This window comes from Saccostrea echinata, unplaced genomic scaffold, assembly GCF_033153115.1.
Source record: "Saccostrea echinata isolate AGI-Se365-2 ecotype Australia unplaced genomic scaffold, CSIRO_AGI_Sech_v1 ptg000012l, whole genome shotgun sequence".
NCBI lineage: Eukaryota > Metazoa > Mollusca > Bivalvia > Ostreida > Ostreidae > Saccostrea > Saccostrea echinata.
The window spans coordinates 13638953-13743210 of NW_026889761.1; the positions used below are offsets into that span (position 1 = coordinate 13638953).

Here is a 104258-nt window from a genome sequence, read left to right on the forward strand (position 1 = left end):
ACTTAAAATGTTATTTTAAAGAGACAAACGAATGATATTGCATTTTAATTGGAATTTCTTGCTTCCGGGTTATACCAAACGCTTCTATCCTTTTTTTTTAAAATTCGCCTGAAAGAATTTTTTTTTACAGAAATAAAGATAATTCTGTTTTATTCCTGAAACGACGGCTTCCGTATCGTGTAATCTGGTGTGTGTTTCGTCAAATGAGTTATCATCACCTCTGCGTGAACATCTCTTTTCGCCCTGAAAAAATCTTTCCATTGTCACCCATTTGAGGCTCCACATAATTTATATATATATCTCTTGGTTTACAAACTCCCAAGAGACCATGGTGGGCTTAAAACGTTCATTTCCAGGAAGAAGCGATATTGATTTGAAGTATTTCTTCAACATATCTTTTGTTTTATATTTTAAAAGAAGATTAATTCATATCATTTACAATGCTAGTGACGGAGGGCTAAAGTGGGTAGGCAACCGATATTATATTACTAAGTAGTTTTTCCTTAAAGATAAAAAATCATTAGAATTAACTCATGGTTTAGCTATATAGTGATAAAATCCAAGGAACACTTGTTCCATCAAGCCATATTGAATCGATTAAATAAAGAAATAAAAACATTATTACCGCGTAATATTTCAAAAGTCGACGGCTACCACAACTATGATTTTTGCCATAGTTTTTCGCCCAATTTATCCCCGACAAGTTTCAGGACTTGGTTAATTATGCAAAAACTTGCAACTTTCTTGGAAAACTGACTCTGAGTTAAGATCGGGGCCAAAAATTTAAGTGATGTATTTGGGTGGGAGAGTAGCAGCGCAGATGTCCAACTTCCAAATGTGATTTAGATATTCAAAGACGCATACTGACCATCATAAAAACGCACCACAAAATTATGCTATTTTCTTAGATACTTTTTTCTCCAAATTGTTATATCTTATAGGCCTAGTATTGATATCTTTAATATTCACTACATCGGAAAAAAATTAAACAAAATTTACCTCTGAGTGACACAAATTATCCGGAGGTTTTATTATGTTTCATTGCTATTACTTTCTGAATCTTGTGCAATCATTTCCTTTTTTGAGGCTATTTGGGAGAATCAGGTACGCGTTTCAAAAAAGAAAATCAAAAGAACATATCCTTGATGTATACGACGCATTGTATATGCCACGGAAGTAGACGAATGGAACACATGTTATGGTTTGGACTGCTGTTTCATTTTACTATAAATTCTATTGACAGTCAGCGGGGCAGTGTCATATTCTGACTTCCCATGTTGTTTCGATGTTCCAGAGGCATCCAGACCGAAAGATATTCAAGCAGGATAACGCGCGTCCGTATACTGCAAGGATATAAATGACCTTTCACGATCAAAATCTTAGCCTCCTCTGTCACCGGAATTGTCACAATGGAGTGTGTATTGAGCGCTTTAGGGCGACGCGTTTTCAAATGAGCCGCCAGACCAACTTCTGAAGCAGCATTGTATCAAGAGTTACTGGAGGACAGGAACAATGAACCACAATTAGTGATTTGTCATCATTTTGTAAATGTTATGCCGATACGTGGCGTGGCACGTATCATTACCAGAGGTGGTCATACGCGACACTGACTTTGAAATTCAATATGTCGAAATGTGGCATCACCGAAGTTGCTTCTTCAAAAGAAACTCTGATTCTTTAAAAAAAACTCAACTGTTATTGTCTATTTATTTATTTATTTATTTGATATCTCTGTTGCAACTTCTATTGATAAAATATTTCGAGAGAAAAAAATCCATGGTGCGTTTTTCTTACGGGTCAGAACATTTTCTGTGAATGTTGAGATATTTTAAAATGTATGCAGTGGAGTGCATTTTCCAAATCTTGACTTTCTACAATATTTGCACACTGTAAGTTCCTTTTTAAAGTACACATACACATGTGTCAAAGACATACATATTGTAATTGTATGGTTATATAAGCGGTAATACCGTAAATGCATGTCCTTCGTTAATAGTAGAACCAGAATATTGAAAAATGTTATAGCAGATATTACATTTCCGGAATTCAATAAACTCAAATAGACACTAACAAAGGCAGGTGCCAGAATCTGACATATTCAATATGTAGTCTCATTTAATATTTCATAAGATAATCGGTCTCCATTCATTAAACTTAAAATAAAGAGGCCTTGCACGATTAGATATTTAACACTAGGGAAAAGGCTGACTGTTTGCATAATCTACACAATTCGCTATATATATTGATTTGTTGAAATAAATGCTTTAATTGTTAAAACTTTGATTAGTAGGTACTGTAGTTTTGTTGACATGAGTCCTTGGTGATCAATTTTTCCTGCGGTATTTGTTGACAAAAGGGCTGCTATTTGTCCAGGCGAGGCAGGTGCGTGGGAGGGGTACGACAGTTATTTGTGTCATTTTTTTTTTTAATACCTCTCTAAATTTTACTTGAAAAATCTGATGTACATCTTTTGGATCATTTGAACTTACACCCTTTTTTAAGCCTACTCCCAATGCAGTTTCATGTAAATTTCGAATTTACAAAGTCGAGCAAAAATCCAAAATTTACCAACAGTATAACTACCGAGTTGTCATGGCAAATGTTCATCAGTTAATGACTATGTGCATCGTATTCTGTTGATTTTGTGGAAGTGTTAATTCAACAGAACTCCCTTGTTGTTCACCATGTATCGCTTACAATGAAATTCGTGGAAATATATTAATCCCTAGCCTGCGTCCGTACAATTAAGAGCTAAAATTTTTAATGTACGAAATAATGATATCCTAAGCGCAATCTTAGACTCTGCCCGTGTTTATGACGACATTGGCAATGAATATTGAAATGAATGTTTTAAAAAGAATGAAATTCCGTATAAATTGTCAAAATTGACGACATATCTTCCATGTAATCTCCGCCGAAACTATGATGGCTGAAATATTGCCGACTCGGCGTTAAACAATAAACAATCAATCAATCAATCCATGTAATCATTCTTTACAAAAAGTAGGCTTTAATGCTGCAAATATTTTACGACGCCAGCGTTTGCATATTTCCAACAAAAAAAAAAAAAATTAAAAAAAAATTTTAGGAGTCCATCCGCGAGATCCATAACTCTTATATCAAACGCCAGTTGTCCTTTCTAACGTATTCTATTTAGCCAAGATTATCAAGTCTGCAAAAATGATTTCAAGAGGAACATGAAATGTGTTTAGCATGACGACATGATTTCGACTGCATGATGTCATTATTTGTGAGAATTTCCAGGCATTTTGAATGCCACAATTATTTGTGAAGTTTAAGAAAAAATCGTCTTCTGTTAAATTTTGTACTACAAGAATCCAAAGCTAAAAACATTATTTGAAACAAAGAACAATGTTTTGTGTGTGTTTTTGTTTTGTTTTTATCAGGAGCAACGATTAGCTGTAATCGTTTCGGACACTTGACAAAGTCTTTGCAATTATTAGCTTGTTATCGACTTAAATCATTCCAGTGCGATGGAGTAAGTATAAGCAAGACAACATACCATAAAGAGATCAAATGTTTTAAAAAAAAATCACATCTGCTGATCCGTATCCGATATTCATAATCACTCGTCACGGTTAACATAGCCTTGAAACAATTTAGTCCCTCGCAATGATTGATGAAATTCTTCGGGGACATTGTACCTAGAGTACAGAAGCGAGTTAGTGCGCATGAGTTTTACCTGAAGCTGGCACTGACGGGTCAATAGCGGTGGATGGGAGATCTCCTAGACAGTTGTGGCTGCAGACGACAGGGAAATATAACGACATGTTTCTTGCTACATCTCCTGTTCATGCGTTGGTCTTGTTGATAACAATTTTCTGTAACAGGATTACATTTTAAAGAAATAAGAAAAGGACACGAAATTGATGGATATACCTTAATTTCAAGGTAGGTAAAAACGCTGAAAATGATTCAATTTATCGTCGTGTAATTTAAATAGAACGATGAATCCTTGTATATTGTGTGAATCTTGTTACTAAAGCATGACTATATCCTACATGTAATATAATCTAGGAGAATAGCTCATATTATTCAGGAAAGCTAATATAATTGTGCTTCATATTTAGTTAAACCTGGATGTTGAATCGCAATTATTAAATCTTGTTCAATAATGAATCAAACAGTGCTCGCGATCATGCCGATCGCTATCTCCGTTAGCCTAAAGGAGAGCAGGATTCCAATCTCAATTCAAACCTCACTCGAGCAATATACAGAGAATTGGTGACATTATTGAATATTGATAAATAGTAAAAAAGTCCCTGATTTATACACGGGAATGGAGTATTCCTACACCAATGGTAAATTGAAATAAAAACAGATATAAAATTTGTATTACGGTTTAGCTTATCTTAGACGAGATCGCCAATTTCTTGTGAACATTTGCTTAAATCTTTATTTTATCCAAAAGAGTTTCAAATTCTCATAATTGCTTATGAATTTACTCTTTTGCTAAACACAGTTATACAGTGGTAATGACGATACTGCCAAATCAAAGAAATGATACGTAATAATTTGATTTTAAATAAAAAGTGTATCTTATGGATATTAGGATTAAACGACTGCTCTTCCCTCTCAGATCAAGGAACATTACTTACAATTTTATTGAAGATACATACTTTTCAATTTCTTTATATAATAAACAATAATATATATAATGAAAACAAACATATTTGTGTTTTACAAAATATTTTTTTTTATTTGTACTGTTAGGCTATTGTTATATAAACACATGCATCGTTCTTGATCTTTAAGGAGTTTGTATTCAAAATATACCGAGTTTCATAAAAGCATAATAATCAATTTTCCTCTGGTTTTTTGTTTTCTTCGCATGTAATGTATAGAAGTTGTTTAAAGCTGGAAAAAAAAAGAAACATTTTCCTTGTTTGCTAATTCAATATAATGATATTACGTATTTGTAACTTGTCAGATTGTCATAAATTTCGATTCCTATAATCAGTGAGCAAAAATGGGATCTTTATATGTTTCAGAAAGAGTGAAAACTTAAACAATGGATCTTTGTTTCAGGAGTTTGTTGTTCTGTAAGCATATATTTGACTCTATTTGCTGAAAAAAATTAATATATTTCTTGGATAGATTCGATGATCCGTTAACGCAGTGCATGTAATAAAATAAAGTTAATAAATTTTCCTGTAGTAAAATACAGTACTGAAGCGACAGAACTGTGTGCTGTTTTCTTACAGAATTGGACTTGCATACATTATTTGAATTTTAAACTTTTAATCCACATCTAGTTAAATATATTCATGATTTTTTGTTTTGTTTTATTTTCTATTTTCTTTTTAACAGTAACTATATTCGTAAGAGGTGAAGAGGAATTGATAATAAAGCTAAACGTAAACTTAGCCGACTAAAAACCAACCATTTATTTAAACTCAAAATAGATTAAATGATACATTTATTTTCAAATTAAGTTTTCTGAGAGGTGATTCTATTTTAGTGATCAAAAGACGTATATTTCCCAAAAATGTCAGCATCAGAACTTCTAGTTTATCAGTGTGTCCAGGATCGTGAAACAAAACCAGCTATGACGTCACGGAATAAGGTGCCAAATTAATTTCTCGCCTGCAATCAAACTGAATCTCACATTCTTGGCCATTCTTCTCACACCATACCATGGCAGAGTCGTGATTTTTCTGCTGTTTCTATGGCTACGTCTTATATAAGCTTGTCATTGGAATCTTCTTTGGGCATGTGTTAAACTTTTGACACACCAGTTTATTAAGATAAGCTAAGAGGAAGCACGGCCCTCTGCAGACAAGAGTTTAAGGTTTTGTTTGTTTCCTGAAACAAACGCAAGCCAATATAGAGTAAACAAGCACGCAAGTCCAGATAAGAATAAAGTCACGAGCTTTATTTCGTTTATTTTTTCCAATATTTCTTTCCAGACTTGGTAAACCTATACATGTTTACATGTATCAATTAGAGTCCTACTTAGCTCACCTGAGCCTGAGTCTTGAGTGAGCTTTCTGATAAAAGAGTACCAGGCGTTTCCAGTTAGTTGTATGTCTTGTGTGCACTTTTCATCTTCTCAATAACCACAGGACCAATTTCAATTAACCAAACTTGCCAATAAGAATGTTGGGAAAGGTTGAAAGGAATTCATATTTGTTAAAATAATGTGCCACACCCTCTATCAGGGTGAAATAATTTAGAAATGTCAACATTTGGTGGGATCGTTTAGAAATCTCAAGAAGCGCTATAATACAACATATCGCAGTCGCCAAACCGGAAGTGCTGAGCAATTTAGAGCTGTCCTTCTTAGTTCGAGTGATAAAACATGAAATTTAAAGGTCAGTGTCAGAGTTCGCGAGGGGGTGAAGTAAGAAAATAGATATGAAGTCCAAAAAGGGGGTTTCTGCTAACCATTGTATGCGTTTTGTGGCTAGCCGCGGATAAAAAAATAAAAATAAAGGGTTTGAATAGGTGACCTATATTTTTGGTCTCGAAAAAAAATGGATACCATATGTTCGTGTTATTGTAAAGTAGTAAACTAGCATACTTTAAGTAGTACACTAGCATACTTTATGAAATAAGCGCCTGTGCTTCTCGGGCCTTTCCAGCAAGCACGGAAAAACAAACTCGAATATAATACGAAAGTGTCCATGACAACCTACTTTTTCACAAACTTACTTACGTATTCTATGCTTAATTATTGGAGCTAAACTCCATTGAATGCTACGTACCACATAGCCTTAAATATATATACTACACAGGAGACAATCAAATCAATCAAAATGGTATAGTCTAAATCATGGACTTCATATCAGTATTCAAATATCTGAAGCTACACATATAGCAACACCAAACCACAATTTAAACAATATCTTATATATGTAACATTTCTGAATATTTCCAAACCGGTACGTCTCTGTGATTTTGTTTATTTTTTCTCTGTAATTTTGCTTATTTATCTCTTTACTTTTTGCTTTGTTTATTTAATATAAAAAAAATTATGTATTCACCTTGATCTTGATGTAGGGAACAGGCTAAAATAGGTTGAGCCTGCTGTCCAATTCCATTCACTTTTGTAAATAAAATATTTTTAAATTGAATTAAGAGACAATCAAATGTGTCTAGCCAATACTGAATAATATTGAGAGAAGTGACTTCATTTTGTACAAAATTTTAGTATCCAGTGATGTTAAGATTTTCCGAGCTTATCCGAAAGGCCCGAGAAGATGTGAAACATAACATGTACCTTACTCCTCCAAGACACCCCATCCCACTTTTGGAATTTCAGGGGGGTCTGTGTTTATTTCCGGGGGTCCGTGTTTTACACTCTCTTCATAGATTTGTATTGTTTGTATTTTTTAATCGATCACTGATAGTTATTTTTACCTTTTTCATATACAAAGAAATGTTTTCAAATTTTCCGCCACATATAATAATCTCTATATTTTACGGGTTTTTGATAGAATGTTTGAACAAGTATATTTTGGTGTTTACATCTGTAATACTAGTATTTGTGTTAAGGGGCTTGTATTAAAAGTGAGTTTAGAGTACTAAGTTGTGGAATATAACCAAATTACCCATACTACATTAATAATCAGTAATTCAATAAATAGTCATAAAAATAATAAAAAGTACAATATTTGCTAATAATCCGAAACTCATAAAACTGACAAGGACAGAAATGTTGTCACATCGCGTCCATTATATTGTTTTTATGTCTTGTTCCTTCTTTAAAAATGAACAAGTATGGATTCCACTAACATTGATGATATGGTCATTTACTTGTCTAATATTCTATCGACACGAGAAATGAAAAAAATATGATTTATTATTATGAATCTAAGAAAGTGACTTCCGTAAAAAAAAGACTTTGATACAGTACCTGAAAGAGCTTAGAGAGATATCATTTAAGCATAGAATTAACAATTTAACAATCAATGAACAATCGATACAAGATTTGATGGTAAAATTTTGTGTCAATTCTCGAAGTACCAAATATTTTAAGTCCTAATTCCGAAAAAGAATTTACTGATAAAATAAAAGGAAACGGTTTGTGTTCAAAAACGGAAATAATAAGAAACATTGGAATAAAACGCCTTTAAAATAACCCCATCTCAGTTTTCAATTCTTTATTGCCCTTGCGTTGTACAGTTCATCGGGATTTCACAAAATGTTTCACAAATATGTACATATGATAAAGTTTTGGAAGAATGGACAGTAAAAAATATATAATCACATTATATATATATATATATCAGTTGTACAATTATAGAAATATGCTATATACAAGCTGTTATAAAATTACAAAAATTCTTAATTTTTACAGCTTGTATTAAAAATGTTCTTAAGTTATAAAACAGGCTTGTAGACAAAAAATATCTATTAAGAAATAGAATTGAATTACAGAATAATCACGGCAAGAAAGAATAAAATGATTTTTTTTACATAAATATTTTTTTTTTATATATATAAAACACTCTTTTGTGAGTTTGATAGAGAAGATAGTAAACTTTGTTTATATGTATCAAATATCCTTTATTCAATTATCTTACAATTTTTTTTAGTTGATTTGTACTTGATTCTTTAAACATATATTGTAAATCAATGTTTGACAACTCCTCTTTTCTATTTACAGCCCCGTTGTCATTAATTTATTTGCAATCATAGTTTCATAACATTCTTTCAAAATACTATTTATTGTGATTTTAATTTTTTAACAGTATCCCAAAATTCTCAGTTTCCCTCTAATGTTTAGGAGGAATCTACCCCGTTTACACTAAACTAAACTATTGCTAGTTCTTTTATTTACTCTGAATATTTTTTTATAAAGAGTAAAATGCACGTTTTCAATGTCTGGTGCTTTATGCAAACCCCAGATTTCACTTGCATTTAAAAGAATACTACATGTATTTATATCTGTTTCAAATACAGACCTGATTACTTCTCAAGGTATTGGATATCGTAAAAAGGGCTTTTTTGACCTTGCTCTGCGACGTTTCTTCATTTGAAAAAAAAATCCGTAATAATTAAACAACATTGTAAGATACTTAACTTTGCTAAAACATTATGTAAAACACAAATTTTAAGTATTTGAAAAATCTCTGTATATTCACGTCTAAAATATTAAATGATTCAGTCTGTCTTCCATAATTTATACATGTATGTCCTTAATTATTTATTTTCTTTCTGTTTTCATTGTGTGTTTGTTACTACATTTTGTACAAATGCATATGTCTCTCATTTCTGTTATTGTATTATATTATATATATATATAATTAATTTTCCTTCCACAATTGAACTATGACGACTTTCTATATATATTACTGTACTTCATGTACATGTACCACTAATAGTTGGTGTGAGTGTAAGAAATGAACCTGAACTTGTACTTAAATGTATGTACAACTTCAAGATATTGGCCATTGTCTATCCATTTCTCATTACCCGTAATTTTAAAAAAATTCTACTATTTCTAAAATTACAGCCTTAATTTTAAACATATTTATATACCCATCTTTAGTGTAATCATACAATGTGTTCAACATGCTTTGTATTCCGGATGGAGACTCAGCTGATGCAACCAAGTCTTCACTATAAAGAAAAAAACCCAAAGAAACAAACAAAAAAAAAAAACAAAACAAAATAAAACAAAACCACACACACACACACACACACACACACACACACCCTCACACACACACAATAATTAAACACAAAATCAATTTATCAGAATCATGAACATTAACGTAAAGAGTTAAAAGCATTGGTGATAGCACTTCACCTTGCAAAAGACCAATTTCATTGCTAAAATATTCACTTAAAAACTCATCGTATTTTACACATGATTTAACATTGCTATACAAAATCTGGATGACCTGGAGCAGTTTCTTTTGTATATAATAACATTAAATAATTTGAACCACAATTTACCTATAAATAGAGTCGAACGCATTTTGAAAATCTACAAAACAACAACATAAACTTTGTTTTTAAAATTTAAATAATGATAATGATGATGGTAATATTGCACCAAATGTAGAGAGTCCAGGTCGGAATCCAAACTGCACATCAGTCAATATACTATAGAATGCTTTATGTAACTGGAAAGAAAGATTCTTAAAGATTATTTCAACTAACAGTTGCATACCCTTGTCTTGGCAGATAATGACCAAAATGACAATAACAACTTTTACCCCCCCCCCCCAAAAAAAAAACACGGACACAACCCCCCCCCCCCCCAATTGTTTTAGTTTTTTCTTAGATCGATCACTGTTTTTTGCATGTCTACCTTTTTTCATTAAAAATAATGTACATTCAAATTCAACATCAAGTAAATCTTATTAAGACGATAATATTTAGATTCAATATAAAATAAGAGATTTCAAGGGCCCAGTTCTAAAATCAGTATTTCATTTTGATAGCATTTTGCCTCTAAATTTATTGCAGAAATGTAAAACCCAACAACGCTCAAAACGTTTTTAGTTTAAACTCTTTTTAATAGATAAGACTTATTTATTCTTGACTATTTCTATATAAATCCCAGAAGTTTCGTTAATCAACTTTACTTGTGGTAAACGAAATTAAAAAAAGTTATGAATGGGTAATGTTTCCGTCAAAATTTAATTACCACGTTTTCCCTCAACAGTTATTACCAATTCATTTGAAAGAAATTTAGTACTAATTGAAAACATAATTAAAAATTAAGCTTTTTTCAACTTACTCCAAGAAGTGGAGCTATGGTCTTGACAGATACTTTACTTTGAATTTCATTTGATATTTCACAATATTATACTTTCATGTAAACCAGTTGAATCTTATTCGTCGAGAAACATTTGTAAAAAAAACAAAACAAAAAAACAAAAACAAAAACCTATTACACCCTGAATGATGAAACCACGCCCTCCAGCGTAGCAGCAGTCAACATTGCTTGACGACTGGTGATATTTCAAAACAGTATTGACTGCGCAGAATTCATGCAAGCACGGTTCAGTGTTATATGTATTTGTATAAAACATTCAGTATAATATAATATTAAACTTTCATGTAAATTAGTTGAATCAGATTTGTCGAGAAACATTTGTTAAAAACCACTATTACCCGCTGAATAATGAAGCTAAGCCCTCCAGCGTAGCTACAGTTAACATTGCTTGACAACGGGTGATATCCCAAAAAATATTGACTGCGCAGAATTCATGCGCGCAAGTTTCTCTGTAATATGTATTTGTATAAAATATTCAGTTTAATATAATAAATATTGCATGTATAGTTGAGTGTAACTCGAAAACCATTGTCAATTAACTTCGACTGCGCCTCGGTTGACAATGGTTTTCTTGGGGTGAAAATTTTCAATGTTACACTCAACTACATGCAGTATTTATATAGTGTTCAACAGTCCTGTTCAGTTTGACGGGGTTGACTTTATTTTTTTCCAGTTTGTTGATCTAGATTCATTTATGTGTTTAGCATTTTTAACATTATCGATGGTTCATTTCTCAAACCAATGATTACAACCAAGTCTGTTTCTCTTGATGTCACGCAGACGCCAGTTTTAGCTCTTCTCTCTAAAAGATTGTACTCACTCGGGACCAAACACCAGTTGCGCGAAAATCATGATTAATCACGTGCTTTGTCAGAGCTAAGAGAATTTTGTTCTCCTGTCGATCCATCACCTGGGTCGTCTACGTCATTGCGTGTAATGCAATAAAGGGTAGAATTCAAAGCGAGATGGATGTGTCACTAGAATTCTAGGGAGATTTGGCGACAAGGCAGAAAATATCACCCTGAAAATCTATCACTCAACTGTGATTTGCCTATATTTTTTCATTGCGCGGGGTTTCAGTTGTTCATCATATGGAGCTTTTGTGTGACGTTACCATATAATTCTCTAATGTGCATAGGTCATGACTGAAATGTCTATCCTAGAACTAATTTAACAAATAGAAAAATGGTGTATTAGTGTTCAAAAGAGAGAGAGAGAGAGAGAGAGAGAGAGAGAGAGAGAGAGAGAGAGAGAGAGAATTAATCCAAACTGCCAGTGCTTGAGCCTATTGGACAAAACACAACCATCTGAGTTCTTTTGATGCACATCACAGCACCCTTGATCTTCAAAGTGATAAAAACACTGAGTTGCGCGACTTTATTTGAGCAATGTTTTGTCAATTCACCACACACATCGATGATAATTTATCGATCATATTTTTAGAATAAAACGAGAGAAATGGAGATTCTTCACAGTCTTAAATTCGCACCAAAATCGGTCACGCACTTGAGTATAAAGTACTTTGGATCGATGATGAAAAGATCAAATAAATGAGTGGAATTGGATCAGCAACTCATATTTGACACTTAAAGTAAATTGTACTTCGGGCGAATAAATCAATTATAAATTAAATTAAGCTTGTATTAATTTGTCTTCTATTTTTTAAGCATTGCTTGCCGATTCCAGCCCTGGACGGGAAAACAATCAGAGAAGATTTTTTGCTTAACGAATTAGAATTTGATTTCCTGGAAACTCCAGCTCTTACATCAGAGAATGTGGATAAGGGTTTATAATTATTAGATCGCTCTCCAATATCCGCCGCTTTTGTCAATCCGATACTTTGTAGAAGCGCGGATTTAACCACGAAGCAAGCAATATGAAGAATAATTTCATGTCGCGTTATACCACCGCTCGAATTACAATACCAATTTGAGCAGATCGATGTCATTACCACAGTATTTATTAATTACACCCACATAGTTTGGAAACAGTACATTTATTTAAGTACCATAAAGTCGTAAATATGGATTCAAGGAGCAGGGGTCGTAAAATCTATATGAGGACACATTAAGAGTTGATGAACAAAAGAAAACAGTCTGTGTGTCATGCCGGACTGTCTTCCTTTCTCTGCTCAGCATATAATTTATATACCAAGACGTGGTACAATAAGTAATTTTCATTAAAAAAAAATATAAAAATAGGCCTTTTTTATAGGTCTTGAAAAGAGGTCATAGGTCATGGTACTTGTACAATATGGTGAGCAATGATTAGTGATCTTGACTATCCTATCAATCCATTTTCTTGAATACTGTAACGGTTACACGAAAAGTACATGTTGTTGAGAACTATTAGTGCAAGAATATTTTGGCATTTTTATTTTCTTTTACCTTGACCTTTAATTTCATTATTTTGCATTTCCATCATTAAGTTGGAGTATCATGGACGATTCAATAATGCAGTTCCCTCCTCCTACAGATACTCTTGGTAATCAATCCGATTTTTTTGCAATTATTGCTTTGTTTAGTTAATTTATTTGTCTGAAAAATGCATGAAGGTTTCTGTCACTTGTATTCAATTTTCTTCAAGTCTCGTTGTACAGAATGCAAATCACTCCAGAATTTGTGACCTTGACTCTTCTGTTACTTTTTTTCATTCAGGTCGTTGCATATTCTGTAGGATTCTATCATGCAACGTACTTCATTCACAAAACATTTCAATCATGCTCGACTTTGTGACATTATCTTTTCTTGTAGCCTTGACCTTACATATTCCTGAATTGCTAATTTCTTGGATATTGTAAAATAAACTGTGATGTAAATAAACTGTGTTGTAACTTTGAAATAAGTACATATTTTGTTGAAAACATCTCCGACGAACCAAATGCTTGTTATGCACCTATGGCCTTCCAGATTTTGTTTTAGCCAATCTATTTGATTCTGCTAAGGATGTACCCTCACTGATACTGCATGGTAAGTGTCTAAAAGTATCGACCATTTCCTTTATGCTGTCATTAACCTTGTCCTTTCTTCTACCTGCATTTGACCCTGCCTTCCTTCGGACACTAACCTTCCTTTTTTGTTCCCATTAACCTTGTCCTTTCGTCTCCCATTGATCTTGTCTTTCTTCTGACATTGTCCTTTTGTCATACATTGACCTTGTCATTTCATCTGATATTAACCTTGCCCTTCCTTCTAACAATGTCCTTTTGTCTTACATTGACCTCATCATTTCATCTGATATTGACCTTGTCCTTCCTTCTGATATTGTCCTTCCTTCTGACATTGATCTTGTCCTTTCACCTGACATTGATCTTGTCCTTTCGTTTGACCTTGACCGTATCCATCCTTCTGATATTGACCTGGTCCTTTTTTTTTTTGCTGTCATAGACTTTGTCAGTTTGTCTGTCATTGACCTCCTTCCTTCTGACATTGACCTTGCCCTTTTGTCTGCATTTAGCTTTCCTACTTTGTGTTTATCTTATTTCGAGTAGCATAAAAGATAACATCATGTAATGTCCCTACATACAGGTACACCTTTTTAGCAAGAAAGATGCTATGTTCTTTAAGTATGCCTAATGTCCTTGACCTTATATTTCCCGATTTTGTCTCCAAGTCATTTCTCTTGCACCATAACGGATCCATGTATAATTTTACACCCGAATACAGTCTGATTTAGTCGAGCTTAGATCGTGCTATATGATGCCTTATACTCGTTCCCTTGTAATATAATAAGTATTATATTACCGTGATTGGGCACCTTCGTGTCCTTTGTGCATATTTATGCTGAAATTTTAATTTAACCAGCAACACGAAAGAGACAAGACTACATAATTACTAATTTCAGTCTCTGTTTTTCTAACTATGTATTCTATAATGTTAACCCCAGCATTAACACACATCATTTCTGACGTTAAAACCTAATTACAACAATAGGTGATAGCCGTACTCAAATTATAAAAGGAGAAAATAATTATATTGATTAAATTTAGAAAAAAAGAGAACTTAAAATTTCTCAAAATGACCATTATTACAATGCAGCATACCTGTTAAGTACTTCAATTAAAAATCTCTCTCAAAGTCAAGGGATAGACTCTGAACTTAAAGCAGAAATATGTACCTATCTTAGAAGTTGACCTATTAATTATTTGAAATGCACGACAGTTCATTAACTCCCCGTCATTTTTTATTTCACAACTTTTCGTTTTAGGATAAAGAGCTTAATTTCAATTGACGTAAATCTGAAACATTCTGTATGATTTCTGTACATTAAAACGCATCATAAAGTAGAGGAAAGGAGGGACTATTCTCATTAGAGAAGTGGTCAAGCTTTCGCCTTCATCCATAAATGAAGTACGAAATGAAGTCCGTGGACGAAGGCGAAAACCTGACCACTTCTTTAAAAAGAACAGAAAGGAACTGTTGAAACACTCCTGCATGAATTACAATATGAATGAACGTCCGAGTTTTAATTTTTCCGTCTTGAGTGTAACTTCACACGTTGCCTCTTTGCATTTATTTACTGCATTCTAGGTTAAGAGGGATCAACAAAATAATAAAGATTTTCTATCGTTTCATAGTGCAGGCTTTCGTCGAGATGGCGAGAAAGGTGGTCGGTCGTTAACCATGGGGGGACAGTGTAGTATTAACTGTACAGTGATCCCTGAAACGTATAAGCATCGACACCATATCCTGCAATAATCTTAAATTCTTTGTAATTGTATAGCTTCTATACGTTCTAACTGATACATTATTGGCCTCAAGGAAATTTGCGGTTAACACCTATAATTAGCATCTCTGTATTTTACTAACAAATGCGTTGCCTAGGATTTTTGCTTCCAGAAATACGAGAACACGGTGTAGAACTACCATATCATTGATAAAGACGATTGATTGTAATACGAAATGCGACTATGATCAACCTCATAGTGTAATTATAAACACGTATAAAATAAATTCATCAAAGAAAAAATAACAAAACGTATAGTGGTACAATTTAGTTTTTTCTCTTCATTTTGAAAGTTTAGGGAGAATATTTCACCAGTACAAGATCTAAGTTTTTTAAAGGTGGGAAATCACATGGGGCATTTTTATGTATAAATTATTTTCTTGGCACGAATCGCCATAAACCCCGAATTTCGGTCACTTCGTTTTGAACGTGTTGTAGATTGGACATGTGTTTTATGCTAATAGGGGTTAGGCTTATTTATAATAGAGATTTTTACTTTTTCCTCTTTTTTGCAAAAGACGGTTACCAGCATAAGTATGCCGCGTTTACCTGAAGCTGTTCGCAACGGTTGTTGCGAATGCAACTTAAAGCACCATATCTCGACTGTGGGATAGTTTCGTATGCAAGAATCTACACGTGATCGTCCACTCTCGGGCCGACCAAGGGTGACATCAGCAGCCCAAGATCGCTACAGCATCAATACTACGTACGGTTGTACACCATTTGAGAGACAGATTTACATCTTCAACATCTACAGCATCCTTGATCTCAGGTTGGCGCAGAATCTCAGATGAAACTATTTGTAACCGTTTGTGGGTGGCAGGGTTTGAGAGCAAGACTGTAAAAGCAGTGATTATGACGCAACAGCCACGTCATAAAACATTTCAGTGGGCCAAAGTGCATAGAGAATGGTCACAGCGATGGAGAAGAGTAATGGTTTAGTGACGAATCGAGATTTTTGATGCAACATGTTATAATGGGCGGGCAAGGGTGTACAGAGGCCGTACAGGGCGTTTCGCTGCTAACTGGGAACTGAAGATTTGGTGTGGGGGAGTGTAATGATGTGGGCAGCAATACCCTTCACTGACAGGACAAATCTGGTAAGAGTCCAAGGTACATTTACGACCCAGAGACATTTTGATGAAATTTTTCAACCCGGCCTTTGTGCTTTCTCTGATGCAGCAAAATGAATGCAATTTTCCGGCAGGACAGCGTACGACCACACACTGCAAGACTTATCACTACTTTTCTACAAAACCACATGGTCATCCAAATCTCAAGATCTGAATCCTGTAGAAAATCATTGGGATGAACTGGACTGGCTTCTGAGACAAAGACAACCACAGCTATAATGACTCGGGTGTTACAGGAGGAGTAGAACAATTGTATTAGAACTTTAATTTGCATCAATAGAGAGGCGTTGTCAGTCTATTATTGATGCTTGCGGAGGACACACTAAGAATTAAAGATACTGACTTATTGGGACCTTGACCTTTGCAAGTCATTTTAAAAAAAATTCAGTGAAAATTAGCATTTTAACATCATTACTGTTGTACAAATAAAAAACTGATTTAAAAAATTAAAATTTCTTCCAAGGTTTATTTTGAAAATTAGGAGCAAAATCTCCTTATGCGTTTCTTATTTTGATAAGCATACATGAGTCATTCAAAAGACCTTTAGTGTCCAGAGCACAAATATCAATATCTAGAAAACATTTTGTGATAATATTTTGTTTTTGTTGTTGAACTTACAATAGCCAAAAAATAATGTGCGTGTTCGAATCAAAGCTTTACCTTCTGTATGAACATGTATGTCTCTGCCAGTCTGTCTGTAGGTGTTTGATCAGTCAATCTGCATATGTCGGTCTTTCTTTGTCAGTCTGTCTGTATGTGTTTAATCAGTCAATCTGTTAGTGCTTAAATCATATGTCGGTCTTTCTTTGTCTGACTGTCTGTCTGTGTCATTCTATTCACCAAATGATTGGACCAGATGGATGAATGATTCCGATGAAATGTTCTTATTTTTTGGAGCATTCAAAAGTGGTTGTTTTGACTTCAGAATTGAAGAATTTATTTATTTTCGACTCATTTGGACAAGCTTCACGCCATGTAAACCTGTATCTTCTATAATTGTTGATTTAACGAATCTAAATTTTTAGAGCGCTCAAAACTCAACATAACCAATATGTAGTAACAATCTTGATTTCACGCTTTCATTTATAAAATGGACTGGGTTTTCAGTGAGTTCCTAAAAAGATGATGCCTAAAAATGTCAGAATGAATGAATGCCAACAAGCACAATTCTGTGACTTATAAAGACAAGACAAAAAGACTGCATAGCCATTTTAGTTCCAAATTATTATGTGTCAGTTTATACGGGAACGAATCCCTATATGTATGTTGTTTTGTACATAAGTCACGTTTTGTCTACATTTAACGAATATACAAATCTGAAACCTTTTTATTATATATTTTCAATAGTGAAATCAATCCTATAAGGGCTTTTTTTTAACTTTCAAGCAGAAAGAAAAAAAATACGATTGAACGCGAGATAAAATCTGGTACCGTAATAAAAACGCATATAGCCCGTATCTTCCACGTTGTAAAACCGACTGTACATTCACAAGGGAAAACGAGGCATTGACAAAGAGTTAATGTGTTCGCTGCTATCAGATCCCATAGATTACAAAATATTCATGAAGATGCTTGCTAGTGGACAGTTATCATGTCAGAATTGTTAAACATACACAGTTCTTAAGAACTGAACTGAAGACAACCTTAGGGACGCCATAGACAGATGATCAATCCATACAGACTAAATTAAATTTCTTGATAACTCACCATTGAATGCTAAGGTTAGAAAAGAAAATTATCATTTTGTGTCCATCAATAACGTTACTAAAGTTTTGCACTTTTCAGATTTGTCAAGAAACTGATTTTCATGAATCAGCAATAGGTTGCAAAGAGGGAACCAAATTATTAACCTATCTAATTCTGTTTTCTTAAAGCAGATAAGTTAAACATTTTTCCTTCTATTTAAGAACCTTTTTCTGCAATTTTTTTCCTGCTTTCATTCAATTTTCATTTGAACAACAACATAGTTGACGCAAACCTTGGTTTCATTCATCAGAATTGTGACGTACTTATTAATCATAAAAAACTTCTCTAATACTTATACCCGTGTTACAGACTGTCGTCGTCACATTAGATAATTTGGATTGCAGGCATTCTTACGTACAACTGCTATGTACTTAATATTCAAAGGTACTCATTGTACCTCATTCAGTAAGCATTGGGTCGGACAACTGCATTAAAGTAGTGTGTCTTGTTGAAAATGTTAATATGGCCATAGTGAAACTGCGTAACACAGAACTTCGAGAACATGTTTATCAGCCTCAAGAGCTTGATCTAAACTTAACTTTCAATCGAAATTAAATTCAAGCACATTGTTAAAATATGAAATATATGATACTAATACAAATGTTGACCAGTTTCTGTCTAAACGTGTTTCGAAGCTGATCAGAAAGTTTTGCCTTTTCATGATTTACTTTGGTATATTTATTCATGTATGCTGAAAAATAGCTTTAAAAACCAACGAGAGAAAATGTTACTTATTGAATTAAGTAATTTAATCAAGTTCCTATCAAATTGTTGATGTTTATCTTCTGTTTTAGTTTAAACATTTCCCGGTCTTCTCTGTGCTTCTTCAGTTGCTAAACGTGTGACTGAGATTGCTTCCGCATCGATTTGTTTACTAGGCTTATTTATAGAATGCGGCTTGTGTTTCGATTTCTAGATGACATTTAAAAGTAAAGTAGTGTTTGTGCCTCCATTACGGACGGGAGACAGTCAGCTCTGATATAACTTATCGCCGAGATTAAGTGTTGGTCACATTTTGGATCTGTTATCAGTACCGGAAGCGATATAAAAGGTTTATACTAAAAGAATATAACAGAGGGTTAAAGTGAGATCCACATCTTCAACAATAGATGTAGATTATTATATCCACCTGCAATATGTAAAAAGAAGTATTTTTGTTCAAGAGTCTACTTGGAGGTCGTGTGAGGTCGATGATTTTCGTACAGATGGCGTGCGATTTTGAATCGTCAGCCTCTGAAGCCGATTTGTTGCACGTTTAATTACAAAAAGCCGACAGCTAGCCGGTTCTCCACTAAGGCTTTGATGGCTTCTGTGTTTGTTGGTAGAAAATAGACAAAGTGCGAAGTATTTACGTTTTTATGTCAGATCTCTGCGGATTCGGATGAACTGTGTGTGAAATGGTGTTATTGGATTTATGAAGAATCTTTTGAAGGTAGGACAATTTGATGCAACCTGGAACGGTCAGCTAAATTAAAATGTTTAATCTCGTACGTTATACAAAAACTGCATGCTCAGCTTTCTGTATAAGTATACGTACTTCTCTACAGAGCCTGTTTGCAGCGTGAATTTTCCCGAGATTAATTATATGGTCATAGTAATATTATGATTTAAACGTTTCTCAGTTCTGTAACATATTGGCGTAATTATCTACTGATACACGTGGAAGACGGAACCTGTATACAATATGTTTCATCGTTACGTATATGAGAGGCACCAATGTAGATCAAGGTAATAGTTCCGGAGGAATGGTTCTAAGGTTAGGTATCTCTTGTGCACCTTAGGGAAGGATGACGTTGCGCTCAGCAGGTTCCCGTTTTGAATTTCATAAGAGTTTTTAAAATACTCGGTTTCCCTACAAATGAAGGAAAAAAAAATGCTGTTCGAATTTTAAAGACTCGAGCCAGATCGAGTCATGATAGCGGTACTCGATCTCTATCTGATTTACAGACTCTCTATGAATTAAGGAAATCATTGAGGAATTTTTATTTGAAATAAAAACAAAACTACATAATGTGCACATACTGATCTGATGTCAAGCTCGAGGAGGGGGTGTCGCGGAGGATATAAAAATCACTGTTTTATGGCAATTTTAAAATCCATCAGTCAAACACATAAAACAGATGTGTTTTAAATTCTGAGAACTTCTCTTTTCACAAAATCAATAACTCTACTAATTAGATACAAACTGTTTGCACAGGTGTTTTTACAATTAAAATTTTACGGTGAATATAACCGTTATGTAAAATTAATCCTCAATTTTGTCAGGAAATATATCTCCACCCAGATTTATTAGCATTTGTTATGTCACATTACATACATCCGCCCCTCACCTTGTGGTCGCTTTGTGTTACAACTGCAACATTTGGACTTGATACATTACAAAAACCGCCACGATACTTTACTAATTTTGTTATGTTTTTTATTTTATGTAATTCGTTATACAGCTCAACCCCACGCTCTGAAATGATACACAAACACCAAAAAAAAAAATCTGTCGCGAATTTTCATGATCTATCGATATTTTTATCTGTAAATGTGATCACACTTGTAAACTTGATGTACTCTTTACAATGAATTAGCAAAATGTTGTGAAGTAGTAAACACCAAATTTTAAATCAATTGAGATTTGGCATTGAAGTTTTTATTTTATTTTTTAAATGTCTACATGTATAGAACCCCCGCGCCCATTAAATTACAAATTAAAAGTATTCACACGCAATGCCCTTGTTTTGAAATTTCAAATGGATTGAACATAATGAAATCGACTCCATTTTTTAAGGTCTTACAGAATATTGAATTTACTGTATCCTTCCATTTCTCTGAATATTAGCTTTAACATTTTAATTACCCGTGTAGCTAGACTTTTCAAATTTCCAAGGAGGCTTTGTGTCAAAAAGTCGAAGTGAAATGCTCAGGTGAATTTTTCGGCATTAACTCTTGATTTCGGGTCCGAAGAAAGCGAAATGATAAATAGCAAAACAAAATATGCTGATTAAAAAATAGTGATACAAATAATGTTGAAATATTTATTACAAAAAAACCGAAAGAATAATATTGATTACAAGCTTCAGGTGCCTTTCCTGCAGTATATTTTGATTTATTTTTCTTCGGGGTGGGGGTGGGGGGTAGTTAAACTACATGTCATGCAGGTTTGAAAGTGAATTATTTCCGACCAAAACTCTCTATCTTCATAAGGGTGGGGGATGGGGGGGGGGGGGTTAACAGTCATTTTTTAAATTTTTGTCATTGAATTTGTTAAGGAGATTCAAACAGTACTTCTGGCTATTTTGTATACTCTGTTCAAAGGATAACGAGGGACCCATATGATAAATTTTAATTGCAGTATAATGATTTTCAAAAAAAAAAAAAAAAAAGAAAGAAAGAAATGGATCATTTCTTTAGATGATCAAAATGTATATTTGATCTTAATTCTTTGTTATTGATTTGGTGGACATCATTGCTCTGATGTTGATGAGATTAATTCATGTCTTGTTTTCAAAACGTAATTCAGTGTTTGATGCACTAAGCTGCTTATAATCTTACCAGAACGATAAACAATCGCTAAGATGAAGGAGCCTGTCAACAAATTACCCAACAGATCCATGCATTTAAAAAAAAAATGAAAAATGATTTTTCTAACCATGAACGATTATTTTGTGAAGAAAGAAATCCACATGTTGTAGCTATAATAATTTAATGCAATTTCGTATATTTTTATACAGATTTTTCTTTCAATAGGTTAAATAGTCTAAAATGACCACGACAACCCAGCCCGTTCAATTCAGTGTCAAATTTTGAAGTTATGTGACAAATTGAAAAATTATTGAAGAATCTAACTAAGTGTGAGATACATGTAGAAAAAAAATACAAAAGCAGTCTTACTCGAAATGAAATGGATTCTCAAGAGAATATTTTTGATTACAGATTTATATCACGAGTAAATTTGTCCCCAAACTACTTGTTTAGCTGGGTAGCAGTAATATATCGGATTCATTAACTGAAGTCTCTCGTGTAATTGAAGTAAAAGGGTTTATCATTAAGGCAGTAATATTCATGATTAAAGAGACATTTTGTACCTAATCATGTTAAGGTCATCATCGTTAACTTGCACATAAAATGTTTCATAAGGAACTCATAAAAAATACAAATGAAATCTTTCCTGGAATTTCTACGTGTATGTAGAACTTGACAGTTAATTCGATCTCATTAATTCCCTGTGTCCATTTAACGCGTCCAATTTGCGTAATGAATTACATTTTTATATTATAAATCTCTCTTCCAGTAATATCTCTTAGTGTAATATTTCATTTAATTACACTTGTCTGTGAACTCTTAACACTTTCTAAATTTGGAAAATTATAACGATATTTGAATATGGGTAATCTTTTCATCATATCTCCAATTTTCAGATACGATTATCTGGAATTATTACAGAATTGGTTGAACAGCGAAATGCAATATCAGCAATCGTAATCATGAACTAGAAACAGTGTCTCGCACAAAATACCATCTAAAAAAAGTTTATTTTGGGTAACAGTAACAATTTTCTGTGGTCATGTTTTTAGTTTGTACGTGAAATTCTTTTTCGCAAAAAGCAGATTGTGTGCATGTCTTTTTTACGTATGCTTAATTAAGACACAGAAAGATATTAAGAAATAGAAAATTGTACATGTCCATCGAATGCGTGCAGAGTGTGCGCTTAATTAACTCGAATGTCTTTTACAATTTTGACTGTAATTATTTATCATAAGCTTCGTTGTCAAACAGTAATATGATCAATACTGTTCTTTCTTGTCAATTTTCTGGAATGCAGTTGCAGTTAATTTTACTTTGTTTGCAGATGCCCAGGAAGGCGGCAGTAAACGAAAGATCGCAAAAGTGATGTGAGCAATTTTATTTCAACTTCCGTAAAATAGATTTTATTGTCTGAAAAGTACTCACGCCTTTTGGATGATACTTGGATTTTATATTACATTGGAATATTTCGTGATAGCGGATGAAATCACAATGAAACTCGATGATGGATATAAACAATGATGACATGGAAGAAAAAAGGAGCTTCATTCCGCGAGTGGAAATGAAAGGATTATTTCGCGACAAAGGAAACAAAGCTATGGGGAAATTTTTACCCAATTCTACTTATGTTGTCCCGGAGTATGAAGAGTCGGAGTTCAACTCGTCTTCTAACCACACTTCCTGCACTGGGACGGACTCAAAATCATACCAAGTGTCCATGGGCATGAACGAGAAAAACTCCATACATACCACTAGAATTCATAGCAAAAACAATGTACAAGCTCAAATTTACAATTTCTTAGAAAGACCTACCGGATGGAAGTGTTTTATATATCATTTTACTGTGTGAGTATATTTATTTACACATGATATTTAGTTTCCTTTTATGATTGTGGATAATGAAAATCTACTTTTTATTTCTTTTAGATATTGGAGTCCTAGTTATGCATCTTGCATATAAATACAGTAATTAAAAAACAGAACTTGGTGTAAAAACGAACATTTTCTGAAGTCCGATTTCTTTAAATTTAACACGTACTTTGTGTTGTTTTTTTTTATTTAAAACCCAAGAGTCTTTCACTGACAAAAATTATTACATAAAACTGGGATATTTTACTTGTATGATAAGAATTACAATTTCCACCCGATTTTCTTAAAGAACGAAAGTAATCAAAAAAAAAAAAAAAAAAAAAAAAAAAAAATCCTAAATTTTATTGCATATAAACTTAATGGTTTACAGCGAATAAAGGTTAATGATTTTTAAAGATTTGAAACTATTAATTCATTCATTTTTCGTACAGCTGCTTGATCAAAGAAAGAATCAGAATTTTTTCAATGAAAGCATCTCATACTTGCAACGGAACGAAACCGTGAACCCTCAAGGATCAAAGATATGCAGATTAAAATGCTTGATTGGTGTACTCTAAGCGCTATAGAGGATTTTGTATAAAGCAGAAACGCACGCCGTGACCTTAAAATATTGATTCATTTGTCAGAATTTATATGGCATAATCTAAGCACATTGGTAAAACATTAGCGAAAGTGGTTAACATTGAATACGATACAACATAAAACGTATCTTATTACAGAATACCAGAGTTCCAATCGAACCTCATCGATGATATCAAGTTATGGTGATAATACTTAATCAAGATGTATCACGTGATTTGAAATATTAGGATCCAGTAGCGGGTGTAATTGAGGTCTCAGCACAAGGCTAAAATCCAATAAAAATCGTAAGAAGCTGACGGATTGTCAAGCAATGACCCATAAACTACCAGATTTCGTTCAGTTTCATTTCGACATATGTCGAGTTCTATAGACTTTTTATTATCGCCAAGAACGCATGTAATAATATCGTGTAATGGTTGGTTCAGTAAATATTTATTGCTTAATCAGGCCATTCCAAGTTTTTTCTCTGTTTAGCGTCCACCCCTATTTCAAAAACCTACCTACCTATTCGCAAAAAACACACAAAGCAAAAAATAAAACACAGACTATATAATCATAAAAATGACGTCATTCAAAGGAATTGATTTCATTAATCTTTTTTTTTCCCTAGAAATATATATTCTTTAACAAAATCAAGGTATTAAATGCTTAAAATATACCTAATATGACATATTGTAGAGAAATATTTAGAGAAATTGACAGAATTCAAAGACTTCGACCTGAATAATCAATTTCAGGACTCTTGATTTTGTTTGTTTTTTCTGACACCCCATGTGTCAAAAAAAACAAGGCGCACGCGGACGCTAAACATAGAAAAAACTTGGAATGGCCTTGAGGGAACATTTTCTTAACTACATGACAGATTTCAGTTTTGGTAAGAGGAGAAAGGTACATGCATAGTTATCCCCAAGTTCCCTTTATTCACTCAAACCATTCATATTGGTACACAAAGAACATGAAGCATTTAAGCATGTCTTCAAATATTTTATTTATTCTCTTGTTTGTAACAATAATGTTTGACATCCTTGAAATTATTGGCACTTGGAAAGATATTTGATTTAATGCTTATCATGTCCACTATATAACATTAGTAGGACACTACTCATTAAGGGTCATCATCAATCTATTCACTTTAAACTTTCTATTTAGATCAGACTGATGGTGTACACTGAACGTAGCTTTTTGATATTTTTTTTTAAAACAAAATTTCATATCTATGTATTTCTAAAAGGGGGTTTTTCTCTTAATATTATTTCAAAAACGTGATTTAAGTTGCATATAACAGTGTAAGTACATACGTTTATATTGAAGTGAGGGGGGATACATTACTGCGACATCGCAAGTGTAGAATTTTACAACTCTTAACTGCGATGTTTCTACTTGAAATAGGTGTTCATTACCGCGATATTTTTCTAATAGAAAATTCTTCTTACATTTTATTTCATTCTGAAAACGAGGCATTGCAGCCATATTTAAAAAGTTTGTATCGTGACATGCATTGCAAATACGAGGTTTGATGAAGATTAGGCATTTTGTTTTGAATTAGAAGACAAGCTGTCTTGTTCTATTAGTGGGAAAACATTTCTTTGGTATTTACTAGATTCATTTTTTCTCTCTCGATTTTAAGGTTTCAAATTAAAAATAAACACAGAAACTTTTTCGATAACCCTGGTTTGAAACACTCGGCATAAATTCTAATTTCATCTTTCTCTAAAAAATAATATGTTGAATCTGATGCTAGGTATTTAAGAGAAAAAAAATATAATTTTTGTAATCGAAGTATAAATCTACACTATAAATTAAACGTGAGGTTATATTGAAGGTTAAAAGCGATGCTATGACGAGGGAGTGAAATATTCCAGACCTGATTGTAAACAATAATAAATCAATCTATTACAGGTTCATGATGGTGTTGATCTGCCTTATCTTCAGTGTCTTATCTACTATAGAAGACTACGACGATTTTGCAATGGAAACACTTTTTTGGATGGTATGTTTTTATATTCAATCAACATGATAAGAGACTCGTGTGAGTTTATCAGATCAAATTAACGTCTCATCGTCCCTTATTTTTAACTTGTGGGCTGTTCATAATATTTTGACATTTACAAAAAGACTGGTTAATGTAAGTCTGGCTCTAATGTATACAAGGATTGAAGTAATGGAAAGTCAAAGGGAGAGTCTGCACACAATAAAGAGTCAAAAATGGGGGGGGGGATTTATCTGAAACTTTCAGAGAGACCAGTAAACTAACAATGATAAAATTTGAATTGATCTGCCTTGTACATTTACAAATATAATTTCTTATAATCATGACACCAGGATCTAAGAAATGATATCTTGCATAGAAATGCTTGAAAATCTTTGAAGATTTTCATGCAAACAAAAATTCATTTTACCATTTGCATTTGAATTTATATGCATTCGTAGAGAGAGAGAGAGAGAGAGAGAGAGAGAGAGAGAGAGAGCCCTATATGACTAAGACGTCATGGGTAGTGCGTAAGTAAGTTATGAAGTAAATGTGTAGGAAAGGAATTAAATAAATGTGTAAGAATGTTAATAAGGAAATAGTGATTAGCAAGTGTGTAAGTAAGTAAGTAAATTTAGTAAGATACAGATTAGTAAGAAAGTAATTAAGTTAGTAAATCAGTAATTTTATAATATTGTAGATTTATAATACAGTTGTTTTTTTTTTTTCTAGGAGATTGTTTTAGTGGCTTTCTTTGGATTAGAGTATGTGATACGACTATGGTCGGCAGGCTGTAGAAGCAAATACATGGGCATTAAGGGACGATTCCGGTTTGCTAAGAAACCCATCTCTATCATAGGTATATGTATATCGCTATTATCACATAAATTAATGACTGATTCTGTAAAAAATATATATTTTATGCAAAAACCAATTTTGATTTTTATTAAATTCCTTATATGTAATTTTTTGTGAAGCTAAAAGATAAAATAATTATGAGATACTTGTAGATGTATATTGACTGTGACTTTTATTACATTCTTAGTTCGGTACGTAATTTATTGTCAGAAACCAATTTTTTGAAAGAAAACACATTAACTTTCCTTGAATGGATTTGAAGACATACAATTATTACATTCTCTTTTATTCCGGAAAAAGAAACACATCTCGCTAAAACCGTAATTTTATTCAACTTAAACTTTTAGATTTAAGAAAATGTAAGCAGCCCTGCAGGAAAGCAAGGTGTTCTCGTGTGACTGATTTATTTATTTATTTTTGTAATACTCTCTTACGTGTATGTGAACAGATCTTATTGAGGTGTATTTAACAATTTCAGATTTTCATTACCCTAACACAATAAATCTTTGTATACTTTATACTGAAGAAAAGAAAATAATTTATGTAAACTGTGCTCATTTCTCTCCGAATCTACTGCAAAAGAAGTTGGCGGTGGATCTTTAGCTCTACTGGCCAGCGCTTCTGCAATAGTGGGATGACCCTTGTCCGTCCGTCTGTTTAGCTGTCCGTAAACAATTTTCCAAAACGCTCTACTCAACCTACAGTTTTGGCCCAGTTTCAATAAGACTTGGTACCAAGTAAACTGTTCTAGATACATAATTTTTTGCTATCGGTTTTTGATTTCGACAAACGGTATTGCCATGGTTACTAAAAATAGAAATTTCTGTGAAATTCTTTCAAAACACCACTCCTCTTTTAGTTCTGATCCAATTTCAATAAAACTTGGTACAAGTATACACTATACTAAGATACATAATTTTATTTATCACTTTTGATTTCAATGAACAGTGTTACCATGATTACTAAAAATATATATTTCTTTGAAATTATTTCAAAATGCTACTCCTCCTTCAGTATTAGTTTAATTTCGATGAGATTTGGTACAAAGTATATTATACTAAGTTACATGATTCCTTATATCTATTTTTCATTTCGACAAACTGTGTTGCCATGGTTACTAAAAATAGAATTTTCTTTGAAAATCTTTCAAAAGGCTACTATTCCTACAGCTTGGTTCCAATTTCAATAAGACTTTTTACACGAGAACACTACTAACTAAAGATACATAATTCTGTATATCAGTTTTTAATTTCGAAAACACTGTTGCCATGCTTACTAAAAATTGAAATTTCTGTGAAATTCTTTCAAAACCTCTCCTACAATTTTGGTCCAATTTCGATAAGACTTGGTACACAAGTATACTATACTACGTTTAAGATACACCAAGTACACAGTAGAGCTTCAGCCTCGTCAGATACTGGTCTGATTTTTTCTGTGAAGTATTGTAATATTAATTTTATAAGCTAAATGTCAGGGGAAAAAAAAAACCCAACAGATTTTAGAAAATTCTACTATTTCCTTTCTAAAAAAAAAAAATATGAAAACCTATTGCAATCATTTTTAGTAACCTTTAGTTTTTTTTTACGGCGCGGGTGTAGGAAACTTACAACAATCTGGGTAAAAATCATTGTATATTTTTTTTATTACATGTTTTAATCCAATTTTAATGGTGTTCATCCCCTTTTGAATTATCAGTCGGCTGACTTACGCTGCGGATCGTCAACTATATGTCACTGAAAATATGAAAAAAAGACACGTGGTTTTTTTTTTTTTTTTGTTTTGTTTTTTTGAAGTAGGAATGATTTTATTTTTTATTAAATTATTCAGATTTCTTTTTTCTTCTTCTTATTTCACGAAATAATTAATGCATATTCATGAATAATTATGTTTATATGACATTGAGGGGTTAAAATACACAGTATGGGACGTGAAAGCTTTATTTGTAAGTGAAAGCTTTATTAGTAAGTGATGTGCACGGGATAAAGGAGTAAACCTGAAGCTTATCCTTATGTATCACACACACTTAGTTTTATTGCGATGAAATTATATTCTATGATTACCAGCTTTTTATAAAAAAGAATATTGATTTCCTTGAACCTCATAAGTGTGCAATACGTTGCTGACCATGAACTGGTATTGGGTATTCTCTAATCTATACGAAAGAATATTATTTTTGATGTGTAAGTGTAGGGATCACTCTAACTTACAAGGAACGATCATTAGACAAGAACAGATATAACATATTCGTGACCATATTTACTACTAACAGTTTTTCATGCCTCCATTAACTTTTCAGTCATACCGAAACAAAAGCTGAATTATGGGTCAGAAATGTTAACAATTGTCGTATAACGACCTAAGTGATCACGAAAAAGTATGAGGAGTTTATGTGTATGGCCATATGATGCTTTGATGTTAAATGATTTAACGCACGGAATTACATGCAAGTCTCTGTGCTGCCTTGAGCGAGTTATTGCACCTCCAGTTGCAAAAAATAACCATTCGATGTATAACTTAAGAGTTTATCTTTATATTTTTCTACGTATTGGGTCAAAAGGCTTTCGTAAAAAATATTTTAACGTGTCAAGACAATTAAGCCAAATATCTGCTATGTACGATGTCTCTTTTTGTTAATCTAACACCATTGTCTTAAAACGACTCGCACGATAAACATTTCATTTTTTAAAAGCAATCCTTACAATCCTAATTATCTTTTTATTACTACTTATAATAAACTAATTTCACCCTGATTCTGCAAGTATAAAGAAGATTGAAAATCCTTTTGCCATGACAAACACCTTGTTACCATGACAAATACCCTGTTACCATGACAAACACCTTGTTACCATGACAAACACCCTGTTACTATGACAAAAACGTTTTAATTGCAGATTTATTTGTTGTTTTGGCTTCCATGGTTGTTTTTACAATTGGCTCCGAGGGGCAGATATTCGCCGCGTCAGCAATAAGGTATATACACCTAGAATAGTTTATTATGGACACCATTTTCTTTTTACAGATCTAATCGTTGTCGTGGCTTCTATTTGCGTTTTTACTATTGGTTCAGAAGGCCAGGTATTTGCTACTTCCGCGATAAGGTAAAATTTGACTGTGATGACGTCTACTGTATTGTCTACTTCCGCTTCCTGTGTGCTTGTACAGGATCTAGAACTTTGCTGTTCTTTCTTGACATGTCTTCGTCTGTTGTCTATCATTCAAATATTGCGAAATGTAGAAAGTATACTTGCAATTAGTTATCATTTCGGAAACAAAGTCCTGGATCTCTTTCTTTGCAAACCTTTGAAAATCTGAAAAGCTTGTTTCCGATCTGATAAACATATAAAACTTTGCTTGTGGTAGACGTGTATGAATGTGTTGGTCGAATGAAGAATATAAACGAATGGTTGTTACGGACATTTGCTGATAATAATGCAGTTACATTTATCGTAGAAACTCATTTTAGCATCAGGAATGTGTTACTAATCGGTCAAGAAACTTTTGAAGCTTCTTGGTCAGACATTAGAGAGTGGGCACGCGTAAATAAAACCAAGGTTATGACAAACGATGGATTACATCTGTTTCTAAAGACTGAGACGTGTTTTTAGAGAAATGCATGATGTAGATTTGATTATTTCTTTTCTAGCTTTAATGCCTCCACTTCTTTGACAAACACATATGCTGTCTTCATTTCTGTTGTATGGTATCCTTTCATTCTAATCTTAATGGCTTCCTTACCTAAATTATTGACTCGATCTGGTTGGCTTTTGGCCTTATTTACGTGACCCAAGAATAATGCTTTTAGATAATGGCAGGCATATTATTTATTTATTTGAATTATAGATATTCTTTCATCAAAGTAAAAAAGGAAATAATGTAGTATAAAATGTGTATATTTTATTTTAAAATTTTATTTATATCAGTTATTAAAACAATTTGCTAATTATACTGTAAGATACATGTACTTTTATTTTGATTGACGAAATCTCAAAATTTACAATTTTTAAATACACATGTATCATAAATAAAAATATTTATCATACCGTTCATGACCAATATCTCTAAACATTAAAAAAAAGTACAATCTGCTTGCATAGAACGAAATATGGATGTGATTGACGGCGAAATCTCATATTTTTGAGAAATTTTAGGGTAGCACTATTTTTCTCATTAAGAAAAGGGGGGGGGGGGTTATCCACACTTCAGGTGCCTGTGCCTGTGGTTTACTGAGACTTGCGAGAAATCCTTCTTTTCGAATTAAACAACATTATTATTTTTTCTTCTGTCTATTTTTATAAGATAAGTATCGGTTAGTTCGAGTGAGTACAATTTGCAAAGGAACGAAAGTACTTTGACTGAAACCGCGGATTAAGATAATCTTGGCAGTGAATGGAGATCCCTAACAAACCGAGGAGCATTACCGAGTTCACTTAAAATTTAAAGTAGAATAGTCTTACTGATCCGAACTCTGTTAGTAATAGTATACTGAAAAGCTGAGTCTGTACAAAAGAAATTTGTCTTTATCACAGTGCTTCAGCGTAACTTCAATCCGTACATCAACTTTTTCAGTGGAATAAATACTAGTATGCTACCCTTATGGTTTGTCTCAAATAGACCAAAACTGGCGCTGTGGGTTAATATACAGGTAAAGGATAGACAAACAGCCTAAAAAAAGGTAGACTAAAATATCAAAGCATCTTGTAAAAAATCGAAGGATCTTCTAAACTAGAGACACAACAACTATGGTTTAAAAAGAAAAAGTTGATGATCCATCGTGCAGTTTTTGGATATTTGCCTATATGTTGATTCTGCGCAGGCATTTTTTTTTTCAAAATACCGGTGACTGGATTAAAAAAAATCAAAAACTTTTTCTGTCTCTTTCCCAATTATACCTCGTACCATCGCTATATGATCTCAAGTGGACTTTACTTTCGGCTCTACTAGTCTAAGTCAGAAAAATACATGTATATGCGATAGTAATGGATCCGTTGTTCGTCTGTATGTCTTGAAAAAATTCTTTAAAATGTTACTCCATCAGAAGTTTGGTCCGATTTCAATAAAATTTGGTACATGCACACAAGTAGACTGCAGTTATATACATATTTTGATTTTATTTGAACAAATGGTGCAGCCATTGTTACTAAAAATAGAATTTTCTGTGAAATGCTTTCAAAAATCTACTCTTATTGCGGTTTTGTTAAGATTTCAACAAATAGTTTTAAATATTTATTATCCAGTTTATCTGTTTTTGATTTTGACGAACATGTTGCTATGATAACTAAAAATCAAAATTTTAGGGAAATTATTTCAAACAGTACGCCTCTGAATACTGCACTGTGTGAGGTGCAAAGTTCTGTGTATCGATTTTTGATTTTGACGAGCAATGGCGATTGCAATGATTACTAAAAATTATAAAATCTGTGAAATTCTTTTAAAACGCCACATCGTCTACAGCTCTGGTATTTTTTCAATGAAACCTGATACACAAGAATACTAAACTAATGCCCATAACTCTATTTGTCAGTGTTGAATAGCTCCTCAAAAAGAATATAGGTGAAAATCTCTCAAAATGCTACTTCTCCTACTTATAATTTGATCTCAACGAAACTCGGCAGAAGTTAAGAAAATATCAGAATACATGATTCTGCAAATGTAAAATAAGAGTTTCTTCCTTTATTATAAGTACATATAGTTCAGATACATCATCAATTATAGAGATTTTTGTTGAGAATCTACGTGACGTGAGTCAAAATTACAACACACATTCCGGTAATAGTCAACAAAATTATTGAATAGAGAATACGCGTCTCAATATGACAGAGCACTTGGTGCAGTCGAAATTAAATTTTCTATTTTAACCTAAACAATGTCAAAGCTGGAGTTTAAGTAAACTATCAAGACTCGAGATATACTTTGGATGATGGGAAAAAAAGTAATCAGAAGGTCGTGTCCGTTTACTACAATACAGTGACACGACATAATCGACTGATATATAAACCAAGGACATATATTACCCGTAACTCTCACCGCGGCTAAAGTTAATTGCAAAAAGCAATCGTTTTGCGGATGCTGAGGGGAACATCTATTATTGGTTACAAAAATTAAATTGGTTCTCCGATGGACCAGACAAACATAATTAAATTCATTGTCGCTTAGGCGCTTGAAATTTGCATGCAAATGTTGCTGCAAAAATATAATTCGTAATATTCTACATAGAGTTTGTATATATTTTATAAACAAGGATATTCATGCTAATCAATTTTCATTTAGATGTTTAGCTATCTGCAAAAAATTGCAGAAATACATTATCTGTAATTGTTGTGCGTATTCTGCAAGCGCAAAGATGATTTTTCATTTTACTTAACAGAATTTTCAATTTGCCACTAATTAAAAACAATAAATGATTTATGTTTTTCAATTTTTTATCTTTGATAGCAAAACAAAATTTTCGAAAATGACTTAAGATGATCTTTGATAAAAATTTGTAAAAATATTTTGTTGGTTTGTTTGCTTTTCAGAGGGGTCAGGTTTTTACAGATTTTGCGCATGTTACATGTAGATAGACAAGGTGGAACATGGCGTCTGTTAGGTTCCGTTATATATCTACACCGACAGGTAATTCAATAAAATTATGGTTGTTTTTCTCAAGAGTCATTTATCATATTCAAAAGGGATCGTAAATTTGATATAAATCTGATTTTGATATTGACACGAGAAAGAAAAATATTTAAAGAATTTAAAATGTTTTATTTAAGATCTAAATTTTATAACCTGATAAATAAAGTATAGTTTTTGTTTTACGTTTTTTAATTATATTTGTTTATTATCAACAAAAAAATGGTTTTAGAAATTGTATACATGCATAGATCGACGAATCTGTAATAATATGTTAAATATACATATTCGTATTTTCTGGAAATATCTCCGAGTCTCTAAGAATCACCAGACTAAGCCGGAATTATTTTACTTGCAGGAGTTGATCACGACTTTGTACATAGGATTCCTCGGTCTCATCTTTTCTTCGTACTTTGTTTACCTCGCAGAAAGAAGTGACAAAAGAAAAGATTTTAATAGCTACGCAGACGCCCTCTGGTGGGGAGTAGTGAGTACTTTTTTCCCGTTTATAGAAAGCTGCACAAAGTCCTTTACAGTGACTTGTTGGGACTATTGCATCCTTTATATACATGTATATATAAAATGAGAGACCTTCTGGTGGCGCTATGAGTACTAGCTTTTGCTTTTTTATAAGTTATGTTTATGTAGCTTCAGATTATAAACACTTACATAGCAACGCGGATGCTGTCAGATATTAGATGAGTTATTTTTTCTTTTGGTTTAATTAATTTTTGTTCAGCTGCACATGCGCCATTTGGTGGTAACAATGGTGATAACAATTATTCATTGTAAACATCCACCTTTCTTCTGAGTTGTAAATACGCTTCCTCGGTTTACTGTTTATTTATGGGCATGCAATTGTTAATTCTTTAGTTTAATTTTCATGTATAAAAAGTGCACATACACCGTCTGTTTGGTATATATACTGTTTAGTTTATAAATAGCTATATAGATGCTCTCTAATGAGGTTTAATTGAAAGTACTTAAGTCTATAAACAGCCCTGTTTGGGGGAAGTTAGTATTATTATTCAAAATTATTGATTTGATCTGCGAGGAGAAAGAAGCCATCTAACGATAATTAACTCATCCCAAATATAAAGTCCTAATACATAAATATCGTTTAAATAGATAAATAATATTAAACGAATATTGTATTAAGAGATAAATGACGTGTTGTAGATAACCGTGATGACGATCGGGTACGGAGACAAAGTGCCACAAACATGGCTGGGAAAAATCGTCGCCTCCTGTTTTGCAGTGTTTGCAATTTCTTTCTTCGCTCTGCCTGCAGTAAGATTTCACATATGAGAATTTACTATATATACATGTAGAACAACGATCTCTTTGACAGTAAGACACATTTATGCGTAGTTTTCGTTATGAGAGAGAGAGAGAGATAGAGATAGATTCAGTTTCCTGTAAAGATAGCCTTATAACATGTATATTTATTTATCAAAAGTGACTTACATGTTTATTCTAATGTATTAGGCACAAAGATATTTCACACATTGTATATTGAATGTTTTCTCCGTTATACGTTGTTGGGAATTTGTTTTGGTGAATTGATCTATATACCATAATATTCTAATAGTACATGATAGTACAAATGTACATTTCATTTCACTCCATTATGATTTACCTGAATTTTAAGGGCATACTTGGATCGGGCTTCGCACTCAAAGTCCAACAGAAGCAGAGGCAGAAACATTTCAACAGGCAGATTCCAGCAGCCGCTACACTTATCCAGGTATGTCATTATAGTGCAATTGTTCAGGTACATTATTGTAAAACATTGTTTAGGTACATAATTGTACCGTATTGGTCAGTACATTATTGTAGTGTATTGTTCTGGTACATATTCTAGTGCATTGTTCAGATACATTATTGTAGTGTATTGTTCAGGTACATATTGCAGTGTGTTTTTCAGTGTACATTAATGTAGTGCATTGTTCAGGTATATTACTATAGACCATTCATTGGTCAGGTACATTATTATACATGTATTACATTGGTCAGGTACATTATTGTAGTACATTGGTCAGGTACATTATTTAGTGTATTGGTCAGGTACATTACGTAATGCATTTGCAGGTACATTATTTTGGTACATTTGTATGCAAGTATAAATTTTCCAATATTTTTTCTAGCCTTATATCGAAGATAAAAGTATATTTCATGGTCAAAGTATTTTTAATTTGATGTTAGTTCCTTCAGTTTTGATAATTGAACAGGTGATAGCTGTGTATTTGGTCAAAGGGGATTACCCCTAAATAATAAAATCCCTTTTGAACATTAGATTATCGGTTGCTTTTTGTACCTTTCGTAACCCCCCCCCCCCCCCCCCCAAAGAAAATAGTTGAAAGTTGATTTGCATACGAAAGCTAAGCTTCAAAGTGCAACAAAAAGTAATAACTGACATTCTTTTTTGCAGTGTGTGTGGCGCTGTTTTGCTGCAGACCCGGCACACCATTCAGAAGCCACGTGGAAAATCCACATTCACGACGCATCCAATGAGGAGAATATGTTAGCGCGCATGGCTCGACGTGCAAGTTTGACGTTAAGAAAAAGACGCTCTTCAAGGATGGATTCCCTAGGGAACCATTATAGAGAAAGCATGACCTCTGTTTTTACTGAGGATAAACTAGGTATCTAGGAAGATTAAGCAATTTAAAAGCAAGAGTCCAAGATATTTCAGACTCTCTTAAAAGAGCAAAATTGAAAGAAATTGCAGGGTAAAGAGCAATGGCAAGTACTCTCAGTGCATTTGTTAATCAAATTGATTCATCGATATGAAAATCCATTGATTAAATGCAACAAGAATAAAAAAATATCATTGTGTAATTCACAGCTGTAGCATATTCAAAATAATGTTTACTAGTTTTACCAAATTTTCAATTTTTACATTTTGCCACAGTAATATTAGTACATGTATTGGGAAAATTTAGCGATTTGCGTTCAAATCTGAAACACTACCATGTTGGGAAGTACCTATTGCAAATTCTTTGTATAAATTTGTAAATTAATATTTACTAGTATCTGATACGAAAATAAAAATAAGATTGACATTGAAGCAGCTATTAAGACTTAACCCATGAATTAAAAAATCACATCTAATCATCGGATCGTTCACGGTAGCTCAGTCGGTAGAGCGCTCGCTCTGTGATCGGGGAGGTCGTGAGTTCGAATCTCGGCCGAGACTGACCCAAGTCGATAAAAAATGGGTAGCAACTATTCCTTCGCCATGCGCTTGGCACTTTGAAGTGAAAGTTGCGGGTCCCTCGGATGAGACCTTAAAAACCGAGGCCCCGTGACACGGCAGGCGTTGGCACAATAAAGATCCCTCACTGCTCAATGGCCCTGAGTGCCAAGTAAAGGTCAAAATTTGAAGCCCTTCACCGGTATATGGTGATGTCTCTATATGAGTGAAAAATTCTCGAATGGGACTTTAAACAACATACAATCAATCTATTAATCGATAGCACACCGATAACTGCATGTAGATCCGTGACTTGCATGTATTGGGCGTTTCCCAAAGTCACGTGTTGTCTAACCAATAAAAGGTCTGTAGAGCAGGGAAATTACAAATTAAAAAGGCAAAAATGTACATGTAAGTTGCTGTCTCGTTTTAGAGTCTTTTCAGACTAAAAGTCGATTGGATCATGTGATAGTGTTTTTACATTTATGCAAGTGTCTTTGCGTGCCTTTCTCATAGACATACCATCCTTCTTTAATTGCACATGAAACACATTTCTTATCACTTGGTAAAATTAAATAAAAGTTTTCTTTTTTTTTTTTTTTAAAAAAGAGAAATATGAATTCTTTGTTTTATCAGCTGGAACACCCCGAAACCCGAGGAGGGATTTCCAGAGACAGTGCTCAGGTTCTAGTACGTATCATTCCAATAGCATTACTGGGGATAACTACATGGATGACAATGATTATGACAATGAGGAAGCAGAAAAAGTAGTCCAGTAAGATAATAAAAGTCAAATTTTAAAATTTAATCATAAAAAACGTATGTGATATACATTCTGAGCAGCAATGACTTCATTTTGTTATGTATTTCGATATGGAGCAAAACTGAGGTCTTCAGAAATTGCATGATGTGGTTTGTATTATAAGAAAAAAGAATAATGTTGTTTTAGGTGTACAATTACACATGCATATGTATCTTTGAATACAGATAAAATGGTCTGTTTAGATTTACCCATTTTCTCATGTGATACATTGAAACCCATATTTGATTAATTGTTGTTAAGGATTGGATCTTCCGATGATTTTTTTTTTTCAGTTTAGGAATCAAATGAAGTGTGATTACAAATTATCATTAAGCTGTAACGCGAGTTGTTCAGTTGTACATGAATACATATTTTTAGCTCACCTGAGCCAAAGGCTCAAGTGAGCTTTGTCCGTTGTCTGTCGTCGTTGGCGTTGTCGTTGACGTTGTTGTTGTTGTTGTAAACTTTTCACATTTTCATCTTCTTCTCAAGAACAACTGGGCAAAATTCAACCAAACTTGCCACAAAGTATCCTTGGGTGGAGGGGATTCAAGTTTGTTCAAATGAAGGGCCACGCCCTCTTTCAAGGGGAGATAATTAGGAATTAGTGAAAAAATAATGGCATCATTTAAAAATCTTCTTCTCAAGAACCACTGGGCCAGGAAAGATGAAACTTATGTGGAAACATCCTCAGGTAGTGTAGATTCAAGTTTGTTCAAATCATGACCCCCGGGGGTAGGGTGGGGCCACAAGGGGGGATCAAAGTTTTACATAGAAATATATAGGAAAATATCTTTAAAAATCTTCTTCTTAAGAACAGCAAAGCCATGATTGGTCATATTTATATGGAAGCATCCTCAGGTAGTTTAGATTCAAGTTTGTTCAAATCATGACCCACAGGGGTAGGGTGAGGCCACAATGGGGGATCAAAGTTTTACATAGAAATATATAGGAAAATATCTTTAAAAATCTTCTTCTTAAGAACAGCAGAGCCATGATTGGTTATATTTATATGAAAGCATCCTCAGGTAGTGTAGATTCAAGTTTGTTCAAATCATGACCCTCAGGGGTAGGGTGGGGCCACAATGGGGGATCAAAGTTTTACATAGAAATATATAGGAAAATATATTTAAAAATCTTCTTCTTAAGAACAGCAAAGCCATGATTGGTCATATTTATGTAGAAGCATCCTCAGGTAGTGTAGATTCAAGTTTGTTCAAATCATGACCCCCAGGGGTAGGGTGAGGCCACAATGGGGGATCAAAGTTTTACATAGAAATATATAGGAAAAATCTTCTTAAGAACAGCAAAGCCATGATTGGTCATATTTATATGAAAGCATCCTCAGGTAGTGTAGATTCAAGTTTGTTCAAGACATGACCCCTGGTGGGGCCACAATGGGGGGGGGGGGGGTTCAAAGTTTTTCGTAAGAGTATATAGAAAAAAACTTTAAAAATCTTCTTCTCAAGATAAGCAAAGACATGATTGGTCATCTTTATATGGAAGCATCCTCAGGTAGTGTAGATTCAAGTTTGTTCAAATCATGACCCCCGGAGGTAGGGTGGGGCCACAATGGGTGATCAAAGTTTACAGAGGAATATATAGGAAAAAATCTTTCTCTCAAGAACAGAAAAGCCATGATTAGTCAAATTGATATGGAAGCATTGTTGGGTAGTATAAAATGAAATTTGTGCAAATGAGCACCCCCGGGGGTAGGGTGGGGCCACAATGGGGGATCAAATTTTTACAAATGAATATATGGGAAAAAATCTTCTGCTCAAGAACAGCAAAGTTATTTGTTATATTGATATGAAAGCATTGGTAGTTTAAAATCCCCCATCCCCCCCTCTCTCCCCCGTTAACTTTTCAATACTGAACTGATTTTTGCTTTTTTTCCTAGCCAGTGTGCTCAGGTGAGCGATGTGGCCCATGGGCCTCTTGTATATAAACTGCATCAGAAATAATAATTTAATTATAAAGTGCCTAAATTTACTTCATTTCAATTAAATATATCACAATTTTTGAAACGAACTATCCTCGCATGCAAGTTGAAATGATAAAACAGCTTCGCTTATTCTTTCTGCATGATTTCTTCAGGCACAATATCTATTTATTGTACGCTTGTAAAGGGACTGAAAATATTATTCACGTGAACAGGTGAAGGGCCATACAAAAGGAGATATATAGGAACTAGTAAAAAAAATATGTTGAGGTAATTTAGATTTCTCCCTCTCAAGAACCACTGAGGCAGAAACTACAATTTAAACTAAGTGGAAGATTTCCTACGTACATGTATGTAGTGTGAATTTAAATGATATATAATCATGGCCCTGGACTAGGGCAAAGGTTATGCCACATTTTAGGTTCATAGTTTTTATGTATAATAAAAGAACGTTTAAAATTAAAACTCTTTTTTTCTTAGCAGGAGCAGGGTCTTAATCTAATCATGTAAGAAAGCAAGAGATTCATAGAGGAATCAAAAGTGGTTTTCTCTCGCCCTTTTTTCACGAAAAAATGTAACAGTAGAAGACATATGCTTTTAAAATGTTTTCTTTAGATCAGTGATGCTTTAAATAATGGGGATACAAATATAAACATGCCGGGGAATGTGTAGTCTTCCTTAACAACAACGACGACGAAAACAACAACAAGGCTACAATATTTTTAGCTTATAATTACCGTAGATTAAAATTGCTCAAAAGAAGTTTGAAAGAACCGCTTTAATTTTAGAGACACAGTAATGTGGGGTCTGTATCTACATTCATGTGGAATTCAACTCAAGTTATTAAAACCTATATATATGGATTGAAACTAATATATATTTTCTCTTAATATTTAAAATACTCAAATTTGGATTTGACCTAAAATTAAGGGTGTTACCAGTTCACTTTTCTAGTAATCTAAAAAGATTTTCTAGAAGAGAAAAAGATATATAGAGATTAACAGCTAAACATAAAACTGTTCATTTCTTCTGAATCAAATCTCGGTAATTTGAAAAATAAGAGCATTTAGCAAACGCATGTTGATGATGCGACGATGCGTCTTTATTAATGATTCGGCCGTGTTATGTTTGGGCAATGACAGAGTGGAAATAGATGCATTTCCTATACCATCCACGCACTGTCATGCGGTGGAGTAATTTACAACTGTTTGCTTTTGGACTGTGATGTAATTTGCTTGCTCTCAAATTTCCAATGTTCAGTTAGCGTATCTCCAATAATCTGATATTTTTCATTGATTGTGGTGGTTTGAGTCGATGTAAATTTTACGCCATGTACTTTTCATTGCAGATTAACAGACGCACACAAAACAGCTATTAGAGTCATTAGAAAAATCAAATATTTTGTAGCCAGGCGAAAATTTCAGGTTTTGTTTTTTTCTGATTTTTAATTCCATTGCAAATTTTACTGTTATTTCTCATGTACAGTTTTATATGCGTAGAAATTTTTTACTGAAAATATATAGGAACAATATGAAAATTTCAGAATTTCAATGGAAAGATCAAGAAAAAATCTACGTATTCAACAAACAAGCAAACAAAAATAACCAGGTATTATTTTTTTTAACAGCAAGCACGTAAACCGTATGATGTACGTGACGTAATAGAGCAATACTCACAAGGTCATTTAAATATGATGGTCCGAATCAAAGAGTTACAACGAAGGTAAGCGTGCAATAAATGTAGTAAAAAACGGAAATAAAATTTTCCAAGGTTATAAAACACAAAGCTACAATGGAAAAAAATAACCCTTGATATTATATTAAAGATCAATACATTTGGTTCTTAAAGTTGTCCATCACAGAGACAAATCCTACCACATGTATTTCTATAATAGAAAGATATTCGAGTAATGATGTCTGTTGCATTCTTTATATAAAAGATAAACAGGATATACTCGAAATTTACAGATAAATTGTTTTAATTTTATTTTGTTTTTTAAAAAATCTTTACACAACTTTTCGTTCTTTTCACTTGCATCTGAAGATGATCAGCGCCCAAAGTCACATGCCTAAATTGATATAGGCCTACATAACAGAAAGACACATTGTCATGAGTGTACATATAAATATGAGAAATTGAAGGAATTTTTATATGTCTATATATGATTTTGTTTTTGTCTTATGTCCCGCCATAAAATGGCCGGGGCATATAGTGTTACCCTGTTCCGTCCTCATTCACTTTCCGTTCATTATCTCTGCAACGGTTGCACACATTCAAATCAAATTTGACATATTGATACGTCTTAGGAATATGCAGGTCAAGTTCGAATTTGGTCGTGGTCCGATGATTTTTGACAGAGTTATCCCCCTCGAACTTTGGGAAAAAAAAGAAATTTTCTATTCCCGCTCTCTAACTTATGTAGTGATGTATGTATAAGGTTTAAATTACATATGCAGGTATTTTACTAGAAAATACAGGTCAAGTTCGAATTTGGTCATAGTCCGATGATTTTTGACAGAGTTATCCCTCTTGAACGTAGGAAAAAATAAGAATTTTTTTGTTTCCGCTCTCTAGCTTTTGTAGGGATGTATTTATAATATTGAATTGCATATGCAAGTATTTTACCAGAAAATACAGGTCAAGTTCGAATACAAATTTAAAACGTAATATTGCATTTGAAATTTTGGCTGCTTGAGGGGACATTCGTGGCGATAATGACACATCTAGTTCATAAGATTACTGAGTACTTAATATTATAAGAAAAATTCCCTTGAAGTTTAAAGTGTCTTGTACAAGAATATGAGACGTTGACAAAGGATATATATATGTAGTAAGTGAAAGGAACGATAACCCTGGGTGGAAATTGAACTTCGATCATTCCTTATATGCTAGGTTAGACCAAACACTCGGCAAGCCCAGTACATTATATTCCAGTGGATACCATAAGGACCGAGAAAAACTGACCATCAGCGCAAGGGTTGTCCGGTGTGAAAATCAGGTAAAACTGGAAACGATTGAAGATTATTAACAATATTAAGTCATATAAATAAATATCTAATAGTGTTTTGGAGGTGTTCTGACTGTGTCGGTCTTAAAAGGTAATTTTTTCCCCCTTGAAAATGGAAGGTAGGTTGTTGGTAGACCAAGTGTTGTCCAATCAATATCTTGAAAACCCTTTGTTTGACTGACAACAAACTTGATGCACTGGAACTTAAAGTAATACATGCTATAAACTTGCGTTAGTTAAAAAAAAGTTGGAAATTTATTTATTTTGTTAACCAAATAAAGTTACGAAAATACACAATTGAAAATGAACGCGTTATAAAGATCTCAAATTATAATTATTTATTTTCCTGCCAGGAAAGTAATGCCTCTATTTAAGTTAATGCATTACGTGTCACAGAACCTCCAGGGCCAATATGCTCAGGACTAGAAAGACATTGTCCACTCAGTATCTTGAGAGCTCTTTGTTTGACAGACATCAGTCTTGGTACATTGGTTTCCCTTAGGGTATAGAAATTGAGGTCATAAAGTCCAAGGGTCAAGAGTCAAACTGGACATGAGAATATATTGATTGTTCAAATCTTGAGAGCTCTTTGCTTGACAGACATCAAACTTGGTACACTGATTCCTCCTAAAAGTAAGATGGCCCTCATGTTACAAGGTCAAGGGTCAAACTACTCAAGGCAGGATGATGTCTGCTAAATATCTAGAGAACCCTTTGCATGACTTACATCAAACTGAGTGCATTGGTTTTTCGTAGGGAGTCCATAACCCTTGTTGATTATGAGGTCACAAGATTAAAGGTCTAGGACATAGTAAGATATTGACCACTCAGTATCTTCAGACATCAAACTTGGTACATGGTACCCTCTAAGAAGAAAATTATCGATGGCTGGTAGAGATCAAACTTTAAATTATGATTGCCCGGGTCCGACTAGGTAACCCGTTCACTATATTACAAACAGACTCTAAATTTAAAGTTAACCCCTTTTTATATTGTTACATGTGGGCATATACACTAGACAAATATGCTAACGCACCACCTAAATAAATTAACATTTTTCTTTTCAAAACTTGTTTATGTTGTTTTTGATATATAATTATGTTACTTTAGTATAAAATGAGACATTTTAATGCTTTAACTGATAAATAACAACAATGTTTACTGAAGCGTAACCACTTCATAGAAAAAAATAAAATCACATTTATACTTTTTTGTGGAATTAATTTCTATTTTTTTCTTTGTGGTTGTGTTCTTTATGTTTGTACTAATTAAAAACTCAGAAAAAAGTTACACCGTATGCGGCGTTTGACTCTAGAAGAGCGTGCTAAGGCAGCCAGTATGGTGTCTGCAGGGGGTTCCTTTGAAGAGATTTGTAAAAAATTAAAAGAATTTAATGATTATGAATTTCTCTGGTGAAAAATTTTTGAAAATGAATTAACGATCATAAAAATGTTTATAATAGATATCGACGGCATTAAGTGAGCACCACACAATAATATCAAGATTGTTCCACAAAATTGGGGCAACCAGAAGTTGGGTGGATTTGGTAGGGACACCAAGGCACTGGGTGACTACTAAGCGATATGGTAGTCAATCATGGTGTATCATTTGATTTTTAAGTGGGAGACTGCTCCCGTCACAACGTCACGGACCACCATCGGTAATCACCAACTTCATATCTTGGCAAAAACGGTGCGCAGTGCACGTCGGGAAATTGGTTTTCAGACGAGAAGGTCCTTTAAGGGTCTTGACATGACACCAAGACATTGTCAATCCAACTGTTTTGGAAAAGATGGCATATTTTATATACTAGTCCCAATCAGGAAAATGATCAATTCACAAATAAGAATAATAAGTGGTGCATTAGCAATTTTGTCTAGTGCACATGTATGTTTCTAAAACTTTTCTTGTTTATTCAGTTTAATTCATTTAATTTTCTTTTATTTTAATATCTATTTTTTTTTAATTTTGCAGTTAAATAAAATGGACCAGAAACTAGATCAGGTATTGTTTATGATAAATTCTTTACTGAAATCCAAGAAAGTGAACGAGTCGGCGCTGGAGGATGAAGTTTGAGGCCTTCGTCAAGATGATCAAGTGAAAATGATTGACCCATGAACTGAACAATTACTTCTAGATTTGTAAAGTTCAAAAATTTCTATGAACTGCAGTTTTGCTACCGAGGTTGTGATTCTCTTTTTTCATGTTCATACCTGGCACATATGATTTTTTGTTAATGTCGTTATTTTGCACAAGAACTTTCTTATCAATCAAAGTGGTTATAAAACAAAGTAGAATCTCAGGAAATGTATGAGTTCTAGCATATTGAATGCCTTGTGTGTTACTGTTAAACTACTGGTAAACTCGTCCTATTTAATACTTTCTCTGATTCGTGTAAATTTGTGTTATTTTGTGCATTTTTTCCAGCAAGAAATGAAAATAAAAAATCATACATTTTACACCACGTAGATTTCCCCCTTTGTGAATGGTAAAAATAACACCTCTTTAACTTTACCTCTTTTTTCATCAGATAATTATAGAGATGGTATCTTCTGTTTTAAAGCTGGTGAGTTTACCTCCAAAGGATTCTTTTTGTAATCTTAAATTACTCGTAAAATGAAGCAACTTCATGAAGATAACAATTTTTCTCAGTTTCTTGTAACAAATCGGGTTTTCCCTATTTTTTCCCCATATATAGGACAATCTCGGATAGTGAATGGATTTTTCTGTGATTGAGAACTATTGTTCTTGTTTGTGAGTTGTAAGGAAGAGAGTGAGAGAGTGTGACAGCACAAATAGACCGAGGGAAAAAGGTGAGGCAGCAACTATTCAAGGACAACAAAGCAGGATTATCCTCACCCTACCAGTCTCTCTCCCTCCATAAACGCCAGGGAGCAAGAGGTCAAAAGCACCGTAGACTACCACCACACTCTCTCTCCCTCCCTAAAGACAAGGGAGCAAGAGGTCAAAATCAGAGCACCGCAAATTACTGTTTTTTTCCCGCTAAAACATGTGATACTTTTTACATTATTTCCCCGTGTACTTTAGAAATTATATGGAAAACCAAACACTCTCCAGTATTGTTCTTTTGGATCTTTGTGATACTTTTATAATCAAGTCTAGCGAACGGCTGGGAAGGTGTGAATATTTGATAAAGGGCACTCAAATTTGCGCAAAAATTCTTTTTTTTCCTGTGAATGTGAGAGACAGATTTGTTGAGAGAATAACGTTCTGTGCGTGATCAGCTGTAATTTTCAAGAAGTTTTATATTTTATTGGTTACGTTGTATGCTGTTAAAAACCGTAATAAAAAATACACATCCCACAACTGTTTTAGTTTTTTGCGTCATTAAAGGCCTAATCAGGGAATAGCGCTATATACCCGCTTGGCTACAATTTACTAGTTCGAAGTTTCTTGAACCTCTTTCAAAGTAACTATTTATAACTTCGTAATGATCATTTAGGGTTTAATTTCGGGACCAAATTTGATTGTGCAAATACATGTCCAAACCTCGCATTTAATTTTTGCGCTGTTGTGCTCGCGTGATTTATGACATAGGGCAGACCCCTCCCTCGAAAAATGAAGATGGTTAGATGGTTTAATGTTCATCAAGCTGAGTGTTATATCCATTGCTGATTTGTTTCCTTTTAAATTAAAATTAAAAAAAAATAAAGACCAATACAATAATAAAATATTTTATCATACGAACATTTACTTATTTGCTTTTATAGTTACAATGAAAGCTATAGAATAACATCTGGAGACATCATAGAATATTGCATACAATATTCAATTCACACAATTTTTAGCTCACCTGAGCCGAAGGCTCAAGTGAGCTTTTCTGATCACATTTTGTCCGGCGTCCGTCTGTCTGTCTGTCTGTAAACTTTTCACATTTTTGACTTCTTCTCAAGAACCACTGGGCCAAATTCAACCAAACTTGCCACAAAGTATCCTTGGGTGAAGGGGATTTAAGTTTCTTCAAATGAAGGGCCACGCCTTCTTTCAAAGGGAGATAATTAGGAATTCCTGAAAAATTAATGGTATCATTTAAAAATCTTCTTCTCAAGAACCACTGGGCCAGGAAAGATGAAACTTATGTGGAAACATCCTCAGGTAGTGTGGATTCAAGTTTGTTCAAATCATGACCCCCAAGGATAGGGTGGGGCCACAATGGGGGATCAAAGTTTTTCATAGAAATATATAGGAAAATATCTTTAAAAATCTTCTTCTTAAGGTCAGCAAAGCCATGATTGGTCATATTTATATGGAAGCATCCTCAGGTAGTGTAGATTCAATTTTGTTCAAATCATGACCCCCGGGGGTAGGGTGTGGCCACAATGGGGTATCAAAGTTTTACATAGAAATATATAGGAAAATATCTTTAAAAAATTCTTATTAAGAACAGCAAGGCCATGATTGGTCATATTTATATGGAAGCATCCTCAGGTAGTGTAGATTCAATTTTGTTCAAATCATGACACCCGGGGATAGGGTGGGGCCACTATGGGGGATCAAAGTTTTACATAGAAATATATAGGAAAATATCTTTAATTTTTTTTTTAAGAACAGCAAGGCCATGATTGGTCATATTTATATGGAAACATCCTCAGGTAGTGTGGATTCAAGTTTGTTCAAATCATGACCCCCAGGGATAGGGTGGGGCCACAATTGGGGATCAAAGTTTTCATTAGAAATATATAGGAAAATATCTTTAAGAATCTTCTTCTTAAGAATAGCAAAGCCATGATTGGTCATATTTATATGGAAGCATCCTCAGGTAGTGTAGATTCAAGTTAGTTCAAGTCATGACCCCTGGAGGTAGGGTGGAGCCACAATGGGTGATCAAAGTTTACAGAGGAATTTTGAGGAAAAAATCTTTTTCTCAAGAACAGAAAAGCCATGATTAGTCAAATTGATATGGAGGCATCCTTGGGTAGAGTAGAATGAAATTTGTTCAAATGAGGGCCCCCGGGGTTAGAGTGGGGCCACAATGGGGGATCAAATTTTTACAAATGAATATATGGGAAAAAATCTTCTGCTCAAGAACAGCAAAGTCATTTGTTATATTGATATGAAAGTATCATCAGGTAGTTTAAAATTCACCCCCCCCCCCGTAAACTTTTCAATACTGAACTGATTTTTGCTTTTTTTCATAGCCAATGTGCTCAGGTGAGCGATATGACCCATGGGCCTCTTGTTAAAATTTTACTCTCTGTCTCTCTCTCTCTGGATTCATTCTATACCAATTAATAATCGGGTAAAGGTCGACAGCCTTGTACACGGCCACAAATCGCTCTAACTCATATCCAAATGATATGAAAAAGATTTCGTTATTGGGACTTTTCGATATGCGTTGGAGGGCCTTTTTGCATTTGCTTCGGAGAGATATTGCCTAACTGTGGACTGTTGGGGCTGAAATTAGTGTTGAAAAGACGCTAGAACTTTTATTCTGTGAGTTTCGTCACACAAAACTAACCTGTCGCGTCTAAGATCCACTGAAACAAAGTTGCCAAGCGGTTTTGATGTATTTTATTTATGTCATTATAACCCTAAAAGATTATAATACATATGTTCCAATATACGTATTTCTTTCTTCATTAGATCAATAGCTAGGAATGGAAAAAACCCCATGATATGAGTTATCGTAACCAGATATGATTTAACGGTACCTGATATGAGTTAGATTTAATTCATAAACAGCATACATGGTATAATAATTTAATAATAATTTGTCAACCTTTTTACTTTGCAAAACTTTGCTACGGGGCTGATTTTGAGAACCCTTCGGCTGGCATCAAATCTTAGTAAACTGGTGCGGAATCCTCTTTATAGAGATAGATGCCTTCTTTTTTTATTGAGGTCATAAGGTCAGGGTAAATTACTAACTTATAAAATTAATTTAAGAGCATGCATTGAAATAAAAAAATATAAAAAGAAGTATAAGGTATAAACCCTCACCATCCACATCGAGCTCCGTGAAATATTTGAAAAACAGGGATGATAATTCTACAAAATGTTCTTTGTTCCTTGGACTTATTCCTTTGTAAAATCAAAACTGGAGAAGCGTTAATTGTATTGTATTGTAAAGGGGGAAAACTATGCATGAATATGGAGCGCCGTTAAATTACTATTTGTGGGGTATTTTCTCAAAAAGGAAAAAAAATCTTGATGCAATAAATTCCATTTCTTCATATAAAGAAATAATTTTTTATATCAAAATAAAAATTCATTTCCTTGTGTTAAAAAACCGATTTTAATATCTATTATTCACAACTCAACCTGATCATAAGAAACTATGAAACTGAAAGTACTTTTTGTATTATATATTATAAAAATTCTTGTATAATTCTCTTTTTCAATTGACCTTTCAATTACATTATTTACAGTAATTAATTATCATAGGTGAACAACAAAGAGGAATAACTTCTCTCAGTAGACTAAAAACTAATAGAGACCTGTCCAGCACCAGAATACTTGACCAAATTATCCAGAATTTCAAAAATCTGGTAAAAATACCCTTCTTTATTACAACTTTGTACCCTGCCTCCTAGATGCCCAGAAGCAAAGAAAATTGTCAAACAGTGCATTTTCATTATAGATTCAACACAGCCCCACCCTAACACCAGAACGCCTTACCCAGGGGCCATGGAATTCACAATTTTGGAAGAGATACACTTCCTCAATATGAGTATGCATTAATAGTTTGCTTAATACCCAGGAGCAGAGAAAAAGAGTTTCAATGAATTAATGTATTTTCTCTATATAATCAATAGAGCCCCGTCCTAGCTCCAGAGGCCTTTGACCCAGTGGCCAAAAAATTCACAATTTTGGAAGAGCAGATTTCACGGAATTTTCTATTTTTAGTAACCATGGCAACACCGTTTACCGAAATCAAAAACCGATATACAGAATTATGTACCTTAGTGTAGTTACTTGTGTGCCAAGTTGTTTTGAAATCAGACCAAAACTGTAGGAGGAGTAGCGTTTTGAAAGTATTTCACAGAAATTTCTATTTTTAGTAACTATGGCAACATCTTCATCGAAATCATAAACTGATAAAGAGAATTGTGTATCGAACTGTAGTTTACTTTTTGATTGATTGTATGTTGTTTTACGTCCCGTTAGAGAATTTTTCACTCACGTAGCGACGTCACCTTATACCGGTGAAGGGCTTCAAAATTTGACCTTTACTCGGCACTCATGGCCATTGAGCAGTGAGGGATCTTTATCGTGCAAACACCTGCCTTGACACGGAACATTGGTTTTTAAGGTCTCATCCGAGGGACCCGCAACTTTCACTTCAAAGTGCCGAGCGCATGGCGAAGGAACAGTTGCTACCCATTTTTTATCGACTTAGGTCAGTCGCGACAGAGATTCGAACTCACGACTTCCCGATCACGAAGCAGCGCTCTACCGACTGAGCTACCGTGAACGGTCCTAGTTATTTTGAAATCAGACACAAACTGTAGGAGGAGTGGCGTTTTGAAAGTATTTCACAGAAATTACGATTTTTAGTAACCATGGCAACACCGTTCATTGAAATCATAAACTGATAAATAGAATTATGTAACGAACTGTAGTCTACTTGTGTGCCTAGTTATTTTGAAAACAGACAGAAACTGTAGGAGGAGTAGCGTTTTGAAAGTATTTCACAGAAATTTCTGTTTTAAGTAACCATGGCAACACCGTTCATCGAAATAAAAAAACGGAAAGAGAATTATATATCGAACTGTAGTCTACATGTGTACCTAGTTATTTTGAAATCAGACACAAACTGTAGGAGGAGTAGCGTTTTGAATGAATTTCACAGAAATGTCTATTTCCATTTTATAGTAACCATGGCATCACTTTTCATCGACATCAAAAACCGATAAACAGAATTATGTATCTTCGTTTCGTAAAGTCTACTTGTGTGCCAAGTTATATTGAATCAGACCAAAACCGTAGGAGGAGTAGCGTTTGGAAAGTATTTCACAGAAATTTCTATTTTTAGTAACCATGGCAACACCGTTCATTGAAATCATAAACTGATAAGAGAATTATGTATCGAACTGTAGTCTACTTGTGTGCCTAGTAATTTTGAAATCAGACACAAACTGTAGGAGTCGCCCGCGTGGCGCAGTGGTTAGAGCGTTCGCTCTAGAGTCGCGGAGTAAGGAGTTGATCCTTACGTCGCGGGTTCGAATCCTACTGTGGAACATGGAGACCAGTCCTTCGAATGAGACCGTATAAACCGAGGTCCCGTGTCGCAGAAGGTGTTGGTACGAAAAAGATCCCTCAGTGCTCAATGGCCCTAAGTGCCGAGTATAGCTCAAAATTTGTAGCTCTCCACCGGAAAGTGGTGGCGTCTCCATATGAGTGAAAAATTCTCGAGAGGGACGTTAAACAATAAACAAACAAACAAACTGTAGGAGGAGTAGCGTTTTGAATGTATTTCACAGAAATGTCTATTTTTGGTAACCATGGCATCACCGTCCATCGAGATCAAAAACCGATATCAGAATTATGTATCTTTGTGTAGTCTACTTATGTGCCAAGTTATATTGAAATCGGACCAAACTGTAGGAGGAGTAGCATTTTGAAAAATTGCTAACAGACAGATGGACAGCTAGACAGACAGAGGACGGACACATTGCTATCGCATAACCTCTTCTTGTCTCTGACCAGTAGACTTAAAATGTGTGTCTGTTGGGGGGGGGGGGGAACTTCCCAAAATAATCTGACAAGGCGAAAAAAAACAACTAATTAACTGTCCAAATCCTGGAATTTGCCAGTGCTCGATCTTAGATTGATTAATTGTATGTTTGTAACAAGACCTTCCTTTGGATACCAACCACTTTGACCTTTTGACCTTGACCTAGGAGTTTGACCTACTTTTGAAAAACTTTAACCTTGGCCATAACTTTTGAATGGTTGATGCTAGGGCTTTCATACTTCACATATGTAATCCTTGTGACAAGACATTCCTTTGGATACCAACCACTTTGACCCTTTGACCTTGACCTAGGAGTTTGACCTACTTTTGAAAAACTTTAACCTTGGCCATAACTTTTGAATGGTTGGTGCTAGGGCTTTCATACTTCACATATGTAATCCTTGTGACAAGATCTTCCTTTGGATACCAACCACTTTGACCTTGACCTAGACGTTTGACTTTTATTTAAAAAACTTTAACCTTCGCCATAACTTTTGAACAGTTGTATCTAGGTCTTTCAAATTTCACAGGTATATTCCTCGAGACAAGATCTTTCTTTGGATATCAACATTTTTTATCTTTTGGCCTGGATTTTGACTTGGATTTGAGAAACTTTAACCTTCGCCATAAGCTGCCATACGGGGGCATCAGTGTTTCACAAACACATCTTGTTTTATTTATAATTAATGTAAACTAGATACCAGTATACATTTCTATCAGAGAAATTCACTTGCCCGATCGGACAAGTAAGTTGACAGTTTCACTTGTCCGAACTGAGAATTTAGCTGTCCCGGGCAATCGGACAACCGTTAATGTCGATACCTGACATATAGAGACGGTACCGTATGCCGGTGAAGGGTTTCAAATGTAGACCTATACCCGGCACTCAGGACCATTGAGCAGTGAGGGTTCTTTATCGTGCCACCGCCTACCCTGACACGGGACCTCGGTTTTTAAGGTCTCATCCGAAAGACCCGTGACTTCCACTTCTAGTGCCGGGCGCTTGGCGAAGGAACAGTCACTATCTATGTTTACGTCTTAGGTTTGACGCGGCGCGACGAATGGGAATCGAGCCCGGGCCTTCCGATTACAAAGCGAACGTCCTACCACTACCTTAGGCTACTGTGACCAGTCTCGACCTTAGAGCAACAAAAAGTAGGGGGGGGGGGGCATCCAGCATCTAAGGGAAACTTTACTACAGCAAAATACTATACTCAGAAAAAGTGGGGGAAGGCCCCCCAGCCCCCCCTTCTCCCCGTTCTACGGGTCTGATCAATAGAGCCCCTTCCTAACACCTGGACCCCTGACCCATGGGGCATGAAAATCATAATTTTGGAAGAGGCACCCTTACTCATCATAAACATGCATTTACTTTGTTTGCTTATATTAATTCCCAGGAGCAGAGAAGAAAATTTTCAAAGAATTAATGCATTTTCACTTTATAATCAATAAAGCCCTGCCCTAATATAAAACCCTTGAGGCCACAAATTTCACAAATTTGGAAGAGGCCCCTTGTTCATGATAACCACGCACCTAGTTTATCTGCTTACTATACAGGAGGGGAGAAGAAAATTTTAGAATTTAATGCATTTTCACTATATTATAATTAGAATTATAATTAGAGAACCACCCTAACCCCAAAAAAACCCTGACCCTGGGCCATGAATTTCACAATTTGATAGAGGGCTTAATGCTATTCGGTTTGACCTCTTGATGTCCAGGAATAAAGATTAATACCCAGGAGCAGAGAAGAAGATTTTCGTAGAATTAATGCATTTTCACTATATTATCAATAGAGCCCAACCTTAACACCACATCCCCTCACCCAAGGGCCTCGAATTTTACAATTTGGGACGAAACATCCTTGCTTATAACAACCAAACACTTAGCTTGTTTACTAAATAACCAGGGGCAAAGAAGAAGGTTTTTAAAGAATTAATGCATTTTACTAGATGATCAACAGAGCCCCGTCCTAACACCAGACCCAGGGGCCATGAATTTCAGTTTTTGAAGATTGGTTGATTGTATATTGTTTACGTCCCATTCGAGAATTTTTCACTCACATAGAGAATCAAGTCACCATATACCGAAGAGGGCTGCAAATTTACATATATACTCGGCACTCAGAGCCATTGAGTAGTGAGGATTCTTTATCGTGCCAACGCCTACCGTGACACGGGACCTCGGTTTTTAAGGTCTCATCTGAATGAACCGTGACTTTCATTTCTAGTGCAGGAAAGGTCACCACCTATGTTTGCATGCACGTCTTAGGTTTGACGCAGCGCGGCGAAGGAGAGTTTTACCCCGGCCTCCCTATCACGAAGGAAACGCCCTACTACTACGGTGCTGTGACCGAACAGTTTTGGAGAAGCATTCTCGCTCATCATAATCATGTACTTAGTTTGTTTGCTAAAGAAGAAGATTTTCAAAGAAATGATGCATTTTCACTGTATAATTTTAAATATATAGAGCCCGCCCTAACACCAGAACCCCTGGCCCAGGGGCCAAAAAATTCCGAATTTGAATTTTTGGAAGAGGTAACCTTGCTCATTATAACTATGCTCTTAGTTTGTCTGCTAAATATACAGGGGGAGAGAAGAAACTTTTAAAAGAATGTATGCATTTTCACTGATCAAAAAGCCCTACCCCATCTCCAGTTCTCCTGACCCAGGGGCCATAAATTTCATAGTTTTGGGCGAGTGTTAAATGCTTATTACAATCATACATGCACTTTATCTGCTTAATGTCCACGAGTAAAAATGAATTTTGAAGATTGCATTGATTTTGATGGTTTTAAGTCACTAAAGGCGGATCCAGCGCCGGCGCGCCGGGTGTGCCCCCCCCCCCCTCCCGTTTGATTTTTTTTTGGACATTTTGTTTCTATTATCCTAAAATCAAGGGGAAAACACCTCTTATTCGTTAGAACTCAACGGTTTTCGGGGGCTTCGCCCCCGGACCCCTACCAGGGCTTTACCCTGGACCAGCTGGGGGCTTCAATGCACCCCGCAGACCCCTGCCTTCTACTGCGCCCCCCCCCCCCGTTATGAAATTCCTGGATCCGCCGCTGGTCCCACCTCTCAGGCCCAAGGGGGGACAGGGACCATGAAATTCACATTTTTTTTTGTTCCCCTTCTGTTCAGCAATAGATGCTATATGCCAAAATTGGTTCAGCGGTTCTACAGAAGCTAAAAAATTTCAGATATTAACGCACGATAGACAGCAATAGGCCACCTGAGTGACTCAGGTAACTTGATAGACTGTGCATTACATATATGTACTTTTGTTGAAACAATTTTGGTACGATTTTACTTGCAAGGTCTGTAGATAGTTTTAAAATGATTCAAATTATGAACCGTTATATTGTCAGTTGAATGTTTGATATCATAAGAATAGTTCTTTTGACATAAAAAAAGCAGAATTTCTTGGTATCAAAAAAATGATTTTTAGATATCACAAAGCCAAAATCCTTTTATTTTGCGATATCAATTGACCAAAATAAAAAAAAAAGATTTGTTTGATTGTTTTAAATATCTAAAATTCGATTTTTTTTAGTCATAAAATCATCTCCTCTAATATCAGAAAATACTTTTTATATACTACACTTAAAAGGGCGCCTGATAAAATCACACTAAATGAACTTTGTATATGTAGTTTCACTAGTTTGCAATTATTCCTTTTAAAGAGACGCAGATCACTTTATCCGGAAATTTGTTTACTACGCCGTTTCAACTTTATAAGTTTTATAGCGCAAAGCTCTTCCTGTGACATTTGCTGGCTTCCTGGAAAAAAGGGAGGATCCGAGGAGTCGATAATCGTAACTTTTTTGTATGAAAAGGGAAGTATTGTGAGTATTGAACGTCATCTTACAGGATAGAGAGTTTATTTAATCAAGTCAAAATTAAAATATTTCTACCTTTGGAAAGGCAAGATGATTATGTTAGCTATATGTAAACAGCAGATCAAAACAGTTCAAAAGTCAAAACAGGAAATAAATATCTGCAAATTTGTCTGTCTTCTGATCTATGAAAGTAAGGATAACACATTCATGAAAGAATATGAATATCATTTCACAGAAATAATTTAAATAAATATTTTTATTTTTATTTTTTGAATTTATTCTGTTACCATGGGAAACCTTCAATGTATATATCCATTTTATAGAATTATGAAATTGTTTAATTTAATTCAGCTTCTCAATTTGCTTGACACATCTTTAAATATCATAATCAACAAGGTCAGGCAGTTGCAGTGTAGGATTTCTAAAAATTAATGTATCAACATAATGGTAACTTTATTAAATGTGTTAATTAGGATTAAATTATTGATGCCACCATTACATCCAATATGTTTTTAAAAGTGATTGGTGAAATCATCAACAGTGAACTACATGAAGCATATGACAGCAGTCCAGTTGGATGATGGAGAGTGACGAAATTGGTATGATAAACATTTTTTTTCCTCTGTATATACTAAAATGATTTCTCAAATGTGGAGAAAGTATTTCATGAAAGGATTAAGATATGAATGCTTAGCAATTATCATGATATATGGAACATTTTACTTTGAGCAGAGAGGATCTTTTTGTTAAGGTTGTCAAGAAAACTAATCTCTTTGAAACTGATAATTTTATTTTTGTTTATTTATTTATTGTTTGTCCCTCTTGAAATTTTTTTCACTCGCATGGAGACACCTCCACTTGCCGAAGGAGGGCTGCAATTTTTAACCTATACTCTGCACTTAGGGCCATTGAGCAGTGAAGGATCTTTTTCGTGCCAGCACCTACTGCAACATGGGACCTCGGTTTATATGGTCTCATCTGAAGGACTGGTCTCCATGTCCTGCAGTGGGATTTGAACCCTCAATTTAAGGATTAACTCCTTACACAGCAACTGTAGAGCAAACACTCTAACTACTGCACCATGTGGGTCACTACTGATAATTTTGATTGTTGTGGTATATTCTATAAAAATATATGTTGTGGCATTTATAGCAATTTTAGAAAAAAGATACCATGTGTGCATACTGGCAATTGTACATGGTACATTGTGTCTGTAAAAACAGATTTTCATTTTGGTTTTGTTGGATGAATTCACCGTGGATTGGATACCCTCTTACTAAAAAAAAACATATCCATAAGACAATGGTTATTCTTGTGAAAATGATTTGAAAACTAGCATAATTCAAAGGTATTGTTTTTTAGAAGGATAAATGCAGATATTCTCGAATAATTGAAAAACAAGAGGTCAGCATGTAACCATGGATCAGACAGAATACACCTTACATTCTGAACATGCTTGAATAAATCCTTTTTTTTAGTGATTAAAGTTGGAAATTTGTTGATTCATGTCCATACATGGAAGAAATATTTTTGGATCTGTTGATGCAAAAGTACAACTGTTTTCCCTACTGGCCTAAATAATTACTGATAGTGCCACTTTTTACTGATAATTTCTGATATTTACTGATATTATACTGTTGGTACTGAGAATTCCTGATATTTGCTGATATTTTTACTGTTGTTACTGATAACTGCTGTTGGTTCTGATAATTACTGAAATTTACTGTCATTTTTACTGTGGGTTCTGATAATTACTGATATTTGCTGAGGGTTACTTTTGGTACTGAGAATTGCTGATAATTACTGAGATTATTTCTCTGAACCCAGAAGATGTTAAAACAAGCCTAACACTCTCTAGAAAGGGAGAGGAATTGGTTGAAAGGAAGACTGAGGAAAGAAAATCTGTTTAAAATCGTTAAGAATCGTTCTTATTTTATAAAATGATTTCAGGAAAAAAAGAAAAATAAATGGAAGATAAAGCTTTTTTCAAAGACTTTTTAAACTCTAGCTGTTTCAATAATAGTAATTATTTAAAAATAGCCCTTTAAAGCTTGTCCTCATTATTTTTCAATACAGTAGTTGTTACACTTTTAAAAAAGTTCTGTTGAAAGCAGTTTCAGAATTTCTTGACAAGCCAAAAGAAATTTAAATAAATAAAATTAATGCATTACTAAGTAATAAAAAATAAAACCATTAAAAACAAAAAGAAAGAGAAAACACAAAAAAGAACTGGACGTTTTTAGAAGACATACGCATTACTGTAAATGATCGTTGATGGAAGAATTGCAGTAAAATTATTTGGACGTCGTTTCCTCTTTCTCGCTTCCCACGGGCGTGTTAAACAATTTTTTAACTCAAATTCAAACAAAGAAAGAGGATGTTATTTATATCTGAAAGAAATATGCTTTCAGATGTAAATTGAGAGAAAAAGGCAATATTCCGATCTATTTTTTTCTTTTTGAAGATATTCAAGACTACTTACAAGTCTCGGAAAAGTAATAAATCAAATGATAGGTATTTATTTTCATTAATCACAACGGTGCCTGATGTAAATTGTTTTTAAAATAGAATTATAAATTTCCTTCCAATTAGTCCATTACATGCAACAGGTGTGTGCTGGTCCCGGCATTATTCTTAAGCTACATGTACGTCTATATTGAGTCTATACCTTGATATTTAGTAAATGTCTTAATAATAAAACATTTCTTAGATGTAATGTTAAATTATATTAATAAGTATTTTAAAACCAGAAAAAAAATGTACTCCCGCCACCCCGTGATAATAAATATTCATTTTAAGAATCTGCTTATTATATTCCCCATTTCTGCCTTAAAATATGAAATGCACAATAACATGTACCCAACCTCGAGGAAAATAAAAGGATTAGAACCACATAAATATGAAGCTTGACACTGCATTTTTTTTTAATACATCCCGGATCCTAGGCCTAGTTTAGATAAAAATAAATTATTTCACCTATACCCCGAAATAGACTTTTTCAAGGATAAACATTTTTTTTCATTCATTTATCTATATGTTTATATGTATTAAAATTAATTCAGTTCTTTTGAAAAGAGGCATTCTTAATTAAAAAATAGAAGTATTTTTTCCCTCTAGAATTTTAGTTTAAACGTTCCATTTCACAAGCATCGTGTTGATAACATCATATTTGGATACATTTAAATTCTTTATTTTTCATGTAATTGTTTTCTTTCTGTTCTTTTTACGCAAATGAAGGAATTTTTGAATCCACCTGTCACTTCGTCGTTGCGTAACTGGCTGTTTGTGATATCCGGCGAGTCCCGGCCGCCGAGTGCCCCTCTCTCTCACTCGCCGTGTCTTATATATATATATATATATATATATATATATATATATATATATATATATATATATATATATATATATACAGCAGGGACGTACAGTGTACATCACAGCGCTTCCGTTTGTGTACAATACCCTTGAAGTCCTAGATCCCCGTCACTGTGTTTAACAGTAATCAAACAAAATATACTTTTAACATTTGGGATTAATAAAATATTTTTGTGGTAAATCGAACAAGATTTTGAACTTTTTCATGTAATTTTTAATATTCTGATGAATTTAATGAGCTAAGTGCAACAGGAAAATAAGTCACAGTATAACTGTTAATGAGGGATAGTTTGTCAATTAAGTTAGAAATAGTCCATACTGATATCAAACATGCTGATTCTTTGTTAAATGACCTTGTCTTGTTTCTATTAACTCCAACAACACGCTAAACTTTGTATAAAAATATTTCAGATCTGTTGTTTTCCTGAAGTTAACAAATCAACTATACTTCCGTGTGCATTTTACTTGTACAGTATGTCCTCATTTACACATGTAAATGTCCACCCTTCTGCAAAAATCATAGAAATATTTTTTCACTGAAGAGACTCAGCCCTAAATAAGACACTTATTGATTATAGATCGCGCGTGCTCCCCCCCCCCCTTTCAAAACTTATTTGCTACAAACTTCTGGTTAAGTTTCTTCGTGTAATTAGCCCGTTTTAAGATAACCAGCAATTAAAACATATAAACATTAGCATTTAAATTAATTTTATTTATTTTAAGGATAATATATGTCTCTGAATATGTTCAGTCAAAATTGTACATGAATTATGATTTCTTCTCTTCGGATATGAAATAATTACGCTGAGTTTCTATGTGTATCGAACATTTATTTTTTTCCCATTGGTTGTTTTTACTAACTGTCCATGGAAAATCTCTATTTTTTAAAAATATTTTTGACGACACAAATGGAAACATGATCAATGTATTCGAGAAACAATATTATACTGTATGTGTCTTGTAAACAAGTAAAGGTTTTGAACTAAGTGTACATGTTGCCGATGAAAATCTGTAATGCTGTAGAAAACGTTAAAACCATTACAATGTGTGTACGGACTGGTGTTGAATCGATCTTGACTTACTTTGATCCAATCTCTTATAATACTTGGGTGCGGCGGATCAAGAATTTTTTAAAACAAATAACTATAGTACATTGTATCGCATTGAAAATGAACTTTTTTTTTTCATGTGTTCTTTAGATAACTTTTCACTCATATTGTGACGCCATTATTTGCCTGTTAAAAGCTGTTAATTTCGACCTGTGCGCTGCAGTTACATGTACATTTATATGTTCATAAATCGGTGGCGGGATCTTCCGTGTTCAACTTTTCACATGTACTGGGCGGCATTTTTTACCAAACACAAAGAGAAATCTTTCTCATGCAAATTCCGGTCTGTACTCTGCATTATTAGGGACAATGAGCAGAGAGAGATCTTTCTCGTGACTCTGTACTAATTGATCACTGAGGAATCCTTTTTGTGGTAGCACCTACTGTGACAGAAAACCGCGGTTTATACATTCCCATCCGAACCTTAGATGATCTCCATGTCCAACATCACCGCACTATATGTATATATTAAATATGAATCCAGTTTTTTTTCAATCGGTTTTATTGAACGTGATTTGTTACGTCCTTTTTAGGCCTACTTCATCGATTGAAATAATACAAGTAATTCCTTAAAGGACTTATCGCATGTTTCTAAATTATTTGAGATTAAAAGTGTAAAACGTTCCTTATGACCTCAGTTTATAAATTTTGTGTTTTTACTGCTGATAAATCGCAGTAATTAACCAATTATTGACCCAAATGAAAACACCTGAATTAAAAATCTAAGTTAATTAGATAGCGATCACGTGACCCTGTGACGTCAAAGGCGACAATGGCTGATCAGCTCTTCACGTAAATCTTACTAAAATATACGCGATACAACCTGAATTTTCTGCGTTATGGACGACCAAATCACTGATTTTATAGATATGATTTTTATTATCCAACCTTATATTTTAGAAATGTCAGCAAGAAATAATCTGAAAAATCCGTTAACAATTTGTAAAAATAGCAGCGACGATAGCGAGGGAGACGCGGCGAAGACGAAGAAACTCGCCATAACAATACAATTTGATAATTTGTCATTTTATCACATGTATGAACTTATTTGATTCACAAATTCAAATTACATAACTTTGTTATTCTTCGTTTTTAACATAATATTAATTCAAGCAAGTATGCCTTCATATGTTTTGTAAAGGATGGCGGTCTTGAAAAATAATTTTCCGATCACGAAACATTGCCGTAATCAGACCTGTTTCGAATAAAAAAACGAAAATATCTCAAAATTCTTACACCTTAGAACTAGTTAATGTTTCTATAGTAATTGAAAATCACATTAGGAATTAATTTTATCAGCATTTTTTCATAATAAGCTGCATTTGTCGTTGATAACTCCGTAAATAGTGTCTAACTTCTCATCTCTCTATCACTGAATTGTCGCCTATGACGTCAGAGCAGTAATTCGCCGAAATCCGACTGAAATATGCATATTGCCGTATTTGAATTTCAACTCTCAATATCTATTAAAATACGCTTTCAACAACGTTTATTGTATTCAGAATTTTAATAAACAAGGTTGTAGATAATATTTTTCATAAAATTAAGATTTCTGAGAAATCATGCGATAAGTCCTTTAAGAACTAAGAAACAGGATGAAATGTGTGTGTGTGTGTGGTGGGGGGGGGGGGGGGCAGGTACAATCTTCTTACGGAAAGAGAAATTAAATTCAAATATATGATTATTAAAAAAAAATTTCATGAGAAAAAATGCATACTTCCCCTGCTGTCACTCAAGTAACAAATTCTAAATTCTTACAGCTTAAAATAAGTTATAAAAAATAAATTATTAAATTAAATTAATTTATTTGATTTATTTAATCCATCCACCCCAGTCTCTTTTTGCATCTCATGAACTTAGAAAATAATCTCAGTAATTATCAGCAATTCTCAGTACCAACAGTAACTCTCAGCAAATATCAGTAATTATCAGAACCCACAGTAAAAACGACAGTAAATATCAGTAATTATCAGAACCAACAGCAATTATCAGTAAAAACAGTAAAAATATCAGCAAATATCAGAAATTCTCAGTACCAACAGTATAATATCAGTAAATATCAGAAATTATCAGTAAAAAGTGGCACTATCAGTAATTATTTAGGCCATATATATATATATTTGGCTGAGGTTTATATTGAAAAATAACTTTTCAAAAATTCATTGTTTTTTTATGAAAATTGTAAGGTTTGAACTTTGAGGGAAATGGGCATAAGTTTTACGAGAAAGGAAAAAATGAAATTTTTGTGAAAAGTAATTTTACATTAAAGTATTGATGGATGTCTACAGATGTGCTTTTAAGATGCTTTAATGTTAATACAGACTATTATTTAATCTTTAATGTACATCATAAGAGGTGTCACAGGAGGAGACTATATTCTCCTCCCAGTTGCCCAACAGTCCTGCAATATTGTACCATTCACCACACTTCCTGAATTAAAGAGGGAGTTTCGATAAGGCCGCTCAGCGGCCCACTTTTTTTCATGAAAATAAATTTCAATTTATTTTTTCAAAACTAGTTTAGAATTCAAGATAAATATGTTAACTTTTGTTATTTATATTTCAAAAGTTAATATGAGATGAATTCTCACCGTAGCTGATAATACTTAGATGTACCCTCAGATCGGTTAACATTAGGCTTATGGGAAAATATAAGAGGGTGGCATTTATAAATCGATATTTAGAATATGAAGTGCATGAGGGACACTCACCTAAATTTGCTCAATAGTTAGATATACTCTGCATACTAATTTCTTGAAATATGATGAGTGTCGCGTGTGCACTTCATATCCAAAAATTGAAAATTGCATAAAATTTGCATATCTAAAATTAGAAGCTCCTGGTTTCTTGATCTGACTCTGTGTTAGAATACTAAGCCAAAAGTAGCATATTTTTTTTTATATCAAAGAGGATTCTCGATTATATTAACAAGAGAAAACATTATCGTATCCTATCTTCATTTCGATACTTTTTTTGTCGCCAACTATAACGTTAACGTCACATTTTTAGCTCACCTCCTCGAAGTTGGGGGAGCTTTTGTAATACCGTCAGCATCGGTGTTCCAGGTAAACGTTTTTGAAGCTGATTTTTTTTTTCAAGTGTATCTAGTCCATATATTAATCAGAGTCACCTGATCCAGCGTGTTTCCTTGTCACCAGTCAGGTTTCAGATGCTGGATTTTTAGTCAAAGAATAGAATGTCCAGGTAAATATTTTTAAAAGCAGGTTTAAGTTTTTGGAGCAGAACAGCTGTAAGCACTTGTTGACCAGACTTGCTTCGTGATGCATCTACGGATGCACACTACTAGACTTGCTTCAGATGCTGGATATAACCTACATTTCCATAATGAGTGAGCAGGTTAAAGATTTTGAAGCGGGTCTCATTCTTATGTAACTATAAGCCCTATCGTGACCAAACTTGCACTGATGATGCATCTAGGATTGCACACTACTGGACATGGTTCAAATGCTGGATCTTTCTTACATTTTCCGAAGGACTGAACAAAAAATAAGTTTTAGAGCAAGTCCATTCCTTAACGTTATTTATCATGCATAGTTATATTTTTGACTTTCTTGTAAATAGAAATCCACACTCCAACGTACTACAGAAGCGCCCATATATGCCTGTGTGGTTGATATAGGGTAAGTCTGGGTGTCTAGGCGCATATGTCTGCCTGATTAAGGATTAAACACATATCTTTGGCGTTTACACATGTATTTTGAACTGCGCTCTGGACTAGCAAATCATATATAATGAATTCAAAAACTCTCTAAATTAGAAGTGACTAGAGTTGATGAAGCAACTTAATATACTGAAGCCGGTAGGTGGGGTAGGGTTTTGGTAAAAAAAAAATATATTATCTGGCGGCCGCCAGGTAAGTTTCTAGCGCCTGCCATTGAAGTATCTGGCGGCTGGCAGATAAAATTATAGTGTTTTTGCCAAATAAATTGTAGCACCCAATGATGTACCTTAATGCACTTGATTGACAGAGGTACACATACCAGGTATTTTTGAAGGCGGTGCTTAAAATCTCTGCCTTTAACGACATCTACAACTTCTGTTTGTACCTAAATCTGGGAGTTTCCTGCCTTATTAGCACTTCAAATCTACACATTATACAAAAATTCACTTTATAAGGTCTTCACCTCATAACTTTAAATTAATGTGTTATTAGATTACATGTCTATATTTGTCGGCTTCTAGTTATTTATGTGGCGGCCGCCAGATAAGTTTCTGGTCGCCATCAGTTATTTGGCAGCCGCCAGATATATTTTTCTAGCGGCTGCCGAATAATTATGCGGCGGCCGCCAGATAAAATATTTTCTTGCCTTGCACCTACAATGTACCGGCTTACGTAGCGATATGATGCTTTTAAATAAACTTTTTATTTATGTATGTATATAAAGTTGTATTTATTTTTTAATCTTTTTATTTCAAATCATTTTATTTAATTTCAATTTTATGGTATTAAGGTATATTTTTATAAAATATGTAGTTGTATAAACTCATTGATGAAAGGTATTGCATATACCTGTATATGACGTTTTTACATTTACCTATCTCATGTCTACACATCTTTTTTTTCATTTTTCGTTTGGAAAAATGTTAAATATTGATTATAAAGTTTATGTATAAACTGTCGATTAATTATGATGTTAAAACCTTCTATATATGTTTACCTTTTATAAGTTAAATTCAGCCTCTTTTAAAGGAAAGTAACATTTAACACACCAGAAAAATATCGCACCTTAAAAAAACATTCGCATAAAATAAATACCATTTTCCGTAAAAAAAAATTTGCTGAAATCTTTATTCTTTTCTATCCTATTTCATTTACGATTTTTACGGTTAAAAAATCCACTGTCCCCCTATTAAAAATGTCTACACCAAATATATACGAAAGGGGGTATACTTAAATTTTCAATTATCACGTGACCGGAAAATGCGTAACATAAATTATTTTCATATTTTTAGGAAAATATGGAGTTTTTCTACAAAATATCAAAATTTCATAAAATTTCGTGAGGGGCCGAAAAACGGCCTTATCGAAACTCCCCCTTTTTCCCGGTGCTTTTGGAATGCTTTACCGATTTGAAACACACACACACACACACACACACACACACACACACACACACACACACACACACTGGGTTTTCAATTTGTACATGTAAATGTTAATTTGGAATACCTATGGTAAGGTTGCATATTTGGCACTTTCTGTATTAGTGATCAGTGTAAGCTCTTTTTAACAGTTTTGTCCCAAGTAGCTAAAATATCAAGGTTGATGTATGGAGCATGACAGTAAGGTTGCAATCACCTGTCACCACATACAGATTTTTTTTAATAAATCAAGTGGGTCTTTCCAATCCATGAAGTTTTAGTCGATGGGGGAGGGGTGCTAACTTTAAAAAAATCCGACCGGATATGCCTATGTTTATGAAGGTTTTTTGTGATATGACATTAATATACGTTAACGTTGTTTATCAATATCTTAGTACACTGGTATGTTACTTACTCTACCATTAAGCGATGGTTTTGTATTTTTGTAGAAAATCAAGTAAACTGGAAAAACTTTTTACATCCTCTGCCATCTAGGCGCAAGATCAAAAATGGCCGTACCATCAAAATTTGTGATAAAAAGAAAGGAAACGAGTGTTTGTCTCAAGAATTTGCCATTAAACTCATGAAAGAAAAACCTTATAGTATAAAAATAAAGAAACCCAAAGCTGAGGAGGACACTGCAATTCAGCAAAATAAAGCCCCTTCTGTGGTGTTGGAACAGGTTGGAATAGGAGTTTGTGATCAGCTTATCAATGAAGACATAAGTAAAGAAGACGAGGGTGTTAGTTTTACATGTATATCTGCTGCGAAACCTTCTTTCTCTAAAATTAATGAAACCAATGAAAATTCCAGAGATTATCCGATAGAAATCAGTGACGATGAGCCTTGCACTAGTGACCCAGGAATCTTTACTAAAAATCCTATAACGTCGGACACTTTTCAATTTGTTAAGCAGCGTGGAACATTCTTAAATACATGTAATTTGAAAGTCAAACAAAGACGAAATGGAGGAAAACTTTATCCTGCGATTAAAAACAAGAGACCTCTAGACAACACGAAGTTCAGTGTTGTTGCTCATATGGATCCACAAGCTGACAAGTACACTGTACAGAGACGACGAAAAAGAGCGAGGAATAGTTTTACAAAGTCTGCAAGAATGGCGAATAAAAAAGACGACTTCGACTTACCGTGCTCTCAGTGGAATATTGTTTTATTATCTCGCTACTTCAGTTTTAAGAGCTGTGTGGAAAAGTTGGAGTTGAGAGAACATATTGACAACCACGATGTCATATTAGACAAGATAATCGAAGACTTTAAATACAGAATGACAATTGCTTCTTCTAATGTCAAACAAAATGTAGAAAAAACTGATGAAACTTTAAATTTTATCTCCCTGTGCAGTACTGAAATCGGTGCGAGATTAGTTTTAAATGAAATCATGTTCCCTCTCTGTGCATATATGGGTCTGTCGATCGAAATTGAAAAGAATGTAAACTGTGTTTTCCTCCCTATGTCCAGATTTGACTACAGAATAGTAAATTCAGATGGGGATGTTGTCGGAGCGGTAGAAGCAAAGAGCGCAGGATCTCTGTGCCAAGAGTCTATAGCGCAGGCGATTGTACAACTCTGTGTACTTCAAACTGAACACCTTGATAAAAAAGACACTGCCCAAGTTATAAACACGCCTCTTTTTAATATTCTGACAGACGGTATCCGTTATGTCTTCATCGTTCTCCAAGGAAAGAAATTACAGTTTGAACAGGTTGATGATAGGGTTTCCGTTAGAGAGGTCAGATCGTGGGAGGACGTGAACAATCTGTTCAGGGCACTGTTGAGCTTGATGAGAAAACAAACTCTTCCGCCGGAAATTATCGACCTTTCAAATGAAAATGACGTGGAACTGATTGAAATGACTTTAATCTAAAAATAAGTATCAGGGAAATGATCATCTTGGGAAAGCACTACCATTTTTATTTTCTGGGGAATGAATCGGAAGTTGTTTTTTCTTCATCTTATTCAAACGTATTGATCAACAAATAAAAGGGATGTTGATCTGCCGTTTAAAAATAGACATTAAACGTTACATGTGATGATGTTTGATTTATACTGTTTCGGTAGTATTTTAGCCATATTTCGGCGGCGTTTCATGTATAAAATATTTTACTTGTACTTCTTTCTAAGGACATTCAGCGTTTTATAATTATTTTTTTCTTATATGAATTTATTAATATGTATGACACTAAATATTATTTAGAAATACCTCATATTTATTATTTTATTCAAATTTATAGAATAATTTATTCACAATAGTGAATGTAATTGGGCAGCAGGCTGAGCTTTTTAGCCCTCTCCATAATTATTTTATGTTGTGATAATAAATTATTGCTCTTTTCATCAACTGTGTCAAATTTTCTTCATACCATGTTTAGACCAAAAAAAAAATAATTCTGGAAAGATAAGCACCACTTTATACATAATGAATCTCTAAACACTTCGTTATTTTTTTTGGGTTTGTTATTTTTTTTTTTTATTTTTTTTGGAGGGTGGGAGAAGGGGGGGGGGGGTGAATGTTAAAGGTAAAGATAACGAACAGTGATCGATCTAAAAAAAATCCATAAATAATACAAATATGTAAAAAGGGCATAAAACACGGACCCCTGGAAATCCTAGAGGTGGGATCAGGTTCCTGTGAGGAGTAAGCATCCCCTGTTGACCTGTCACACCCGCCGTTAGCCCTATGTATTGATCAGGTAGACGGAACTATCCGTAGTCAATTCAGTACAAAAAAAGGCCTATCAATTGGTATGAAACAAGTCAGCCAAAATATGATCCAATGATAGGTTATATTTGCTAACAAGGTCATTATAACGACCATGAAAATTACGAAATGCTGACTTAAAACGAGGCTGTTGAAATCCCTGTAACATCAACTTATCAGTGAGTAGCTTGTCTCGCATTAAAAATTGATCGTTCTCAGAGCAAGCTCTATAGTAGCGAATAAGTTGGGAGACATAAATACCATAAACAAGTAATAGTGTAATATTACTATATAAAAAAGGAAAGCTGAAAATCTAAAGACATCTCGTTTGTCATACAATTTAGTTTTTAATTGGCCTTTATTGTCTATAGTCAGTAAAACAGCGACATATGAAACAGATGTGACAGACTCTGCGGTGTCTTTTATTTCAATTTCACTGGGTTATATCGAGTCGACATCAGAATGAAAATAACTATTGTTAATTGGTAAAACGTCGTCGATATATCTGGATGTTGAATTGAAGGCTACAGCTAGTGTTTTGTGTCATATAAAGGTGTGTATATATCAAGTTTATCTAGCTATAATATATAATGTTATAAGAATCTTATTCAGGAATAGGCAATATATATGAGCATTGCTGAATGATTGATATACATATGTGTATTTTTTTTTTTTTTTTATAAAAAAGATGGACATATTTTAAGAAGTAGTTTATTTTCAACATAGGGCACTGTCATATTTTCTCCAGGAAAAATGTTCAAGGACAATGTACTAGTATTTGTGAACAAAAATAAGTTTTGTTTACTTACGTCGGGAAAATACCTGTAGGTAATGTTTTCACTTACTTTATATTTGTATAATGCAATGTTAAGATACTAAATTCTATACCAAATTTTGTAATTTACTGAAGGTTTTAATTTATTTCATTTTACACCAAAGGGCAGATCGTTTTAACTGCGTAGACATTATCATGGAGTAAGACCTTACCAGTGAGCAGTGTTTATAGCTTTTCCATTTGATTTTTTATTTATTTATTTATCTTTTTGATGATAATCAATATGGGTATGCAGGCGCGGATCCAGGAATTGAAGTTAGGGGGCGCAGAAAGTAGGCAGGGGGTCTGGGGGCCGCTTTGAGGCCCCCAATGGGTCGAGGGCGAAGCCCTGGTGGGGGCCTAGGGGGGCGAAGCCCCCGGGAGCTCCTGGATTATAAAGATTTCGTAGGGTAAAAATGAGGTCTACCAAGTAGACATTTTTACGTTTTCTTGACGAAACTATAATTTACGCTAACTTTGACAGTTTGGGGGGGGGGCGCCGGATGCGCCCCCTTAAATCCGCCACTGGTATGGTATCGCAGTTGCCTGGATTTTTGCCAAGTAAACCAAGAACACGATTCAAAATTAAATACTTATATTATTAAAGCTTTTATTATTAAAATAGTTCTGTATTCGAAAATGCAAATACATGTATGTGATTTTGAAAGGGCATGTTCTAGTCTTTTAAAACATGTTATAATTAAAAAAAAAATTAACATAAAAATTGAAGATTAATAAATCGCATATCTTCCATTCTTGCATGTTCATGAATATATGTTTACTGAAATTAACATTTTAAAGAAACTGAAAGATTTCAAAATGTCATCAGCTTTTTCGTGGCTAGACTGTCCTCAATGGTTTTCCAGAGCCATTGAATGTGCCAGCTAGCCCTAGGCCTGCGACACACGTTTTTCAATCGTGCATGACAGAACAAGTAGGTACATGTATGTATATAATACTAATATTAATGTCATTAACCGTCACCTTTATTCTTCCTGTTATAGAAATTTACACACCTACTGCAGCATATTTGGATAGTTACTATTATTAGACCCCCGTTTCTGTATTCCTTAAATTGCATTTTTTTTTCCGGTGTGTTAATTAGTGCCTCATTTCCGTTTACGCAAGGTGCTAAAAATAACATCACAACAAAGAGACACACCCATGGAGTGGACAGGTAAGGGTTATCATCATTATAGCTCTACCGCATTTCTTTCTCTCAAAGTAAATTAATATAAAAAATTGTTGTATTTTGTTTGCAAATTTCGTATTGGAAATTAAGCGAACATTAATCATGCAGTTAATACATAACTTTAAAAGTTTGCTAATTTCTCTCATTCAATCAATTCAAAACACATTATATAAGAATGTGATGTTAGCTATACATATGTGGATTTATTAAATTGATTAAAATAATGAAATTGGCAATGGGTTTGATATTCCAAAGCATTCTTCTTCAATTTATAGGTGGTAAATGTATTTTTTTGTTTTGGTTTCAAGGAATCAACTTTCGTTTTACTTCCATTTATAAGAGTGAACACGTACCTAGACTGACTCGTAATAACGTCATGCGAAAATCCACCATGCATTTGAAAGCGCTGCTCGGGCCCTTAAACCATAAACTGAGAACAGAAGTCAAAATTTAGATTTAATATCTCGATTTTTATTAAACAAATGTTTTAAAAGTTGCAAGTCTAATATCATATTCAAATGCAAAACACGTAAATTTTGTTTTATCTGTCTTTTCAACATTTTACACAAGTTACTGGGTATACTATTTCAAATTTGAATTTAAAAATCTTATGTAAGTTTATGATATTCAAATTAAATTGTCATTTTATAATGTGTTACTACTTTGACGACTGGGCGAGTGGACATTAAATATACAATTATACGCCAGGGTTTTTTTTTCTTTTTTCTTTTCTTTTTTAAATGGTGATCTCTGAATCAAATACTATAATGTATTGAATGAAATTTCGGTCAGAATTGCTGTTCAGATTTTGACTGGCTTATATGTGTTTCTGAAATTACGTCAGGAAATACTGTTGATTGATTGATTTTCACTCATATAGAAACGTCACCATATACCTGTGAAGGGCTTCAAATTTAGACCTTTACTCGGCACTCAGGGCCATTGAGCAGTGACAATGACAATGAATTTATTCCCATAAACTGACATTAAGTACAGTGTAGAGACATATTACAAATATAGTTAAACATATGTGCATGCGTGAAAACAGAAAAAGTACAAAGTCAAAAAGCTAACAATGACCTAACCAGGAGAGCCAACTCTCTCACAGATAATTTTTATAAATTTACACAGTTTTATCAACTTAACTGTATTTTTGGTATTAAAAAGTTGTTCAAACTTATACACATTTGGATGTAAATAGTAATACTTTGATAATAGTGATAGTCTTGATTTCAAAATAGATGGGTCATTACAATTAAATAAGTAATGATATTCATCACCAATTTCATTTTTTGAACATAACTTACAAATTCTATTTTCTCTTGGTACATCTTGCCATCTCCCAACTTCAATCGGTAATTTATTATTACAAGTTCTAAACCTACATAATAATTTCCAGTACTTACAAGGCAAAGATACTAAATACTTTTCTAAACAAAATGAAGTTTTATATATTCTGTAATGAAGACCTTTAGATGAATTAAACATTACACTGTACCATGACTGTTTAAACTGATCATACAGAGTGTCTACTTTCTTCAGCCAAGATACATTCACTTGTTGGCAAGTTTGCCAGATATAAGAAAGCCCACATTCATTCAGTATAGATTTGATAAAGTTACACCACGGATTATTGTAGTTCTTCAAAACAATTAACAGATTTGATGATAATTTATCACCTTGTAAAAAAGATAATTTGCACCAAAAACTTATCATTCTTACCTTAATATTAATTGAAATAGGGTATCTACCTAATTCACCGTATACCATAAAATTCGGTGTAGATGATTTTACATTTAAAATATGTTTACAAAATTTTAAATGCAATTTTTCAACTAACGATGACTGATTATAACCCCATACTTCACATCCAAATAAAAATACAGGCTTTACAATTTTGTCAAACATATCTAATGTACATTCTACAGTAAGGTTGTGTTTTCTACATTTTCCTATAACACCATACATAGCTTTTGTTGCTTTTTGAAATAATTCCTTAATATTTGTATTAAATGAACCATTTTTTACAAAAAGTTACACCTAAATATTTAAAATTATCTATAATTTCTAATATTTTACCATTTAATGTAAATGGTGTTTCAATTCTTGGATTGCCTTTTCCAAAGATTACAACCTTAGTTTTATTAGTGTTAACTTTCAGATGCCATCGTTTACAATAATTGTTAAAAATATCCAATTGGTGTTAAAGATCTTCTGGGTTTCTTTATCGTGCCAATGCCAAATACTGAAGGTTGTCTATAGCAACGAAGCTTTCGTTTCATGCTATTTTGTAGAAAACCTGATATTTAATTATTGCAATAATTTGAACTAGGAGATAAAATTGTTCAAGACATGAATTTTAAAATTTGCATTCTCCTGAGATTTGTGTGTACGTATTAGCTTTTTGTTACATTTGAAACGGATTTTCCAGTCGACGAGATGTATAGCGGGTTCAAGTAAATGTTCTGATTTGAACGTATTTTATTGTCTATAAACTTTACAACTGGGATTGGATAAAAGTTCTCAAAACTTAAAACGCCCTTTCCCTACGTATGAATTATACCAAACATATTTAATATATATGGGTTTCAGCTTAAAATGAATAAAACACAGAAAAACATAATAATCAGAGAAACATTATACAATACACAAGCTGTATAGAATTCGCAAGAAGTAATTATTGCATCAACCAGAACGACCTGACTTTTTGATAAATGTTTATACAATGGAAAATAGGTATTCATTGTTCTAGTAAGCCTCTTTCTTTACTTCTCACCAAAATATTAACAGCCGTGAAGGAGAAACTTCATGAGTACTGTACAACAACATATTCGAGAAGTGGTGTAAATCAGGTGTGGATACATAAAAAAATCCAAGGAACTCTTAAAAGATTTGAAATCGCAGATTTTTACCAAAATTGATAACATCGAAACGTACGACTTTTCAACGTTTTATACAACCACTCACAAGGCTTTTGAACATACATTAATAGACAGCTACTTTTTTTTTTAAAATAAAAAAACCCCGGAAATTGTAAATTTGCTTATCTCGTCATTGGTCGTGTGCAAAACTATTTTGTTTAAACAATTCTGATTGTACACACAAGTACTCCAAAGTTGATATTAGAAAGATGCCTTAAGTTTCTGATGGACAATATCAACATAGTTTTTGGAGATCGTCTTCCAACAATCTGTTGGAATTCTCGTGGATACTAATTGCGCCCATTAGCAGTCCTTTTTGTATTTATATGGAGCAGAACGTATTCTAAAAATTTTACACAAAAAGAGGAAGTCTCTTGCTGTGGCCTTCATTTCGACGACAACGTTTTATCAATTAACAATATTCATTTTCATTACTAGTAGATTCGTGTATATATATATATATATATATATATATATATATATATATATATATATATATATATATATATATATATATATATATATATATATATATATATATATATATATAAGGGATGTCAAATCGGTCAATTTTTGATAATCGGTTACTCGGACGTTTTTCCGATCGAGTACCCGGGTACTCGGTAAAAATATAAAAACAAGTGTGTTAATTTTCTTGAGCCTCGTTAAGCTATATTAAACTCCAAAGCTGTTTTTATCATGTTTATAAATGTACATGTATATAAACATTGAGTCCAACGGGGGTGATTTTTTGGTACTACATTTATTTATCAAATAAACACAAAAGACACAATTAATACATCAAAAATTAGGGGAAAAAATGGTTTACAGTTCTTCTTTAGGATCTATTTCATCAACGCAAAAGGAGGACAATCTGTTACGCAGGTTTGTGGTGATTAGACTAGCGAAAGAGAAGGAACGGGCGTCGTTGGGATCGCTAATCTAATATTATTTCATATGTTGGTTGTTTCCCCCGTATACACTAAACTTATTACGCAAACTGACTTTCAATATTTTTTGAATCTTTAATTATTTCTAAATATTTTTCAACTTTTGAAGTGGGTACCAGCATGTCCGATTTCGGTGCCGTATATTAACTTAATAATTTTAAAATGATTTGAAGATAATGGACCATATTTAAACGATGTTCACTGAAAACAATCATTGAAGCCATCCAAAAATTAAGGACCACAATAGGTGAGAACAGCTGTGTACCAGGTGATTGGTCACTAATTACTGTATACACAATGCCACAGGCGATAAGGGGTGTTTTACAGGTGTAAATGACGACACGCTAATTACCGTATGCATATTAAAGTTAATTTTTGGATATGTTTTTGATAAAAATATGTACTTCGAAATAAGAAAAAATACACATCCGAGTAACCGAGTGCCATTTTTAGTATTCGATACTCGGACGTTCGATCGAGTACCCGGTTAACCGGGTACTCGTTGACATCCCTAAGATATATATATATATATATATATATATATATATATATATATATATATATATATATATATATATATATATATATATATAATTTATTAATATCTAACAGCCTCTTGTAAAACAGATTGAGTTAAACATCTGAAAAATTAAATATGTTTATTCCAGACAATTTTTGAATGGATGTCAAATGATTCAAAATAATTATTATATTTAAGTAGATTCAGTTTTTAACACTATTAACATTTAACTTTATGAAGTTACTAATTTTCTTTCTTTGATTTCATTTCAGAGAATAAAAGGAAATGGAATTCCTTCTTAAGTCCTCTTCGATCCCCTCGCAAAGTGACATGGGGTGGATCAAGCAGAATGCAAATAAAGAATAAGGTACCAGGAACGCAATATTTATCTCAGACATTTGCCAACAAATTACTTGAAAATACTGAGAAACCTATACCCGTCAAAGGAAGATCGGAGGAACTGAGAAAAGTTACCAAAAACTTCCAACAAAATGAAGTCTTTAACTTTCATAACAAAGCTGGAAATGGAACATCGTTTTCAAAAGGGCAATTTTCTGGCATTAACTCTGAAGATTCGAGAGGTACTTCCCGTGATGGCAAAGGTTTATCCAGCCATGCTGCAATTGAAACTACGGATTCAGGTTCTATGACAAAAAGGAATGATGATGCAACTAAAAGAGGAGACACTGATAATCAAGATCAGCAGAAGACCCTTTCAATGGGTGCGAGCATATTTTCCCAGACAGATCAAATTAATGTCGAATTACTTGATAATTCTTTAGAAAATCCGATAGCTATTAGCGATGATGAGTCGATTGAAGAGAAGACATATGAAACTGTATTTTCTCCTCCAAAGAAAAGAAAGAAGGACGATGTTACTGAATTGGATTCAATGGAACTTAGCCCCAGAAAACATGCTCTTGATGCAGAAAATTGTGCCTCTAAATTTGATCTGTGTAGCATTCCAGCAATGAAAGATGTTGACGTAGACCTTAAGAATGAAATTGAAGGGAGAGAACAACTTTCCGTAGTGAGTGTGGAAACAAAGAAAATAGGTGGTGATCATGAACTAGGATTCGTACAGCAAAATGGAAAATCTAGTTCTCAAACAAAATGGGACCAGAAAGATGGAAAATTCAAGGATACTGAGGGGAATATATCTGGGAAAGGGTACAATGAAGAATTGATAAAAAGTGAATTTGATAATAAAAGTTTTAATCTCAAAACTGATAATGTACTGCTAGGAAGTGGTATCTCAGATATGAAATCCATTAGCAATGCAAATGGCGAAATCGAGGGAACGCCAATTGCTTTCCCGAAACAAGGCCCATCCTCACCTGATTGGGCAGCGGATGAAATCCACATTTTGGCTGACGTAAGTCCACAGCATCTGGCCTCCCTTAAAAAGGAGCATTCAATCGAAAGACCACGAATGAGAGCTGAACGTACTCCGAATAAAAAAGACGACATCGACAAACCTTGTTCTCAGTGGAATATAGACTTATTTGCTCGCTATTTCGATTTTGAAAGCTCAGTGGATGAGTTGGATTTACAACAACAAAGTTTTGAGGGCATTGAAATACAAGTAGATCAGATGGTATCTGAGTTTAAACGGAGAATTAATATAGCATCATCAACAGTCAAATGTTTCCGGCAGGAAAAAGAAGAAACACTTGCAAGTACCTTTGAGTCTCTGTGTAGAACAGAAGTGGGAACAAGACTTATATTGAATGAAATTTTCTTTCCACTCTGTTCATGTTTAGATCTTTCTGTTGAAATTGAAAGAAACGTTGATTGCTCCTATCTCCCCAATTGCAAATTTGATTATAGAATCGTCAACACGAATGGGGAAGTTATTGGAGCAGTAGAAGCAAAAAGCACTAGATCCCTCAAGCCAGATTCTGTGGTTCAAGCTGTCCTCGAACTCTGCATACTTCAAACAGAGCGCCTGACGAGGAAAACGAACGACGAAAACCAAACAGATACGCCCCTCTTTAATATCTTGACAGACGGCGTGCGATACGTTTTCATCGTTCTTCAAGGAGACAAACTACAGTTTGAGCAGACCTGCAACAAAATTCATGTCAGGGAAATGGGCACGTGGGATAATGTGAAGAATCTTTACAAGTCCCTACTGCATCTTATGCGCTTACAGGAACATGTGGATGATTCTTTGGATGTTGTTGAGCTGTGAACATTTGTATACCCCTCCCCTCGCAAACAAAGTTTGGGGATATTGAAATCACATTAGGATGTGTCATGACCTCTACTCAACGTCATTCCAGAAAGTTCAAGGACATCGACAAAAAAAAAATTACTGTCCTTAGCAAATTTTGTAATTGAGAAACATTGGAAGCTAAAATTTATGACCTGAGGAGATTGCATAACCTTGACCCCAGGTCATTTTGGTAAGATTAATGGTCACTGTCAGAAAAATTTATGGCTCGTCAATAACTTTCCTATGAAAACTGACCCTAGTGGAAGTCATGATCAGGATGCTAGGCATTTTGGTAAGTTCGAGGTCATTGTCAGGAGAAATGTAAAATTCGTGTTATACTTCAAATATATGTTACTTATGAACTGAAATGATGTCATTTTAGCTGCCCTGAGCTGAAAGCTCAAGTAAGCTTTTCTGATCAACCCTTGTCCGTCTGTAAACTTTTCACATCTCAATTTCGTCTGAAGAACCACTGGGCCAATTTCAACTTAAGTTGGTACAAAGCATCCTTGGGTGAATGGGAGTTTAAATTGTTAAAAATGAAGGACCAAGCCCCCTTCCAAGGGGTGATAATCAAGAAAAGACAAAAATAGGGGGGGGGGTTATTAAAAAATCTCCTCAAGAAAGACTGGGCCAGAAAAGCTGAATCTTATGCGAAGCCTGATGAGGTAGTATAGATACTAAATTGTTCAAATCATGGCCCCCCAGGAGAAGGGTGGGATCACAAAAGGGAATCAAATTTTTTCATTTAAATATATAGGAAAAATCGTTAAAGTCTTCTTCTCAAAATCACTGGGCCAGAAAAACCGAAACTTATGTGGAAGCCTCCTGAGGAAGTGTAGATTCCACTTTGTTGAAATCATGGCCTCCATGGGTAGGGTGAGGCCACAATGAGGGATGAACCTCAATAGGGATTCAAAGTTTAACATTGAAATATGTAGGAACAAGATGTGTTTGTGAAACACTGATGCCCCCGTATGGCAGCTTATGGCGAAGGTTAGAGGTTTCTCAAATGCAAGTCAAAAATCCAGGCCAAAAGATAAAAAATTTTGGTACCCAAAGAAAGGTCTTGTCTCGAGGAATATACCTGTGAAATTTGAAAGCCCTAGCTGCAACTGTTCAAAAGTTATGGCCAAGGTTAAAGTTTTTCAAAAGTAAGTAAAACGTCAAGGTCAAAGATGTTGGTATCCAAAGGAAGGTGATGTCACAAATATTACATATGTGAAGTATGAAAGCCCTAGTATTAATTCAAAAGTTATAGCCAAGGTTAAAGTTTTTCAAAAGTATGTCAAACTCCTAGGTCAAGGTCAAAAGGTCAGAGTGGTTGGTATGCAAAGGAAGGTCTTGTCACAAGGATTACATATGTGAAGTATGAAAGCCCTAGCTCCAACCATTCAAAAGTTATGGCCAAGGTTAAAGTTTTCAAAAGTAGGTCAAACTCCTAGGTCAAGGTCAAAGCGTCAAAGAGGTTGATATCCAAAGGAAGGTCTTGTCACAAGGAATACACATGTGAAGTTTGAAACCCCAAGCACCAACTGTTCAAAAGATATGGCTAAGGTTAAAGTTTTTCAAAAGTAGGTAAAACTCCAAGGACAAGGTCAAAAGGTAAAAGTTGTTGGTATCCAAAGGTAGGCCTTGTCACAAAAAATACACCTGTGAAGTTTAAAACCCCAGGCTCCAACTGTTCAGAAGTTATGGCCAATGTTAAAGTCTCATAAAATTTTGCAAAAGTGGGTCAAACTCTAAGGTCAAGGTCAAAAGGTCAAATATGATGTTACCCTAAGAAAGGTCTTGTCACAAGGAATACACTTGTGAAATATTAAAGTCATAGCTCCAACCAATCAAAAGTTATGGGCAAGGTTAAAGTTGACAACAGACAGGCAGGCAAACAGACAGGACAAAAACAATATACCCCCGGAATCGAAAGAAAAAATATTTAAAAATCTTCTTCCCAATAACCACTGGGCCAGAAAAGCTGAAATGTATATGGAAGCGTCCTGAGGTAGTGTAGATTGTAAATTGTTCAAATTATGACCCCCGGGGGTAGGGTGGGGCCACAATAAGTATTACAAGAGGGAAAATCTGTTGAAGGACAGCAAGGCCAAAGAAAGTCAGGTGAGCATTTTGGCCCATTGGCCTCTTGTTTAGAATAAAGATCGTTTCGCCAACTTAAAGGTCACTGATAGAAAAAGTATAAAAATCTTATGTACTTCATAACTCTGGAATAAATACTGGAAGTTGATACTTCTAAAAAATTGAGGGTATGTCATTATCTTGACTCAGGGTTATTTTGGCAAGTACAAGGTCACTGGCAGAAAAGTGTTAAAGCCATTACTTTTTTAAATGAAGTTTGTACTTTACACAAAAAAATACTTATGACTAGAGAATTTGTCATTTTCTCGAACCAAGGTCATTTTGGCAAGATCAAGGCCATTTTAAGAAAAATGTTTATGGGCACTTTTTTAAAAAGAAAAGTTGCAACTGGAGGAGGTAATTTTTGAGATGGTTTCAGTATCAAAACTCATGTTCTCCTTACGATTCTGTCCAATTTTGAATGTTTTATATAAATCAAAACAGCTAACACTCGAGAGAGCTTCTGTAATTCTAGCCCGGACCTCTAAACCATGTATTTTGATATTTTATATTCATGTTTATAGTTTGTATTCGTTTGGAATTTATTTAATAAATTATGTTGAGAGATAAGGTTAGGAGGCATTATTTGAATGATCAAAGAGAAATTCATATAGACAAGAATTGAGACACTCTGTGCATGTTTTGTAATTTTTTTTATTAATTATAATATTTTATATATTTGTATTTTATCTAAATACAGATCTCACATTGATAAACATGTAATTTATGTTTCACTTGCTTTTTCTTTTCTATTTTCAAAATAAACATCGATTTTATTGTTCTTTTGAGTTTTACTTCACATGTACACAATTATGTTTCAGAATTATCTTAACGTGGTAATGGGAATCATTTATCAAATTATGAAAAACTTTTTGATGGTTGTATTATTTATCAATTTATTCAAATATTTAGATCTATAGAATTAAAATTTATGGGGTCTTTTAGAGCCGATCAAAAGTAATTCCATCTGACGAATCTGGCAATGAAATGTGATACTCAAAAACGAAGTGACTATTTTCATTATACGAAGCGCAATTTTTATTGTGTCGTATTTGGATTGACATATTTCATACCAATTGTTAGCCAATAGGCCTTTGTTTCATTTTGCATTTTTCACAAAAGCAGGCAAGTTCTCGAGTGAATATTCTCGAGTCGTGAACGATAACTTGATCTACAGACCGGGTGTAAAACACTGATATACATGTAAACATTAAGCTGTCATCTCTTGGGATGCAGTCTAGAAACGAAATAATCTTCTACCACACACAGGTTTTGTCTTTGTCAAATTTGACACCGCAAATTCGTCAATGTATAACCGCTTGTCCTCGTAAAACTCTTGAGGCCCATATCACTGATTTCAAAATAAAATATAACTAATGGAAAAGAGTCGATGAAACTAAATGTCTAATTTCTATAACTCTCAACTTATTTTAAAACAAACATCGAATTCGTCAATGTATAACCGCTTGTCCTCGTAAAACTCTTGAGGCCCATATCACTGATTTCAAAATAAAATATAACTAATGGAAAAGAGTCGATTAAACTAAATGTCTAATTTCTATAACTCTCAACTTATTTTAAAACAAACATCGTATTTACCGGTAATGATCGAATCCTTAATTTCTAATTATAAAGAAGTGTTCAATGATGATCTCTATGTTCTCGTAAGAACTTTCCACACCATCAAGCAGTGCATGACGATAATCCTAAAATAAATTCCGACTTCTGTTTTATAGTTGTTTTAATTCTGTACATCGGTAGTTTTCATGGACACAGATTAAGCTGAAAATTAGAAACGAGTGTTTGAAATTGGTTGTATTGCCAAGTTTCTCGACGTCAATGCAACGGAAACGATTTTAAGAGCTGTAATAAATTAATGTGAAAATGGTTTACTAACTTTTGTTTCCTTTTTTAATAAGAAGTTTTCGATTATTTTGTTGCACTTAACTGCCTTTTCAAATCTTTCCCTTTTTACCATTTCGTCGATTTCTTCGTCTCCAGTTTCCTCTGGGAGTAAGTATAGTTTATGTATGCCGCATTCTGCGCAATTTCGCCTCAAACATTTAAAATCATGATTGAAACACAGTGCGACATCTACTAATCGATTAAAGACTCAAGATAATGTGGTTTCATTTCCAGTGTAATTGCCATCTGTATTAAAAACTTTTTTCGGAAAGTCCATACAAGATTTGGAGGCAACTTTGTTTCTACAAGATACTAGTTCTTTCAACAGCAGGTATGCCTGTCCGAGACCAGGCCTGTCTCACGAAGTTAGGCTTGCAGTTCTCAAATGAGCTCTGAGAATTTTTTTTACTAGTGTCCGTATTTTTCTCGAACCTTTTTCCAGGATCTTCACTCCATGGCTTATTTACGTTTTGGGCTCTCTTCGTTCACGTTTGATATCTGTCTTATTTCCTGTTGGTCTAGACATATCTGTTCGTACAGCTAAAAGTCGTGGATAAGTCTTTTTTTCATTTGGATGTACATCAGACCTGGTTTTTTAGACGTATAGGTCCAACAGGGTTTTCTGTTTTCAATATAGTTGTACGAATTCTGTTCCCTTTAATAATACGTCAAATTGGTAATCCAAGTGTTTTAGCTAGAATTTTTCGGCATGTGCTTAGGGTCACTAGTTCCCTACTGATAGAGGGAACAAGAACATTCATTGAGGTGAATCTTTTGATCTTTTCATTTTGCAACTGTAATTTTTCATAGATGGCTCGATCTGACCTGAAAGGAATGTATCATTATATATAATACTAAGGGTTCTATAATTGTAGAATATAAAGAAATTTTGCACAATATGACATTATTCACATACTAATCCTCACGAGTCTCTATGCCATCCTATATCTGTAAGGTTGTTCAAGCAAATTTACGTTAAAATAGGTTTCATTTCAAGTTTTCATTATTTTGCATTTAAGAGCAAAAGCCAATGTGTTGCGTAATTACATGCATGCTGGACTTTGAATATTATTATATCCACGATGTGTAGCACATCGTCTAGGCATTCGTTGGTATGTATAGTTTAACCTTCATCGTCCATGCGATGTATCGTGTCATTAAGTGTATTTGAACGGCTAAGTGATTATTAAGTTCTCGTATGAAATACATCTATAATATTCAGTCTACCTCATTATCATCATATGACCTTGAGGTCAAGGTTATAGTGTTTAATATTTAGCTATGCAAGTGATTCAGTGCTATTGTTTTACTCTACTTCTTTTAACAGAAGCTTGAAACAGTCCAATTAGATTAAACAACACAAACATGACAATAGTAAAAAAAGTCAAATTAACTGAGTGGCAGGAAATACAAAATTTAGAACCGACTATATTTCATACATGTACATGTGCATATGTATAAATTGGCCAGATTGGGAATATTTCTGACAAATATTTACATATTAATTATGTATATCAATATATTTTCCAACATGAACAAACTACACGGTTTCTTAAAAGTATGTGAACTTCTTGGCATTTTACCAACTGGAGAAGGACCTTGTTCCAATAATAAAGTCACTCACTTAGATAAGATATATCCATAGCGATATAATCATGATTGGAATTGCACTATTTTTGTCTGGTAAGTATTATCATTTATTTCCATATTTTGACGACGTAAAATTTCGAAAACTTGGGTCCTCTGTATCCTTGAGAGAGAAAATGTTAACGAAGCATATGAAGGACAAGTCCTTTAAAAATAGTATAGTAATGGAATTTAAATTTTTTTTTACAAAAACATATGTACTTTTAGAAAAATCTCTTTATATGGGAAAAATATACCTTTCAACCCCCTTTAAACAAAAAATATATATATATATATACACATGTCTGTTTCATTACACCAATCATCCAAAAGCAATGACTACCAAATGCTCTGTAGATTGATTGATTGTATGTTGTTGAACGTCCCATTCGAAAATTTTTCACCCATATAGAGACGTCACCGTATGCCGGTGAAGGGCTTCAAATTTAGACCTATACTCGGCACTCAAGGTCATTGAGCAGTGAGGGTTCTTTATCGTGCCATCGACTACCGCGACACGGGACCACGGGTTTTTAAGGTCTCATCCGGAAGACCCGTGACTTTCACTTCGGGCGCTTGGCGAAGGAACAGTCACTACCCATGTTTACGTCTTACATTTGACGCGGCGCGGCGAATGAGAATCGAACCCGGGTCCCCGATCACAAAGCTCTGTAGAGTGTTGACATATATACACACAGTATGACAAAATGAATCTTTAACTGTATTTGCATTTATTTATTCATCCGTGCTGTGGGTGCTACTGAAAAATACATAATATACTGCTTTTCATACAAGCTTTTGTAATACCCACTGAAGACAACTGTTTTTTTTTTCTAGGGGAGGTAGTAAATATAGGCATTATGTAACAATGAAACTATCCCTTTCTTGTCTACTATTCCCAACGATTTATATCCGGTTCATAATAATTGATTGATTATTTGCAGCTTTAAGTCTATTGTAAGACTATTTCATTCATAGTGGACGTCATCAGATACCGACGAAGAGCTTAAAATTTAGATCTTTACCCGGCACTCAGGCCATTTGAGCAGTGACATTCTAGCACCTAAGAGACCTCGGTTTTTTAGATGACATCCGAAAGACCCGTGACGAAGGAATAATTGCTTCCTAATTTCTTTTATCTACCTAGGCGTGTAGCAGCCGTGGACTTGAACAATGAACCCACGACCTTCTGATCACGGAGTGATTGCTCTACCGAATTAGCTAAGTAACGGTCGCTCATAGGTATTACATACTTTCAATTTCCTCGAGTTTCGTGACCTTTTTCTCGCGAATATTTCTCGCAGCGAAGCATGATTTTGATTGGGTATGCAAGTATGTAGAAATTTTCCTCAGTCGAGAAAATTAGACATCGCAGATGGATTTTCAGACTGACGAATCGCGAATAAAAGTTGTCGCGCATATTACTGAGCACAGCTCTGCTTGCAGAGACTTAGGTCAGTCGCGGCCGGGGCTCGATTCCACAACCTCCCGATCACGGAGTGAGCGCTCTGCGGAATGAGCTACCGTGACGACAAAAAAAGAGGAAATTCGAAATGAAATCTGGATATAATTCGTCAGGCAAATTTTTGTGCGAAATCTTCTCAAAATTCTTTGCTACCACGATTCCATGCGATAAAGGCAAATAATAAGTTATTTTTAAGATTTAGATCTTGCAGAAAGTTAAAAGAAACTAATTTAATTTAATGTACTCTACAATGTCTCGCACTATTTAGACCCCTTTATGGAAATGCAACTAACATGCGACATCACAGTCTAAACATGTGTCTCGTGCGGTTTTGAAGTTTCTGGAAGCGAATCAATGTTACATGTGTAAGCCATGTAGGAACATCTGCGCTTTAACAGTGCCGAAAACCAATTACCGTCTTCGAAGACAATACAGGAGTTAAAGTATTTTACAGTCTTCGGAGTATGCACTTCAGCTATTTTGTGATTTGTAGAAAATGCATGATGTGAATATATTCATTTATTTCATTGGTTGAAATGCTGTTCAAATTTACTTGTGATCTAATGAGCTCATGAATACTTGACAAAGAGATTTAAGACAAGAGGATATGACATGACCATTAAACAAGGTGATTTGGAATGGCCACAGTGTATATAAAAAGCAGAAAAAAGATTTGTCTTGGAAATACCTCGCTATATGCATGTTTTGCAAATATTTTAAGCGTCCCTTTAATGTTAGGACAATTCTCGCTTTTATTTGGCATTTTGATTGAATTAAACCTTTAAATTTATAATTATATTTAATTGTGAATATTTGCCTTTTTTTTTTTTTTTTTTTTTTAAATAATTTTGCTTAAGCGGAATGCAAAATTGATAAATCGTTGACGTCAATAAATTCAACATCTTTTTGAATAAGATACTGTGGTCTATTTTTCGTTATGCAGAATAATTTTTATGCTTCTGACAGTTCTACGTGTTTCCATTGCTGCCGATTCCACATGCGCAGATATTAGTACTGACGCCTGTCGTCTGCTTGTCCATGCCGCTCCAAATTTCTGCTCCACTTTGTCGGGACAAACAGACTGTCCTGCTTTCTGTGGGCTGTGTTGTAAGTTACTAAGCTATATGTATTTCGCTTGTGAGACCATATGACATAACGATACGCATGCATCAAAGTCTTTACTGCTGAAAGATGGCAGGAGGTGTAGCCCCAATCTTACATTTTTATGACTCTCTCTCTCTCTTTACTGTTTTCGTGTTCCTAGCTTTCTGATCTCCACCGAACTAAATTTATAGACTTATAGCTGCGCAAGCTTTTCGGTCATGCAACTTTAAAAAACATATCTATACATAAAAAGCGATTAAATCAACAGTCAATATTTGTGCTCATGACATTTTTTCCCGGTTTATCAATTTGAATTCGCTTTTCCTCATTTTGAACATTCCATATAAGTGGAATTTTTAGCGAGAAGCAATTTTAGCGATTTTATAATGTGGAGATACTAGTAGATACCTATTACCATCGATATGGAATGAATTAATATTGTTAGCGATAATCAATTTTAGCCATCTCAGCACCCTTGCTAATAATGCCAAAATTGAATCTTTGCTAAAAACTCTGCTTATACGGTAGCACATTTATCTTATTATGACTAATTGTACGATGCCACTCTCAACATGGCATTCATTGTTTTCGCAAAAGTGTTTCTACCTCACCAGAAGATTAATTTTCAAATTTTTCTACTGAACAAATATTGTCCATCGAAGGATGCTTTTTTCTTAAGCTTTGTTACTAATATTTTCTTTCATCTTACATACTGATTTGTGTGTGTAATAATTTATTTATTGAATATTTTACATTAGCGAGACGGTGTTACCAGTGTCATGAGGTGAACAACCCCGCAGATTGTTCGACTTCCGTTACTTGCGGAGTTGGAAAGGTGATCAAAAATAGTCCTAATTATTTTAAAAATATATTTTCGTAAACATTTTTATGAGCAATGAAACTTAAAGATTTATATGATTTAGCTACTGTGTAATTGAATTTTTTTTCTTCTAATTTCTGTCATTATTTTTTCCCCCCAAAATCTTACAGGAATGTATTGTGTCGGAGACAATCGGGGATGATTTCACTTACCATTTTAATGTTGGCTGCGTCGAAAAGTCGGTAATAAGAAAAGCCTTGATGATTATTTCTTATTAATAAAAAAATTGCATAACATCTATCCCCAACCCCCAACCCCGCTATCTCATTCATTATACACTCATTTATCACATTATTTTCTTGTCTTAACAAACCTTTGTATGAAGATTTTCCTTAATTTAAAGTCGGACAACATGTTTAGTAATATCAAAATCTTTCCGATCTTTCACAATCAGGCTTAAAACCGCTATCAGATTATCGTGGTGAACAAGTAAATAAGGGTTGCTGTCTTGCTGAACATGAATCAGAATAGACTTATGAAATTAATTTGGCAACAGCAATAAATTTGGTGTGACAAAACAAAAAAAATAAATGAATTTAAAAAAAAAAATATGGTCAATATAGTGTACAAATGCAAAGTAGTAAGCATACAGTTCATATTGTAAGGCATATTTTGAGTCATATACAAAACAAACAGTAAAAAAAATCCAACACCTTTGACCTTACATTGAAACTTTAAAAACAAAACATATACATGTATATGCATGAAAATGGGATCATCAAGGAATTAAAGTCGTATTTAAATAAAACTTTGAGCTATGTTTTGAAATATCTTTTAATTTAGGTTTGCACTTCCGGTTCCGATTTACCCCACCCATCGAGTGCGCCAGGTATAGTGGGTAAAAGAGCTGTTTTGAAACGTAACCTAGAGTTTGCTTGCTGCGATTCCGATCTGTGTAACAACAAACTGCCATCAGCATTGCAACGTATGTATTGTTTCAGGAGTCATCTATGAATGGTGTTAACTTTTCGATATAAACTGTAACAGTTTCATTTGGAATCATTATTAAAAAAACTCAATCTAATTTTTTACACAAACCAGAAGCATAGCTTTAACATTCTACTGAATAAACAGACTTTATGTTGACATTCACAATACATAATTGATAAACTTTTAATCTGTAACCATAATTATACTCAGCTTCAATACATTCTCCAATACCGATTTTCATAAAGATCATTGTTGGTTATTCTCTTCTGTTGTTACTTTAAAGTTACGACGATACAGAGACATCCCCCCCTCCCCCGTTTATAAATGTTGCTGTGTATTTTCTATTAGCTACATCTTGTCCATCTGGGACCCATGAATTTAGAGATGGATCAGTCCATCTGTGCTACTTTGTACTCAAACAAGAGCGGAATGCTGATGATGGCGCGCGGGCATGCGCGACTGCATTCAAAGGAGGAAAGTTGGCTTACATTCCTTCAGATGCGGCAGACAACTTTATCAAGTTAACATTCAAAGGTGATTTTTCGTAAGTAAAGTTAAGCATTCATTTTCTTTACTGTTGATGTTTATATGTATTAAAAAATCTTCGTTTTTTTTTTCGCTTTTAATTAGTGTTTGTATTATCTCAAAAAGCGGTTGAGAGTAAAAACTATATTGTTACACGTAAATTTATTTTGGCGGCTGTGTGGTAAACTTCCAGCTTGAACAGACTGGCAATGACCGGCAATTGATCTTTGAGCAATGAGCCCGGCTAAAAATCGCTCGCGCAATGATTTTTGTGCGTGATAGCCAAGGGAGATTGAACGTCGTTCAACCCACATAATGGTGCACTTCCGTTTCAGAAGTCATGCAGCAAAATTCTTTCACAAATTGAGAAAACGTACTTTTATACACAATAAAATCATTTAACTGCTTACATCTCAGAGTGAATGCACAGGTAGCTCATTGGTACATGCATGTACTGTATGCAGGTAAATTTTCGCCCCCGTTTTATTCTTCGCCCCCTTTCGCCCTCAATGCAATCGGGCAAATTTAAAACGGGACAAATTCAAAGAAAAGGACATTATCTCATAAATAAAACTGTGTCTGGGTGAATTCAACGGAAAAAATGTTGCAGATGCTAAAGGGCGAAAATAACCCTGTATACAGTAGCAATTTACGAAGCCACTTCAATTACATCTAACAAACAAAGAAGTCTTAATGTCAAAATAAATAATTTCTTACTTCTTTCCTTCTATAGTTGTTTTAATAAGTTTTGTGTTTGTGTTGATTTAATGCTAAAACTGTACGATAAAGTGCTAAATGTTGAATTCCAACTTGTTAAAGAACTATTTTCCGATTATAAGAATGTGTCGATTCAGTTTTATATAACTACATGTTTACTAGAACGGATGAAGTTCAAGAATATATTTGATTTTAAGATATGATTGTCAAAATTGTTTAAAAACCAATTTAATTGTCATTCAAAACTTATGTTGTTTCAATTTAATTAACAATTCATATTTTATTTACCAGTGGGGACCATTCTGGAGCTTTTATCGGCGTCTTTGATAAAGAGCACGAGTTATCGTTCGTTGATACAGACGGGTCACCACAGACATTTTTTGATTGGCGACACGGACAGCCCAATGACCCTAATGTAAATGACCCCCATCGAGAACCTGCGCAGGACTGTGTGCGCATGTTTCCTGTCGACGGAGAGCATTTCACTTGGCAGGATAAACCCTGTGAACAGTTAGGCTGGGCTCTGTGTTCTATTAATATTCACAAATAAAATGTTCATCATCACCTACTTGTACGGGTTAATTAAATGAAATATGTGGAGATAACGAACAGTATTCGAGCTCAAAAGTCCATTAAACATTACAAAATAGGAGCAGAGGAAACACGAACCTCTAATACACCAGAGGTGGGATCAGGTGCCATGGAAGAGTGAGCATCCCCTGCCGACCGGTCACACCCGCCGTGTGCTGCTCCTTGTCATGATTGGGAAATAACGGAAAAATCCGTCGACAATTCAGTGTGTAAATAATGGCCTAACAATTGGTATGAAAAAAGTCAGTCAGCATTTGACTTAATGATAGATTGTATTTGCTGACTAGGTCATTGTATCGACCATAGAACTTACGAAATGATGACTTTAAACGAGACTGCTGATACTCTTGTTTCATCAACTTGTTGTCAATAACTTACCTCGTTTTAGAAATTGTTCATACATAGAGCATGCTCTGGCGTATCGAATCAACTGAGAGATATAAACTCCGTATGCAGGTGATAAGGTTATATTGCTGCATAGGTAAGGGAAGCTGACGATTGAAAAGTTTAAGTCATCAGGTTTATCAATAAAGCTTTGTTGTTAGATTACCATTAACGTCTTTTTCTAATAAAATATCCAAATATGAAACAGATGTGTCAGACTCTGTGGTATCTTTTATCTCAAGCTCAGCGGGATATATCGTGTCGACACATAAGAATGGAAATAACCATTGTTAATTGACAGTACGTCGTCAATATATCTAAATGTCGAGTCACAGGCCACAGCAAGTGTTTTCTTCTTTTCTCGTAAAAGATTCTGAAAAATTCTGCTTCATATGAATACAAAAATAGGACTACTGATAACGGGGCGCAATTGGTACCCATGGGAATTCCAGTAGATTGTTGGACAACCTGGTCTCCAAAAACCACATAGATATTGTCAATCAGAAACTCGAGCATCTTTTTAATGTCAACTTCAGAGTACTTGTGTGTACAATCAGATTGTTTTTTGACAAAGTAATTTTGCAAATGACCAATGACAAGGTAAGGAAATTTACGAGTTCCATTTTTATTGAAAAAGCAGCTGTCAATGATGTCAGAAAGTCTGGACTTTAATTTATCGTGGGGAATAGTTGTATATAAAGTTGAAAAGTCGTAACTTTTTATGTTGTTAATTTTTGTAAAATTTTGTGATTTCAAATGTTCCAAAAGTTCCTTTGAACTTTTTAGTATCCACATCTGATTTACACTATTTCTTGAATATATTGTTGCACAGTACTCTTGAAGTTTCTCCTTCACTACTGTTAATATCTTAGTGAGGAGTAAAGAAAGAGGCTTGGTAGAACATTTACTGGAACCCGCTATGTATCTTTGTTTGTAAGGATTTTTATGAAGTTTCGGAATCCAATACAGATATGGTAATTCAAATTCATTTTTGTTGTTGGGAATATTAAAAATATTCAAAACTGACATATGATTTTGAAGAATTTCCTCCTTAGAAAGGGAGTCATGGGTATAAGTTGGATTACCACTTGTAGAATTCAATCCCAGTTCCTCTAAAATTCAATTTATATAATGAGCTTTAAAAAGACAATGTTGTTACCTGCTTTGTCAGCAGGGACCAGTACGTACTGATCGTGTTTTCTATCTAATTCTTTTTTCACTTCTGAATTAATGAATACAGAAGGATAGATGGTTTTCATACTGCCCCTCAATCGTTTAATGCGAGATTTTAACATATATCTGATACATTTAATCCATTCTGACAAAGTGTCAAGGTCTTCTTTTTCATGTCTAACCCAACGCCTGTCGTAATCTCTACAGAATCCATAATATATATGAAATTACGATGCCAGTTAAAGGATCGGGGTTCCCTATATTTAGGACCTTTTAAAATTAGTGATCTAACGTCCTCATTATTAACTACCGGTATATTTACGTCATCAGTAATAACGTGTCCAGCAGAACTATAGTTATAGGGTGAAGAAGAACATGAACACGATGGAGAATTATGTTTCAGATATTCGTTATCCAGGCTCTGTAATACACTGGAATTAATTGAACACTTATTGAGTAACTGTTGTGGATGTTAGCCATTTTAAAACAATTTTTCTTAGCATTTTTTGCCAAGAAAAAAAAGAGAGCATTATAATATTCGTTAGAAAATTTTTATTAATACTAACAAAACACGAAATGCTCTTATGCTGTAGAGCTGTATTGACTGGGCTTGGGGTAAACTAAATAGTAAGTTGTTTTGACTCCAGGGTTTCCATTAGTGTGTGAACACATATGAAAGTTACGTTGACTGTAGAACTGAAGTTCTGTTAAATTCATTTGAACATGGTATCCAGCGTCAAATAACTCGAACACGAGTTTCTAAAAAAAAAAATATATATATATATGGCCTAGACTAAATATACATGCATTGAGATAGTTTAATTGCTCTTTTCATAAAAGTAAGAAAATGTGTCAAATCAGTAAAATTCTACCATAAAAATGCCCGATTTGTTCAAGTTTTGTTGTACAATGAATAAATCTGCATATACTAAAAGAACAAGACCAATCTACAAGTCCTTACAAGTACTTAAAAACCAAATATATTTTTGAAAGAAGTAATATAAAAGCTTTTATCTCCCTGAACAACAAGATACAAGGGACCTCACATTTAATGTGTACGTGAAATATAACTTCGAACCTGCCATTTGCAGGCATGGTTGTTTCAAAAACAAAATAAAGGTATCGCCATATTTTTTGTGGCTGCCTCTTTCCTTAGACCCCTCCCCTCTTTTTCTCAATTCAAAGCTACCAGAAAAACATTCTTTAAAGCATTTGTTGCTAGATTTACTTTAACAAATATCAAGATGTTATATTAACACAAGTTCTTTCACCTGTATATCGTATATATTCAGATTATCAAATTAATTTATCACTGACTACTTGAAAACTAAAGTTTTCAGTGGTCTTTACAGATAAAAATCCAGAAAGATACCTCAGTTTCCATGAGCGTTTTTGGGTCCTGCAGGATGCCTCTGTCCTCGTATGGTATATGGTAACAGATACAGTAGTGGATATGCTGATGGGATGAGTGGTGAGAGACACAGAAATAATGCTGAAACGGAATCCAAACACAATCACTTGAAAATTGAACAAAAATAACACAGAATATTTTACATTGGTAAACTTCAAGGTCACCTTTTATATTGAATAAATGCTCAGACTTCGAGAGTACCAATGTCCCGGACTATGGTTGATATCATGCATATTTAAATAGATTTGTTATATTGATAATAAGTTTTGTAAATCCATTTTTTAGCACAGATAAGTATTCACTGGAGAGAGACCACAGCTTATCAAAAACAACTTTATCTAATTGATTAATATGATTGTTTATTTGACGTACAGAATCTCTGTCATATAAATAAAAATTGTTGACAAATTCCCATGGTTCTGGCGTGGGTCGGTGAGTAGTGGTTGCTTTTGTAGTCACGTGATGTGTTGTGTCCGGTACCACAGCAAGTAATACAATACCCTGCAATAAAGGAATTTTTGATCATTTAGAGACCAAAGACTTACATCGCAATTCAGATTATAGACCGTAATGCTATTTTATGAAATCCGAATCCAGACTATAAAACAATGAAATCAATTGTCTCTTTCGGTGACGTCCACTCCAGAATAAATACATGTTTAGATACCACGTATTGCCGATGGAAGGCTGCAATTTAGACTAAAATCGGCACTTATGTACATTGATTAGTAATCATGAGGGAGCTTTTTCGTGCAAGCATCATCAGCGACAGAGGACTTCGGATTATACCTTTCAGTTTCATCTGAATGTCTGGTGTCCGTGCCGCAGTGGGATTCGATCCTGCAGCGTAAGGATCAACTCAATACCTAGCAACGACAGAATGAACTAGTAGGGGGGATTGGGCTTCATTCTAATCACAGCGCCACAAGGGCGACTTATCAGCTCATTTGCAAAATTATTGTTTATAAAATGTATTCTAGTGAACATAACGCAAAGTGTACGATCTAAAATAATCTACAAACAATACAAATCTCTGAACAAGCAAATTTATGTATGATCGGGTTTCTAAAATATTAAGAAGTTGCCGACTTTCTATGATGTTCAAATTTCTTGCTTTTGCCAGTACCCAGATAAAACTCAACAATGTTTTATCTCTTCATTGCACTTAATGGAGGCCTAGGATCTTTGAAAAAAGAAGCAGCTATACATATGCATTTTACTTGCACAAACATAGAAAAAAAATGCTAGTTTCATGTTTTTTGAAGAAAAAGTTTGTATCTGGAGTAAGAGCATTAACATTTTTCATGCACAACAAAACATGTCCTAAATATTACTAAAATTTAAATTCTTTATATAAAGAAGTAAAAAAAAAAAGTGAGTTTTAAGCGAATTCAAGAGTTAAGTGCAGTGAACACAGATGAAAAACAACACCCACACACAAAATGAAAAGTTATTGTGGATGATTGCGAGATAGGACATGGATTCACACTAAAACGTTTACTAGAGAAACGAAGGCATCGGAAAGAACGAAAAAGTTTGAAATCTAAAACAATTGCTTGAAAATCCTTCCTACTAATTTACCAAACAGCTTCGTACAGGATTTATTGTCTTTGTCAAAAGAGGGAGCCCACATTAAAACTTACGTCAAAATTATATAAAAATGAAATGATTTCTGCACTTTAAAAATTCGAAAAGATGTACTTACAAAGACTGAAGACAGAAAGATGGTCCTCGTGTAAAAGTTTGTTTCCATGACTTGAAATTCTTTATCACTTTCTGGACTTACTGACCCTCCTGTATCTTGTTTGGTCGTCTATACAGAAGTAGACCATCTGCTTCATGTTATATGTCTTCTACAGAAATGTTTGAACTTGAAGTCCTGACTGTCGTTTACTGATTTTTCTTTGAAATTTAAAATAAGAATACGAATATATAGTCGAGGACTTCTTTTAAGTTTCAAAGATAAATCTGTAAACGGCAGAACTCTTACAGCCTATTGGAGGAGTCTTTTGTCATGTCGTTCACTCAAGGTTGCAACCTACGAAAATATATTTAATATAGCTTATAGATGCTTCAAAATTCAGGATTAAATAAAGAATAAAGAGCAATGGATGGCGGTAAATTGCATTTTATATAAATATAGTTAGAGTGGTAAAGTGAGGTGATTTAATTTGCAAAATAAATGAATATTGTATTGGCAATTTACTTGCAAATAAATACATTATTTACATGTAAAGTAAATGCCTTGATATTATGCATTATTTTTCCTCAACAAAATACGTGTAGTGTTACAGAAAACGCTGTATTCAAACAGTAAAATTACAATAATAACCAGTTGTCACTATCTTGGCTATTTGACTTTGGGTATGTAAATATAAACAAATCTAGGTACCCGAATAGGCACTCAGGACAAGAGCTGCTCAAAAGGCTTTTACTTATGCCAAAATAAAAATGCAATCCCTATGTATAGCTTGTTATTTTTTTTTTAATTCGAGCAATCTTGGCCTTTTTCACTTGAATGGACTTGCATCCGCAGGAAAATCGGTGTATACTTCTCCAGTGCAACAATCTAGCCTGCTTGTTAAATGTAATATTTCTGAAATATAAAAAAAGGCACGATTCAGTAAAATAGAGAACATCTAAGGCATGGTCTCCATACATCATTCCTAAGGTTAGTCATGTAAAAACTATACCCACTTGGGAACGGATCTGGACCTGCAGTATTCAACCTTTACGCTGATCATTTATATGTGAAGTGTGTGTAATGCCTTCCTGTGAATTTTTAAATGTGATTAAATTAGTTCTCATATTTTTGTTGAGGAAGTTTTGGCAATTGTTTCAGCTATTTAATTAGATTTTTCTTTCTTATCTGTAATAATTTGATTTCCAACATTAAAATGTTGATATTTTTCGCCGGAACCTTTTCCTTTTATTTTTCGTATCGCATTCGATACCTTCTGAATAGGAGTATGTGAATTTAGGATTTTCATTCACTGCAAGTTATAGTTTTTCGAGCTTTTGCTCGAAATATCTAAAAATTACTTAAATTTATCGGAGAATGATTTGTTAAAGAGTCTTTCCGCTTTTTTACGGGTTCTCATAGCTTCATTGCATTCTTCTGTGTACCATTCTTTTTAATTCTAGTAGATTTTGTCTAGGTTTTAGGTATGTACTCATTTGCTGTATGTTATAAAACTTCTGTAAATTTTGTATAGATCTTGATTCAGGATGATTTTCAAATTTCTCAAATGTTTTGTAACCACTGATATTCAAATTGACTTCAAACAGCATTGTTTAATTTCCAGTTAATACTCATTAAACTAATAGAACACAATGTTTTAGTTCTAAATATAATTTGAAAATAAAGTTTTCCTCTTGACAAAATAATTTCATAGACATGTACTAACTGGCAATTTAAAATTGTTATTTAGTGAAAGACTATAATGATTAGGAAATTATGGCTTCCACACAAAACGTCATGAACGGACCAATCAAAATCTTATATAAGAAGGCTCCGCTATACTGATAACTATCAAGGGATATAAACCTTAGCCCGGATGCAGATAAGTGTTGGAACACATTTGATATACAGATACAGATATGCAGATAAGTGTTGGAACTCATTTGATATACAGAGATTGTGATGAAATAATCTGCATTTTCAAGTTTTTTTTTTTTTTACCTTAATCTGTTTTTTTTGTCAGTGCCCAACAGAGGAATATGGGAATTAAAGTCGCCCATGAGAAGAAATGGGGTAGGAAGTTGCTGAATAAATTTTGTCAGTTTGTGAGACTGTAGTTCATAATTTGGGGGAATATATATATAGCACAAAGGGTAATTGTTTTATCAAGAGAAAGGTGTATAACTACTGCTTGGAGATTTGCTTTCTTTCAAAAACACGTGACTAAGGATGTATTTGTTGTGGATTGTTATAGAAAAACCACCAGCGGCTCCATCAGTCTTAAAACTTAATCATGTTGCAGTCCGGAGGATTGAGGTGGGAGAAGTTATTCAGAATTAAAGATTAACTAATATACATTAAAAAGATTATACATTAGAATGTTCTTTCCCTTTATAAATTACGAGATAAACAATATATTTACCTCCATAAAGCAGGCCTGTACCAACGGTTACAAAAGTGGCTGGGGGGGGGGGCAACTTCCCAAAAATATCTGACAAGCAAAAAAAAAAAAACAAAAACAAAACAAAACAAAAAAAAAAAAAAGAAAAAAAAAAGGTATTTACCGTCAAACCGACCTTACTGCAACAAAAGGGGTGGAGGGGTGGGTGGGTGGGTGGAACCAGCATATAAAGCAATATTTACAATAGCGAAATACCATACTCAGAAAAAGTAGGGGGGCTGCCCCCCCCCCCCCCCGCATTCTACGGACCTGATGAAGTACATCTTTAAAATAAATATGTTTTTCATATGTAATATACAAAGTTGCTTATCATTTACTATCGACAAAACGACAGGTCCCTTTTTTTTAGAACATTAAATTTTACTTATCGCAAAAAAAACGTACGTTACACAGTTTGTGTTTTATATTCATGAAGTCAAATATATTTTTGATGATAGGTGATACATGTGCCTGATTCTAATTTATATTTTATGCAGTCAACGGTGACTTCAGGAAATGATAAAGTTTAAAACGGTATCTTTATTGTTCGATTTTTGAACGGTAAATCTTCTCTACTATAGTCTCGATCATTCAGACGCATGCCTTTATCACACAAATCGAAGCGGTTTGATGATCAAGATTTTACTTCATTTATTTCCCGAGCGACTATTGATGGCAACATCAATTTTTTTGTTTATTTTATGTATGTTTCTTGTAAATACATGTCTACCGAGCAATGGTTCTGAATAAGTAAAGACAATTCATTAAAATTAACTCTAAAACCTCCAAGCGACAATTCCATTGAATAAATGTAGGTTGATTCATTTTTCTTTATTACGGGTGATGGGGAATATCCTCCCTTCGTTGTTATTTGGAGACTTACCTCGGACTCGCGGGGAAGAATGACATGGTGTAATGTCCATTTCCTCAAAGTCCCCAAATTTAATGTAGAGAGCTACGGTATTTCATGACCCATTGGGCAATCGATCTCGCGACTGCTTTTGGGTGTTTTTTTTTTTTTAGGGAGGTCTGTTTGTCTCCCTGTTGATTAGTCATCCCACGGGCTGACTATTTACGGTGGGATGAAACTGCAAGTGTGCTTGCGTAATTTGGAATTCTGGGAAAAAGATGTACACGACTTGTTCTAAAGAAACTCGTACTATTTGCTCCAACCAGAGGGTATGATTTTTCACGCACACTCTCTGAACAAAGACACGACCTCGATCTATTTATAGAGTGCATTGTTCTTCGTCGTTCTCGACGAAAATTTAAAGATATAGATTGTTCTAAGGAGGAAATATCATATATGTTAATATGAAAATATTTCAGTGCTTCTTATAGAGTATGAGAAGTTTATATGTAGAGCACATTTAACACTTGCTATATATATACATGTACCCTCAATCGCCGTTGAAATTTCACGGATTTGGTGTGTATTCCTCTGGATGTCTGACGCAAGACTCCCTCGATCAATACCTTGCATAAGACATGTACGGGTCGGAATTCACACAATAATCCACTTGCCATAAAGGTCCCAAAACAGTGAAAAAAGAATCTCTTTTCACTTTAATGATGAAAGTTATGAAAACATCAGAAGACCACTGTAAGACGGTAATTCTTATATTCTATCAAATCAAAGTACTGAGGGATCATATGAGATGACTTAGGTCACGTGATTCCATTCAACCAATCAGTGCTTAGTGTAACGCGATTCCAACAAGACACGCTTATTTCTCGACAGTGAATTTTACTACTTTTTGGATTATTTACAGAGTTTATCGAACATGTTTATGATGTTTTTTCATCTAAAGCATTACGGAACTTTTGTTTGCTGTGGCACTTCATGTCATATTCCTCTCGTTTTGTTGTGTTTTGGGTCAAATTCTTTGACCCTTATCGAGAGCTTTGTTTACAAAACAATGGCGAACATCGCCAATAAACCTAATCGTTGTAATAACGATGCTGTCTTCGACAGTTTGGTTGCGGGAGTTCAATCCCATAACGACAGAAGTAAATTCTTGTCGATTGATGTGCCTGAAGCTGCAAGAGAGGAAATAGTTGATCATACTGTTGACAATTTTCACAGCGATTGTGAAGTGGGCGGAGCTTCGCCAGCTTTCCCGCCATCAATGTTGATGGACGCTGCGCCGTCCCAGAATGCTATGCGCAAAACAAATATGGCTGCGCCCATTGACGAAGACCAAGATCATGTGCATTGGAAAAAACTGTTTTTTCAAAATCAACAGATTATCAACCAACTCATGTTGAAAAGACCATTGGTTGTTAATACAGCCGAACAGCCTGTTTCTAAGAGACACAAGGCATGTTTTTTATTCTGACATAAAATAATAATTTCAACAGTTGAGCAACTAAAAAATTTCTAAAAGGATAATACATGCAATATTTAAAGTTATATTTAAAATGAATAATCCAGTCAGATTAAAACATTGTTACAACTAGATTTAGAACTGTATGATGCCATATATTAGAAAAGTTATACATGGCTCATTGTCTTTTCAGATTGCTAATGATCCCAATGAAATTATGTCAGACAGTGGCACAGAAGACACACTTGATGACTTGATATCAAAAGTACAAAGGGAAAAAGACGGAGAAAAAGAAGAAGAGGAACAAGAAGACAATTTCTTAGAATCCTTAGAGGAATTTATGATAAAGGACGACAGAACGGGACCAGCTCTAAGCGCTGAGTTAGCCAAAGTTCTGAACACAAATTTTCAAGTAAGGCCATCAGAGGAGAAAGCAAAAACGTTATGTGAGAAACACCACAGGCCAGAAAATTGCACCAACATGACTGTTCCGAGGATTAATGAAGAGATTTGGCCATCTTTAAAGAAAAAGTCACAGTCAATAGACTTTAAAATTCAGAAGTCACAAAACATTGTCTTAAAGGCTTTGACTCCAGCATGCAGACTACTGGACAAACTGATTTCCGCAAGAAAATCAAAAACATCAGGATTTAAAGATACAGATGAATGCCTTGAACTAGCGCAGGATACAGTGAAATTACTTCAGTTGGCGTTCACAGACTTATCACATAAAAGGAGATATTTAATTCGCCCAGAATTAAAACAAAGCTATAAACCTCTTTGTAATGATTCAAACAAAGTAACAGAATTTCTCTTTGGGGATAATGTGGATGAAAAAATCAAAAAAAATGACACGTCCAAAAGAGTGAACAAAAAACTCCAGGGATATAATTTTCAGCCTTCATCCACAGGAAAAAGTCAAGGAATTCACAAATCCCATGGCTCTGGCTACAGATTTGGTTGGAAAACACAGCCACCTCATGGCAACTATCCCCAGTCATCTTACAAATATGACCAAAACAACAATGGGTCTTTTTTAGGGAAAGGCCGGGGCAGGAGACCACCTCCAACCCAACAGAAAAAGTAGAACTTTCTACACAGCCAAAAATCACAGACTTTGCTCATCTTGACCATCCTGTAAGTACAATAAATAGTGGGGAAAAATACAACATTCCTAAGCAATTTCAAAATACACCTGAAAATTTTCATGCAGGAAAAATTTGTTTTAATTTTGACAATTGGAAGGAGTTAACCTCCGATAGAAAAATTCTTAAAACTGTACTAGGATATCAACTTGACTTTATACAGTGTCCTTTGCAAGATAGGCTTCCTCATCAAATAAGGTTTTCTCCAGAAGAAATGATTGTCATTGATACAGAAATTCAAAAACTCCTAGATAAAAATGTAATTGAAAAGACAAAAAAAGTTGAAAATGACTTTGTTTCAAACATTTTCACTAGGAAAAAACGTGATGGGACTTTTAGACTAATTCTAAATTTACAAGATTTAAACAAGGATGTTGAGTATCACCATTTCAAAATGGAAACTATAAGAAGTGCTTTGTGTTTAGTAAAGCAAGATTGTTGGCTGGCTTCGGTAGACTTGAAAGATGCCTATTATTCTGTGCCAATATATTCCACAGACAGAAAATTCTTAAAATTCATATGGAGAGATCAGTGTTTTCAATACACTTGCTTACCTAATGGACTATCTTCTGCTCCACGTGTGTTTACAAAACTTTTAAAACCAGTTTTTAGTACACTGAGAAAGCAAGGATTTGAAAGTGTACCATACATAGATGACATCTTACTGTTAGGTGATAGTTTTGAACATTGTGCACAAAATATAGGAAGTACATCAACATTACTTGACAAATTAGGATTTACAATTCATCCTACCAAATCTGTTATTGTGCCTGTGCAAGAAATAACATTTTTAGGGTTTCTCATAAATTCTAAGAAAATGACAGTTTCATTAGTGCAAGACAAAGCCAATGAAATAAAGGATCTGGGATCTAAATTAATTATCAAACATGAAATTCAGATAAGAGAATTGGCACAGCTTATTGGAAAAATGGTTGCAGCTTCTCCAGCTGTTCAACATGCACCTTTACGATACAGAAATCTTGAAATTTTCAAAGATAATATGTTACGACACAACAGAGGAGATTTTGACAAAAAGATTCTTTTGACTGTTGAATCTATTAAAGACATTTCATGGTGGTGTGACAATATTTGCACAAGTTCAAAGGCCATTCTGATTCCTACTGTAGACATTATTTTAGAAACAGATAGTTCTCAAAAAGGATGGGGAGGTTGTGAAATAAAGTCTGGTAAGAAGACTGGTGGAAATTGGTCCTATGAAGAGAAGCTTAATCACATTAACTATCTAGAACTGAAAGCTGTTTTCCTCAGTATTAAAACATTTTGTAGCACTTTAGAAAACACACACATACAAGTTAGATTGGACAACATGGTGGCTATGCATTATATAAACAACATGGGGGGCAGAATTCCTGAACTCAACTTGTTAGCGAGGGACATCTGGTTTTGGTGTATAGCAAGGAACATATGGATAAGTGCCTCTCATATTCCTGGCATTGACAATGTAGAAGCAGATAGACTGTCACGTACTATTAATGATGATTTAGAGTGGAAACTTAATGAGACTGTTTTTCACAAGATTTGTCAAATATTTAATTTAAAAGATGGAATGGACTTGTTTGCATCCAGATTAAATCATCAACTTGAAAGATATGTGTCTTTTCTCCCAGACCCTGAAGCCATTTGTGTTGATGCATTTTCTTTTCCTTGGAAAAATGACAGTTTTTATATTTTTCCTCCTTTCAGTATGCTGGGAAAAGTATTACAGAAAATTCAACAGGACAAAACAAATGCAGTAGTAATAGCACCACTGTGGCCCACACAAGCCTGGTTTCCAGCACTCCTGAAAATGGTTTATCAACAACCTTACCTTCTGAACAACAAAAACCTCCTCACAATGCCAACAGACCCAAACAGACAACACAGGATTCCAAAGCTGAAGATGGGATGTTTTCCGTTGTCCGGAAACTTCTCCAAGACAGAGGAATATCAGAAGACCTTGCCTTGGTCATCTTCAACTCCTGGAAGAAATCTTCTCAAAGACAATACTGGAGTTATATCAAACGATGGCTGCGATTTTGTGATACTGGGAAAATTGATTCATTTAATCCCACTGTAAATAATTTTCTTTGTTTTTTACAAACTTTGTTTGATCAAGCATTGTCATATAGTGCAATCAATACAGCCAGATCTGCTGTTTCATCATTGTTGTCTCTGTGTGGAAAAGAAAATTTTGGATCTCATACTCTAATTAAGAGATATTTAAAAGGTGTTTTTGTAAAACGACCAATGTTGCCAAAATATAGCTGCACATGGGATGTGTCAATAGTTATAAATTATTTGAAAACATTATTCCCATTAACAGATTTATCCTTGAAACTTTTGTCATGTAAAGTTATTATGTTGTTAGCTTTATTGACTGGTCAGAGAGGTCAAACATTACATTTGTTAACTGTTGATGATGTAGTTGTAGAAAAGGATCATGTAGAAATTAGATATAATAGTTCCCTGTTAAAAACTTCCAAACCAGGAAAGCATGTAAATAATGTGAAGTTCCCAATGTATGTAGATAAGGAATTGTGTATTGTGAAAACACTATGTGAGTACTTAGAAAGAACAAAACTTATAAGACAAGATAAAAAAATGTTTATCAGTACTATGAAACTTCATACGGGTGTTAGCAGAGATACTGTAAGTAGATGGATACGAGATACAATGAAACTGTCTGGAATAGATATATCTAAGTTTTGTCCACATTCGACACGGGCAGCTGCTACTAGTGCCGCTCATAAAGCAGGTGTACCAATAGACATTATCATGCAGAAAGCTGGCTGGTCGAACGCCAGTACTTTTCAGAGGTTTTATAACAAACCAATACAAAAATATGCACAGTTTGCTGAAAGTATATTAAAAAGTGTAACTTAAAATGGTTTTGAAGAAAGGATGTAAATAAATGGAATGTTTTTTTATTTTTTCTACTTCTTGGTTATTTATTTTATGCATAGACAAATACATCAGCTCTGAAATCTCATATGATCCCTCAGTACTTTGATTTGATAGAATTCTTAAATTAAACGAATATAACTTGTTAGATGAAGTTTGATTGTAATTCTATCAAATCAAATAGTACTGAGGGATCAGATGCCTACCACAAAATTTTATTCATATCATAAATAAACCCACCCTTGGGCATTTTAAGTTTTTCAGTAGATGTAATTGTCTATGGTATCTGAAGTCTGATTGGTTGAATGGAATCACGTGACCTAAGTCATCTCATCTGATCCCTCAGTACTATTTGATTTGATAGAATTACAATCAAACTTCATCTAACAAGTTATATTCGTTTAATTTAAGAAATTTACATGATGATAGACGTGTAAGTGCCGCTTGTGCACGTGAACCGCGCCAACAGGTGAGAAACTGACCACAGAAGAACTGCGATAGTTGAGAGAAACTGCGCAGATTTATAGACCCCCCCCCCCATTAGAGAGAGTGAACGAGATAGAATCCAGTATGTTAATCTAGTTTTGCTTTGATGGTAGACATCATTAGTTACATTTTAGGGTATACGTACTGCATGTAAAAAATATCAATTCTATTCTTTCCCAACAACACTAAAATGGATGCTTAAATTTAGATACTGATTTAATTATGCATGCAATATGCACCCCTCCCCCTTCCCCAAGCATGCATTGCCTCGAACCTGCACGATTAAAAGCTTTTATCTAATAATAATTAAAACAATCTAACCCAAAGTCTACCTTCCTTTTAAGCATCATAATCTGTACCATTTATAGAATTTAACAGTAAAAATGAAAATGTATGCATTGCAACGTTGGGATCTTAGTGGCTTTGTTCATTTCCGAGACGAACTTTCTCTGATGTCCACGCCCAAAAGAAATTAATTGGAGGTCATCATAATGATCACGATGTAGTCTAACTAAACTTTCTTCTATGCTTTATTATTCATCATGTACAGCATTATGTTGCAAATAAGAAAACGATAAGGCGAAATATAACTTAGATTACAGAGTGTACAATCACTTTTAAGGAACTCAACATGATGGATAAAACAAATCATTCCCATCACAAAACAAGAAAGAAACTTTCTGTATTCCAGTGGCTGACTCTCAGCTTTTTTTAAAAAGCTAACCTTGTATTGATTTACCCGTAGCTGCTGGCTTTGACGAAGCCGCACCTTGAGGGTTTTTTTTGGTGCAGCTGCAGAATCAGAAGACTTATTTTTGTTATTAGATGACAAAGGTATTTGCAAGATGAGGTCTGCTGAATAAAATCTTTTTCAGAACCTGTGTAGACATGTCCTTCAAAGAGGACGATTTCGCAACAGTTGCATGTCATGTCAAGTTTGGTTAAGGAACACTGTATATGTTGACTAATTTATTGCCTTCTGGATAAAGTATGCTCTTCTAAGCTTTGTATTTCTTTCTTTTTTTCCATAAAGGATGTCATGTGTTCACCCTTGTAATTTCTGCATTTGGGGTCTTTATGACAACCTTTGTCATCATGTCCCTCTTCACCACTTGATGCTTGCTTCAGAGCCTTTACAATTGGATTGTCCATGTCCAACCAACCCAGTGGATTTGGGACAAACATATCAATTTTCATGTGGTAAAGCCCAACTTAAGTATTTTTGGTAATGTTGATAAGCCAAAGGTCAAAAGGTATGTATTTGTAGATTCTACGTTATCACTGGGCTTTTTTGTTTTGTAAACCTTGTTATGTTGTAGCAACGAACATTTTTTATTTGAGTTTTACTACATGATAACATATTGCTATGATCTTTCGGTTGGAAGAAAAATCATATTTATGTTTTAGGTTATGCCTTTATCACAATATGTTTGTTTGTTTGTATGTTGTTTAACGTCCCCCTTTTTCACTCGCGTCTCCATATGAGTGAAAAATTATCGATAGGGACGTTTAACAACATACAAACAAACATATTGTGATAAAGGCATAACCTAAAACATAAATATGATTTTTCTTCCAACCGAAAGATCATAGCAATAGTTATAATCACTGTAATTGTGTTTTTTGATTGAGAAAATGTTAAGTATTACCAAACGAAATTCATAATTCGTAACTTGACTTACAAAAATAAAAGAAAAAACTAGTGAGTGTTTTCTCCCAACAATTTAACGTACTTTTCACAAATATTTATGTTTGAAGTGTATACATACACATATTGTTATGGGTCAGAATAAGCTGAAATGCCAGTAAAAATCAATCACACAGTTTAATCTTAACAACAATTTATTAACAGTAATGTATAAAAATTAAAAAGTACAAACTTACAGCAAGAATCCAAACATACATACAACAGAGTGTCCGTTACTACACACAATGTCCCAGTGAGAGTATCCTATCCCAGTCTCTTTGTACTCCGTACGCCAGTCTTACCCACACATACATTTACCTTAACATAAATCTAGAACATTCTAGATATTGTAAATACAAGATTTTACTGGAACATTCTGGACATACACGAAATTCAAGAATGTTCTAGAAAAAATGACCAACAATGTTGACCACTCTGGAATGTTCCAGAAATTTCTTTATGTTACTTAATATATACATGATGAAACAATACAACCATATTTCAATTACAACACACCTCACAACACATATCATTACAAAAGTGCAAACATTTCAGCAAAATGAATAGTTGTCAATCTTTTC

At 34.1% G+C, this 104258-nt stretch overlaps 5 protein-coding genes across 8 annotated transcripts; 4 read left to right on the forward strand and 1 right to left on the reverse strand.

Moving 5' to 3' along the window:
* Positions 1-19320: 19320 nt before the first annotated feature.
* On the forward strand, positions 19321-46040 carry LOC133185396 (potassium voltage-gated channel subfamily KQT member 1-like). 2 transcript variants are annotated; one of them, XM_061320572.1, is made up of 15 exons: positions 19321-19792; positions 23201-23721; positions 26227-26317; positions 27029-27155; positions 30046-30124; positions 33670-33766; positions 34125-34253; positions 34946-35056; positions 35418-35513; positions 36198-36411; positions 37599-37737; positions 41055-41130; positions 41334-41428; positions 42599-42704; positions 44688-46040. In XM_061320572.1, exons 2-15 carry the CDS (start codon positions 23378-23380, stop codon positions 44787-44789), a joined length of 1806 nt encoding a protein of 601 aa, XP_061176556.1. In that variant the 5' UTR covers positions 19321-19792; positions 23201-23377; the 3' UTR covers positions 44790-46040. The 2 variants fall into 2 exon arrangements, with proteins under 2 accessions (XP_061176556.1, XP_061176555.1); XM_061320571.1 differs by lacking the exon at positions 30046-30124 and adding an exon at positions 30174-30252 and having other exon boundaries at positions 19322-19792.
* A 9161-nt stretch (positions 46041-55201) lies between these two features.
* LOC133185972 (uncharacterized) lies at positions 55202-67053 on the forward strand. Of its 2 annotated transcripts, XM_061321257.1 has the most exons (3): positions 55202-55255; positions 55769-55848; positions 65282-67053. In XM_061321257.1, exons 2-3 carry the CDS (start codon positions 55827-55829, stop codon positions 66715-66717), a joined length of 1458 nt encoding a protein of 485 aa, XP_061177241.1. In that variant the 5' UTR covers positions 55202-55255; positions 55769-55826; the 3' UTR covers positions 66718-67053. The 2 variants fall into 2 exon arrangements, with proteins under 2 accessions (XP_061177241.1, XP_061177242.1); XM_061321258.1 differs by lacking the exon at positions 55202-55255 and having other exon boundaries at positions 55753-55848.
* A 2473-nt stretch (positions 67054-69526) lies between these two features.
* LOC133185399 (mannose-binding protein C-like) lies at positions 69527-88019 on the forward strand. Of its 2 annotated transcripts, none has more exons than XM_061320577.1 (7): positions 69527-69542; positions 84262-84402; positions 85158-85234; positions 85390-85461; positions 86063-86204; positions 86558-86753; positions 87743-88019. In XM_061320577.1, exons 1-7 carry the CDS (start codon positions 69530-69532, stop codon positions 87999-88001), a joined length of 900 nt encoding a protein of 299 aa, XP_061176561.1. In that variant the 5' UTR covers positions 69527-69529; the 3' UTR covers positions 88002-88019. The 2 variants fall into 2 exon arrangements, with proteins under 2 accessions (XP_061176561.1, XP_061176560.1); XM_061320576.1 differs by lacking the exon at positions 69527-69542 and adding an exon at positions 81851-81887.
* Positions 88020-90167: 2148 nt separating this feature from the next.
* On the reverse strand, positions 90168-92851 carry LOC133185028 (uncharacterized). Its single transcript, XM_061320091.1, has 4 exons — positions 92801-92851; positions 91383-91511; positions 90972-91091; positions 90168-90358 (listed from the first exon to the last, which is right to left on the reverse strand). The coding sequence occupies exons 1-4, from the start codon at positions 92849-92851 to the stop codon at positions 90182-90184; spliced, it is 477 nt and encodes a 158-aa protein (XP_061176075.1). The 3' UTR covers positions 90168-90181.
* A 6569-nt stretch (positions 92852-99420) lies between these two features.
* On the forward strand, positions 99421-100680 carry LOC133185029 (uncharacterized). Its single transcript, XM_061320092.1, has one exon. The coding sequence runs from the start codon at positions 99421-99423 to the stop codon at positions 100678-100680; it is 1260 nt and encodes a 419-aa protein (XP_061176076.1).
* The last annotated feature ends 3578 nt before the right edge of the window (positions 100681-104258 follow it).

What these genes read in the sequence shown, in the direction of transcription:
- LOC133185396 (XM_061320572.1), top strand. Translation starts at nt 23,378, where the DNA reads ATGATGGATATAAACAATGATGACATGGAAGAAAAAAGGAGCTTCATT. An exon ending in TTATATATCTACACCGACAG is followed by an intron (nt 33,767 to 34,124) that starts GTAATTCAATAA and finishes TTTTACTTGCAG; the next exon opens with GAGTTGATCACGACTTTGTA. An exon ending in ACGCCCTCTGGTGGGGAGTA is followed by an intron (nt 34,254 to 34,945) that starts GTGAGTACTTTT and finishes GACGTGTTGTAG; the next exon opens with ATAACCGTGATGACGATCGG.
- LOC133185972 (XM_061321257.1), top strand. Translation starts at nt 55,827, where the DNA reads ATGATGGAGAGTGACGAAATTG. An exon ending in GATGGAGAGTGACGAAATTG is followed by an intron (nt 55,849 to 65,281) that starts GTATGATAAACA and finishes GTATTTTTGTAG; the next exon opens with AAAATCAAGTAAACTGGAAA.
- LOC133185399 (XM_061320576.1), top strand. Translation starts at nt 81,860, where the DNA reads ATGATTGGAATTGCACTATTTTTGTCTG. An exon ending in AATTGCACTATTTTTGTCTG is followed by an intron (nt 81,888 to 84,261) that starts GTAAGTATTATC and finishes TGCTTCTGACAG; the next exon opens with TTCTACGTGTTTCCATTGCT. An exon ending in ACATTCAAAGGTGATTTTTC is followed by an intron (nt 86,754 to 87,742) that starts GTAAGTAAAGTT and finishes TTTATTTACCAG; the next exon opens with TGGGGACCATTCTGGAGCTT.
- LOC133185028 (XM_061320091.1), bottom strand. Translation starts at nt 92,851, where the DNA reads ATGAAGCAGATGGTCTACTTCTGTATAGACGACCAAACAAGATACAGG. An exon ending in ACCAAACAAGATACAGGAGG is followed by an intron (nt 91,512 to 92,800) that starts GTCAGTAAGTCC and finishes CCTTTATTGCAG; the next exon opens with GGTATTGTATTACTTGCTGT. An exon ending in ATTTATATGACAGAGATTCT is followed by an intron (nt 91,092 to 91,382) that starts GTACGTCAAATA and finishes ATTCCGTTTCAG; the next exon opens with CATTATTTCTGTGTCTCTCA.
- LOC133185029 (XM_061320092.1), top strand. Translation starts at nt 99,421, where the DNA reads ATGACAGTTTCATTAGTGCAAGACAAAGCCAATGAAATAAAGGATCTG.